The sequence below is a fragment of the Pecten maximus genome, chromosome 4, assembly GCF_902652985.1.
Source record: "Pecten maximus chromosome 4, xPecMax1.1, whole genome shotgun sequence".
NCBI lineage: Eukaryota > Metazoa > Mollusca > Bivalvia > Pectinida > Pectinidae > Pecten > Pecten maximus.
Window position 1 is genome coordinate 50,722,865 of NC_047018.1, and position 144,179 is coordinate 50,867,043.

The 144,179-nt window shown below is 35.7% G+C and overlaps 5 protein-coding genes and 1 long non-coding RNA gene across 7 annotated transcripts; 5 read left to right on the plus strand and 1 right to left on the minus strand.

The window, feature by feature from the left end:
• Nucleotides 1-5,371: 5,371 nt before the first annotated feature.
• On the minus strand, nucleotides 5,372-12,844 carry LOC117326621 (multiple epidermal growth factor-like domains protein 10). The gene is made up of 10 exons (XM_033883381.1): nucleotides 12,817-12,844; nucleotides 12,348-12,482; nucleotides 11,602-11,736; nucleotides 10,899-11,033; nucleotides 9,655-9,789; nucleotides 8,015-8,110; nucleotides 7,738-7,839; nucleotides 7,070-7,166; nucleotides 6,673-6,713; nucleotides 5,372-5,766 (listed from the first exon to the last, which is right to left on the minus strand). The coding sequence occupies exons 1-10, from the start codon at nucleotides 12,842-12,844 to the stop codon at nucleotides 5,681-5,683; spliced, it is 990 nt and encodes a 329-aa protein (XP_033739272.1). The 3' UTR covers nucleotides 5,372-5,680.
• Nucleotides 12,845-23,573: 10,729 nt separating this feature from the next.
• On the plus strand, nucleotides 23,574-48,278 carry LOC117326622 (multiple epidermal growth factor-like domains protein 6). Its single transcript, XM_033883382.1, has 10 exons — nucleotides 23,574-23,652; nucleotides 33,589-33,834; nucleotides 34,671-34,769; nucleotides 38,180-38,275; nucleotides 38,736-38,831; nucleotides 39,575-39,670; nucleotides 46,848-46,943; nucleotides 47,126-47,239; nucleotides 47,799-47,825; nucleotides 48,164-48,278. The coding sequence occupies exons 1-10, from the start codon at nucleotides 23,574-23,576 to the stop codon at nucleotides 48,256-48,258; spliced, it is 1,044 nt and encodes a 347-aa protein (XP_033739273.1). The 3' UTR covers nucleotides 48,259-48,278.
• On the plus strand, nucleotides 41,345-42,814 carry LOC117326373. The gene is made up of 3 exons (XR_004532477.1): nucleotides 41,345-41,800; nucleotides 42,187-42,282; nucleotides 42,799-42,814. It is a non-coding gene; the product is annotated as an uncharacterized LOC117326373 (long non-coding RNA).
• A 12,849-nt stretch (nucleotides 48,279-61,127) lies between the features above and the next one.
• On the plus strand, nucleotides 61,128-69,459 carry LOC117326366. Of its 2 annotated transcripts, XM_033883088.1 has the most exons (7): nucleotides 61,128-61,229; nucleotides 62,376-62,582; nucleotides 65,491-65,736; nucleotides 66,582-66,680; nucleotides 67,379-67,474; nucleotides 68,479-68,574; nucleotides 68,994-69,444. In XM_033883088.1, the coding sequence occupies exons 1-7, from the start codon at nucleotides 61,151-61,153 to the stop codon at nucleotides 69,152-69,154; spliced, it is 984 nt and encodes a 327-aa protein (XP_033738979.1). In that variant the 5' UTR covers nucleotides 61,128-61,150; the 3' UTR covers nucleotides 69,155-69,444. The 2 variants fall into 2 exon arrangements, with proteins under 2 accessions (XP_033738979.1, XP_033738980.1); XM_033883089.1 differs by lacking the exon at nucleotides 67,379-67,474 and having other exon boundaries at nucleotides 68,994-69,459.
• A 2,297-nt stretch (nucleotides 69,460-71,756) lies between these two features.
• LOC117326362 (receptor-type tyrosine-protein phosphatase kappa-like) lies at nucleotides 71,757-88,764 on the plus strand. The gene is made up of 22 exons (XM_033883075.1): nucleotides 71,757-71,853; nucleotides 73,571-73,666; nucleotides 75,541-75,630; nucleotides 75,790-75,919; nucleotides 76,419-76,539; nucleotides 76,868-77,019; nucleotides 77,664-77,851; nucleotides 78,498-78,585; nucleotides 79,295-79,371; nucleotides 79,820-79,856; nucleotides 80,175-80,272; nucleotides 80,628-80,756; nucleotides 80,865-81,010; nucleotides 81,266-81,401; nucleotides 82,510-82,656; nucleotides 83,143-83,242; nucleotides 83,728-83,801; nucleotides 84,326-84,451; nucleotides 84,967-85,083; nucleotides 85,370-85,527; nucleotides 85,658-85,793; nucleotides 86,172-88,764. Exons 5-22 carry the CDS (start codon nucleotides 76,430-76,432, stop codon nucleotides 86,238-86,240), a joined length of 2,088 nt encoding a protein of 695 aa, XP_033738966.1. The 5' UTR covers nucleotides 71,757-71,853; nucleotides 73,571-73,666; nucleotides 75,541-75,630; nucleotides 75,790-75,919; nucleotides 76,419-76,429; the 3' UTR covers nucleotides 86,241-88,764.
• A 4,036-nt stretch (nucleotides 88,765-92,800) lies between these two features.
• LOC117326623 (scavenger receptor class F member 1-like) lies at nucleotides 92,801-123,542 on the plus strand. Its single transcript, XM_033883383.1, has 14 exons — nucleotides 92,801-92,879; nucleotides 104,783-105,028; nucleotides 107,201-107,299; nucleotides 107,972-108,067; nucleotides 108,457-108,552; nucleotides 110,229-110,327; nucleotides 111,113-111,208; nucleotides 112,207-112,302; nucleotides 113,325-113,417; nucleotides 114,805-114,900; nucleotides 115,874-115,935; nucleotides 122,646-122,720; nucleotides 122,849-122,948; nucleotides 123,532-123,542. The coding sequence occupies exons 1-14, from the start codon at nucleotides 92,801-92,803 to the stop codon at nucleotides 123,540-123,542; spliced, it is 1,344 nt and encodes a 447-aa protein (XP_033739274.1).
• Nucleotides 123,543-144,179: the final 20,637 nt, after the last annotated feature.

The window sequence follows — 144,179 nt, forward strand, 5'->3', positions numbered from 1 at the left end:
TTGACCCCTTTTGGCCCAGCCCCTCAGCCTCCAGGGGGCCGGCCCCATCATTTGTACAATTTTGAATCCTTAACCCAAGGGAATGCTACCAGTCACATATTAAAGATATCCATTGCTTAGTTTCAGAGAAAAAATTGTTTATATCAATTCTGCCAAAATAACCCCCTTTGGCCCCGCCTCTTAGGTCCCCTGGGGTCAGCCCTGTCATTTGTACAATTTTGAATCCCTACCCTAGGGGGTTGCTACCAGGCAAACATGAGTGATATCCATTGCTTAGTTTCAGAGAAGTCATTAATATCAATATAGCTATATTGACCCATTTTTGCCTCGCCTCTCAGGCCCCTAGGGGGTCAGCACCACCCTTTGTACAATTTTGAATCCCCACCCCATATTGATTGCTTCCAGGCAAATAGGAGCAATATCCTTTGCTCGGTTTCAGAGAAGAAGTCGTTTATATCAATACAGCCAAATTGACCCCTTCTGGCCCCGCCCCTCAGGCCCCTGGGGGGTCAGCCCTGTCATTTGTACAATTTTGAATCCCTACTCTAGGGGGTTGCTACCAGGCAAATATGAGTGATATCCATTGCTTAGTTTCAGAGAAGAAGTTGTTTATATCAACTTAGCCGAATTGACCCCTTTTGGTCCCGCCCCAAAGCCCCCAGGGAGGTAGACCCCACCATTTGTACAATTTTGAATCCCTACCCCAAAGGGATTCTCACAGTCAAAATTGAGCAATATATATTGCTTAGTTTCAGATGAGAAGTTGTTCATATCAATTTAGCCAAATTGACCCCTCTTGGCCCAGCCCCTCAGGCCCCCTGGGGGTCAGCCACACCATTTGTACAATTTTGAGTCCCGACCCCATAGTGTTGCTACCAGGCAAATATGAGCAATATCCTTTGCTCGGTTTCAGAGAAGAAGTTGTTTATATCAATATAGCCCAATTGACCACATTTGGCCCCGCCCTTCCGGCCCCTGGGGGTCAGCCCAATCATTTGTACAATTTTGAATCCCCACCCCAAAGTGATGCCAGCAGGCAAACATGAGTGATATCCCATGCTCGGTTCCAGAGAAGAAGTCGTTAATATCAATATAGCTATATTGACCCATTTTTGCCCCGCCCCTCAGGCCCCTAGGGGGTCAGCACCACCATTTGTACAATTTTGAATCCCCACCCCATAGTGATGCTTCCACACAAATAGGTGCAATATCCTTTGCTCGGTTTCAGAGAAGAAGTCGTTTATATCAATATAGCCAAATTGACCACTTTTGGCCCCGCCCCTCAGGCCCCTGGGGGGTCAGCCCCATCATTTGTACAATTTTGAGTCCCCCACCCATAGGGATGCTTCTGACCAAATTTGGTCAAGTTCTAATCAGTGGTTATGAAGAAGAAGTCAATTGTTGACGGACGGACGGACGACGGACGACAGACGACGGACGACGGACGCCACGGTATGGCATAAGCTCACCTTGGTCCTTCGGACCAGGTGAGCTAAAAATAGGTATTGCTCTTAAAGTAATGACTTGTTTTGGCACGATCTACGACTATTCGTACAATTCGGTGCCTGACCAGAGTATTTAGCCGACATCAATCATCGACATTCAGAACTTGATATCTGTCTGAAAACTATCACTCGTAAGGTATATTCATTCTTTAATAGTAATAGTTTGTAAATGTGTACGACATATATTGTTTTCGTAATTTTCGACCGGGTTGATTTGACGTAAAGTTGCGCAATATGTTTTTTTTTTACGTAAGCTACGAACGTTCGCAAGTTACGAAGTTTTGTTAAACGCTTAGAATTTGGTAAATCTGACTTACGCAACAGTTACGAAAATTCTTGAGTTACGAAGTTTTGGTAGACAGAACTCATGTCTATAATTTGCGAAGGAGTTTATTATGCTTATCTTACTTAATGTTTTGTTGTTATTTTTCTTATATTGTTTTTTATGCTGAAGTCCGAAAAAGACCATTTTCCGTTAGGATCAATAAATATATCCGATACTGATCCTTTGATGCAGAGGGATGTTAACCTTATTGAGTATAGAATATATATGTATTTATTGAAAGCTTATGTAAAACAGATGTCGCCTGTTGCTTTCATATAAACTACTATTTACAATTTTGATTATATCAAATGGAACCAACTATAGCTTTATTTATTTCAAAAGGTAAAAGAGTGTATGCTCTGTATGTAATAACTCTGTTAGTTATGCAAATAATTATGTCGGAGAGTTTATGACCTGTATGCATTATATGACGAATGCTATCCAAAAATAACACAGAAAAAAAGGTTTTAAGTATTATAATAGAATTTTATTTCATTGTATTGCCTGGTTCATCTACAAAAACCAAATTGAATCATAAAGCAGACTCGGGCTATAATAATCGTCACCGGTTATAAACATATGTGTGGAAATCGGTTATAAACATATGCGCTGAAATTTAGATGAATAAACATTATTACAGCAAATCATGATATTCGTATGTACAAAGATTGGTCGATATAGAGTTTTCACCTTTGTATAACTTAATTTATAATATAAAATAGTATATCTATAGGTCGAGTTCCATTTCAGAGATATATTAGTTATTGTTTCGGTATTGCATTGGTTCCAGTATCGGTAGTTTCTGACAAAAATGTTCATTATCTACCTTTCCTTTAGACTTCCTGACATGTGTGCTTGATTCAGACTTGATATTCTGACACCCATAAAAACGTTCATAGTACAATGTAATGTATACTCCAGAGAGACCAGTAATCGAATACGGATATAGAATTATATAATGGTATATATATATAAATATAGAGTTTTTAACTATCCCATCAATTCGACATAGCAATGTGTCGGTACAATGCCAATATATATACATGCATAGGTAAAGTAAGGTTTTATTAAAACATTAAAGCATTATACGTTAACACAAATTTAATGTGATACAATCAATGTAGTTTCTACAGCTATTTAAGCATATATATGCAGTTAGGCTATATATTGATGTAAATAACAAAGGTTTCTTGGCTAAAATGTTTCTGTAGAGACTGAAATTATCGGATACTTCAAACTGTAGAAGTCGTGTTATATCATGTTTGATGTTGTGTTGTCAGTCACGTGTATCAGGCATGATATCCGATATCATCCTGAACTTGAAAATCTCTTTACCTAAGTTTGAAGATCCTGTTTTCTGCTGGTATGTGTGTGGTGAAAACACTTTGCAAAGGACAGGTCATGTACGAGCTGTACCAATAATCTTTGCATCAAATAAATAAGCGATAATCTATGCATATATTTATATAGTTTTATCAAATAAAATGACACATTTTTAGTATGTTGTTGTATTGTTATTTTACTTAGAATAAATAGCGCGAGACAAGGTAAATAAACACATGTTTCCTTGAGTTAACAATTTTTTGTTATGTTTATTCAACAAGGAAAGTCATGATGTTATTTAGTAATCAAGTTTAAAAAGTGTACTTCATTATACTAAATTAAAATGTTCTAATTACCTAAACCAGTTCAACAAAATTTCAGATACGGACATATGTATACAAATTAAGAAAAAAAAGTGTGTTTAGACAATGTCAATACGAAAGGTGCAACACGCTGACACGGCGTTATCGATGGAAGAAAACATGATGTGGTTTAAATTTGAAACCCCTTCCAGAGGTCTGGAAGGTGGAAGAATATATATTTTGACTCGCGTCTTTACCAGGTATATTTACGGTTACTTATACACGTAAGTATTGATTTAAAGGGGAAATAGTATCAAAATCCATCTTCTTGGGGAGTTGCCTACATTTCGTCTTGAATTTTCATGAGGAAAGGGAAACAATTTTGTTCAAATGGTAGGTATTATCACATGTTGATTGAATAAAGCAAATCCTTTAATATCTTATTAAATATGGATTAAGATATTTTATTTAACTAATATGTTTCATCTTTGAATGAAGGAGAGTCCATTTGGAATACCAGTGGAGGGTGTAGGAGCAAGGGACAATGGTAACAAAAAAACATTCCGATGCCTTTTCCCTTGCCTATCAAATACAGTTTCATAATATTTGGTATGCAGCATCTTGCGACGACATTAATGGATATTCAATAACTTCAAAGTCGAAACCGCGCAAGAGGAGGAGGGATGGGCTCATTGGAAGAGATGAAAAGACATTTTAATGATTTTCAACCGAATTTGCTTTAAATCATCTTTGGAAACAAGGAAACTAAATGCTAAAGGAAAATATCGACTGTTATACATTGTAATAAGTGCCTGATCCCAACATAGGAAAATATGCCTAGTTGATATTGTAAATGAGACTGTCTGAAATCTTGGTGGGCGATGTAGGGCCTGTATTTTTTTTGTTTTACAGGGATTCCAGATAAAATTGCTTGATGATTGCATACTATCACTTTATGCATTCAATAGAGAAGTTTTAATGTTTTCAAAATATCTGAATTCACCATATTATGTCATTTCTACCTAAAATTTTTAGTGAACAGTGAAAAAAACCTTAAACATATTATAAAAAAAATGTTTTTTTATCTTAAAAAGGGTACTTTCTGGGAAGCTGAGCTAAACAACCCGTCAGATAAAGTTTCAAAGCATCGTTAAATTCTAGAATCATTTAACAATAAAATCTGCATGTTGTTCCAGCCGTGGTGATACTAGTTCAAAACTGTCGGATTATTCTGAAAACATGTTTTCCACCTAAATGTACATTATTTCATGAAAGGCACAAGTTTATGGGTTAAGCAATACTTTAGTTACTGTATAGGCCTTAAGCATATGAGTAGATCTAACATAGTTATCTACAAATGCACTTTAATATACGAAATTCGACATAAATGCATTTCTATATACTGATGGATATATCAAGTTGTTTGTTCTTGTTAATGTCCTATCACTGCCCTGCAGGTAGGGCGTAAGAATTGTACCTGCTGCCCCCATTGCATGATCGTAAGAGGCGACTAAATTTGGGATCTTATTTTTTCTCTTCTTTCTTAACAACTTTTTTCTTCCTAATGTCTCCCTTGACAATGCCTCACTTTTGGCCTTTAGTTGAGCGTTCGCCCCTGTGAGGAAGGCTTTGGGTTCTGTCCCCTAGCCGAGACATACCAGAGTCTTTAAAATGGTAGTTGCTACTCCTGCTTAGCGCTCAGCATATTTGGAGTGGGACGACTGGTTCGCCCGTTGTCAGTATAATGTGACCGGGTCGGGTGTGCTGCTGGGTGTCTTCGGCAGTATGCTTCAGTGAGGTAGCACTATAAATCGGCAAAAGTTCCGGCCTATCACAAGGAGACTTAACACGAACATACCGCAGCCTCCCAAAACACACATACGCACTCACCACACGCATACATGTCGCACGCACGGGAGGCCGTCCTTAAATGACCTTGGCTGTTAATAGGACGTTAAAAAAAATAAACCAAACCAATGTCCTATCAACAGTAATGGTCCAGTTAGGATGTGTCGCGCAGTCTTGAGATGTGATGGATGCTCGTGTTCACGACACTGCAGTGATGTTTTCAATTATCAAGGACTTTGATGCTAATTTAAATGTGATCACTGCTGGAGATTGAGGAAATGATTTAAGTTCCACCATGTATACCTTTTTTCAAATGGAATTGTAAAGATTGTATTTTTCTGTTATTACCAACTGAGTAGCTGACACTGGCTTGTGTTTTAGGTAACCACCATTTCATAGACGTTGGGAGTTTCCTCTGGACGAGGGGTAATAGATGTATAACCGGTGTCTGGGACGGATTGTTCTGAAAACCAAACAATGGTTGGAAGAAATATTGAATGTACAAATGGATATTAAACATTCAGCCACACATATCAAACTTTTACCGAATGAAAAGCCATGTTACAACTTTTTTTATAACAATGGCTTATTATTATACCCTCCGCTACTCCTCATTGGACACAATCTATAGAGACAATATCTAAATTTTGACCAATTCGAAGCCTCAACTGCTTTCCAAACAAACGGTTCTTGAACACCAGATGTCTTGAATAATGGGTTAAGTTTAAATGAAATCTATCTTAGGACTGACGACCTATTATCCAGTAGGCAGAACTAAAACTTATGCATAGTGTCTTGGTTACCTTGGAAACAATACTTAAAAGAACGAAAACAAAGCAACAACATCTATACTCGATCTCTAACATTCCTGCGAACATTTATTGAAATTAATTCAACATGTTTGGAGGAGAAACCCAGACAATATATGTCTTTATCTTGGTGTTCCTTGTGTAAGCATTGTAACCAAATGACATATTTCCTATTGGAAAATATGCAATCCTCAAAAACCTTATATACCAATTTTGTAGACGAAAAAGATTTTGCTTTGAGGAGCAGTCCGCACAAGATATGTCTCTCTTTGTAGCATCACTAACTCCGGTATAAGTTAATGAAACCTAATGGGTTTCAGGGAGATACAAGAAAAGTCTTGTTTGAACTAATGCGAGGATTATGCGGTATAACCCTTTAACAGTTTATATCATAACATGTCTTTCATATGATCAATTTAAGTCAGTAGTTCATGGTATGTTAAACGATTCGACTAAGCGGGTACTAAATACAAATATCGAAAACAGAGAAATAAGCAACCAGTTGCTTGATATTTGTCCTCGTGCTTCGTAAATACCTATTATCACTTTTCCCTTCTCACCTGTTTCCTTATCTGACGACTTCTTTCTGTTTGGTCTTCTTCTACAAATAGAAAGAATATCTATGTATAAAGTGTTTTGACCCATGAACAGCCATAAGCAAAACCGCCGTTTGATGTAAAGCGTTTCCCATCTATACTGCTTTAAATTGTACCTATCTTTTATTATTGGTAAGCTTGTGTATCATAAATACTTATCAAGTTAGCAAAATATTCAATATTGTATGTTTCGAGATAACGGTTATTTTGTTTTTACGCCAATAAGGTTTCACTCATTATAGCGTACTGAATATCAAAATTACTTGCTATTTAAAAATGCATAACGATATGTTTCTGTTATATATTTTCTATTTCCCATACAAGGACAATGTTACTGCCGTAAACTTAACCAAACACTTACCGCCGAAAGCATATTACTACTGCTAAGGCGATCAGTGCAGCTAAAAGAAGCCCACAAACAGCAGACAGGGCAGCTATTATAGTCAGGTTAGAATCGCCTGTAATACAAACCATTTTAAAGAGGTTATTGCATTCAAATAACAACAAGACATATGATGTGTACAAAGGTTTCCTAAAACAAGTTGTATATTTAGTTCCACGATGTTCTGTTTTGATATAGCGAGATATCGATAATGGTTGATAGCATGCTAGTTTGACTAGTGAAACATGTGACAACTGGATTGGTAAGCTTTTTACCATAGTGGATATTTTCATTGCAGTTAACACGTACATGTTATGGAAAAACCATAGAAATATCTAATATTATAAAATAGCCAAATTACACAGTTTTGAAAGCGTTAAAATATACAATCGAAAAATATACAAATATTTTCAATAAATATGTATGATTATAATCGCTTTTGAGAAGAAAAAAAAAAGGGGGGGGGGGGGGGGGGGGAATACCCGCGGGGTATTAATGTTTGCTTTATACAAAGTTGTCTTTTTCATACATACTTGCTTGTCATGTACAGATTCTTATTTAATTGCCCAACTTTTGTTACATATAATGCTAAACGCATGATCATATTGGATAAAATATTCACGATGGACATCTACTCATGTACCCACCAGTGGTTAAACATTGTCCATCGTCCTTACTACAGATGTTGTCCGTACACGTGTCCGGACAATCAGCTCCACACACCACCCCGTACTTTCCAGGATAGCACTCTATATAGAAAAATAGCACTATTAATAAATCCTGTTAAATGTCAAACGCTGTAGGTCTGGTATGTAATACAGTGCCAGATATATCGTTAGTAGTTTGATAGAGAACATGTATGCATGTCATTCGGTGAATACTTGAATTCTGATTTCATTATTCGAGTGTTATATTGCCGTTTACCCAAGCAGTGGCCAGTTTCGTGATGACACACGAAGTCTTTACACGTCACAGGACAAGCCAAGGAACATGTTTCACCAAAACTCCCAGTACCACAACCTAAAAGTAAAGAAACATTAAGATAAAAGGGCTTTAGTTTTGTTTGTTTGTTTGTTTGTTTGTTTGTTTTCGTTTGGTTGTTTGCGATAAATAAGGCACTGGTTAAACATAAAAGAAATGGCTTGTTAACTACGAGCTAAAACTAAAATAACTTGGCAAAGTCGATATTACTTATTCTAGTGAGCCGAGCCCTGTGGAAAATTCATACAAAAAAGGAACATATAGGTATATAAACCGCCCTCCAGAGGCGCCCTCCAGAGGTCGCTATCAATCATTCGAAAAGTTAACGGTTGAAAAAGCATTACCGAGAATGGAATATTTTCTTGAGTTATATTTCAACATCTAGCACTATATCGACAGCCCTTCCGTGCATTAAAGACGTACTCCAATGCAACCAAAACACATTGAGTTTCGAAATACGAACGGAAAGAACGTATTCAATCGCTGATCTTTTGTGATAGAATGGTATATTCTTACTATTTCATTATCGTTAGAAGTATAGTATCATCATAACATATAAAATATAAAATATTACCATTACATGTATCTTTCCAATTCGTTAACATTTCAACAAAGCATGCCACATGCCTAATACCATGGTTCAAAAATCGTTTTGAAGATACCAAATATCAAAACTGAAGCCTTTGTAGAACACAAAATTTAATTGTTTTTACCTAAAATATGACTATTGAACTTCACCTCTGTCGAATTCCGATAGTTGATCTTTGACTCAATTCAAAGTACTCAAAAGCATTTAATCGCAGTAAGCTGCTAACCAATTATCGTAGTTATGGGCCTGTTACTAAGCGTGGAGAAGTCAGCCGAAGATTTTAACTTATTTGACCGATGTAACCTCCCTTTAAATCTACACCAGTCTTGTGAACATTCTATTCCTATATTCCAATAATCATGTTTCTATACATCTCAGAATCTCCTATTTTGTTTTTTTTCCAAATTTGCTCCCCTACCGAGATCTTATGCTGATCCTAAACAAGAAAATGTTGACTAGGAGAAAAATCCAGTGTAAGATTGAAAAGAGATCAAAAGATTTATTCATGATACAAAGCCATTGGAGTTTTTGGGATTTAGGAAAGAATGGCTATGAGTTAATTAATTCTGGTTGCTTGGTTTTCTTCGAAGAAATCAAAATTTCACCAAATTCAAAAGAACATCTGGAAAATCTGGTATGGTACAAGTATATAAAAAATGGAAAATTCTCACAAATATTTGACATATTTAGCATAATATTCGCTTTCAAAACGGCGGTCAGTGCAATCGGAAAATGGCGTAGACATAATAGAGTCAACAATTTCATCAGATTGAAATAGATCATATTTTTTTCTTTGAATTTCTTAGCCTTCAATCTTACCTGACATTTCATTAAGCTATATTCTCTTTAATTTTACTCACGTTCACTACAATCATCCCCTCCCCAGCCTGTTACTCACGTTCTCTACACGTATCCAATACACGTATCCTCTGTACAGTGGGATATTGGATTGGTGTTCAATAGGTATAATACAGCCCTCCAGTCTGATACTTACTTTCGCTACACGTATTTCCTCTCCATCCGGGCAGACATCCTGATGACGAGCAGTTTCCTGTCACATGACTACATCCAGCGTCTTTGCAATGACATTGTTTCGAACAATTAACTCCAAAATATCCTGGTTGGCATTCTTATGAAACAAATGCATTACATATATTAAACACTCAACTCGTCACAAAAATGGATTAAACGACACGTGCGGTAAAAAGCGAAACAGAAGCATGCTGCAGCAACGCAAATGTTTGAATACCTCTTCTTGTCTTGAAATTAAAACAATAAGGGAATACTAGGTTTGGTATGATATAATTAATGTTTATTTATTAACACAATGAACTGCTGACTGAATTACATCACCAGATCAAACTGTCATCAGCTTATCAAGTTTACGTCCGACTTTTTAAGATGCCATGATGTAAACAAACCACCTATTGCGTATGGCTCTCTGGCAGCACCCTTAACTCCACTTACACGAAGCATTATATACTATACACGTTATATATCAACACTGGTCACCCCGCTGTACATCTGTTAAAACATTGATGATAAGTTTTGATGTTAATAAATTTCTACTTCATGTTTGTATGAAACAAAAAGCGAACTACGTTCATTCAGTCAGTTTTCAGTTCAGCTTTCTATTCATATCAGTATGATATCCATGGCAAAGGTTATACAAGACAAGAGTCCAAATTGTTTACATACATAGAATACAGAATGTCCCCTTGGAAGAAATGTCAGAGTAATCTCATTAAAGATTAGTCGTGTTTTTTTCACATGCGCTCTCTTCGCCCCTGAGATATGTCATGGCAAAATAAAAAAAATCCTACAAAGTAATTTAATTAATAGTAAACAATCATAGCCATTACATTGTTCGATTGTCGCTTAAGTGGGACAGTTCACCTGAGGAAGAGTGTAGAGTGATCTTTGGTTTTCATAAAAAAAATGACCATACGTTGCTTAAGAAACGACAACTCATCGCGTTGTATAATATGCGTTTCCTGAACCTAGCAGGAAGAACGTTTTTGTTTAGAATATCGAGGATGGCACGTTAAATGAATACGCTTAATGAAGTTACTAAGATCTATTAAGGAATCTGGTAAGTGTTTGTCATCGCCATTCCCCTCTGTGATATTTTTCTTGGATGTCTATGGTAATACGCCCAGAAGTGTTTATTATTGGCTGCGCCTGTCAGATATCCAATATCGATAATACAAGTAATTCGTCTAAGTAATGTGTACTTACGTGTTGAGCATGAGGTCCCCATCCACCCAGTCTGACATCCGGGTACTGTACATGTCCCATCAATATGATTACAGCCATGCGTTCTACATCTACACTGTGAGGCACAATTGTTTCCAAAATACGGAACAGCGCATTCTAGAAAAAAATAGATATATTTTGCGCTATAATTTGTTCATTTTGTAAATATCAAATTACAATTTTCTTCAATAATAGATTAATTGATACCTATAGCAATATCAGCATTTGCGTTTGAATAGTTTAATCCGCCTGTATCAATTATCGTATCTATCATATCATCGCTTTATGTATACATCCGCACGTTGTGGCTATGCTCCATTGATGCGAAAAATAACGGTTCAATCAGTTTGATAAATTTCTGACTTGACGGCGAGCTTTAATAAAATATATAAAATAAACACGAATGCTCTGTTAAAATCTAAGACCTAACTGTTAAAAAATCATTTATAATGTTAAATACAACACGGGTGAATTTAAAGATATTTTAGTGACAGATCTCACCTAACTACCGATGTTAAATTAGAGTTCAGTATCAAATTGTCCTGGTAGACTAGTTTGCTAATCCTATTACGTAACATAAATAAAATCTTTTAATTAAACTAGTAATCTTATTTAATATTTGTAAATTATTACTGAACGTTAGCCACGTATTGAGCATCATTCAGAATCCTAGATCGTTACTTACCCTGGCTGCAACTTGCACCAGAGAAACCAGCCTGACAGCCTGGTATGAGACAGACCCCGTTCTGCCTGTTACACCCCGGCGTCTTACAATGACATCGTTGTAGACAGTTCTCTCCAAATGTAACTTGTGAACAAGCTTAAACAGAATATAGCCAAAATAAACTGCTGCACAAGCAAAAATCATGATAATTTCATATTTCCACACGTGAACAATTGTTCAAGTATGCAACTGTTGAAATGGAACATGCTTATATAAAAATGACGGTTAAAGCTCAAAACATGTGTTAAGGTATTTACATTCCGATGCACAAACTCAAAAAGAGGTTAAATTTTTATAAGTGTGAATGCTAGATAATGTCAAATAGATATTCTTTAAGCAAATCGTCTAAAACTGACATTAAAAGACCACTAAATATGGGATGTTATCTTTTCCTTCTCTATAAACAACTTTTTTAAATCCAAATGTCTTCATTGACACCAAACAAAAGAAGTTGCTTAACCTGCTTAATGCTCTTCTGGTTATCTTCGGCGAAGTGCTTCATGAAACAATCGCACTATAAAATCAACAATAAAACTAGAACAGAACCAACACTCTCCATTACCGGGTCATTCTTATAATGAATAGTAACTCTCAAATCACAGTTTTTACGTTCTCTTATAATTATACATCTGTAGGTCAACTCGATTAAAGTGAATCGAGAACGGTATCGCAATGTTAACACAAACGTGTAACCTAATGCTACTTACGCTGGTCACAAAATGTTGATCCACTCCAGCCGGCGTGACAATATGGCGAATCACACACTCCGTTGTCAGGATCACAGCCGTGTTTACAGTTACAATGGTTTTCACACTGATCTCCATACTTATTTGAAAAGCAGCCTGCCGAATACAATGTTGACACTATACGTTCATCAGTTTTATAAAATCAACACGAAAAGTTATTCCTATTTATATCAAGCTATATCAATTTTTGTATTTGAATAGCTTTGTTTACCTTTATCAATTATTGTATCTAGCATATATCATCTAAAAATTACCCATGCGCCCCTTTTGAATATAAGAGGTGTTCTTGAAGCATCGAAGAGAAATATTTTTAAAGTTTTTTTGTCGTACGGTACGGGTGACTTAAAAGATGTGACAACATTTTTAAAAATTTCAACGGAAACGTTATTTTAGATACGGAGGGTTATAACCAAGTTTAATTATAAATTACCATATACATCCACTTCGCACACGTCCATATACGCTTTGCCAGACGTCCGTGTGATGTATATCATCAATGTTTTACCAGTTATGTTACAAGAAGTGATGTTTTGAGTGATATTTGGATGGCCCACATCAGCATCCTCATAACATTTGATACCAGACGGTATATCTGTTCTATTTGATATCCAAAATTGGTATCCGTTAGCACGATCTGAAATTAAAATGAAAATACAATTTGTATCATTGGATGACAGGTACTTAACCAATTTTGGAGTAACCACCGTGGGTGGGTATTGGCATGTCTAGATGTAAATACACTGCCAAATATGGTTAGAACAGTTGGCATATTGTTGTCCAAAAGTGATTAGAACAATTATATACGGCAATAATCATAGAAATACAGATATTTCATGAAATGAACGGTTACTTTGGAATGCATGATAGGAAGTTTAGTTATACATATGCTATCATAAGCTTCCTGTTACTTACTGATCAAGCATTGGTCCAGTGACTAACAATAACTACTTACGGTAATGAAATCACATTAACTGTTGAGGATGAATTAAACATTTTCGCTGTAAATCATAACGTGAAGCTGGTAAATATGGTTTTGTGTTGTTTAGAAATATAGGCATGCGTTATAATGCACGAGGAAAATTATTTAAACTTAATTTTGAATTCAGAAACAAAAGTATAGTAAAAAATCTTTTTAAAGAGAGCAATTTTTTTTAATACGACCTGCAAAATGGGGTTGTTTTATCTGCTCAGGTCAAGGACAGCGACCTGCATAACTACAAAAGTGCTACTTACCAAATATCTGAGTTAAAGAAGCGGAACATTTAAATTGTAATTTTGGATGATTTTGACTTTTGAAGGGGGAAAGATATCTAAAAGTGCCATATCTGCATAATGTTTTAAGTTGACCTTGAAATATTGCAAATACCATCATAAGAACATTATCTAGTCGTACAAATTAACCGTTTTAAATTATTTTGATTATTTACATTCTTTGATCATTTGACCTATTTGATTTTACATGAAGGACAGGATCACCAGAAAATCAAGAAGCCAATTATGCAAGATATGAATGTTGCAAATATCAGGTCTAATGTTTATAAAGGAGCAGAACCATTTCGGGTGCAATTTTTGCGGGGAAAAACAATTGAAAGTGGTATATCTCTTTTAAATTAAAAAAATTCCGTCTTCTTGTAACTTTCTCTTTAATTTAAATTTTTCAAAAATTAATCGATTTTAGATTCATGTTACCTACTTTTTACCCCATAATGCGGTCTTGACCTTAACTCATTTTCTGATAACAGGTGATAGGGATTTGTTTGTTGGTTTTTGTTTAACGTCCTATGAACAGCCAGGGTCATTTAAGGACATGCCAGGTTTTGGAGGTGGAGGAAAGTCGGAGTACCCGGAGAAAAACCACCGGCCTACAGTCAGTACCTGGCAACTGCCCCACGTAGGTTTCGAACTCGCAACCCAGAGGTGGAGGACTAGTGATAAAGTGTCAGGACACCTTAGCCACTCGGCCACCGCGGCCCCAGGTGATAGGGAAGTATTACCCTCGACCATGAGTTACATGAAGCCCTAGGTGTGCATGGAAACGAAGGAAAAGTCGTCCGAAACATTTTTCCTTTTTGATTTGTGACCTCGACCCTTTTGGTTACGATCACCAAGATATTAGAGTAATGATCCGCTCAAAGTTCTCTACCATGTGCTAAAATATGAACGTTTAATGAATGTGTAAACGAGGTATAGATACTGCATATTACAGACCCGTGCTCGTTCGCAGTTCCGTCTTAAATCAATCTAATAAAAATGTAGATAGTCATTCTCAATAAGTTACATGAACATCTAACAACATCCCATAAGGGGTCACGTTCTGATGAACTTTTGGATTAGCCAATCAATGACTACTTCCAGAATGTTGGAAGTGAATTTTATATGTCCGACTTAGCATAACTAGAGTGCATAGCTTGCATAATCTGTCAATTTGTTTCAAGTCATCTCGTACCACATTGAATATAGCTATAACGAAATGGTTTGCACCAGATGCATGCTGTGACGAAATGGTTTGCTTCGATGACATCGACAAATTGGCAATTCGCCCCGAAAGTGAAATACACACATCTCAAAGGTCATCAGAACGTGACCCCTTATGGAATGTTGTTAGATGTTTATGTAACGTAGTTAGTATGACCTTCTAGAGTTTAATTAGATTGGTAATTATATTATCACTTAAAACTGATTCAAAAGTGCTGTCCGCTTAGTCGTGTATACGGAAAAGATGTTACACGAAGTTTTCGAGACGGTAAGCAACCATTCGGACAATTTAGAGGTGAAACTCGCCAGTTTATCTCCCGTCGATAGAGACAAAACAAATCAATAGTAATAATAATAATGAAAAAATGCGAAAACAATAGAGATTTCTAATATGTTCCCATAGTTTCTGCACAAGATATGTTTATATCATAAGCCTGGAGGGGATGAATATGAGAAAGGGATATCAGTTAGTATAAATGTAAAATAGCCTACATCATCTCAAATAATAAAGCGACCTGTGAAATTAAAAAAATCGATTTTGACTTTGCTGCAATTATTATTAAGATTTTTTTTTTAATCAGACATTTTCAAATAAACAATTTTACACCTGAGCACCATGTACTGTACAATGATCATTAAAATTTGCCATTACCCAATATATATGATACTGAAGTTAAAATGCGTAAATTCTAAATTTAAATCATAACAAAATAAAAAGGCATATACAGGGTACTTCGAATGCATCTTCAGCTATCATTAAGGTAAACCTTTGCATTTTACAGGAAATATAAATGCAATTAAATCTGAATAAATTTTAAATTTCAAGTATAACAAAATAAGATATAATAATTTGAGTAAATGTCTCTTTTCATGAAGTTATAACGGACTCTATGTATAGAACAATCGGAAGTGAAAAGTTTATTGGGTGTACAGAAGGACAACTCACCAGGACTTATAAATTCAATATCTATTCTCTGTATTCTTGCCAAAGCAGTAAACGTCCCTTTCCAATATACGGGGTTGTCAGGATAGGAGCCCATGCATATGCCCCAAGCAGAAGGACCGTAGTTCCCGTCTGTGGTCCCAGATAATGGGTAATTTGGATTTGTCCGAGTGCTACTCAAAGACAACTGATCCTTCAGGTTTACTACAGTGTATGTATATAAAAAAATATGACGTCTATGACTGACAACAAATAAACATTTACAACATTAATAAACATGATGGAACATGTAACTCAATATAAAATAACCCAGATTCAGTACTATTAATTGATGTATAACTTGGATTTGTATGTCCTTTTAATATTTTAACATTTGTTTTAGCTTATATTGAGATTTCATCTCTTGATTACCACACTATTGGTTCCTAGACGAGTCCTATTAGTACGATACAACTGTTTTGTATTCATTGTCCGTCATCGACTTTATCAATAACGGATAATTCCTTGCAGATAAATTGAATGTACTACTTTGTAGTTTGTATTCACCGTCCGTCATTTCCTTTATCATTAGCAAATAATCCCTCGAAAATAAATTGTCATTTTGTATTTTCCCAAGTCTTAATCTATATAACGGAATCGGACTACGAGTCTTCCTAAATCATTATTCCTCGCACATAGATGAAGAAATAGATGTTTATGATGATGATATATCACTTTACTAGTACATGTTGTTAGGAAAATAACTCAAAATAAAACTTTCCAGAATTAAAAAAAAACCTAATTCAGAAACACGTTATAATGTTTACATGTATCTATATACACAAGTTGGTAGATTTGGTATGATAACTGACACGTCGGGATGGGCCTTGAAATGTCCGCTCCAGAACTAATTGAGTGTTACATTTGATATCGAGCTTTAAATATATCAAACCTGTGAATCAAAAATCGTCTTTTCTACTTTACTATAGTTTATATAGAAAAATCACAATTTTGACTGTGATACGTTGGATTTCTATCGGAATTCATTCTAACTTGGTTAACATTATCAGCATGGGATGACAGCTCGATGGTTTGCACATGTTGGCCGTGACTTACCCCCTGGGCTGATTTGTAGGGCCAAAAAGGGTCAATTTAATTTTAACTTAAGTACTTCAAAACTCAGGTGACCGTTAAGGCCCATGAGTCTCTTGTTTTATTATATATTCTTATAGTTAGTAGTTACGTGATTTATACTTACACTCGTGGCTATGGCATATGACATTTATTAAAATCCTGTAATTTGATATGAAACTCGCCTGAACGGGAATGGTATATTAAATTATTGAACTCGTTTAATAAATTCCATATGGCATTGCCACTCATGTAAGATTATCTATCTGTTTATTATGTCTGATATAGTTGACTGTGTAATTTAATTTGGATCTTTTAACACGTACAGTTATATAGGTATGTTCTAACAAGTTATCCTTCTTCAAAAACATTGAGTCCATGTATACATGTATATTATACTATGCCTTAAAGATATCATTTCCGATATACATGTAAAGCAAACAATACAATTGTTTACTACCTTATAAGTATTCACGGAGTGTAAAGATCAATATTTGTTATGTATATAAAAATATCAATAGTGCTGTTGATAGTGATTAAGGTACGTCTACCGCACTATATTAAAATAAGAAATCGTGTTAAAGTTCCACGAATTTAACCCTTAACCAGGTATACAAACGGAATCCTTTGAAATATATATCATGTGTGAAACATTGACCAGTCTGATTATTTCAAATAAATATAGTAAAACATGTTAACATACCGCTCATCTGTATCCCTGGCAACTCGCTCAACCAAATTATCACTAACACAGTAAACACCGATCCTGCACGCCTGGCCATTTCTGTCGATTGAAGATATCAGGGGTGTAGTTGTTGGTCACATCGTAGTATACCTGTCAGTGATTTTGTGTAAGACCAGGAAGTTGGACGTAAGCGTGGTGGTTATTCTTTTATTTTTAAATCAAGATACAAGTCAAAACATTTAAAATTCTTTCATAACTATTCAACCGTACAGGTAAATGTCTTCCCACGCATTGTCCAGTGTAATATGCAATCTTGATCTTGTGTATGTATATACTTGTTCATTCCATTGTGTTAAGCAAAGATAATATCATTGACGGACTTGCGTGACTGTTATGTTAAAGACATAAAGTACAGGGTAATGTCACAACTCGAACGGATCGCTATATTAATACACTACTGGCTTTACATGTCAATATTGTCACATAAATGTATTGTCTTGCATTTGTAGGCGAGACGGACCATTAAGAATAAATAAGCGATTTGTTTCATATGTCATTATGATCATTAAAATGCAGAAGTTTTTACAAATACTGGTTGTCGGAGATAATGTCATTCGAACGTCTTATGCCATAGTTTATTTATATCTAGTTTATTGAGATGAGAATAAGGTATGGAAACCGGGCTATAGCTATGTAGTATACTGGTGTGTTGTTAATACTGCACTTAACAAGCCTAACAAGAAGTAATCGGCCCGGCTATATGCTGTCCTACTGGCGGAATCCATAACTACGGGTTGGACCTTCCGCTGTAATAAATCATGACATGCCTGATTTTTGTGAAAAATACCGTAACACAAATTATCTGTACTTTTATTAGTCAATCATCCGTCCCTTTATTCCTTAATTTATTTGTTCGGTTCATAAGTTGTTCAATGTTACCGTTAATATGCAAGCATTCATAAGACGTAATAAGCGTTATTCAAGCGCTTTGAAACAGTCACATTGTTTGAAACCAATGGTATTGTCCTATGTTATGATTAATTCGTCCAAAGGGTATATATAAGGCGGAGGAGCCAGACATCAGTGCACATATGAGACACCGGACGGTGAGGGACCACCTAGCCACACCCAAGGGTCGTCGAGGGAGCAGTCCGGTCATGCGGACGTACCGGATGGACAAGCCTAACGTGAGGGGGATATAGCACCAAAGGCACTCGACTACCTCCACCTCACGTCCACTGAACACAAAAAATTGTCATGAAAAAAAAGTAAAACCTGTAACACCAAGCCAGCAAAGATCAAATCCGGGCGATCGTGGTGATAAGTTAAGGCAGCACTAGAGGTGTTAATCAATACTAAAGCTAATTGTTTATCAATGTATCTACTACTACTAATGCATGTAGTAATGGAAGATAAAACACTAGGATTATTCTGATTAAAAATGTGTTTTATAAATATCTTTTATCTTATGTGACCACTTTAAAACTATACAGGGAAACTCCTTTTTACATGACATAGGCCTGTTGTTAGTGAAAATATGAAGACGGCATTGTGGGGGAATAATGTGCAGAAGAAACACTAGTTTCTTACAATTTAAGATTTTATGATAAATGATATAACTGTTTTCATAAATGATTATTTCCGTTCGCTTATATAAAACTAGAAGCCAACAATGGTCTTGAGTATTCGCATTTTTATTTCTACCTGTGAGAATGTACCTGTTAGAACAGCAGAATACAGTTGCGCAAGGTCAGTACTTTCCTTTGCATGCGATCTTGGTTATGATGACAGACCTCACTTTCTGTAATACATTGGATTTATGTTGGCAGCAATGAATTTCCTATAGACAATGCAAAGAATAAGATACCGATTAATAGTTGTCGTATCAATTCCTTATACTGAAGACAATATTTAGATTAAGTTAAAAAAAAGCCTGGGACAAGGCAAGGCGCCAACCTGATATCAACACGTCTCCATTTCGTGGCAGTTCCCGGAAGTATATACAGGATATTAGAAAGTCTGTTCTGCAAATTAGAAATGGTGTAACTTCAAAAATAATGAAAGCATTGGTATGAATATTTTTGTTTTAAAAACCTCAGGCACCACCTTTGTTTCTGATTAATTGTTTTATTATTTTAGGCATTAGGTGAATTACGGCAAACTTGTTCCTGATTCATATCCATCCACACAAATCTTAAACATAATCGTAGTTTGTCCATTGACACTAAACATTTAGACCTCTGTTTTCAATTAGATTTAAATCAGGAGTATTGCCAGGCTACTCCAGTTTGGCAATTTATTTATATATCATCCTATACACTATATATATTTACCCACCTCTGTGCTCCGAAGCGGATTGGCGCAGCCATTTTTTTTTTTTTTCGCAAAGCAAATATGACATCAGCAAAGTTAATAGGTACGACTCCCTGAAATTGATCATCAACAGTTTTCCCTGAAGGTAAAACATGGAGTTCAGTAAATCCGCTCACTCCCATAGCCCCCTATATCCTTTCCTGCTTGACTCGACGTTAGTTTCGGGTACGTCATTTAACTAGGATGCCTACACAATGGCATCTTGTCGATTCGGACTATGAAACAAATGTTTAGTAGATTCATTTTGGAGATGCAATTCCCACAGTCTTTCTTCTGTTGAATATTTGTTATCTCTAACAAACCTCATACTTTTCCGGTGCCCTCTTGCAGGTAAGACGTAAGAATTATACCTGTTGCCCCGTTACATGATCGTAAGAGGCGACTAAAATTGAGATCATACCTTTTCTCTTCTTTCTTAACGACGTTCTATTTCCTTATTTCTCCCTTGACAATGCCTCACTTTTGGCCTTTGGCTGAGCGTTCGTCCCTGTGTGGAAGGTTTTGGGTTTGTCCCCTGGCCGAGACATAACAAAGTCTTTAAAAATGGTAGTTGCTACTCCTGCTTAGCGCTCTGAATTTTAGGAGTGGAACGACTGGTTTGCCCGTTGTTAGTATAAAGTGACCGGGTGGGGTGTCCTGCAGGGTGTCTTCTGAAGGTAGCACACTAAATCGGTAAAAGTCCCGGACTATCACAAGGAGATTTAACATGAACAAACAGTAGCCTTCAAAAAGCACACATACGCACTCACCACACAAAGACAGTCGCACGCCCGGGAGGCCGTCCTTAAAAACCTTATCTGTTGATAGAACTTTTAATAACAACAATAAACGAAACCAAACAAAACTAGTCAGGTGCTGATTTTTTTGGCAATATGGGACACAGCATCGCTGTTTTTTCACACGGCTCATATACATGATTGTAGTTTTACACTGCAACATGACTCGCGTCAGTTCCACACGTCTTCACGTCATTGAACAGTTTCTTGTCAATTTCTCTCGTTTGAATTTCTTTTAAACTATCTCCCGTTTTACCCTAACTTTCACTTTTTCAGGACGTCCACCCGGGGACCAGTTTTTAGTCCGATATTGTTCTTCCTCATCTTCCTCTACTTCCATACCCATCTTCCTCCACTTCCATACCCATCTTCCTCCACTTCCATACCCATTTTTCAATTTTTGGTAGACAGTTAGCCACATATTTAACATTATATTCGGAGTCTAACAAAACCATGGTCTGTGCTCTCTCCTGCTCTGGAGAAAGACCATCTAAGGGCGAACCTTTCGACATGATCGCTGAAATTTTGATACAATCCTCTTCTACTTTACACGTCTCCAAAGGAACCGAAGAGAGCCATCCTCAAGGGAGGTGGTATTGTATAAATGATGCACAATACTAATTAAATGTGACTAGTATTTGTAGGCAACTATTGACTTCACTCCCGAATTATATACAAATTCACTCGCGGGACGGACTTAAACACTTTTAATATCCCAGCAATTTGGCTGTATCCCTTCGAGTGATGTAAATACGACATAAGCCTTGGTCCTCTATGGCTCAGAGTAAACTAAAATATAGCTTGTAATTAAGAGTTCAATCAAACTATCAGTTTCATTATTGAAAATTTATTCAAAGGCACTTAATGGTTAAGTTCTATTATTGCTTTGGCAAACTTCTCTTCTCTATTTTAACGCGTGCATTTTGTAAAGGTATGTGTGTGTAATCTCAATTTGCTATTAAACCTGGGTTTTTTAGTGCAGACGAAAAAGTCCATATAGCTAACATAATCTAAAATCTGTTATTTTCAGGGAAACGCTAACTACCAACGTATCAAATCAGCGTACATACAATCTCACTTAGATCTTACAATCTAATGGCTAATAATTACGTGTGTTTAAAGGTTGATTTTAATTACAATTAAGTATGGTGGAAATACATAGGACTTGGTGATGAGAATAATTTACAAAGAAAAGTTAAAGAACCAATTCTGTCTTTATAATTACTGTTTCATTAAATTGACTGGTTATCAGATTAAGCTGTTTCCGGAAAGTCGATTAATTGAATGCAACCTGTCGCTATCCAATACCTAACCTATGGTTATATATATGTATTTAATAAATACGATTTCTATAGGTTGTTTTATATTTGACTTCATGACGTGTTCAATGTGACTGAACTTTCGTTCAAGAGATATTATTCGAAAACATTTCATGCACTTCAGAAAAACTGACAATATGAAAGTATATTTATTTTCATTATCTAATGTATTTGATTTTCCTTAACTTTACTCATAACTAATGCACCGCCAAAATGAATAATGCACGGTCACGTGCGAACTATTGAAAACCGCGTGCCATTTCGGAAATTAGTCATTCCCTTTCAAGCATACAAGTCAGTCAGATGTAATGATATATATGTATAATAATTTAATAATATAACAATTGTATAGATAAAATCCATTGTAAAAGCAATCCGTATCCATCCATATACTTCAGAATTCTCGAGAACTGAATGGCATCCATTAGCATGATGCATAAATTTAACTAACACAATATCTAAAATGAGGTGTCGGCGTACGACTCGATGTTCGGAAGAAAACATCTTATGACTTTTTCTGTTAAATTGTTTTACCGGCCAGATTGACTGTAAATACCTAATGTCATGATCGCGACAGCTGCCAGGGAGTTGAGGTATACATTTTGTATACCGTTATCAACAAACAAACACCGCATTTAATATTTGTGGCACTATTTCAGTATTCATGCAATTAGCATTTTTCCCAGAACGTATCTGCAAAAATAGATTTGAAAGGTTTTAAAACAGTTCATTCCCCCCGTTACAACCAACATCGATTCATCTTGATAGAATGTGTTTTAAAACAATAACATGTTTCAATTACCATAGGTCAATTTGGATTGATATGCGAATAACTACAGGATGACGTTGCAACATGGAGATGTCTGGTGATGATTCTTTTATGCTTCAAAACATTCCAAGAATTGGTTTTCTCAATTTCTCTATGCATTGTTTTCTTTTTCATCCCGTACGTATATGAAATGATATGTCTGATAACCGTACACAGTATTCAAGATCAAATATGTATATATAGTCTTGTGTTCAAATACTTTGAATGATATATAACCCAATTGATTAAAAAAAGTCCTTACATCAAATGATGAAGTAACGGTAGAGTGTCACTAGGTCTATCAAACTGTAGCACCAGCTACTTGAAATATGTATGCAAAAACACAAGATACTCACTAATATCCTTATTGCATTTCATTTAATAACGAATCAATAGGTTGAGCAACTAGGACGTAGTTTATTTTTCTAATCCAACCAGATTCTTACTGCACTGTAACTGTAATTAAATCCTATGCACATTTAATCAAATACTTACGTATATAACATTGATCAAAGCGTGTGATATAATAGAAAGTATCGGAAGGTTTAAAAAGCTGTTTGAATGAAACCAATGTCAAGGAACCCGTATGTGTATTTATATTACTCCTTATTCAAACACGCGTTTATGTGTGGAAACCGGAACCTTAAACAGTGTACATTGCTCTCTCTTGTTAATGTGGAGTCGCCATTAAACTCAGAATGGCGACGAGAAAGATTTTGGTTGGAAAGTACGTGGTTCTGATCCTGTTCTTTATTTTGGATACAATCAGATCTGAAAGTAAGTACTTAATATAGGATCTGAAACTAGGACATGATGACCCACATACTGGTAGCTTATACCACTAAATGTTTGCTAGATTTTGTTACTTCCTGATAGGAGGTGTCGGGAACGAGTGTCTCAGTATGGTAATAATTTGTTTCGAAATATTTTGTTAAGAGATCAGTTTCATGATCACATGTTAATTAATTATTAATTATTCATTTATATGACAATGAACTTATGCATTTATTTAATCATCTTGGGTGACATTTACCCAGTCAAAAACACGAGAACATATTTACTCGGCGGAAATTTCGAGTGGTGGCCTGTAAAATGTAGTAGAAAAATAAATATAGGGGTTTTAGTCATAATCAGACGTTGTTCATTGGTTTTACCATTGGAACATATTTTCGATTGTTTTTTTGTTTTTGTTTTTGTTTTGTCATAATTATCTCAATAACTAGGGCACACTGGGACAAATGTAAGGTTTCCCCTAATGTATTATAGATAACAGTGGTCGACCATATCTACACACGTAATGGATTAAAATGCAACAAACTTTGATTTTCATACTGTCGGCCATTTTCGATTCATGAATTTCCCAAACTTTAAGACATGTGATTTCCGACCGAGTAACGATCATTCGTGAATCGTTATGCCAGACTGTTCATTTCAAATAGATATAGTAAACTATATAAAGATTCAGCTCATCTGAATCCATCGCAACTCGTTCAATCAACACAGGCCCTGTACACCTGACCATTTCTTTTTCGATTTAAGATATAATTGGCGTAGTTGGAAGTCTCATCATAGTATAACTGTCAATGGCTTTTTGTGTGAGACCAGGAAGTTAGACATACCCCTGGTTATTTAATTTACAATGTACTCCATTGTAAAGAAACAGATAAAACCAATTAAAATCCTTTATAACTATTCAATCGTCGGGTAAATACCGTTGGATGCATTTTTAAGTGTTATATGTAATCTCCATCGTGTGTATGTATTTATTTTCATTGTGTTTAACGAAACTAATACCGTTGGCTGTCTCCAGATCTTGCGTGATTGTAAAGACATACATCTGTATGTTATTGTCCATTAAAAACAACAGTAATATGAACGACTGGTAATACAATACAACGTATTGGCAGTATGCTTCACTGAGGTAACACTATTTATCGGTATAAGTTCCGGCCAAGGAGACATGACACAAACATACCACGGCCTCCAAAAACACACACACGCACTCATCACACCCATGCATATCACACGCACGGGAGGCCGTCATTAAATGACCTTACCTGTTGATAGGACGTTAAACAAAACTGCACTACGGCTTGTAAATGTTAAGGTCAAAATAACGTAGTTTTCATGTATTTGTAGATCTGTAAATTTAAGAATAAACAAGATACATATTTGACCCCAAAAATCATGAAAGTAGGTTTGTGTCATTAATTTGAACCAAATAGTTCGTCTTTGATACCAGGACAACCAGAACATGCTATTCGGCAATACATTATGACCCTATGCCTCCATTATTGAATCAATCGCCACAAGGTTATGTGAGGATTTAAAAATTTGACCCATGACCTTTAAAATATGTTTTGGCCATTAGTAGTACATATTCAAAGTCTTAAACATCAATAGAATTGTCTAATTCAATTTTTATAGCATATGTAATTCAAATTGTCAAAACCAAATATTATGTTTCACTGATGTACTGCGTACATTGCTGTTTACGTCCGAAATAAAAATCGTGCATTTACTTGTGCTTGAACATAAATATAAACATATCAAGTAAAAAACAAATCACAAATATATGTAGTAATACGTTTGTTAACACTTTTCACTTATCAAGGTAATACAGGTCTCTACTGTGTAATCTAAACACACACAGCGACCGTATTTCCCTGAAAGCGAACTTGTACTTAATTACGTTACGAGTTGACCCACGGGCAATGCAATGCACCGGGACATTATATTTGCAGGTTTTAAATTATAAAATTATAAATAGTTATAAAACCATGTTTTGTGCTTGTGTGGACGATCTAAGCAGGAAATACACAGGAAATTACGATACGTAAGAATGTTTGCATTGAAGATTTAACTAAAGGTTAATTATTCCTCGCATCTAACCATATTCTCATGTATCTCAAACTAATGATATAGAAATATGGTCAAATGTATCGTTGTCTGCTGAAAACGGGTTTAAAAACTTTAAGTTAATATATTAAGACAACATTATCAAACTCAGATCATTAGGGCAAAACATTCTTTCAAATATGGTGAAAATGATGTTGAGAAAAGAACAGATACATAGTGAAAAACATCCTTTTTTCTGCCCCATCGGATGCCAAGTTTAACTTTAAACCATTGGTTTCCAACCCTAGTGATGTCCCTGGTGATTATCTTTATCGTATCATCAATCTATTTAAGCAGAAAATCGATAATACGGGACGGAAACTGATTGGGCAGCCAATACTCCTAGGTCACACATAAGTGAATAAATCACCAACGAATAATTGCTACTGAAAATCACTAGTTAATTTGGTGGTAAATTGAAGAATAAGATCGAAAAACAATTATCAAATTGTAATCCTGGATAGGGGGGAAAGACTTACACTCAAGTTGATGTTGTGATACTGACAAGGTAAAGAAATATAGTATAGCAAGGTACATAAGTGTATATAACAACAGTGTTTTTTTTAGCTCACCTGGCCCGAAGGGCCAGTGAGCTTATGGCATGGCGCAGCGTCCGTCGTCCGTCCGTCGTCCGTCCGTCAACTTTTCCTTTAAATCGCTACTAGTTCTAAACTACTCAGTGGAGTTTGACCAAATTTGGTCTGAAGCATCCTTGGGTGAAGGGGAACCAATTTTGTATAAACGGTGGGTCTGGCCCTCCAGGGGCCTTAGGGGCGGGGCCCAATAGGGGAAATATAGCAAATTCTTTAAAATCCTTCTTCTTCTGTAGAAATGAAGGGATTTGATTCATATGTGGTCTGAAGCATCCTTGGGTGAAGGGGAACCAATTTTGTATAAACGGTGGGTCTGGCCCTCCAGGGGCCTTAGGGGCGGGGCCCAATAGGGAAATATAGCAAATTCTTTAAAATCCTTCTTCTTCTGTAGAAATGAAGGGATTTGATTCATATTTGATCTGAAGCATCCTTGGGTGAAGGGGAACCAATTTTGTATAAACGGTGGGTCTGGCCCTCCAGGGGCCTTAGGGGCGGGGCCCAATAGGGGAAATATAGCAAATTCTTTAAAATCCTTCTTCTTCTGTAGAAATGAAGGGATTTGATTCATATTTGGTCTGAAGCATCCTTGGGTGAAGGAGAACCAATTTTGTATAAACGGTGGGTCTGGCCCTCCAGGGGCCTTAGGGGCGGGGCCCAATAGGGAAATATAGCAAATTCTTTAAAATCCTTCTTCTGTAGAAATGAAGGGATTTGATTCATATTTGGTCTGAAGCATCCTTGGGTGAAGGGGAACCAATTTTGTATAAACGGTGGGTCTGGCCCTCCAGGGGCCTTAGGGGCGGGGCCCAATAGGGAAATATAGCAAATTCTTTAAAATCCTTCTTCTTCTGTAGAAATGAAGGGATTTGATTCATATTTGGTCTGAAGCATCCTTGGGTGAAGGGGAACCAATTTTGTATAAATGGTGGGTCTGGCCCCCCAGGGGCTTGGGGGTGGGGCCCAATAGGGGAATATAGCATATTCTTTAAAATCCTTCTTCTTCTGCAGGAATAAAGGGATTTGATCCATGTTTGGTCTGAAGCATCCTTGGGTGAAGGGGAACCAATTTTGTATAAACGGTGGGTCTGGCCTCCCAGGGGCCTGAGGGGCGGGGCCCAATAGGGGAAATATAGCAAATTCTTTGAAATCCTTCTTCTTCTGTAGGAATGAAGGGATTTGATCCTTATTTGGTCTGAAACATCCTTGGGTGAAGGGGAACCAATTTTGTATAAACGGTGGGTCTGGCCCCCCAGGGGCCTTAGGGGCGGGGCCCGATAGGGGAAATATAAAAAAATTCTTTAAAATCCTTCTTCTTCTGTAGAAATGAAGGGATTTGATTCATATTTGGTTTGAAGCATCCTTGGGTGAAGGGGAACCAATTTTGTATAAACGGTGGGTCTGGCCTCCCAGGGGCCTGAGGGGCGGGGCCCAATAGGGGAAATATAGCAAATTCTTTGAAATCCTTCTTCTTCTGTAGAAATGAAGGGATTTGATCCATATTTGGTCTGAAACATCCTTGGGTGAAGGAGAACCAATTTTGTATAAACGGTGGGTCTGGCCCTCCAGGGGCCTTAGGGGCGGGGCCCGATAGGGAAATATAGAAAATTCTTTAAAATCCTCTTCTTCTGTAGAAATGAAGGGATTTGATTCATATTTGGTTGAAGCATCCTTGGGTGAAGGGGAACCAATTTTGTATAAACGGTGGGTCTGGCCCTCCCAGGGGCCTTAGGGGCGGGGCCCAATAGGGGAAATATAGCAAATTCTTTGAAATCCTTCTTCTTCTGTAGGAATAAAAGGATTTGATCCTATTTGGTCTGAAACATCCTTGGGTGAAGGGGAACCAATTTTGTATAAACGGTGGGTCTGGCCCCCCAGGGGCATGGGGGGTGGGGCCCAATAGGGGAATATAGCATATTCTTTAAAATCCTTCTTCTTCTGCAGGAATAAAGGGATTTGATCCATGTTTGGTCTGAAGCATCCTTGGGTGAAGGGGAACCAATTTTGTATAAACGGTGGGTCGGCCTCCCAGGGGCCTTAGGGGTGGGGCCCAATAGAGGAAATATAGCAAATTCTTTGAAATCCTTCTTCTTCCGTAGGAATCAAGGGATTTGATCCATATTTGGTCTGAAACATCCTTGGGTGAAGGGAAACCAATTTTGTATAAACGGTTGGTCTGGCCCCAAGGGGCCTTAAGTGTGGGGCCCAATAGGGGAAATAGGGTTAATCCTTTAAATCGCTACTAGTCATAAAGTTATGAATGAATTAGAACCAAATTTGGTCAGGAACATCCTCGGGAGAAGGGGAACAGAGTTTGTATAAATTTTTACTCTGAACCCCCAGGGGCCTGAGGGGCGGGGCCAAATAGAGGAAATAGGGTTAATCATTTAAATCGCTACTAGTCATAAAGTTATGGATGAATTTGAACCAAATTTGGTCAGGAACAAGTTTGTATAAATTTTTACTCTGAACCCCAAGGGGCCTGAGGGGCGGGGCCAAATAGGGGAAATAGAGATTAAGTCTTTAAATCGCTACAAGTCATAAAGTTATGAATGAATTAGAACCATATTTGGTCAGGAACATCCTTGGGAGGAGGGGAACAGATCTAGAGTTTGTATAAATTTTACTCTGAACACCCAGGGGCCTGAGGGGCGGAGTCTAAGAGGCCCAAGGGTCTTTCCCCACCCTAAGGGACTTAGTTTCTTCACAATTAGGTTGTAAAAGTAATCCATAGGGTCTTTCAGTCCCTTAGAGAGTATGTGTATGAACAAATTGAACATGAACATTATTTTGACATTTGGTCAAATCCAACAAGGTGAGCGATACAGGCCCCATGGGCCTCTTGTTTACAAATCTAGAGATAATCGAATATGAACTGCTTTATCTAATAACCCAAAGGCCCTCGATGTGACAACACTCGATATATAGTAAGTTTCTGACCCCCTATCAAATCATAGAGGATTTCTAAGATTTAAAAGTTGCGGAACATTTTCAATTCTAGAGGGCTGTTTCATTAAAAGTCTTTACTTAAGCTGATATTTGATTTCTTGCAGGTAACGTCGCCGTAAATAAAACAACAGAACAAAGTAGTGACCAAGGGAGCCCTGAATATATATCTAGTAAAGTTGTGGATAACTGTTTGAAAACAAACTTAGTGGATATTTGCTGTACACATACGCAACATGGTCATAAAACGGTATGGTGGCGTGTTGATCTGGGAGAGTTGATGACCATTACTAGAATTAAAATTTACTACAGAGGTGAGTACAGTGCTTCAACTAAAGTATTCAGTTTAAAATCCCAATTACACTGATGTGAACAAGCTTCATTACCACAGAAGTACAATTAAAAAGTGGTAATGCTTAATTTGTATGTTATAGACATATGATGATATTTGTACTTTAACATTTAGAAAAGAACCTTATCCGTAATTACAAATCGCGAAATAAATCCACTCTCCATACAACAATTCAATGCTGAAGATAGTAAATATCTCTTAAACTTGTGATATCATTTATGTGTCGCATTGAAAAGGTGACATGTAGGCATTACTATGTCGGCGTCGTCGGTGTCGGCGGCGGCGTCGTCCGCACAATATTTTCCGACCAAAAACTTGAGTTCCCTTTGGCCAATCAAACTCAAATTTCATACAGCACTACCTTACCAAAAGTGCTTGCTTGGGATTGCTTTTCAGGTTCAAAGGTCAGGGTCACTGTTAGTATTAATATAACTTTTTTTTTATATTTTTTTTTTATTTTTAAAGACATTTTTAATACATAAATACATAAACATCACACACACAAACACATCAATTCCAATAGGTATGGTTTGCTATCATCATAATCATAATATCATCTTCACCGTCATAACCTATATTTTTCATCAACATAATCTCATCATCCTACTTAGACATTAAAATCATCATCAAAATAATAAGCATAATCATTATTTCATCATCATATTAATCATTATACTAATCATCATCATCATAAACATGATAATCATCCTCATCATCATTGTCATCTTCATCATAATCTCATCATCATCATACTCATACTAATCAACATACTCATCACCATTATCATCATCATAAACATCATAATCACCCCCCCCCCCCCCCCCCCCCCCCCCCCCCCCCCCCCCCCCCTGCAGGTAGGGCGTACGAATTGTACCTGCTGCCCCTATTGCATGATCGTAAGAGGCGACTTAAACTTAGGATCTTATCTTTTCTCTTCTTTCCTAGCAACTTTCTTCTTCCTAATGTCTCCCTTGACAATGCCTCACTTTTGGCCTTTAGTTGAGCGTTCGCCCCTGTGAGGAAGGCTTTGGGTTCTGTCCCCTGGCCGAGACATACCAGAGTCTTTCAAAATGGTAGTTGCTACTCCTGCTTAGCGCTCAGCATACTTGGAGTGGGATCGGCAAAAGTTCCGGCCTATCACAAGGAGACTTAACACGAACATACCGCAGCATCCCAAAACACACATACGCACTCGCCACACGCATGCATGTCGCACGCACGGGAGGCCGTCCTTAAATGACCTTAGCTGTTAATAGGACGTTAAACAAAATAAACCAAACCAAGCTCTAAAACTCACAGAAAATATCAGTTTACTTATCCTTCAGAGCTCTATTAAAATTGCAAATGTTGTACAGATTTCAAATATATATACTTTATTAGAGGTTATATGTAAGGTTTACTGGCAATGTTTACATATCTAAAACATGTGCCATATTTTTCAGAATTTGGCATTTTTACTGTACACTGCTACCTTACCAAAAGTGCTTGCTTATTATTGCTTTTCAAATTCAAAGGTCAAAGGTGTTTGATGCTATAAATAGACAAGGTTTGCTTGCAATAACATGAGATCCCTTGGGCCAATCAAACTCAAACTTGATGCATTGCTTTCTTTTAGGAAGTGCTTGCTTGGGATTGCTTTAAGTTTCGATGTTCAAAGGTCAAGGTCCCTGTTATTATTAATAGAGACTTGGTTTCCATTTGAATACTCGAGTTCCCTTTGACTAATTAAAATCAACCTTTGTATAGTACTTCCTTATCAAAAGTGTTTGCACGGGATTGCTTTTCAGGTTCGAAAGTCACGGTCACTGTAAATAAACAGAAAATATGTCCAGGTCCCTTTGGTCAATCAACCTAAAACTTCATATAGTGCATTCTGCTTTCTGTATCTAACAGTTTATTGTACGGTGAAATAGAATGTATATATAACGGATTGTATCTAATTTTGAATGCTCATATGCCCACAGTTGGCAACAAACATTTCCTATGGTTAGTGCGTTAGCGCTTAGGATATGTTCGTTGCCAACTGCTGGCATACTACCGTATACGCAGTCAAAATGAGGTACAATTCATCTATTTACATTGAACAAATCGTTTAAATAGAGTCTGAAGAAAATAAAATGCAGGGTGTGTTGCGACGTTTTAACATCGGCAGCCGTTGTTTGTAAGATAATACAGTTCCAGTGAAGACACCAGTATTGTTAACCAAATTAAAAGAAAAGTCTCAGCATTTTTGTTTAATACCTTTTACGTTTTCAGTAAATTGATCTTTTCACAATCCACAATTTCCGTCTCAGATTAATTATGGTTGTCATGCACAGCGAGCATTGACACAGATTTAGTAGGGACGTGGTCTAATGTTCTCTAGGAACTGTACACTTCAGCCATTTGGTGTTAGCTTAGCTCGTGAAGAAGTTAAATATGCACCCATTTCCGCAATATTCAGTTTAGTTTTTGACAAAATACTCACTTGACATCAGCTTTTCGTGAAGAGATAATCGGGTAACAGGAGAAAACGCTCAAATTCAAAACGGCGCCGAATAGTTGACCTTCTTGTAACGTCACAAATAGCCGACGTTATAAGTATGAATTTCGCGCTAATTAATCCGCTGAGCCTATTTTCATTGTGTATACGCTAATTTATTCCAGAGTTTACTAAGTTGAAGAAGGAAAAGATGTAAATATAACAGTGTATTGTATGGTGAATGGAGTATATCTAATAGTGTATTGTGTGGTGAAGTAAATATATTTAACAATGTATTGTATGGTAACGTATATAGCCTTGTATTATATGGTGAAGTGGAATACATCTAATAGTGTATTGTATGGTGAAGTAGAATGTATCTAACAGTGTATTGTATGGTGATGTAGAATGTACCTAACAGTGTGTTGTATGGCAAAGTAGAAAGTGTCTTGACATTTATAATGTTCGTAAAATAGAATACTTTTATATCTAAACGTATTTCCAATGTACAATGTATCTAACAGAGATAACAACAAGCACATACAAGGCTTCACATAGCAAAATCAAAATTAAGTAAAATGTATAAACAAAACAAAAGGAAACAATAAAAGTAACGTCGTCTGCTACGTCAACAAAGCTGTACGGAATTTTGAAACTTCAAGACGTTCAGAATTGGGTTGATACGTACAAAAAAATAGTAAAAGACCATAATGGAGATTTGGATCTCGTTTACGTGATCCTTCCTTCCGTGGCGGGTTAAAGATGTTGCATCTGTCGACGAAAAGGCGAACACCCCACATGTTCTAAATACATGCACAAACACTCAGTACCCACGGCAAATCTGAACGATTCACACATTATCGGAGCAACGCTTACCTTGGAATTTTCCATTTCGAATGGGTCCTTATAACGCATTCGAGAATGTTGACAAGTTCAAGGCAACGACAGTGACTTCTCCTTCCAAATCAACATCTGAAAATACTAAATAACATAAATTTCCGCGGTTTCTGACCGCGTCAAACATCGGATTTCAATCACGCGTTTATTTCTTTCTGGATATGTTGATTTATGATGCCAGTCATCTTTTTATGGCAAATATATATTTCTGTCGATATTTACAGGAGTTTAATCTTATTATAAATGTACAAGAAAACTTGAATTGAAAAGTCAACCAAAAGAATGGGGAGCGAAAGTTGATCAGATCGATGAGCATTCCTGAGGGGTTAGCTGACAGTAAAAAAGGGCATAGTTTTCATTTCATAACTTTAAATGTAGCCGGATTGATGGAATCCTTTTATATCGACAATGACGGAAATATCGGATAAACCCTTGGAGACAGTTGACAAATGTAAACCTAACATCGGTATCAAACTCTTTAGATTTACTGAATGTTGATATCTTAATATTTTTACCAAATCTATTTTTGCAAATTTAGTTGTTCATTTGCTGATAATCTTTCTTTGCAGATGGTTATCAGCACAGATTTGCAGGATATCAGCTTTATGTATCAAATACCACCAACTCGCCAACAGACGGTGTCCTCTGTTTTGAGGACAACAGTAGCACTAACAGTTCAGTACAGTTGGTGGTGACACACCAGTGCCCGTATGTAGGTCAATATGTAACCGTGTACAACTATAGAAGCAGCACAAAAAGATACAACTGGTATAGTGATGAAGCTCTTCTGGAGTTATGTGAGGTACAGGTGTTTGGTGAGTACGATACTGTTAGATATCGACATGAGTAGACATTTTGGAAGAAGACCCTTCACATTTTTATTTTGTTGATATTGTCAAAATAAAACTCACAAATATTTGTTCAGTATAGAGGCTTTTTAAAGCGGGGGTTTTATTTCGCTATAGTCGCGTTTCTACTAAAATCGACGAATTCTAAACACCAGAGATATATATTTAAAGCACAACCACGCTACATATTTGTAAGGCACTTGTTAATCGAATGAGAAATAAAAAGTGGAATGCGAAATGTATTCCGAAAATGGGATAAATATTATCCTTGCTAAGAGTTGCCCTGTTTGGCTTTTGGCGATAAGGGAGGGATGACATGTCCACCCGCTCATGTTACATGGCGTATATAAGTATTATAAAGGTAAGGAAATATAGCAAAGGATGTATTACGTTTATGAATCCATTGCCAATAACATGTGAAATGGCACCTTAACTAACAACAATTCAATAAGTTAAGTTGCCAAAACATCCTCTTGCATTATCGGAAAGTACCAAAGGATTCAAATATAACTTTTCGTTTATTTTTTTCTTCTTTGTTCGCGGTAAATGTTTAGGAAGTACTTCCGTTTATTTGTAAAATGTCCAACTTGTTATGGAAGTAAAATATGTACATTGTAAATAAGACGTTGAATATTGATGTAGGACTCAATAATACTTTAATTCATTGTTGTTTTTGTGTAATTTTGAAGACTGTCAGGGTATTGGAGATGATGATAGCTTATTCGAAAATCATCTGGTTCGAAAATGAAATAAACTCGCTTATTAAAGTAAGTACTAACAATCTTTGTTTCATTTTCTGACAGGATGTCAAGTAGGGAGATACGGTGACGGACACTGTAACAATCAGTGTCCAGGGACCTGTTATGGTGGTAACTGTAACTCCACAACAGCTGCCTGTTTCTGTAAGTTAACATTATTAATGCACATATACAAAATTAAAAAGTTCTTTTTTTTCAGATTATCCAATGCATTCAAAACTGTTAAGATACACCAATATCATCGTTCTGTTCCCCCCAAAAAATGTAGGAGAGGTTACGGAGGCATCTTATATATCAGATCATAATAACATTTGCCATTTTCTTTTCTTTTTTGTACAGTATCTATAGTTTATCGTTTGATTATGTTTTATCTCTGACAAAAATAGTGTAGTCGAAACGATTTCAAAATATTTTTGTAATTCCGGAAATCAGCGAGGTCAAATACGAATTGACCTTTTCCTAACTCCGTATAAATTATTTCATCAGTAACAAACCAAGATACCATGAAATCAATCACTACAATTATATGATCTATAGACGAAATCAAGATACAAAATTTTATTAGCAAACTAAAGATAATTATCTGGTCCACTCTCAGAGATACCACGTGTTTTGTGAGTAAGAGGTAGCTTAAGCTTAGGTACCATCAGGCACCTAAATATAATTTCACGTTTTCAAAATGCCCTCACTTCATGTTGAATAATGAGATATTACTGTGTTTTCATTTAAATAATACTCTGTATTTCTTTTTCAATCTAGATTATTGCATGTCTGCAAAGACACAGAATCAATTGTTCGAGATTACAAATTCCGATATATTCTTATTGTGATATTAATCACGCTTAAATCTTGTACAGTAGCGTCTGTCACATCAACTAACGCCTTACAGCTGTGGGCTATATATTTCAAACAGAACTTCAATTTCTTTCAGATTGTTTCACAGGAAAATATGGCGATTACTGCACCTCGGATTGTCCTACCAATTGTAAAGACAATGCTTGTACGAAGGACATTGGCATTTGTTTTGTTATGTGTCAGATATTCATTTCAGAGTAACAATTCTTTAAGAATTGTATAATCGCTATCAATATTTAAAAGTATACAATCTGCTAAAATCTGGAACCTTTGGATACAAGTCGAGAACTAGATACATACTGTACTAGAGAGTTGGAAAGGAGCATCACTGCGTAAGGTGTTGTCGTTATTGAATGTAAATGTTTTACTTGTTGATAATAAACATGAAATTTGAGAAAACAATGACAATATGAATCAAAGTTACACATGTGATCATGTATTGAGGCCTTGCTTTATATTCGATGTTAAATCAGTAAACTTACAAGTCACATTCGGATAAAAAGTAAGGCAAATTGTGACCATGACAAAAAATGACGAAGTGAATGACTTCTTGAGAACATGTTCAAGTAGAACAGCAAAAATAATTGATGTCTATATCGACGGTACTGGCAGATTTTGGAATATTTTAGGGAGCATCTCCCATCTTTACCCAGCTTAACTAAAAACCAGAATCCAGCCCTCCCTTCCCGCTCCCAAACCCTAACTCAGCCCCGGGTCTTTAAGGGAACAACCAACCAATTGAAAAAATATATTTTTGAAACAGCCCCTGTGTATAGAACGTTGAGCCAAGGATAAAATGTCTGGCAGTCACTGATTGGCCAGTATGTTCTGAAGTGAGAAAATAGATATGTAGCCTGATAGGTAACTATCAATAAGAAATGTTGATATAAATTCCGATTGGTTTTTTTCCCAAAAGTTTACGTAATAATAGTAAACAGGTAAACATTTAAGATTTTTGAGAATTTTTACTGCGAAATTCACCTATTTTCAAAATGGCTACCCTGGAGAAAATTTGAGCTGAAGGACCCAACTTTTTTTTTTGATTAGGTGTTATATCAGACCCTAAACTTTTGTTATAAACCATAATCGTCATATTCAATTCAAGAATTTGAATGAAATTATCCAAAACGTTAACACTAAAGTCTATGGGAAAACAATTAGTTGGTTGGTCTCTTAAATAAATGCGTTTATCCCTGCTTAGCGCTAAGCATATTAGGAGTGGCACCTCTGGTTCGCCCATTGTCAGTATAATGTGATCGGGCGGGGTGTCCTGTTTGATGTCTTTGGCTGTATGTTTCAGTGAGGTAGCACTATAAATCGGCAAAAGTTATTGCACGCATGGGAGGCCTTCCTAAAATTGACCTTAGCTGTTGATAGGACGTTAACAAATAAAACCAAACTGATCTGTTCATTTTAGGTACCCTTTTAATTGGATATATTGAAAGACGTTTAATATCCGCATAAAAAAATGATAACATTTTAATAATTTGTGTTCTTTTCTTGCTCGTATGCTGGAGTGCATTTTAGAACACGAAAATATTAGAAGTGGCCTCATGGCAAGTGATGGACAACCTTTACATGAAAGTATCGATTCATTTTTTTTCAGCCCGTAAGACAAGACATTATTGTCCAGATGTAAAGTTTGGTGTAATGTAAAAGTACGGTCAATATAACTCAAATTGATAGTTTTATGACGAGTAACAATGCTTTGGTAGCCCTTATTATATATTATTATACCTCAGACTTGTATCACAGCTTCTGATTAGTGAAAACCATGTCACGTGATTAAAAACATTCGTTATGTCACCCTCTCGTGAGCCCTCCAAAATCGTTATGTCACCCTCTCGTGAGCCCCAACTCGGAACTCTCTTCCGTAACGTCTTCAAAAGTAGTCGAATCAGAGAAGTTCCGAGTATTCTGCTTGACAACAACAATGGCTGCCGGCGGACGCTATCGTCTGCCAACAGAGGAGGAATTGGCGAAATTATTGCAAGAAAAGGATTCTAAAAACACCAAAAGGGTCATCAATGTGGCCGTGGATTCCTTTAGACATTTCCTATCTGCAACAGGTAGGCCTAGACCAAAGGATTGTGAAAACTTCGACGTCCATACATTGAAAGTTCAACTGGGAGAATTTTATGCCGGGTCCAGAAAGACGATGGGGTACCTCTTAAAAACTTTTCTTAAAAACTGTTGATAGTAATAAATAAACTTATTGATACCAAAATTAATTCACTTATGTTTTTTTCGGTATAATAAAACAATTACTGCCCTTGTTCCGAGTTGACATGAATATTTGCCCACCCTTGAGGTGTCATGTCACCCTCGGGCTACGCCATCGGGTGACATGACACCTCTCGGGTGGTCAAATATTCATGTCAACCCGGAACAAGGGCAATAATTGTATATTATGAACAAACGATTGTCAACATTTGCTATCAGATTGTGTTCCTCAGAGGTAGGGCATCAGATGTGAACATGCGTGTTCTTGAAATAGCTTGGGAATTATGTGTGGGGTAGTCAACGGATACTGTTATGGGTAAATACATTTAAAATGTAATATAATCCAGCCTCCCTCTCCGTACACATGTATTTAGAGCCTAATGCAGGTAAGGTCATGATTCGTGATGCCGAAGATGAAGTGATGAATTATATCGTTTAAAATAATCATTATTTTGTGAAGGTTCTTATGTTTTCAGATTGCATTCCCGGAAAGTACGGTAACACATGTGATCAGGACTGTCCTGCAAATTGTAGGGATATGTTGTGTGAAAAGTCCACGGGAAACTGTATTGGTGAGTTAAATCTACCTAATGTGTCGTTGATTTGGTGGTCAACAAGTGGGGCAGTGATTCTCTCTGATTTCCCACAGTAAATAATTGCTGTTTAAGATATGTGCACAGTTTTAACATAGACATAATTCTGTTTTTTTACCATTTCCATGTTTGTTTGTGTGACAGAACAAAGAGAATTAAGTTGAGGTTTGGGTAACGATATTTTGTATTTTCCGCATTTTCCCATGATACGGAGTGGTGACACTAAAATAGAAATATCTTTCTTAAATGCAAAAACAAATAGAGTGTCAATTCAGGAGTTACCACCCAGCTAATTGAGAGTTCACTTTGAATATGATATGATGTGAACACTCATTTTTTCAAAGTGTTGGGTTTTTTAAATTTTCGTTTCACAGTTATCAATAAGGTAGCATCAATTTAACTTAGTCAAACATGTTATTCTATTTTATATATTTTTAAGATTGTGTTCCTCAGACGTACGGCATTCGATGTGAATATGACTGCTCTACAAGTTGTCAGGGCCAACTGTGTGAGAAAGTAAACGGGAACTGTTATGGTGAGTAATAGCTTCGAACTTGAAGTCATAATTTGGTAAAATTTAAATGTAGAATATTGCCAATAAATTCACGATTATAACCTTTAATCATACAAATAATAAAGAGCTTAACTCATCTTTCATCTATAATTCATGATGATAAAATAATACACATTTCACATATTAAGATCATATTCTTATATGATTTTATATTATTTGATAATATTATTTGATATTTCATCAACAATTTAGGTGACGGATTAGTATTGAGAGCCTTTGACAAAATAAATTTCCTTCAGCATCTGATTTAAGGGGGGATTTACTTCAACAAACACACTACTTATTTTTCAAACTTAGAAAAAGTACCGTCTGTTTGTTACTTTTGCATCTTAACATCTAAGTCAGGTCATATTACGAAGATAATAATCAAATACGAATGTACTATCATGGGAATGATGGAGCGATCAATAATATCCATTAAAATAATCATTTTGGGCGGGCTCTTTATTTTTTTCAGATTGCATTAAATACCGGTCATGGAGTATTTACCAGCTCACTGAATGTTAAGATTGTATAGTTCTACAATATGATATTGAAAACTGATTTTTGAAGTTTTGAAATATTTTTTGTTATTAGTTCTCTTTTGCATAATAAAAAAGGGGAATGATAGCGTTATACATATTTGTAATGACTATACATACGGTTATATCGATTTTAAGGTAGCATACATTTGACGAAGTAAATAAATGATATGTTTTTTTAAGATTGTGTTCCTCAGAAGTATGGCATTGGCTGTGAACAGTCTTGTTCTACGAATTGCCAGGGCCGACTGTGTGAGAAAGTCAACGGAAACTGCGATGGTTAGTAAAAGTTTCTGTGGTTAGTAAAAGCTTCTGACTTTCCAGCACATTTGGTAAAATTCAAATACAGAATGTATCCACGATTATGCAATCTTGCAAAGTCAACAGGCATTGAATGTATTGTAGTCGATACAAATTTCATATGTCGAGATAAATTATCAATATTACTTAATTGAAAAAAAAGATTTTATGTCATCTGACCCAAAAGTCAGGACGACCTATAGCAATCGTGCTTCGTCCGTCGTCGTCCGTCGTCGTCCATCATTATCCACGTGCGCTGACGTAGTGGCCGTTGACACTTTTTCTTTCAAAACCCTACTCATTAATCCCAAGTGGATTATAAGCAAATTTGGTTTGAAACATCATATGGGGAGGACAATCATATTTGGTGTAAATTAGGCTGGTCTGACCAATGGTGTCGGAGGGGCGGGGTCCCAAAAAAGGAACTTTGGTGAGTTTTTGCTAAAACTCCTAATCCTCCTTAACCCTTGTATGGATTGCAACCAAATTTGGCTTGAAACATCATTGGGGGAAGGTAGTCATATTTCAAATAAATGAAGCTGGTCTCTTTAACCCTTGGGTGGATTAAAACTAAATTTGGTGTAAACAACATTGTAGGAGGAGGTTACATTGTATAAAAATGAAACTGGTGTAGCCCCTGAAGGGCGGGGCCCCTAAAGGGGAACTTTGGTAAATCCTTGCTGTAAAAACCCTACTCCATCTTAACATTTGGGTGGAATAAAAACCAAATTTTGTGTGAAACATCATTGGGGGAGGGCATAATTATTTTTTTTATAAATGAAGCTTTGTCCGACAGCTATGACCGGAGAGGCAGGGCCCCAAAAGGGAAACTTGGTGAATGTTTGCTTTAAAATCCTACTCCTCATTCACCCTTGATTGGATTACAACCAAATGTGGTGTGAAACATCAATGGGGGAGGGCAATCATATGTCATATAAATGAGGGTAGTGTGACCAATAGGGCCCGATTGGCGGGGCCCTAAAAGGGGAACTTTGCTATGATTTTGCTTTAAAGCCTTACTCTTCCTAAACCATTTAGTGGATTACAACCAAATTTTGTATGCAACATCATTTGGGGATAGTAATCATAATTAATATAAATGGAGTGACCCCTGGCGACAAAGACGTGACGCCCCAGAAGCAGAAATTAGCTGAAAATTTGAGTTACACCTATTAATGCTTTAATGAATTACAACCAAATTTGGTTTAAAATATTATAAGGGACAGCAATCATAATTTATCTAAATAACCCTGGTCTGACCCTATCGGGCAAAATGGCGGGCCTCTTAAAGGAAAACCGAGGTTACCTATAGCTTTAACACACTGTTCCTCCTTAATTGATTGCAATGACATTTAGTGTGAAACATCATTGGGGAAGGTCAATTCAAACTTATATAAATGATATCTTGTAATTTAAAATATATACAAATATTTCTGATGATTTATTTTCCCTATTTTCGCCAATAAATTTTGATTTTATTTATCAATACTATTATATAGTGTTTGTATTGTTTTAACATTTGACAATTTATAAATATAGGGCTAGATAAAGATTCCACCTTGGTCTATATGGGACTTATTTTGTCCAATATAATGATCAGTTAACAATACCGCTGCTTATGTGTTGAGAATATTAGAAAAGGCGTACTTATGTTTTGATTACTTTATTGTCCGAGAAATCTTAAAATACTTTTCAGAAGATCGCGCTTTTATTCATCTTAAAGTTAAATTATATATATGTTGGTTACCTTCGAAAACGGTGAGACGTTTGATGATTATTTTATTTGTATCTCCAACAATTACACATTACCAATTTTTAAACACACTAAACATCATTAATTATCCATTATTCGTCGTCGTATTAAACCAATAATCGTTATTAAAATGATGATACTGTGACATTTGAATGATGACAAAACAATAATATTTGTTAAATTATCATTTGTTACGGAGGAATATTATATTTTACAGATTGTATTCCTGGAAAGCACGGTACTAACTGTGATCAGAACTGTCCTGCAAATTGTAAGGACATGATGTGTGATCGGGACACAGGATTGTGTAAAGGTGAGTTAGTGGTTACTGCTTTGAGGAACAATGTGATTGATTGGTAAGACTAATGCAAATCAATTATAGGCAGAAACTTTGGGTACGGTATCGCGGAATAACAATACAATATTTTATGTACTGATCAATACCTGAACAAATTCAGTTATAATCCCCTATCATTAAATGAAATATGAACGTTTTTGCATTGCAGAATATTTTGCTCTCTCTGATGAATTTCATTTTGTGCTCTTAATATATATTTTTTACGTTTAACATGGATAAAATGAATGACCAATGTTTATTTATCGATAAACATGTACGGCCAATAGACATTTGACTTTAACTAACGTGTCATATACAACAAGGAGTGTCTATAATATAGCGGTTCCCTTTTAAAAACAATACATCAGTAATCATGATTTTTATTTGATTTTCTATTTTTCATAGATTGTCTTCCACAGAAGTATGGCAACAGATGTGAACAGAATTGTCCTACGAGTTGCCTGGATAGTCTATGTGAGAAAGACAGTGGGAACTGTTATGGTGAGCAACAGCTTTATACTTTAAATTACACTATTTTTCCTCGGGTACTCCGGTTTCCTCCCACAGTAAAACGACCGCGCGCTTTTTTATCCAGGCTAACACGCGTGATTAATATAAGTCGATATAACTTGTTGAAACCATTACAGCTACTTATTTCACAGAAATTCAAAGACTTTTCAAACTACGTCTCATTGATCGTTACGAAATCGTTTATTGATTAAGAGACCGAATCCCTTTTCCGCCTGCAGCATTTGATGTCATATATTGAAAGTATGATTCAAATGGCTATTTTATGATATCAATGACAGTAAAAAATATTTTGACGTGAAATAGCAATATCATTCTAATGACATCTCCAACAAATGCACAATGGCACCAAGCACAAATGTTTTGTTTTTAAACCAATATGTATCGTATAATTATATTTGATATAATAATATTGAAATGTTAATGACGATATAACAATGGTGTCCATCAAAGGAATCATTTGTTATTGAGGGTCATTATATTTTACAGAATGCGTTGCTGGAAAGTACGGTAATAACTGTGATCAGAACTGTCCAGGAAAATGTAAGGACACCTGTGAACGGGACACTGGAGTATGTAATGGTAAGTTACTGGTCGATATTAATACTTCGCCCGAAGACCATCCAACGACTCACGCTATATATAATGTAATAAGGTCGATAAAGGAAACACGTGTTCAGGTCCGTGGTTGAGCAGACGAAACCACTACGGTACAGTAAAGGTAACGAAGTTTAACTTCTTGTTTAAAAAGATATGGCATATTTATCGCAATAACAAATAAAATACAAAATAAAACAGCAATACATACCTATTCAAGCCTCCACCATACGGTTGAGTCCCGCATCCTCCAGAAACACACATGTGCATGGCCGCGATCACGCCGAGCAATCGGAACACCTCGGATGTCATTGTGTGACAACACATCCCAGGAGTTCCGAGCGTACGCCGAGGTAGTGACTAATAATCTACCCATTTCCTTTCTTTACGGAAATAAATAAACCCGGATTATTATTGTTATCCATATAAATTTATATATATATTATTAATTTTATAAAAAAAAAAATGAAAATATCCATAAAACGATGTGAAAGAATGTATGAATGACGAGCGAAATATTGGAAAAAAATCATGAGAAAAAAATGAAAATATGCTGATTGTAAGGTACAGTATATAGATGACAAGTGAAAGATTGAAAAAACTAAGTAGAAAAATATGAATGAATGAGTGAAAGCTCTCCTGCGAGAGGACACCTTTTGTATTGTATATATTATGTGTAATATGAATAAAATGTGTTTTTATTAAAAAAAAAAAATGTATTGTATTATGATATTTGATATAATAATATTGAAATATTAATGACGATATACCGATGGTGTCCATTAAAGTAATCATTTGTTATTGAGGGTCATTATATTTTACAGAATGCGTTGCTGGGAAATACGGTATTAACTGTGATCAGAACTGTGCAGGAAAATGTAAGGACACTTGTGAACGGGACACTGGAATATGTAGAGGTAAGTTGATATTAACATTGTACCCCACGACAATCCAACGACCTTGACAAGAAAACTGAACTTAACAGTAGCTATAATTTTACGACGATTTTTAGCAATGTGTATGGCTGATATCCTAGTCTGATTTAGGAATACACTGTAGTTATTTTAGCGTATTGCTCGGTGAAAATTATCCCTCTTTCTGTACACAAATCTTTGAATGATCTCAATATTTTGTTCATTCATGAGATACAAATGACACATTACATGTAAATTGGGCGTTTGAATTGTATCTGCTATCCATATTGCATGATTGTAAGAGGGGTCTAAATCTTATCTCTGTTTTCCTTGACACAGCCTCACCATAGTTTTCGCCATCGTGATGAAGGCCTTGGTGTTTCTCCCCTGGCCGAGACATTCTATAATCTTTTAACAATGGTACTTGATATTCTTGCTTATCAAGCATTTTAAATAGAATAGAATATGTTTATAATTACTCATACGTATTTCATATGTAATATATCTAGCACTCATATTCAGTTTGATGATATATACTGAATATACACACAGAAGAGTTTTGACATTTGCAGTCATGCAAGGTAGACCCGATTTCAACATGTACATCGTATAACACTGATTGTATATGCCCCCTATTCGTTCTTTACGAAGGAAATGATGTAGTATAACTATGATCAATCTTAAGTAATGAGGACTGTATATTTACGTCTTGCTGTCAAGATATATATTACTGAAAGACAAATTACTGTCCGATAAACTGTCAAAATAAGTTGCGAGTCTCGACTAGGGAGTAGATATCCCTTGTTAGAACGTCATGTTGGATGTAGTTGTGACCTGTCGTAATCACTTTCTCCTTCCTTCCGACCATCAAGGTGAAATGAACATCAAATCACAGGAATGCTAAATATCTAAACTGATACATATTTTGCTATGTCATTATAAAATATATATATACGTATGTACGAAAATAAACCATTGACCAAAGTAAAAGTAGTGAAGCCAAAGACCTAGGTCAGTAGGTCCACAGGCCAATGACATACATCTATTCATGGAGGAATATGTGTTGACATTATGCAGCAAAATAGTTGAGAATTAATCAGCAAATCAACTCATGAAACATGGTTCAGTTTGTTTTGTTTAACGTCCTTTTAACAGCCATGGTCATTTAAGGACGTGCCAGGTTTTGGAGGTGGAGGAAAGCCGGAGTACCCGGAGAAAAACCACCGGCTAACGTTCAGAACCTGGCAACTGCCCCACGTAGGTTTCGAACTCGCAATCCAGAAGTGGAGGGCTAGTGTTAAAGTGTCTGGACACATTAACCACTCGGTCACCGCGGCTCCCACTCATGAAACGTCAAGGTCACAAAGTCAATGATCAATATCAATTGGTCCAAAGGTCTGCTTATCGAAGAACATTTTTTATGGGATTTCGAAACAAAATTGGTCGTAATTCAACAATAAGTAAACGGAGAGTTTTGTGCTGTTGATATCCCTTATGTCCAAAGACTTTGATAATGTCTCAATCATCGCAATAAACGAAATGAATATGGTGCCTACATAAGTGTTTTTCTCCCATATCTCGCCATGTTGGATAGAGTTTGCCCATGTAAGATAGCTATGTAAGATAAATCTATCTTACATAGCATTTCACGCGCGCGGAGTAATCTGCTATCAAGGGAGACAACTCTCACAACGTCGTCTGCTTGTGTTTACATCCGACAGTCCTTATCGTCGGTGTCGGTTTTGAAACGTTGGACTTAGATAAATCATATCAGCAGTAAATCAATAGGGCTACACGGTTAAACGATTAGATATTTCATCTGAGCGAACATATAACTCTGTTACTGTAAACTAGGCCTACAGGCCTGTTGTAACAGTTACAGTTACAGTACAGACTTGCCTACCCGACAGATTTGTCATTTGTCATCAAAAACATGTAAACACACACAATCACCTGGTAATGACAGGAAGTAAAATAAAAGCCATACATAAAAAAAATATAAAAAAGAAAATGTCAAACATCACAACCTATGAAATGGTTCCGTTTGCGTCAGCAGAGGGCCTGTAATTTGTTTACTCTACTGTACTGTCAGTAACTGTTAGGCCTACTCAGTAACCTGTGTATTGGAAGTTGGCTCTTAAATGAACGAACATTCGGTAAAAATGACACCCCTCGATGTTCATATAAAAATGTGTATTTTAATTGTAACTCAGAGTCTATATTTGTGTAGAGTAACCATGAAAACTAACTGTCATCCTAGCCTTTCAATATGATCATCGTTATCGACTGACCTACCTTCGTCATTCCATAAAGACAACCGGTTAAATACATATAATCCTATGTCACAGAAAAGATCGAATACTCGTATAGAGTCACTGTTCGCTGGTTCACACACGAAGTTGCCAGTGAATTTAAAACTACCAGCCACGAAACATCGCTGCGTCATGGCGATCGAGATCAACAACACTCTCAATATCCTTGAACTATGAATGGAATTCCAATGACAGTCGTGACGTCATGCAGTGACGTAGTATTTTATAAAAAAATTGACTTGACATTTAAAAGTACAGTGTGTTCTGTGAAATGATTAAATATTTCGAGGTGCAAATCAAATTATATGTAAAGTTGGAAAACTCATTTTAGCGTTGGCTTTCAGTATTGTTGATATAACTTCTTTTTCTCGGATGTTGACAATTTGATCACGGCCATGTAAAAGTCGGTCAAGTTACGGTAATTTTTATCGGCGAATTGTTCATTCGTTCATCACTTAACCACAAAATGAATGAAATTTGTGTGTAAACGAAGTTTGCCAAAATAGGGTGTGATCTTTCAGAGTATCACAAGTATTTTTAGTAAAAAAGTCAAATAAAGAAATTAAAAAATTGAAGAAAAAGGATGGCTGAGGGACACTTTCGCCACAAATTCGGTAATGATATGAGAGAAAAAGACTCTTTCATTATGTGTGTATGTAGGATAGGGATATTCCACCCTTATAATCTTTCATTATAAACTTTATTTCTTTTATAGGGTGTATAGCTGGATGGTATGATGTAACATGTTTACTTACTTGCCCAGTGACGTGCAAAGACTTTTTGTGTCATCCACAGACCGGACATTGCTTAGGTAAAGTGATACGGAATGCATCCATGTCTGTGCCATATAACACTTGTTTACCAATCAATTTGCAACTTACACCACATAAACCTTTTTTTTAGAAATTTATTTTCTGTACCTAACTGCTAGCACGATAACTATTACTCTATAATTGTGAAGTGTTTCATTTAACGGCAGTGCATTTTTTATAGATTGTTACCCAGGAAAGTACGGAGTGGTGTGTGGTGCTGATTGTCCGGACACATGTACGGACAACATCTGTAATAAGGACAATGGACACTGTCTATCCACTGGTCTAACCACTGGTGAGTATAATGTGTACAAATCAAATAAGAATCTCAACATGCCGATAAAAGAGTATACAATTTCAATATTATTACTCAAATACCATGATAAGAGTACAGTGCTTAACATCTAAAAATTGACAGCGAATTACATGCAGACATTTCGCATAATTGATTGTAGAATTTAAATTAACAGCTTTTGCATTACATGTCATATATTTGCCTATATATTTTGAAGAAAAATGCAATTTGTAGACCTGTTTTCCCCCAAAAGTATGTCATATCTGTAATCATAATTATAAAGAGTGAAAATGTGAGTACCTGTTTGATTACCACAAATTCCGTACATATATAAATGGTCATATAAGATTTTAACGGGGTGAAAAATACCGAAATTTTGGAGATATTGATATTTTCTTATTTATTTAGCATTTTGGTATGTTTTGATTGTTTCTACATTACCTGTACATAACACTCGGGCTTGTTTAAAAATAAATAATTATCTCAGGCTTGCTAATAAACAAATCGACTATAAGAAGAACCGTATTTTGACACCGCTTCGTTTGTTTTTGTTTTCCAGAATCACCTAACACAAACGAGTCCTCAGGTAAACAGCGAGTGTACGGTTGATTTTAAAGGCAAATGATTAATGTGTTTACTAAGTCAACCAAACCTGTAATCAACCCTGAACGATATTATCAAATCAGGACCACCTGACACCAAATATGCAAACCTCCAATACTTCCAAAATGCACTATTATAAAATGTGTTAATTTACAACAAAGGGAACTGCAACGTTGGCATTTTAGTTAGATTGACTGAGCACCGACGTACTGTATTGTATATCATATGTACTAAAGAGCTGTAAATCTCAAAGTAAATAAATGAATAGGAATAAAGATTATTACTATGCGATAACCGAATAGGAATTTTATTCTATTACAGTCGAATCTTATCTAATAGCCGTCTTGGCTGTTGTTTGTGGGCTGTTTTTAGCTGCATTGGGCGCCATAGCAGTGTTGGTATTCTTTCTTCGGTAAGTATTCAAATTTCTTTGACAGCCTAAACGATGTCACATTAAAGAATATAGTTCAACACCAGTATATGTTGTCACATCAATATACATTGAAAACACCAAGTGTTATTCCATACACTGCATGACGTTGTTTCTAAATGTAATAATGATAATCAAATAGTCCTCGTAAATTAAACCACACATATGTATAAATATTGATATAAGATATCATGAGTATGTACTGTAATCGGGAATCAAGTTGGGCCCATCGTTAGAGATTTGGCCTAAAATAACTCTGGCTGTTCATATTGCAATCAAACCTAATAACCATCAAACCTTTCTATTTATAGAAAAAGACAAAACAGAAAGAACACGTCAGATAAGTATACAGGTGAGAAGATAGGAAAGGAAATATATTGAAACAAACATATATGAAACACAACAGCAAACACCATGTAGCTGGTTATGAGTGTCTGTTATTTATTTCGAAGCTGTACAATGTTTATTTTGATATATGTACTGTGGTACACGTATACAAGCAGAATCGTTTGAGAAATATACTACAATGCTTGACATGTTTCGTTAGTAACCATTCGGTAACGTTCAACGTAATTACACATTTTTTCGTTTATTCGTCTCGATTGGGTAGTAGTCTCATATTTGTGACCTCTTGTTTATTCTGATACATGTTTGCCTTACAGAACAATCCGTACCGGACACTGGATATACGTCTATTTCCCGTCGTCAAGAAGACACTTCCCAAGTCTATGAAATGGTGGTCACCTAATACGCAAGACAAGTTGAACAAACTATAAAAGATCGTTGATTCGGACAGCTGTGTGCCCTTAATAAAACACGAAAGGAAATAATATTGCTACAAATGCATTTCAAAAAGGTAAATTCATGGACATCCAGAAAAGAAGGTGTTTACACTTTCAGCATACGAGTATTTGTATTATATATATAAACGTATTTCTAAAGTGGTGATCCAAGTGAATGTCGAGTTTAATTTTGGTATGCTCGTATGTGTGTATATATGTATATAAAAGAGTGTAGTGTTCTTTCATATAGTGTGAGTGATGTTGTGGTAAACATTTAATCTAACAAATGTCTGGATAAAGATAATATGTTTGCTGGGGGAGCATCTTCAGATATTTCTGATTTTGTAGAACACGAGTTTGGTCACGGAAAAGTCAAATCTTTCCTCCCCTCCCCCTTTCGTGAATTATGTATTATATAATCATAATCACAATGAACTTTATATTTGTATGTATCTCCATATATCTACTTATAAACTTCTATATTTTATTTATAACCTATTATAAATGTCTAACTAGTACTTAAATGTGTTACATTTTAATTCGTTGTTGGCTCTTCTAGAACTAAGTCTCAATAGGTATTGAAAGACGTTTTCATCGTGTATCTTGCTAAGGTTCCATAGGTTTAAAATCTTTACGATTTTAATGTATCAATGTAGAAAACATATGATTGATAAAGCTGATTTTCTATTTTGTTACTATGGTTTCATTACATGTATATGCATTTCATGTTGTTTTTGGTTGTTTCATAAGACATATCTTGATTGTGTTGATATGGGTACCGTTAACAATGCTTCGTAACTGTCAAATTTCGGAAAATATTTATGTAAATTTCACGCAAAACGTAAGAAGTTAGTAAGTTCGTATCACAAAGGTATTCGTAACTGTTTTCGTTTCATACGCCAAATCATGCGTGCTTCCGGTAAAATATGCCGCTCTCCAAGTTGACAATAATAAAAAATGATACTATTTGGGTGAAAAGTGTCCAGCGATCATATATCTGTGTCCCGTGCACAGATAATGAACTTCATTCAGCTCTACAAAAACAACCGTGTTACTGAAAAAGGTCAAACTTTCTGTAAATGATTCCTATTTGATGATGTTCTTGAGGCGTAAAACAAACTATTATTCCATGACAATGAAATTTTATCCAGCATCACTTTTCGACATTTAAAACTTGAATTCTGTCTCACAACAATCACCCGTACAGAAGTAATATATTCAAAATAGTAATAGTTTGTGGTTGAGTACGACGTCATTTTCTGTTCAGTAGTACTTGCTTGTGTTTTATTTATATTGTTTTCGTAATTCATGACAGGGTGGATTTGGCGTTAGGTTACGATAGCTTTCTGTTTACGTAAGTTACGAGCGTTCTCAAATCACGAAGTTATGTAGAACGCTTAAAATCGATAATCTAGCTTTGTGAAACGGTAACCATGTTTATAATTTGTATAAATAAGTGTTTTATGTTTGTCTAAATTAATGTTTCGTTGGCATTTTTCTAGTTTATTGCTGATGCTGAAATCCCAAAAATATATATATTTCCCGTTATAATCAATCAGATCTCCGACACTCTGATTTTGAAACTGATCCTTTGATGAAGATGGATGATTACATTGTTCCCAGTGGGCACACAACGTCTGGAGAACGTTGCAGTTACGTCAGGATGCAACGTTGCATTTAGGTTGTAGTAATGTTGCAAATGAAAGTTTGGGAAACGTTTTCATACAACGTTCCCACAACGTTACTGAGTTACGATGTGGCAACGTTTTATTTACGTTGTATAGACGTTGTCACAACGTCGTATTATTTTAATTTCTACTATTGTTACCTATTATGTACAACAAAAACTCTAAGTTTTTTTAAACAGTATTTTAATGTCTTTATTTCCATGTATCCATGTGCTTGCACTCCTCCCATCACTCATAGCTCTGATGTCTCCAATTACCTCGGTGCATCCAGTTATCACCATTTAATCTGTAAATAGAAAAACAATCAAAACAATTATCATTGATATACCGTAAACTTTTCGGCAATATATCATAACGTGCTCGATTAACAAATATGCGTGAAACTAAACTTATGCCCGGTGATACCAAAAACGTACATCCGTTGTACGTACGTTAGTGAAGATAAATCATAACATGCCCGCGATCTGTTTGTAAATAAACACAAGTCAAAATCAAACGCAGTGTAATAAACAAAATACGAATCATATAGAACTTACCTTGAATTACTGATCTGTATTCGGGAAGAAAGTTGATTCCATATGTTATTTTGAAAGCAAATACATAATCCAGTATAGCAAGTCAACAGTCCGATTGAAATGTGTGTGTGTACGGCCCACGTGTGTTTGCAGAACAAAGAACCGGAAGTTAAAATTACCGCGGAAATATCAATACTCATTTTTCTTCTCTCTATCTATTTCTTTTCCAGAAAAAAAATTGCAACGGTTTCAACCCAAACATGATATTTTCATGCAGTTAAAACTGAAATTAAAGTCGTTTAAAAAAAATCTTTTTGAAATGAATGTGAATGTTTGTATTGCTCCCTGGCGGATATATATTGCAACATAAAGGGAGGTAACACCGATTTGTTATCGTAACCTTGTAAATTCGTTTGATCACATTTATTTGTATAAAAGGAGGTCTTACAGCAAAATTGGATCAGGAAAGGATCAATGATCGATATTATATCATTAGGGCACATTATAGGCGAAGTAGGTTGCTTTTAAACTAATCTAAACATATTCATTATTGACAAATAAAATTTTGAGCAAATTAGATAATTAAATTTATCTTTATCATGAAATTTGATGTTTTCGTTCGGTATGTCTTTGGCATTTGTGTAAACTTGCAACCCGTTTAAAATTAACAACAAATACACAAAGTTTGCATTAAAACCTTGTTACAACGTTGTTACAACGTCAAAAGCTAACGTTGCACTAACGTTTGACATAAAACGTTCTCACAACGTTGTAGGAAAGTCCCGGACGTTGTGACCTGAATATGACGTTTTCCGGACGTTCTCCGAACGTTTTGTGTCCACTGGGTTGAGGACAGAATATATTTGTATGTATTTAAAGCGTATGTAGCGGGCGTTTATTTGGTTTAATAAGAACTCCAATTTAAATATATGATTGTTTCAAAGAGAAACGACTCTAGCTATAATTATTTCCAACTAAAATGGTTAAGGCTTTGTATGCAACAACTTAACTCTAGATTATCATGCAAGATAGTGTAGGCTCTTTATGAAATAACTGAACTCAAATCATGCTCATAATCAGGTAAGTGAGTGTATGACCCGAATATGCTATAATGCCACACTAAGAAATTGGTTTAGAAAACGGAAACGTATATTCACGAACGATGTCCAAAAATAGCACAGAAAGAATGGTCTTAAGTACTATAATAAAAGTTATTTCATATCCAGTCCTGGCTTATCTACAAATCTACGTCGGTAGAGCACCTGTATATATGTTCAGTAAGGCTTTTCACAAATTAAAACATGAAACGATAATCAACATTATTTTTTTTTAAATACGCATGTTTTATGTGGTACAAAAACAATCAGAAATTGATACTGTAGGTCAAGGTCGTGTCGTATCAGTCACGATGATGTGTTATCAGCCAAATGTATCGGGTATATATGATATCCCATATGCTAAAATCCCGAATTCGAAGTGATACTTGAAAACTTAGTTACCCAGCTTGTAAATTATGTTTCCACGGCTTTGTGTGTGATGAAAACACATAACATAAGACAGGTCTGGTACAAGTTGTAATATTAATCCTGTGTATGCTGAACAACTTGGTATTTTGCAATATATGGTGACCAAAGAAAACTACGATAAAATAGATAAAAACATAATGTATATTATTGAAACTGTATAAAACATATTGTATATTATTGTAGCTGTATAAAACATAATGCATATTATTGTAGCTGTATAAAACATAATGTATATTATTGTAGCTGTATAAAACATAATGTATATTATTGTAGCTGTATGAAATAAAATGTTTATCATCTGCGTTGTACTTTTTGTTTTAATTTGCTTTTTACTTACACAGCGCGAGATATCAAGGTAAATATATACATGCTACCGTGAATCTGTAATTCAACCAGGAAATCTCAACAATTGCGTGTAAGTTGGATATTTTATTTTATTGCATTTTTGCCAGTTAAATATAGAAAATCAAACTAATAAAACATATTTTCACCGCAGCGATGAGCAGTGAAAAACATAAGATTTTGCAGTGAGAGGATAAGATTTTGATTTCTGACCAATCAGAGCGAACTCATCTCATTAAAACTTGCCGATTTTTCCAATCGAAGCGAAGATAGATCAAACTGGTTATTCTGCTGTATTTCTTAAATATTCAGACTAGTTTTTGACAAAATACTAACTTGACGTTAGCTATCTATGCACAGATTCTCCGCTAACATCAGAAAACTCTAAAATTGCGTTGATAAGTCCTTTCAAAATGGCGACGTCAAGTTGATGTGGAGTAACGTCACATGGAGATGACGTCATGACTTCCCGCACTTTTGGACACTTTTCATTTTTCGATGTTTTTAATTTTGTTTTCAAAATGCAATAAAAAGAAAATAAATGGGATTTTATGTTTCTCTCTTCTCTCGTATGACAGAATAATTCGATATTTATAATTTCGTGAAATGTATGTTATATTAAATGAGAAACAATTCAATATCTTCTATATACTGCATACAGTTTTCTACTCAAACAAGCACATTAGAGAGAGAGAGAGAGAGAGAGAGAGAGAGAGAGAGAGGAGAGGAGAGGAGGAGGAGAGGAGAGAGAGAGAGAGAGAGAGAGAGAGAGTCAAAGCTCTTATTAGATTTTTACCAAATTCGGTCAGAAACATCCATTGCAGAAGGGGATAGGATTTTGCATAAATGGTGACTCTGACCCCCAAGGGGCCAAATGGGCGGGGCCCAATTGGGGAAATAGAGGTAATTCCTTTAAATCGCTACTAGTCATAAAGTAATAAATGGATTGGAACCCAATTTGGTCAGAAACATCCTTGGGGGAAGGGAAACAGATTTTGCATAAATGGTGACTGACCCCCAAGGGGCCAAATGGGCGGGGCCCTGTAGGGGAAATAGAGGTAATTCCTTTAAATCGCTACTAGTCATAAAGTAATAAATGGATTGGAACCCAATTTGGTCAGAAACATCCTTGGGGGAAGGGAAACAGATTTTGCATAAATGGTGACTGACCCCCGAGGGGCCAAATGGGCGGGGCCCAGTAGGGGGAAAAGAGATATTTCTTTAAATCGCTACTAGTCATAAAGTAATAAATGGATTGGAACCCAATTTGGTCAGAAACATCCTTGGGGGAAGGAAAACAGATTTTGCATAAATGGTGACTGACCCCCGAGGGGCCAAATGGGCGGGGCCCAGTAGAGGAAATAGAGGTAATTCCTTTAAATCGCTACTAGTCATAAAGTAATAAATGGATTGGAACCCAATTTGGTCAGAAACATCCTTGGGGGAAGGGAAACAGATTTTGCATAAATGGTGACTGACCCCCGAGGGGCCAAATGGGCGGGGCCCAGTAGGGGAAAAAGAGATATTTCTTTAAATCGCTGGTGTCTGAGGAGAAGCTAAGCAGGCATCACAAGAAATAGGTACAAACAGGAATATATAAAATTAATTGATAAGTCTCAGGAACGTAATTGATAACCCCTGTTGCAAAATCAGTCAGTAAAGCGAGGACAAGAAGTGACACGCAAGTCAAAGTCATATATGTTTGTGGTGTTAATGATATGTTAACAGTCATAAGGAAGCGAATACAAAGTTTGTTTTAACGTATTAATAGTCTGTTGTTATACAATTTCCATAATATTTGCCTTCTATTTCAGATACGTACCCACCAGGCAAAGCTCTTCGCTGTATGGAACAGCTACACCAAAGGAGAGATGTCCAGCTACACCCTCCTCAAACGGTGTGCCATATTGTCACAGTGATTGTACCATATAAAGCGTGTAACCTGGTGATTTCACACCACTATATGACTATGCCGTATGACTTATTGCAATGGGTTCTCCTCTATTTTGGATTGTAAGTTATCATGTATCTGTAATGCTATTTTTAATGATACTGATGTACTGCATAATGTATTGTGTGATGTTTGTAATATTACATTTCTTAATTATTTATTAATTATTATAAAATATGTCTATGATTATGTAGTATGAGGTGTGCAAAGTGGTGTATTAAATCACTGTCCATATGTGTGTCACTATGTAAGGATGTGATAGTTAGCGTGAATGCATTATTTTTCGTTTCTTTCAATGTTATTTGTGAAGTATATTTCTTTACTTTTCATATTTGGAGGAAATAAAGAAAGAAAGAATTATTTACTTATATGTATGTTGTTATGATATTGTTATATGTGAATAAAATTAATGATGAAACTGAATCTTTATGAATTTGTTGTTGATTGATGCATTGTATTCCAATGCAGAAACTTTGGACAACAGTGAATTAGAAAATGGCAGATAAAGTATCTGTATCGTGTACATTATATTCGGTCATTTTATATTTTAATTTGATTAGATTTTCACTATTGATCAAAATACATGTGATATCAACGCATAGTCACCTAATCATGCCGATACTGAATGCTTTAGACATTACTGTAATCTGCCATTTTGTGATTGGTTAATGTTCATATACTGAAGTTAGAGTTGTCTCTGGATATATATGCAGCGTATTGAACGTCTGAAACGAGTCTCTTGATTCGGTGGAGCGGAAAACCAATATATAACTATATTTGTTTTTTATCAAAAAGATGTCAATTTTATTTGAATTATTTTTACTTTTAGGTACAACTCCGCCAACGTTGGGTACGAGTTCGCCAATTTTGGGTACGAGTTGGAAAGCGTACAAGTTAGCCATAATTCCTGAATACAACTACATAACTAAGATCTACACTATTGACTACAGGAATTCTGAATACAGCTATCTAAATATCTACACTATTGACAACAGGAATTCTGAATACAACAACCTAACTATCTACACTATCGACAACAGGAATTCTGAATACAACTACCTATCTACACTATTGACAACAGGAATTCTGAATATAACTACCTATCTACACTATTGACAACAGGAATTCTGAATACAACTACCTATCTTCACTATTGACAACAGGAATTCTGAATACAACTACCTTACGATCTACACTTTTGACAACAGGAATTCTGAATACAACTACCTAACTATCTACACTATTGACAACAGGAATTCTGAATACAACTACCTAACTAAGATCTACATTATTGACAACAGGGATTCTTAATACAACTACCAAACTATCTACACTATTGACAACAGGAATACTGAATACAACTACCTAAATATCTACACTATTGACAACAGGTATTCTGAATACAACTACCTAATTATCTACACTATTGACAACAGGAATACTGAAGACAACTACCTAACTATCTACACTATTAACAACAGGAATTCTGAATACAGCTACCTAACTATCTACACTATTGACAACAGGAATTCTGAATACAACTACAAAACTAAGTTCTACACTTAAGAATAATTATTCTTTGTTAGTATTAAGCTAAGTCTGATCCCTTTAATTAAATCTTGATACTCATATAACAAAATAGCTTCATATAACTGCAGTACTTCTAGTACTTTGATTTCACATGGATGCACGGTGAAGAATTACCTCCCTTCCTCTTCATGTAAAAATGAAATATTTAAGACAAATCTCTTTGTCTTTGTTCGTGTATGCTGACCACACTGTTCTTTTCTTGGAGTCAGCTTCCGTTCTACAGAAGTTGTTAGACTCTTTGAAATTATCAGGGCTAACTGTTTGGCCAGGACAGATCGAGTCGGTTAACTTGAAAAGAGAGGTACTTAACCGATCTGTCATGTTTGTTAATTAGATTCGTGTCTTTCTGCAGATGTCCAAGTTAGCAATATGTCACTTTACAGGTGTCGAATGTATCAAATGGGCCTACGTCGGGTAGATACCACCGATCTGACCTGTGTATAACATGTACAGTAGCGCTTTCGTAAACGCGGTAAATCATATAAGAGACACACGTGAGAAAGAATTATTTAACGAAGATCTTCGGGGTTGTTAATTTCTTGAAAACACATCAATAGTACATAATATTATCTATATACAAATTTTAAATATATTTGAATCCCCTAATGATTTTAGCATTACCTAGTAATAGATACCAATACGAACTGTTATTTATAATTAATTGTTAATGTCATATCAATCTAATTACAATCTAGATGGTCATTATCGTTAGTTCATGTAACGTAGTGATAATGACCATCTAGATTTTAATTAGATTGATGTCATATAGGTATGAATTATTGAATCTTAAATTTGATAAAATATACCCAAAACATAATCTGAATAATCTAAATAAACCAAAAATTATGTAATCATCGAAACCAAACGATTGCGATTTGTAACAATAGCTAAAATATTGAATCTTAAGTTCTGGTTTATGCTGGAGCTAGAATATTTGATGATATAAAGTATGTTGATAAAGTTGACAAATTGATCAGACAATGAATCAGAATGTGATTGTACATGTAGATATCTGTAGATTGGTCAGCTCGAGTAATTGACATAGATTTGAGTGTAACATTGGTGTGAAGTAATGTTCAATGATAAATGTTTTGTATATCATATACTGGTACATATAATTAAATATGCGTTGAGTATCTGGAATCTTTCCATTTGTATGTTAGTGAACTGTGGTAAGTAATTAAACCGGTCATCACCAGTAGTCGTTTTTATGTTTAGTTTTGGAAAAACAAATACAAAGAAATTGAATAACACGTGTTTGACATTTTTCTGAGACCAACCGATGCCTTACACAATAAATAACTACATAAATCGTAAATTTGATCATGATTATGTATTTATAACAATAGCTTGCGTCACACTCATTATGAGGTTGATATTACATACCGAAATTACAAAAAACAAAAAAACAAAACAAAAAAAAACAAATAAAAAAAAACAAACGTTGTTCATTTACGAGACTTCTTGGTCAGAACCCTAAAACACGATGACTGAGTGGTTAAGGAGTCCCGACACTGTATTACTTGCCCTCCACCTCTGGGTCGCGAGTTCGAAACCCACGTTGGGCAGTTTTCTGGTCCTGACCATAGGCCGGTGTTTTTTCTCCGAAAACTCTTGCTTTCCTCCATTTTCAAAAACCTTCCATGACCCCGGCAGCTGTTGATAGGAAGTTAAACAAAATAAACCAAACTCTCAAACACTGAAAGAGAGACTATATACGATGAGGTTTAAAGTAGGCGATCAGGATCCACTTAAATAACACAGAGATACTAGCCGGTGACGTCACTTCATGTGATGTAAACACGCCACCTAGCGGCCATCACCTGACTGACAAGATTGACAATAGCCAATGAAAATCACAGGTAACAAGTGAAACAGCTATCGCGTGTACGAGATTTAATCAGATCTTTATTACTGTTGCCATTATCTCATGGGGTGTTCAGTTTCCCGCAGTTTAAAGCGACTCAGTCTGTAGATTCGATACCAATTAAAGAATAATTTCTTCTTATAATTAATGGAATTGGTTTAAGAAATATCATTTTACGAATTTATATCATAAACATATTTGATACATATACGTTTACGAATTATAAAACACTGTTCACCTCAGCCAATGTTTCTAAAGGATGTTTCACGGACAAGTCCGACTCGGGTTATGTGGATGTGAAAGACAAGTCCGTGCACAGCGTTATCGAATTAGGATGTCATTATTTCGCAACTGATTCGAGATTTACAGCGGATAGTCGCAGACACTTTAGATATATCAATCAAAAATACAAGCGACTATTTTACACGTATGTTTCCTTAAGGTAAAAATTTCATTGTACATAAAACATGCATCGTTATCATAAGAGTAATATGAAATCATCTCATGCAGAACAGACACTTTCTGGAATTCTCCGTCCTAGCAAATGTGTATTCAAATCCGCCTTCTTAAAAAAAAATAAAAAAAGTAGAATAAATCAATAAATAAATAAAAAGTTTAAGTGAGAAACAAGTGTATAAAAGTGCTGATGAATGTGAATTTTCATAGTGTTTATCCTCGATGAAAACATTAACATAACCGGTATTTCAATACGCATTGGCATGTCGCCATACTTATCTTTATTATTATTAATGTTTCTCTGGTAACACTTTTTAATTTTAATGTGAACCATGTTTTTCATTTTGAACGTATAATGTAGATTGCCTACCAGTATCTGTGTAGCTTAACACAAATACAGCTCTATATCATACACAATGTTATCGCCGGAAGTAAACGTAATGATATTTCTCGCTTTCCTTATCATCAGGATCAAATAAATATGTTGTATTCATACAATTAATAGATGAAATATATACCCTGGTTATCATACCAAAAATGCAAAACAATAATTAATATTAATCAATCGTGTTAGCCCGGCTGGAAGTGCGAGTGTGTAACCTGACCACCCAAGTACTTGTACGTTACCAGTGTACCAGCCGACCACCCGTGTGTGTTGCTATCGTGCCACTTGACCAAACATTTTCAGTTTTTAAATAATAAAGCCAAATAAACAGTCGTCATTAGTTGAAATTCGGAGTCTGCAATGGACTAAAATCTCAAGTCCCTTAAATTTGTCAATATATCTCCACCCATTTCGTCATTGACTCAAATTTAACTACTTCATAAACTATGCGTCAAGACGACATAGCGACATGGTCTTCAATAGACAACATAACGACATGATCAGAAATAGACGTCACAAAGACATGTTTATCAATAGACGCAACAAAGAAATGGTCATAAGTAGACGTCACAAAGGCATGGTCATAAATAGTCGACATGAAGACATGTTAATAAATTAACGACACGAAGACATGGTCATGAATAGACGTCACAAAGACACGGTCATCAATAGACGTCACAAAGGCACGGTCATCAATAGACGACACAAAGACATGGTCATCAATAGACGACACAAAGACACGGTCATCAATAGACGACACAAAGACACGGTCATCAATAGACGTCACAAAGACACGGTCATCAATAGACGACACAAAGACACGGTCATCAATAGACGACACAAAGACATGGTCATCAATAGACGACACAAAGACACTTTCTCTCTTAAATTATGTAAATATGCCATCTTGCAAAATGCATGTTGTTAAATTTTCTATGGAATGATCTTATAAGTTTGATAATTTGTGCTCAATTTCCCTTATATATTCAAAGATACAAATATAATTTCTTTAATGTGTTAATTTACCCATCTTGCCTGCAGAGAAATTGAAAATGTTTGCGTTCAGAGGTACACTCTATACGGAAAGTACTCTATCCCCTGGTATGTAGAATGTTTCGATATGTCGAACAACTGACTGCTGACCATACATGCTTTCCAGAAATAATTATAAATGACGAACAATCGGTCCCTGTGTCACATACTCAATGCGGTAAAAGTGACGAAAAATAAAACAGATTCAGTCGCTAAAATGACAACAAGTATGAATATGCGAGTTCAATTGCCTCGGGCAAGACATTTTACCCTGATTGCACTGGATGGCATGCGACGGGCTCCCGTGTGTTGTTCTGTCAAGAAGTCACCAGTTAGCACAACAAGACCCTACTCAAATTCACCTTGACTGTTCATGAAAATGCTTTTCAGTAAAACAGAATATTATACTGTATATGTTGATCATCGTTAGATTTATGCACTCCTGATACAGCCAGCACTTCGTCAGACGAGAATACTAATTACATAAGTTTTCATGTGGATCGACATATTGTAGGCGCGTAAAGCCAGTACACATGCATTTAATATTTAACAGAGCGTTGTACACGGAACAGCGTGGTAAAAGGTTTACATAGCTAATGAGTTGAAGGCAGTGTCCCGGAACCTTTATGTGATTTTGTTTGTAAAATACACTTTGTGCAAACTCTTATTGAAAATGAAATACATGAATCTTAAATAATATACATTTAACTTCCTTGTTGATGTGGAGTCGTCATTAAACTGAGAATGGCGACGAGAAAGATTATTGTACGAAGACATTTGATCCTGATCTTGTTCTACATAGTTACTACTGTCAGATCTGAAAGTAAGTATTTTATATGCAAATTGAAACTAGTAAATACATAATAATGTACATGTAGATAGATAATACTAATATATGTGAAGTAGGTTATATAACTTCCTGATTGAAGAGGTCAGTAATGAGTGTTTCAGTATGTTGATGTTTTGTTGCGTAATAACCAACATTAATCACTTCCACGATTGCCAGTTCATTCATCACGTAGCTATTTAAACAATAATGACTGTTTTGGAATTTTGTTTGTATTGTTTTAGGCAAAATTAGTCTGTAGATCTCTCGATTTTTTTTTTTTTTTTTGAATTTTTTGTTATATTTTGATGTTGGTGATACTGTAGGAAGGGAATTTTTACATGATATTCTGGAACTCTTCACATGCTCCTTTCAATAATAACCATCATTCATGAAAAAATTTTTTTTGTGAAATACCACTATTGAAATATCGGTATAGCAGCAATATATTTGGTACTTGTCAATGTTTATATCGATTTGCGATTTTAGCTGTCGTACTATGAATCAAAATGATTCGTTGCATGTATATAGATGCATACTTGTATCATTTTCATATATGAACATGAATGTTCTCCAATGTATTTGTGAAGGTGTTCTATTTTAAGATTCCATGTTTTAACTTTACATGGTAGAACTATCTAACAATATTGTTTTGCATTTTATATGATATGTTAAGTTAACTAAAAATGAAAACTTAATTTTACAAAAATTGCAAAACAAGCAACTTAAATTAATCCCGCTTGTTGGCCCGGATGGAAACCGGAGTACCCGGGGAAACCCACTTGTTCGGGCAGATGACCCCATATTTTTTCACGTCCGGTCGGTGTTTCGAACCCAGGCCACCTAGGTGAAAGGCAAGTCTGTTAATACTGTGCCACCCGAACATCCATTACTGATGCGGCAAGTAATATACACCAACCCATGTGCATTCAGTTACCAAAACAGTCGTATATCGCCAATGTAATAAGGAGAGGACTTAAAGAGGAAATAAACATATGGAATAAAATTATCATATCGGAATTTCAGTTAAGGCGAGATTGATTATCATATATTTAAGGCAGGGAAAGTTAAAACGACTAGATATGTCAAAACCATCGTTAATTTCAATTCGTAACGTGTCAACTAATGCTTTATATATTACAGGTAACGTCGCCGTAAATAAAACAACAGAACAAAGTAGTGACCAGGGGAACGTTAAGTATGCAGCCAGTCATGTTGTGGATGACTGTTTAAGTACAGATTTAAGCAATGGTTGTTGCACACACACGGAAAGGGGTCACACAACGGCCTGGTGGCGTGTTGATCTGGGAGAGTTGATGACCATCATTAGGATCAAAATATACTACAGAGGTAAGTGTAGTGTATATACCAAAAATGTTTTGATCTTCGAATTAAGTTACTTCGATTAGATAAGCATCATTATTAAACTCATTTAAACAAAACATGATTCTATAAAGGTAACTTTATAAAAATGCTTTATTAGTATCACGAAGACATACCATAACGTTTGTTTTTCGAGAAATCTTCGTTCTCTATATAATCAGTGGCTTTAATAGCGAAACCGTCAATGTAACTCATTTCGATAATATGAGGCGGAAATATGGACACAAGTTATAAATTTGAGACCCTTAAAATTACCAGTAGAATGGACCAGGTGTTCCGGGACAGTAAGCTTCTTCTGCTTCATCGACGACACATCAAGGCTTATCACATATATATATATATTTAATACGTGTGGCTTCATATAGCACAGGACACAGAATATTTCCAATTTATATTATAATTCAAAACATAATAAACCTGCACTTCTCGACATATTGTGCTTTTAATAACTCCATCAATAGTCGAAATATGGCAGAAATCACGATAATGAAAACTCGGATATTTAAACATGTGCTAGAAGCTCTCAAGAGGTAAACCATTAACGATTGGGAAATCGAAATCACCCCACAATGTCATACAGCATAGTTGTTAGATGTCCTTGCCTGCTATGTTGTTTACTATATGATAAACAAAGATCGGTTAAGGAGCTGATGTTGTAGAGTATGTTGTGTTTTATTATATATAACACATTGAAAGTATCAATAAAAGAAACTGAAACGTATTTATTTTGAAGTAGAATTATCGAAGGGCGTATTTTATGGTGCTGTATCTAGCATTGGATTTGGAGTACTTTTTTGTTTTCGGAATTTGTTTCATTTTGACTTTTTCATACTTGCTGAAAATATTTTCAAGCAGGCAACATGAGAAGTTGACCATGATGCCCATATTATCTTTAATCTTATACACGTTTGTGCAAACTCTTCCGGAACGGCGTTACTTTTATTGGAGCTTTCTACCTACATTGAAAATAATTTGAAACTTCGAGTATATAATGTTTGCTTCTGGAAAACAAAAATATGGTTTCATTTAAGAGCCGAGCAAAAGAAATAAGGTATGAAATACTTATTACAACTGCCACACGAGGAATTAACTCTGAAATGCGTTTTGATTGGTTGACATGGTGACCTCTGACCGGGACTATATTTTCACCACGTGATTCAATACAGTTTGATTGACTACCACTTGAAGGGCGCCTAACGATGTCTTGGACATGATAATGCATAAGAAATAGTTCGCAGTTGCGTTTTTTTTATTCGTAAAAAGATATATAGATTTTTATCAATTTATTGCTTTGAAAGAATAAACCTACTTATATTTTTGCTGGGATTTGAAACCATTTGTTATATTTTCATACATTTGCGAATTTGTCAGTTTTCCATGTTAATAAGCGGCATTTCAAATTTGGTCATACCCTTACACCACACCTGATATTGTGAAAAGAAGAAAAGTTGACAAAAACAGGTCACTTCATTCTCAAACATATCGTTTTTATTGTGGTAGAAACAGGTTACACAAACTCGCGGTTGTTGTATTTGGTATTTTTTTCACTCTCGTTAGTTATTTTTCAAAAGTTGCAAAAAACACCCGTAATTTTGTAACTTTAAAAAAAAAAAAAGAACTAACGAGAGTAAAATAAATACTGCATAAAACAACTACTCATTGTGTAACCTCTATCTAATCAGCTGAGAAATAGAAGCTGGGATGTGAAACATATTCCAATAATGGATAAATATATCACTGACTTGTTCAGTAACGTAACTTTTAAATCTTAAATAGTCCACGTTCTACATAACCACTGTCATACAGTTTTTAAATTATCTAAGTCCCCAAGTAATATTCAAAATATGATTAATGGTAAGCTATATGTATAGGATAGATGAATTGTACGTCCTAGACCGTGTCGTGATGTGTCGATGACTTTCCCTACATTACTTCAGAAGTATAAATTTTGTATATTATATTTCTTTCCCCTTGTTCTAACCTCCTGGTTGTATGTTTTCTCACAATAACAATAACTCTTGCATAACCTGTACGTTTTCCTTCAAAACTCTTAAGTGTAAGTAGGGAACACCGACTCTCACACGTTGAATACCGTTTAAGATTCCAATTTTTTCAATTGATAGTCAGGACGTCAACCCACTTTACGTTAGATTCTAACTCAAGGCCTCTGAAGTAAACGCAACAGACTTTTTATCATACCTACTTTTATAGTAAGCAGGTTTGATTTAATAAAATTGACATGACATTTTAAAGACATATTCTACGACAAATATTTTCTCAAAATGTTTAAAAAGACATTTAGCAATCAAGAAAGTAGAATTTTAAGCAACAGTTTGTCAGAAGACAATCCGATTAGTCCATAATGCAGAACATGGAAGATCAAAATGTCACAGGAACAGCAATTTTAACAAAATACAGATAATGATCTGGAGTGAACGAATATGACTTGAATTTAATCGGTTTATTGTCATCTAAAACCGTTTTCGCTATTTTGGCTAATATCCACGCACTTTATTACTAGTTGACATAATTTCGTGATGAATTCCTTTATAACTTAATTTCTATTTCTCATACCAAGCATCTCTCAATGACCTCGGCACTGTAAGGGAACCAGTAACAATTTCCTATCAAAACGGATAATCAGCAGAGAATTGTCGATAGGAGCGTAATACATCGATTATCGAATATTATCAAATTTCTTTCTGTGAAGCTATTTTAATTTCTATTAGTAAACCCAAAAAACTTCAATAAAATTAAACCCAATTAACTTGTAAGGTTGGGTTTGATATCCTTCGACATTTTCATTGACATTTATCCTCATCCGTACCTATTAAAGTGAATATCTATCTGCTGATTTTTGTTGTTTTCTTTCAAGATAATTTTCAGCACAGATTGGCAGGATATCAGCTTTATGTATCCAATACCACCAACACACCAACAGACGGTGACCTGTGTTTTGTGGACACTAGTAGTACTAAAAACGCTGTACAGCTGGTGGTGACACACCAGTGCCCGTATGTAGGTCGGTATGTGACCGTGTACAACTATAGAAACAACCCAAAACCATACAGCTGGTACAGTGATTGGGCTATTCTGGAGTTGTGTGAGGTACAGGTGTTTGGTGAGTATGATTCTATTTATTAGTTGCTGAAATAAATGACTTGGTGACATGATGCTATGTAAATGCTTACCTTTCCCTTCATTTAATTGTTCTAAAATAAAACATTTTCCTCGTCCAAATCTGCTTTACATACACAGAAGGAACATGCATGAAACTGTCAAAGGTTTCGGGAAAATATAATTCTGTTTTCAGATAATATTGTTACGTATATATATATCTGATTGTACAATTACTTAAACATATTGAAATGTCATTTGGACTGATTCTGTAATGTTTTATACCCCTGTAAGAGAGAATGGGCAAAACAGTAGTAGGTTTACCTGCTATAATATATTTAGGTTTTAATGAATAAATGTGAAATTGTGTTAGACTTTCACTTTAATCAATATTTATCAGTATGATACAATGACAGAACCATTCTTCGCTGAAAAATTACAATACTTACTTATTAATTTAGATAATCTAATCAATGATTCCATAAAACAATGTAGCGCTAAGAGGCCATCAAATTTACTCTTGCATGACCTGAGAGGCTTCTATAATTCCAAATCATCTAACAGGTCATATGTGCGTCCACTTGTGTTTTCCTCCAAAATACGTGAATTTCCATTGATTATTTAACAACAAAGTCATTATTGTTTTCAAAATATAGTTGTTCCTTAACTGTACCTGATTAAAGATGTTATATAATGAGGCAGGATTACATTATACTACGTTTCTTATAGAAAAAAGTTTATCGGGATATTGTAGATTATGCTTAATTCGAAAATAATCCGATGGGGGAAAGGACATTAATTTGCGTGTCAATATATGTACTAACATACTTTCATTTGTCTTTCCAACAGGATGTCCGACAGGGAGATACGGTGACGGAAACTGTCAGAAACTCTGTCCAGTCGACTGTTATGGTGGTAACTGTAACTCCAAAACAGGTGCCTGTTTCTGTAAGTACCATTATATATACACATAAACAATATTAAAAGGAAAATATAGATACATTGTATAGTCATTGCGCTGCTGGGTGTCTTCGGCAGTATGGTTTAGTGAGGTAGCACTATAAATCAGCAAAGGTTCCGGCCTATCACAAGGAGACTTAACACGAACATACCGCAGCCTCCTTATCACAAGGAGACAAAACACGAACATACCGCAGCCTCCCAAAACACACATATGCACTCGCCACACGCATGCATGTCGCACGCACGGGAGGCTGTCCTTAAATGACCTTAGCTGTTAATAGGACGTTAAACAAAATAAACCAAACCAAACCAAAATAGTCATTGAGCAATACACAGAAAATGATGGGTTATATTGGATTACTTTGATTTCCGTCTTCATTTGAAATAAGTAACCATCAAGGATATAAACGATCTTCGAACACGCCCCATTTCATGTCACAGATATATTTTATTTGATCATGAATAAATGGAAAATTGATGTTGTAATTTAATAAAATTTTTCACAGCTTGCATTTTTATTTTAATGCATGACTGGATACTTACGATTATAGTATTTTTATATATGCCTAGACATAAAATCAATCGGTCAAGTTTTGAAATCCTATCGTGCCAAGAAATAATTCCTGTGCAGCAACCCACATCTTAAAATGGTAAAATGTATTTTAAATTTTCGTTCCTTTCAGATTGCTTTGCAGGAAAATTTGGCATCTACTGTAATTCGGATTGTCCTGCGAATTGTAAAGACAGTCTTTGTACGAAGGACGCTGGCACCTGTTTAGGTACAAGTCAGTTAAACATTACGCATGCGTGTCGATCTCTTACTTTTTAGCTCACTTGCCCGAAGGGCGTCAACTTTTTCATTTAAACAACTTCTTAACAATCAAAATGCCCAGGGTCTTGATAATAGGTCTGTAGCATGCTTGAGTAAAGGGCTACCAAGTTTGTTCAAATAAATGACATTGAACTTCTTTCAAGGTCACTGGGCCTAAATCCTTAAACAATGATTTTGCGATAGCCAAGAGTCACCGAGACCTGATATTAGGCCAATAGGCTGGAATGAAAGACTGGAAGCTTTATTGGCGACATGAATAAACACCTGATATTTGAATAAAGTGGTAATCAGCATAGTATCTGTAGAAATGACCTAAATCAACTTCAAAGTTGCTGTAGAGCCAGATGAGCGATACAGGCCCATTTGGTCTCTTGTTAAATTAACATTAGAACATACAAAAATGTACCGTTATGTCTATGAACATACCACTTACCAATTTCATCACCAAATACATGTACCATACCAATTTTTTTCCATGAACCTGTTGATCGTGGATCAGTCTACAATGCCTAACGCTGTAGTCTCTATTGCTATACTACTGATAATCTCGTAATATATGCAGCAAAGTTAATTTCTTTATATGTTTCAGTTACCTGCGTATCTGATCTGACTGTTATGATAAACGGGTTAATTAGAACACGGGATGGTTACGAGTCAGTCTGCAGGGTACGGATTCATGGAATGTGATCGGTGAAAAGTTTACAAATGTGATTTTTCAGCCAATCAGTTATTCAAACATTGAATGGACATGTTTGTATACATTAGAAGAAGATATAATAAGGGACGGATCCTATCTCTGTTTCTACTAAATGATTGGAAATATAAATTAACTACAGTCCATTATGTATGTATTTAATACTTATTTTTAGGGCGTTGGTAAGACTACGCCCACTCCTCGGCCAATAACATATATTATATATTACTAATCATTACTCCTTCTTCTATTATCAGATTGCGTTCCTCAGACGTACGGCGTTCAATGTGAATATGCTTGTTCTACGAATTGCCTGAATAGTCTATGTGAGAAAGTCAACGGTTACTGTTACGGTCAGTAACAGCTATTTATGATGTCTTTTTGCAATCGAGACAGTATTCAAAAGGTTAAGAATGTCATTAAGACGTATATCCGAGGTTCAATTTTAATAGCAATAATACTCTCATGGTAGTAGTGAAAGATCTAAAAAGATACATGCAATGATTTCATCTTCAAAACAATACTATTAGTATTGCAATCAATATGTGTTTAGCAGGAAACTCAAAAGGCGTCTAAATAACCATTAGTTATAGGGGACATTGGGTGTAGAAAATACACAGGGCACGTATAGATGAGTCACAGTTTATAATCTACGTCATGAATTGTCATATCTTCACATTTTTATTTAAATTATTTAGCTTGCTGTGCTAGTAAACAGTGAAATAATATCCGTTAAATTAATAATAATTTCGCAGTGCTCTTTTGTTTTCAGAATGCATTGCTGGACAATACGGATTCACATGTGATCAGAACTGTCATGTAAATTGTAAAGATATTTTGTGTGAAAGGTCTACGGGAAACTGTATAGGTAAGCAATATCTTTCCACCTTAATTTGGTGGTCAACAAGTGGCGCAGTGATTCTCTCGTTTTGACTGGTTGACTATTTCATGCGTAAAGAGCGGTTATTTCAAATAACCGCTAGAGAGCCAGAGCTGAGGACTATATCGGCAGACGTTTCTTTGAGTGTAACACAATCAGAAGCCTTGGCTAGCGAAGATGCTACATTGTGTGCGATCCATCTCATATATCCTATCATTGATCACCATCTAAGGCACATATAGTCACCAAATACACTTACATATACAAGAACGTTGCATAACTGCTACACATATCACCGCTCATTTCACAATAATATTGATTGCAGTTATTAATATAATTTTTAAAATCGATACCCGGTAAAAAGATTATGCCGACCCATTTTACCATTTCAGAACTTTTCTGTGTTGTTGAATACCTCAACACAACAGTAACTAGTGAAAGTGATAGCAAATTTCATGAAAAAAGTGTACTTCGGGCTCGATGATTTCCGTTTCTCTTAAAAATTCATTCATTCTAAACGTTGTTTACTTTTATTAGTTTTCATTATGCAATATCCGAATACAAACGAGTACTTCAGGACACGACATAAAACTTTTGCTGGTGCAGACGCAACGTGCAGACTGTTAATAATGTAATGTCATCAGAAAGATGAAGTTGCAACAATATGCATCACTGTATACTTTACATCAAAATAAATATTAATGAGCCACAGAACAGATTGCAGCATTAACTCCCAGGCATTACATAATGCTATCTAATTTAATCTTTAAATAATAAATTAACTATTAATAGTTATTTTCGTTTTCTGTTGAAACATTTAATTACCTTGGACATCAATTCACATGGAAGAGCAACACACAGTCCGTATACTATATTTCATAAATATATCATTAAAATCTTGATGTTGTGCATAGAAGTATACAATGAATTACGAACGAGATACTGGAGTTTGTTGAAGTAAGTTATGTAGCTGAGTTTGTTGAAGTAAGTTATCGCTACATACATGAAAGTGGAAATAGAGGACCTCTACATACAGTTTAATTGGTTATTGAATTCCTCAGACGCAACGCGTCCAATGTAAATATGCTTGTCCTGCTAATTACCTGAATAGTTTATGTGAGAAAATCAACGGTTTCTGTGACTTTCAGCAACATCTATTTTTAAGATACAATATTTCACTCTTAAATCGAGATGGTATTTTAAAGATTAAGAATTTCATCAAGACGTATATCCAATGGTCAATTTTAACAGTAATACTACTTTCATGGTAATAATAAAAAATCTAAATAAAACAATAAAATACACTGCATTATCAGTTAGAAGCTGTTAGTTACATTTCAGTGTATCACATACATATTCATGCCTCATACCACAATTATACTACCGCGTTGTTGTACACGAATGTAGTATTTCTGGAAATATCAGGACTGTTACTTAATATATTTCTAGTTAAGCTGTTGCAGGTATGAGCATAATATTAATGTGGGTTCATAATACAATATTAGCTTGTCTTTACACAATTTCCATGCTTGTTTGTGAGATTTGACACAAGGAGTTATAATGCAATGTAGTGATATTTTGTAATTTTCCTGATTCTCGCATAATACATTAGGTTGGTGTGATGACACTTCAATATAAATATCTTTCTTAAATGGCCATTCCTTCGTTCGAACACCAGATGTGTGTTGTACATTAATTTATAAGATTTATGAATAAAAGTAACTTACACTCCTATTTATGATTAATTGTGATAGAATAAATATCATATTTGTACAGAAAAACCGCAAAATTCTGCCGCTCTGCATCCGACCTAGAATGCTCAGCCATGCCTCCTACGCTTCATTTAGATATCACGTGATACCATCAGTTCGCATAAAGTCACACTAGTTCGGTAACAACCACACCATTTCGGTAAAAATCGCATGTCATAGCGTAGCGAGTGATGTAGGTGTATCGTTTGTGTTGTGGTTATAAACCCCAAACTATTAAATTATTCCGCAGAACATTCCAGAGGCAATGCAAGTTCCTCGTTCGACTCGGCTGACAAGGCCTGCTTCGCTCTCTTACATCTTTAAAACTAGTCGCCGATATATATACGATTTTTATGGCGTTCACTATCTGGTCGTGTCCTCATTTTCTCGCCGATTGATTAGCTAATCACTGTTCACTGTCGTTTACGGTGATTAATTTTTGGACTTCGGGTCGATGTCACATTTTCAAAAACTTCCATTTTTAATAACTTTGGTTTGTGTATTGCTGTATTTGGTAAAATTGTTGTATTTTAATATGTAAGAAAAAATCAAGATTCCCGTATACGTTTGTCAGTATAGCATAAACTCGTTTCAACGACGGAATGTCCCCTTTCCAGCTCCCTTAATTTAAGCTTGAATAGTTCTACAATATGATATGAAAACCTGTTTCGAAATATTTTTGTTTTTGTTTCTCTTTTGTAGAATAAAGAGAAACTTAAGTCTGGTCTGAGGCCACATGAGTCGTTAATAGAAGCCGAATTCATTGATGATATGTGTGTAATGGAATATGATTAAAATTGATAGCATAATACATACAATTTGAATTTATATATACAGGATAATACCGATAATAGGATTACACACTTTTGACGAAGTAACTAAATGCTATTTTATAAACTTTCCAGATTGTGTTCCTCAGCAGTACGGCGTTAGATGTGAACAGGACTGCTCCACGAAATGTCAAGACCGACTGTGTGAGAAAGTCAACGGGAACTGTTATAGTGAGTAAGCTTTCCAACATATTCGTGAATCCATAAGTTGGTGAAATTGAAATATAGAATGTCACCAATGAATTCACGATTATAGTCATTAATCTTGCAGTCAACAGCATGGGTTGAAAAAAACCTAATATTACTAAATTAGATTTAATTTCGGTGTTTTGATACAAGAGTAATGTTGTTTTTTTTTTTTTTTATTAATTTCTCATTTTATTTTCTTGTCCTTTTCCCTGAATATTAATAAAAGTTCTGTATTGTCTGTATTGTTTGTATTGTTTTAACATTTACAAACCAATAAATAAAAGTCCTTACGAACCTATCAAGTTGTCGAGTCGAGTATTCCGCAGAAATCTCCAGAAGGCATGCTAATTCCTTATTCAACTCGACCGACGCAGCCTCTTTTGCTCTCGTCCATCTTTCCATCTAGTTGCCGATATTAATACGACATACACTATCTTTTTCAAGTTTGCACCAATACAGTGCAACTGTTATGACATTATTGATAGATATATAGTGTGTATTGTATTAACAATGATTGATGAAGAATCCTCTTTGATCTCAATTAGATATATTTAGTCCTTACAAAGATCTGTCGAAATTTGGCCTTTTCCACTATCGCAGTTTACGTGATGAGAATATTACATTGAATGGTAAGAATAATATGTAAGTCCATGACGATTATTAGTACAGTGTAAGACTGGCATCGCGGTTTATTTTTTAAACGGCCTTTTTTTTTCGTATTAATGATGATCGAAAATGTGCCTGCCTGTGTCAATATTTTTTTTTCAATATTTCGGGAGCATGCCACTTTTTCATTGCATTGAGTAATTAAGTAATATTGGATACTGTGATTTGTTTGTTTGTTTGTTTATGTTTTACGGCCCATCGACAACTAGGGTCATTTAGGGCCAAACAATATACTAACATGTTTTATTTTGTAAGTTAAAATCAGATAAAATTTGTCATTTTTAAAAGCATCCGTATTGTATATTTAGATCATTATGATAAAAAAAGTTGGTTAAAAATGGTAAAATATGTATATGTACGAATAGATTATGTGAACTTTGTTATATAAATAGAACGTGAAAGACAGTAACGTAAAAGACATCAAAGTCTATAAAATAGATCGATTTCTTTCAAGTAGCTAAATATTGTTTTCGAATCCACGGAACTGAAAAGGGTTTTCATATCCGGGACTCGAAAGTATTTATCACGAATGTGCTTGAAATCGGAACATTCTATTAAAAAATGTTCCACTGTGAATTGAGCATCACATGCATAACACACCGGTGGATCCTCTCGTTTCAAAAGGAACGAATGAGTAGGATATGTGTGCCCGGTACGGAGGCGAGAGAGGACGATTTCCTCTCTACGATCCTTCCGACTTGGTTTTGAATACTGTGATAATTTCGTGTAGATTATATAATAATCACTTAAGTATCATCATGTTCTCAGAATGCGTTACTGGAAAGTACGGCAATGCATGTGATAAGGACTGTCCTAGAAATTGTAATGAGACGTTGTGTAAGAGAGACTCTTGAAACTGTGTTGTTGGATAACAATTTATTATGTTATATAGTGTTACATAAAAAAATATCAAATATTGCTCGTAAGACAGTGAGTGAACATCAAATTCTTAGTTATCAAAATACGACGACAAAATAGTCCATGATTAAATGCAATACATCAATAATTATTTTCTTTGTTTTTCCTTCTTTAGATTGTGTTCCTCAGAAGTACGGCATTAATTGTGACCTTAATTGCTCAACAAATTGCCTGAATATTCAATGTGAGAAGGACAATGGGGAATGTTATGGTGAGCAGCAATTCTATATTTTAAATGAAAAATATTGTTTATCTCAACATAATGAAACTAATTCAGGTCTCGCAGTCATCACAGCAAGGGCTATTAACCAAAAATTATCTACACTATCGGGAAGTCTGAGACGTGTATACATTAAAAGTACTAATTTTGCGACTGTGAACCTTATCTGTCGTCGTATTAAACCAATTAGGGCAATTAAGATTTTCATTATTACTGTGACATTAAAATGACAACAAAACGATAATACACAATACAGCGTATCAAACAATCACAGAAATCTCGGGGCAATCTCATGGTTTCTATGGATGCGATAATCCAATCTTAGACGGGATAAGGAGAGAAAACGAGCACACCCTTTGTATCTCTTCACAATAGGATACCGTAATCATTTTATGTAGCAAAATAATGTCGCAAATTGACAACGCTATAAATATCGACGTATATTTCATTTGACATTAAGGATGGCGCGATGAATAAGTTTCACATTAACGTATAATTTGTAGCCGAAAAAAAACAAAAAACCATCCGTTCCATTAACAACCATCGTTGAAGAGTAAACCTCCTGCCGACCAACCAATCTCTTACACTGACGTTGAAATACCGCTGTACACGGTGCAAACAAATGTTAGATTAGAAATTAATACACGTTTTATTTCAGAGAAATAGAAAAAGTTTTTTCTTACCTCCTCACATTCATCGTTATTAAATCGATTACTTATGAAGACGCCAAGTCTTATTTTTACAAAAACATCTGATACCATGTATTAACAGCATTATATCAAATGTTCATCTTAACATGGCAAAAAAAACCCGTTTATGCTAAATGCGAAAGTAGAATATCTGGGAGGTAAACACTTTAAAGAATTACTTTCTGATCAGCACTATTTACTTTGAAATATTCCTTTGGAATATGATAACAACATAAATATGCTAAATAAAGCAACGATGTTTGATTGGATAAATGCTGTAGAATATGTACTAGAAAATTACAGCAACACTAACGATTAGAAAAGTGCTGGAAATTGTAAAGACATGTTATATTAATTCCACATGTCGCACACTATTTACCCTATACAAGGGCTGATTGGTAAGTTATGATCCTCGTACTTTTTAAGTCCTACTATTTTCTGACTATATCGGACCATGTATCCAAGGACTGGTCTCATTTGGTTAGTTAATATTGACAAGATAGCACTCTTAAGTAGACAAGACAACCGGCTTTTGCAAAATAGACAAAATCGGCTAGGGTTAATGTGAAAGAGTCTGTCATTACCATGGCTGCCATTAACGATTGTGACTTTAAATTTATTGAGCATCCGCTTTATTCACCTGCTCTCGCTTCGTCATCTGCATTGTATTACTAAAACTGAAAAAAGCTATTTCAGGCACCCAAGCCCAACACTAACATGCAGTGGATGACTTTCTGAACAGCCAAGAAAAGGAGTTCTATAAAAGTGGAATTGATACCCTTAAACGCCGCTAGGATATGAGGCTCACAACTTAACAATCAGCCCTCGTACAATAATATTATTTCAACTTAAGACCACAGAAATCGTTAAATAGTCTCGATATGGATTCATAACTTAATTCATATATTTATTTATATCTTATCATAAATAGTAAACGGTGATAATGTATGTGATGTATATATTTAGTACTGCATATGATTAATTTAGTATTTGTTTCGTCGATACTTTTAGAGTTTGGCATCCCAAACGTTTGAGAAACAAACAATTGTTATTAGGAAGTACGGATTTATGTTTCTGATAATGCTGTCATATTTTCACGTAATGTGTATAAAACATATCTATTTATCTGTATCATTCTGTTGCATTATTAAATTAAGTCACAAATTCAATTTCTAGGTTGTACTAGAGGATTTTACGGTACAAACTGTTCTATGACGTGCAATACCAGTTGTGCTAAGTGTGATCAGCTGAGCGGGGAATGCACCGGTAAGTTTATTTATTGCAGCGTGGAAAATTATATATTTAAAAAAAATACGTGATTTTTTAAAACTATAATGAGGATGGTGTTGTTGTTGCATTTGCATATTTTTTATAATGAAGACCATGCTAACTGCGTGCTTTGATATTTTCTTTGGCTATCAACAGAATGTAAGGCGGGTTTATACGGAACGAAATGCAACATTGACATGTGGACATTGCAGCATTTGTACAAAGGAATCCGGTATATGTGTGACCGAATGTGATCCTGGTTACCAAGGGGATTTCTGTAATACAAGTATTTATTATTTTATATCTGTTAATTAACGTGTTGAACTCAAGAATCGCAGCAAAATTGAATATTAGTTACAAGATATTTAAACAAGAGCACACCTCGTCAAAGACGATGCTATGGGGCAGACGGATTTTTTTCTTGGAGCAATTCCGTATTATTTTTTTGAGAAAAGATAATTCTATCATAAACAGGATAGGGGAAGAAAACGAATACTCACTTTGCCGCTATTCACAATAGGATAGCGTTATCTATGTAGCAAAATTATGTCGCTTAATGCATATTTCATTGGACATTGATGATGGAACGATGAATAGGTTTCACATCAACGTTCATTTTGTTACCGTTTAAGAAAAATAATTAAACACTGTGCTGAATAAGCTAAATATGCAGGTAGATGAACAAGTTTTAGGTTGAATAAATAAGTTTATTTAACAATAATTATCTCAGAAGTTCTTTCTGTTAGAAATCTCTCAAAAGTCTTTTATGTTTTGCTCTGTAACAGGACAAGCCCAAATGTCTGGAAGTCCACCACCAACAGTTGACGCGGGGCCAATAGTAGGAGGTATTGTAGGGGTGATTGTTGTCGCTGTCATCGCTATTGTTGTTGTCATCCTTATCAGAAGGTGATGTATTACAGTTTTTTATTGAGAGATTACACATTTACATCAAGGATTTACACATTATTCATAATATACAATATAAATACTCTATATAACGGTTCTTCTTTTCCGTAAAGCAGAAACTGTCACCCTCGTGTGTGTAATTCCAACCATCCAATGACCCCCCCCCCCCCCCCTTTTTTTTTAGATCAAGTTCACTGTTTTGTTGTGTAATGTTATTAACACGCTTTCACATCTCGCACGTGTGCCAAAGCTTGCTATCTTATTTAAGATAAAATATACATAAGATTTACATTTGTGATATTTGATGTATTCGTGCCATTTTCCACAGAGGTCGCTTGAGTGCCGGTAAACAGGATTCCTTTACTGATATCGGTCGTTCCAATGTACACAAGAAGAACGTATACAGCGAACCATCAGGAACAGAACACCTGTCTGTCAAATCTGAGACGGCAGCGAAAAACATCTACAGTAATACATCAGGTGATGCTTGTTTCATCTATATTTATACATTACACAGAAACAATAAAAATAATGGGATAAATCTGATGTCCGAGCCTCGAATCTACTGTATGCTTAACCTCACCAATTATCTGACCAGAAATATCCGAGGCTAATACAAATGCGCAAGTCAATGTGCAAAATCGACATCACTAAAAAGAAATATTTTGATATTGCAGTGATTGACAGCGCGATATAACAGTGATACTTTAGGTTAAATACATTTTTCTGTCGAATTATGTTTAAGATGCTTCATCGCCGTTTAGGTACTGTTTGTCCTTAAAATGCATAAAATTAAACCTATATTATACAGATATATTTAATTAACGCAAGCAAATAATGAACTGATAACAGGGTCCTAAAATAATCATATTATAATAATCAAAGTAACAAATATGAAGGCGGAGTAAAATTGAATTTGAATTCAGGTTAAACATAAAAGATAAAAGGAAAAGCCCAAACGTTTGCAGAATTGTAATAGTGTAAAGTATATAACCTATGACATTACACAAATTGTACAACATTCTGTCATTGGTTTTAATCGATTATTATTACTCTTGGTGATATGCTTAATATAATACCTGTATAAATTTACGAGACATATATATATATGGTGTACATTACAGATCCAGACGGACAACCCGAGAACTCCGCCAATGTGTATGTAAACACTGAGCAGGTTGCCAGACAATCCGGAGCTGGTGATAGCGTCTACTATAATTCCGGTCCTGTTGGATTTCCTGTCTCCAGCCTCAAATCTCTCGTTCAAACAAAAATGAAAAACAAGGCGAAGGCTTTCGAGAACGAATACAAGGTATGAATTGTGTCATCTTAAAGAAAGAAAACAGGGAAAAAACGAAAACAATACAAAAATAGACAGTCAACACAATCATATTCTAATCGAAACACACTGATATGTATTCTGTATTCAAACGACGAGACAATGGAGTCAGAAATAGAAAAGAGAACTATAGATATGTTACAAAAAATGATTGACTTAATCACTGAGAAAGCTAAATTCAAATGAGATATGATATAGAGTACATTGCAGACTGTATGATACTAATTGTCCTTAAAATGCATAAAATTAAACCTATGTTATACAAATATATTCAATTAACACCAGCACATAATATAATAATATTATAATAATTCTGGAAAGACATCACTGGATAGATGGTGCCACGAAAGCCACAAAAAATATGATTTTCTGAATTTACTGAAGTTGATTTGATAAGCTTTATAAACATCGCCACTTTTTTTTTTTTTTTTGTTTACACAACACGATGCTTTGTAGCATTCTTATAAAGGCGACATATATATTTATATCCATAATTGAAGAAGAAGAAAGTCAATTTTAACACGTTAAGGTTATACGTTATTATCTTTTTGTATTTTGAATGACGTTATCTTTCTTCAAAAAAATAGTTTGCACATGTACTTTTCTTTTTCTGTTACAGTCTATACCGTCTGGAGATTTACACGACCATAAAGTTGGAATGTTACAACAAAACAAGGCAAAGAACAGATTTAAAACCACGTTTCCCTGTAAGTATATCTGTATTTAATTATTTACCAGAAAAAAATCATTACAAGTCTTATATCAAATGTCACTTTCTTCCCAAACAATTTGTTAAATGTTGAACCTACGTGCTCTGTCGATTGAGGAACTTTCCATGGTCGAATGATATGAAAATAAACATCACTGGATAGATTTAAATAGTTCACACTGTCATGGCTTGAAAAAAGTCAGTCGGTCTTGAAACGTTGCGACACGTCTACCAAGTACATTGTTTGTGTAAAAAGTAACACATCGATATAAAATATTTACCAACTTTTCAATATTGTCAATATATCAGTAGTCTCTTTCTGTCGAGATTTTAAGGAAGAATTATAACTTAATTGTTACATATATCACGTTTTATTGTTTATATGGGTAAAAAAATGCATATTGACTGATAGGTGCAATATAATATCAAAATAGTAAGATGTACCAATCCCTTGTAATGAGTCATCAGTGGTCAACGTTGAAAATCAAATGTCACACTTGGTTTCCTGGACTTTTTATAAAGTATCCGGGGTATTGGTTTGATATGGATAACGATTGCTTCATAATTTGTGTTGATATTAGCGTCAATAACATCTAAGATTACTATATTTTATTTCAACGTCACCATCTTTTCTACATTTCTTTCTAAGCAATGTTATTGTATATTGTATATCTGTCATACAATGGCACCATGTTCTATTTTTACAGACGACCATTCCCGTGTGATTCTTGATAAAGTTGGAAAAGACCCACACTCCGATTACATCAATGCCAACTACATCGATGTTAGTATAGTTTAGGAAAAATTAAAGAATCACAACTCGATACCCAATATTTACTTAACTTTGCTTGTCTGTTACTTGTTTCTGTTTCCATCTGGGAACGACGAAAAGGAAGTTTGCACTTTAGCAAATTGATTAAACTAGATACCAAAACCGGAGGGGGAACACTGCCCTACCAGCCTTCTACTTAAGGAGTTTGTCCATTGAAAAATCGGTTAATTCTAAAACAATCGTTTATTGAAAAGGTTTAAAAAATTCATTTCATTGGCGTTCGTACAGATAATTTCCTTATCTTAACAAAATGTTAAAATGTCAAAACTATACACATCATAGATAATCTGTCAAACTACGATAGTTTTCAAACGTTTTAAATGATAAAAATATAATATGCTGTAATTATATGTGATTATAAGGCTATATAATATTACAATATATTTATCATTTTTTACAGAGTGTTACAAAAACTGCGGAATACATAGCAACCCAAGGTAAAAATGCCATTCATGAAATATAGGGTATACTTAATTATCTATTATAGCAAAACAAGTTAATGTAATATTGTATTAGTCTTTAAAAATCTAATGTAAGTTTATATACCAATATAATCGCTGTTAATTAAATGTTTCCTTTCGAAAAAAATACGTGAATTGTCTTCCTATTTCACGGTTCACACGATCGCAGGCGATTTCTCTTATACATCCACCATTTTAAAATGAAAATGTGTAAACTAACACACTGGAGAAACACGAAAAACATACACTTAACCCATATGCAAACATCTGTTAACATTTCGATTCAATTTTTAGGACCGAGGCCTGGCACTGTGAATGATTTCTGGCGGATGATATGGCAGCTGCAGACCGGCCAAATTGTCATGTTGACAAATCTCATAGAAAGCGGAAGGGTATGGACATTTTGTAACACTTTCAAACATGATTTGATGTATAACGATTAAATTCAAATATAGGTCACCGATAATCATCTTCTTTTCTTCAACGACAGCAAACTACTAATGGTTGTATAATGAGAAATCATTTTCATTTTCATTCGTTTAGTGGCATCCTCACTTCATTAGTTTACATAGCAAAATGTCACGTGATCAGTTTGATATAATCAGCTTTCAATAATTAAAGCTGATTTTGGGTAGGAATTAAACTCGAAACAAAATTATACAGCAAGTCGTTTTTTTCTGAAATTGAAGGAATTTTCATAAAATTTCCTCAAAACATGTTGATCGGATTATTCTTTACAAATTTTAGCCGAAGTGCGACAAGTATTGGCCAGAGGAGGGAGAACCATTGACCACTACTAATTTCAACATTATCCTGGACAGGGAAAGATCATATGCCTTCTACGTCATCCGTGATCTTACAGTCACTGAAAAGAAGGTATAAAGAATACTGAAATATCAAAAATAAGAAAAGCTAAACCACATCTATTCATACATATATGACTACAAATGATATCAATAATTTTGATTCAATTTACTCGTTCAGACGAGGTCAGTACGTCAGATACATCAGTTCCACTACACCACGTGGCCCGACCACGGGACTCCAGACCCAAACGAACTCGTTGTCTTCCACCGCCGTGTGATGAACTACGGTACTGTCTTGAAAGGGAAAATGGTTGTTCATTGCAGGTATGAAGAAAGGACGTTTACTAATTATATCGGTCCGTCCTTCTCAAGGCTTCAGTATATTTCATCATGTTTGTCGTTTTGAAGGGGATGGAGTCGTTTTCCTGATTTTTGCATTGATCAAATCTTTTCATTTTTTCATTCATTTTGCTATTTTATTGTTATTGCGTTATTGAGTTTTGACGATATCGCATCATCTGTTTTATGTGCGTTCTGACGTTGTTCAGTTAATTAATTAATGTCTGAACCCTTTGGCAGTGCTGGCATAGGCAGAACAGGAACATTCATTGCCCTAGACGCTCTTTTGGAATACGGGAAGGAGTGTGGTAGAATTGACGTAATGCAATACATAAAAACCATGCGGAAGGATAGGATCAATATGGTTCAAACTGCTGTAAGTTTCACAATAATATTTTTTCCAGCTTTGATACTTAACAGATTTTATGCAAGTGTCTTATTTCACAATGCGTTCTTATATATTCCTAGCCATTCAAATTTCTATGTAATAATAGTGATAAACTCTATTGTGTACATAAAAAATGATAACATTTTAAAAACAGAAATCGTGCATTTTAAGCAAATGTCTCATTTCACAATGTCTGCTTTCATATTTCTAGCCATTCGTATTTTTATGAAGAGTTAATCTTTTTGCTCAGGAGGTATCAACTGGACATAAAATAATCTTTAATCGAAATAAGTATGTTGACTACATCATGAGATTATGTCTCTCGAAATCTTGTGTATTTGGTTTACTCAGCAATCGACATTGGTCACGAAAATCGTGATAATGACAACTAGACCATGAATAAGAAATAGAAGAACCAGAAGAATGTTACTGTCTAGATATTAAAACGTCATAGAGTTTTTTTTTTAATTAGTTCCCGGTGTCATTTTTTAAGAAAAGATCGAGGTAAATAGTTGCTTTTGAAGAGTTTAAAAACCTTAATCACATGTATTTGGATTACATACGAATTGGCATGGTCAAACAACTGTTTTTTGATTAAAAGGTTGCCAATATATATATATATAGATAAAATCAAAACACATTGCAAGGTCTTTCGTGCCTGTTATAGGACGTTCGTATATATGATCAGCCTTACACAGAAACTTTCATCTGTTGGAATATTGTGTTATGAAAATAAACAAAAATGTTGTTAATAAAAGTTTAGTTACTCTCACGTTTTCATCCTAGATGTAATTCATCCAAGCTGTACGTTTAAAAAATGCACTCCAGTATTCATGTTGATTCTGATGAACACCCAATGCATAATCACAAATAAAGATTCTAAGAAAATTAAGTTACTTAAACATTTATTATTTCATGTACATGTAACAAGCATGTGACCATAAAAACTGATAAAGAAATATGTTATGCAATTTCAACATACACTCGATAAATCTGGCTCTAAGATTATCTTTTTATAAAACCTATAACATTGAAGTTCGTGTAGAAATTATAAATACATTAAATGCCAGTAATACTGATTCATTTATCTATCCAGGAACAATACATAGCTATACACCAGCTCCTTATAGAAGCCTTTGAAATGCCAGACACACTGATTCCGAGAATGAAGTATCATGCAGCACTTACTTCTGGCTCCAATGGCGGCCCAACGAACCAAACAAAGCTCAGGAAGGAATACCAGGTAATATCACATCTTTTCCCTTTTTATATAGATTATTCCGGTTTGATACCAAAAATTTACTACTACTATAGGTTATATCTTATGCAATTTTAGATTATGTCTGTTGTTGAGGAGCCGCGGTGGCCGAGTGGTTAAGGTGTTCCGACACTTTATCACTAGCCCTCCACCTCTGGGTTGCGGGTTCGAAACCTACATCCTGGTTTCCTGGTACTAAAGGTCGGTGTTTTTTCTCCGGTATACTCCGGCTTTCCTCCATTTCCAAAACCTGGAACGTCCTTAATTGACCCAGGCTGTTAATAGGACGTTAAACAAAATAAACCAAACGAAGGTGTTGAAAAAGAGACCTTTAGGAAGTAAAATGACGTTATTCTTCTACATCATTACAAACAGGTAACTTTATCAATACGTTCATTTTACTTGGAGTTTACATGAAAGGATGTTTATCAACTCATCACTATATTATTTTGCAACACACGTTCTATTTAGCTGATACAAAATATGAAACCAGCTTACGATGAGACAAGCTACAGAACCGCCCTACTGCCATCTAACACGATGAAGAACAAGACCTTATCTGTCGTTGCAGGTAAAAAAATACCTCTTTCCAAGCAAAATCTATTAACATGAAGCAATAAACCTGGTCTAGTCTTGCCTATTCGTTTGGCAAACGTATTCCAACTCACCAAGTTCTCCCGTCAAATGACACCTGACACCTTCCTTGTATAATCATCAATGAAATTACAGTATTTGACGGTAGTTCATTTTTTCGTGTTTTTCGTTAAATCTGAAGCAAATTTGAACGAGTTTTGTGAAACAGAGTATACTTTTTCTGATAATTTCAATGGAAATGGACAATAATTTATCTTTGCAATTGTATCGAACATTAAACGATTGTAGTGATGAATTGCATTTTGTTTAAAAACAAAAAACAAAAAACTCTACATTACACAACCTGTCATAGACTATCATGCATAATTATAATTCGACTACCTAACTGTATATGAATTATCAGAAAAATTGTTAATGGAAGGGAAATATTGCAATTGATGTTTTTCTTCTGGTTCTGTTCAGTTGACACGTTCAGGGCGTACCTTCGATCATATGCTGACTGTAGAACGGACTACATTAATGCCGTGTCAGTGCCAGTAAGTAATATGCGTATTGTGTGACATTTGTTTACCTCGTTGAAATGGATTAATTATTATGTGTGTGTTATGTATGTCTGTAAGTTAATCAGAATGGCAAAGAACTTGCTCGTTCAAAAAATATTTTATAGGTGAGCAGTTCAACGGATAACGGGTGATATTTTAGATCATATATTGTACTTGGTCTTCTTTCCCCACTATTCAATCATATAACGGACGATATGCATTACGTAACTATAAGCGAATTAGTGGTACATTTCCACGCTGATACAAAGGAAAAAAAGTGTGCTTTGAGATTATGTAGAGATGTTGTGAAAGAATCAATCTTAACGTTAACATCCTTCATACTGAAGTCCTGAAGGATTTTATGCTGGGTCTACTTCTATGATTACTTCATTTAATGTCTGACAGTATTACCACATGAAACCAGTACACATACCTAGTAATCACTCCTACATTGCTTTCCACATGTAATCAACCTTTCATTTAAATGATAGCAATTATTCCGTTTTCTTTTGACCTAGTCCTATACATCCAAAACTGGGTACATCGTCACACAGACTCCTCTTGAGGATACCGTGGTGGATCTGTTGACGATGATAATGGACCACAGCTGTCAAACAATTGTCATCATTGAGCCGGACGACATTGTAAGTGTATTTCCATACAATTGTAACGCAACGAAGAAGCTCGAGGTGCAGTTTATTTGAAAAACTGTAATTGCATCTGTTCATATTGGTATCATAAAATCATTTCAAACAGCAGGCTAGTGGTATTGGTTTATCATTAACATTACGTAATTGCATATTGACTTAACAACCATTTCATTTGAAACGTTTCAAAATTACAACTGGAAACGTCTAAAATCTTACAAAGTACCTATGAAATATAAAATTGATATGGGGTTAATTCATTATACTGACATAGACTTAAGATTCTATTTGTCACATGAATGCATAGACCTGTTCATGACGTCCCAGTGGTGCAACGCATAGTTTTTGCTATACTCCAAACCATTTTCGTTGTGATGAAACAAGAAAACAATTATTGTCTGGCATCTGTTTAAGGAAATGAACTCTGTAAAATAGTTATTAAGAAGTCTTGTATTGACTGAAACATATTGATATATGACCATTCAGAATATATTGCATTTTACCTATCTTAGGACTGGCTTCCAGGGGCAGGTGAATATAAATTCATCGGGAATTTTACGTTGGAACACAAAGGAAAGTTTTCAACAATAGCAAATGTCGTATTGCTAGAAATCGCAATAGAAAACGCGGTAAGATGGATGTTTTGTAGTGTCTGAAGTTTTGATGTGTCTTCTTGAATCCTGATTTTAAAAATTCTGGCTTCACATATGCTGCCTTGAATATTGATAAATGAACATGTTTATTTCTCCGATATGAAGGAGTCTGAAAAGGGAAAGCCCGCGGAAAAGAGTTTTGCTTTTTGATTACATTTAATGTCTCACCCCCTTTCCCCAAGTGGAAAATTCCTATCCATCATACATATAATCGTAGTCTGCAAATAAGATATCTTTCCTAAATGGAATTGACTCATTTCAGGAAAAGAGCTTCAATGCCACTGTTAAAGTGTTTCATATGACTGGATGGGGTAGAGAATCATCAGTCCCAAAGGATTCGTCAATGTTGCTTCACCTGCTGGAACTTATTGACAGCAGACGCAAATCCGACGATACCAAGACAACAATAGTCATGTGTCGGTATGTAGTTTACCTTCATATTTATCTATAATATACTTTTGTTGAACGTTATTACATATTTCTTGATATTGATGGTTGAGCTTTCTGTGCTTATTATGCTCATATCATTCATGATCTTTTGATGTTTCAGTGATGGCTATTCCCAGAGTGGGCTGTTCTGTTGTATCAGTAATGCCCGAGACCAAATGAAGAGTGACGAAGAAGTAGATATCTTTCAGATTTCACGTCAGCTGCTTGTGCGACGTCCAGCATTTGTGATTAATTTTGTACGTATATTGACATTTCAACTACTCTTATTATTATTGTAATTTCAGTGGATAATATCGATAATTTCACGGCGGTCCTGATTGCATTTGGAATTGGCTTTCTGTTTAATATTTCTATTAAACTGAGTATAAGAGTCTTATCTTACCGGGAGACTCCATCCTTCCCTCTGCTTTCTTGGTGGTTTTTCTCAATTGAGGCATATAAACCACTTTTTTCTTGACTGAATTAGTTTTTCTTATTTTATAAGTTCAAGCCTTAGCGTATCTGGTCTGGAAGAGTAATTTCCCTTTCCCATCATTTTGTTATGAAATTATAATGATCGTAATGTGTTTATCCTATGCATTTTCGATTAAAATATGAAATTATTTCAAATTCAGGACCAGTACCAATACTGCTACAACATAATAAAAGACTATCTTGATACCACCGACGTATACATGAACTGATTAATGAGTACCTGGATACCACTGACGTGTACGTGAACTGATTAATGAGTACCTGGATACCACCGACGTGTACATGAACTGATTAATGAATACCTGGATACCACCGACGTATACATGAACTGTTTAATGAGTACCTGTATACCACCGACGTATACATGAACTTATTAATGAGTACCTGGATACAACCGACGTGTACATGGAATGATTAATAAGTACCTAGATATTACCGACGTGTACATGAACTGATTAATGAGTACCACCTGGATACCACCGACATGTACATGAACTAATTAATGAGTACCTGGATACCGCCGACATGTACATGAACTAATCAATAAGTACCTGGATACCACCGACGTACACATGAACTGATTAGTAAGTACCAGGATTTTTACCGACGTACACATGAACTGATCAATGAATCCCCTAATACCATTGACGTGTACATGAACTGATTAATGAATCCCCTGATACCATTGACGTGTACATGAACTGATTAATGCGTACCTGGATACCATGGACATGTACTTATACAGATTAATAAGTACCTGGATACCACGAACGTGTACATGAACTGATTAATGAGTACCTGGAAACCACTAACGTGTACATCAACTGATTAATCATTACCTGGATACCACTGACATGTACATCAACTGATCAATGAGTACCTGGATACCATCGCCGTGTACTTGAAAACATGTATTTTAAACCGAGTATAAGTTCTTAAATGTACCGCTTTCGCTTTAATAGTTTACCGAAGACTCATACTCTAGAATTGTTTCCGTAGTAAACAGTGATATGTTACAGCTATACTAAGTTTTAACAATGAAGTGAAAATGCTGAATCATCCAAGGAAACTATTTTTATATACTTTAGCTTACTTTGGCGACTGTTACACTTTATCCTGTAAATATCTAAATCCTTCTATTTGTTAACATTTTTGTCAAGGACGCGACGACAACCAATCTAAGTTCACATATACATTGTTTTAGCCATTAATTAGCATGCATCTTCACTCCTAACGTTAGGAAGTAATTGTGCTGTTAGTTATACAGAGGAACATTTAACTCAGTCATGTTTTCAATCAGATGACAAAATATTGCTCATAAAACCTTAAGCCAATAACATTTTTATAGAATTATTAACACAACTGATGTTTGACATATCACTTTTTGTCAGTGTCTGTAATTTGCTGCTCTCAGTTCGACGTTTCTATTACTATATTTTAATAGATATTTAATCTTAAGCACATTTATTTTATTTTACGTTTCATAATTTTTTTGTGTGAATTTGAAGCATATTTTACAATTTTACATTGCTTTAAATAGAATGAAGGGTTATTGCAGCATACTTGTACATTTTTATCAGAATTAAATGAAAGGTGCTGACCGGTTTTTCATCAAGTTTACCCTGAGCGATACTGCATTTCAGGTTTTAAGCCAAGTAGAATGGCCTCATATCTTATTATACAAATATAAACGGTGACCCTTTTTATAAGGTAAATCACTACGAATAATCATGTTCTACTTTCGCTAAATATACGTTTTATATCACTACTCTCACTGGAGTAAGAACTACGTTTTTCCGATACTTTTATATTTCCATGTCGATAACCCTGCTTTTACTTGCTACATCGATTTACAATGCATATACATCCATTTTCTTTATTGTAAATTGCTGAATATCATATTTGATTTTTTAATTTTTCTTTTCTTTTTATTTCCAACCATACGTATACGTCAAAACAGTGTTATAAGAATGTATTTGTTAATTCACATAAGTGTTAGACCAAGGAAAAAAATCATGTTGTCATATTAAAAAAAACCTGAACATCAATTACTTCTAATTGTTATAACGGTGTGTTCAACACTCAAATGATTTCTTTCATTCTCCAACATCAAGTTTAATTTTCAGAACTATAGGATCAATTACTTCTAATTGTTATAACGGTTTGTTCAACATTCAAATGATTTTTTTCATTCTCCAACATCAAGTTTAATTTTCAGAACTACATGATCTGTAGCCCTCAGAATGTGCGTGGCAACTCGCCAGTAAATGTGCATCAATGGTATGAACATCAATGATGTAATGAATTTCTTTTATATGTTTTAATAAATTGGAGTATCCCCTCTTACTTGTAATACTGGATACCATTGCATACATGTCAATGCTAATTTTGTTGTAATAATTTGGAAGGATTTACATAGGCTTTGTCTGATGTCAACCATTTGATGTATTGAAAAACAATAGAAGATTGTTAAAATTAAACTGATGCTAACACGATAACTGACAAGCATTTGATCAATTAATATTCTACACAAAGACCAACAGGAAATTGCACTGATTATTCACCTCAAAAACCGATTGGCTTATTAGAATATTGATATTTGTTATTGAAGAAGTCTCAAGTGCCCAATTTGAATAGCATTTTGTCCGTTGTCAAGTGTCGTGCGTCATCAGTTCGTAAACAAGTTACCTCTTCTACCTCTCTAAGAAACAATGAAACGATTTCTCAACGAAATTTTGAGTAACTGTTAATGACCAGAGACCAGCCAATAATAGGAAACTTATGGCCCCCAACCTCTAGGGTCCTAAGTGGACAAAAGTGACGTTTTCTACTGGGATTGGACGAAAATATACTTTAGTGTACAGCGCATCATTTGTTAAAATTCCATCGCAAATATTTCAAACTTGTTTGAAATGATCAGAATTGGATAACAATTTGATGGTACCGTTCTTTGGAATAACTTAGATGTGATTATATTTTGGTTTATTTGGCGCCTGGGGTAAATGAGCCAAACTTAAACACACCAAAATCTCACGAAAACGATCGTCGGAACAATATCCCGCGTCTCGATCAATCGATTAACTTGTTCACAAAGCGAAGACTGTTTTCCTGTGCAACCAGGTGAGACGAAATACAAGACTTTCGTAGCATAATGAACAAACATATCAATTACATAACTACAGGTAAGTGCCAAAATTTAACACACATGATGGTAAACGCCAAAATCTGATGCACCAATATTGAACCACTCTATTTTGATCTAAACACGCAAAATTTTGACAAAATGACCCTGATTGATCCCTCCACCTGATGGTTAGAGCTAACTGAAATATGTAGGTAACTGTTCATGCCATGGACCTCTTGTTAACTTGTAAATTACAATTAATAAAATATATATTTCTTAATGTTTTTATTGTCTGTTCCTTTATTCAAGTTTCTTATGTACATTTCCTTTAATAAGAATATCAGCAGCTCTTCCTCTCTGCACTTTCACTGTTTATTGAAAACATTGTAACATCTATTAATATCTGTTGCTTGTCATTCGCTGTATATATTGGATTGAAAGTAAAAGTTGATGGACGACGCACGCGAGATGATATCCAAAAACAGCAGATAATATGAACTGAATAGTCAACTTGAAAAAACCCCAGCAAATACACGTTATCTTATATTTGAGTTCTGTATCTAGTGACACTGACACTTTTATATCATAATGAGAAAATATTAATAGTACCGGGTATAGCTTCTATGTAACGATGTTATGTAATAGTAACTTTTAATAAATAATTACTTCAGACAAAACTACTTCAAAATCGAAATGTGTAGTTAATCAGGATTAACCCATACAATTCATAACACTCCATTAAATCTTTATACTCCCCAAAATTATAACTTGCTTCAAGATATGTCGGTTGCTGGGTTTTGAAGAAGTCATCTTGTACGATTTTGTGTTGGTTTTGTTTTTGTTTGTCGATAACTGTTTAGATTCCTGTCATTCATCCTGTCCAGGTTTGCAGACCTGTTGTAATAGGAAATGTCTGTTAACTTAGCGTACTAATACCCCTTAGAAAACACGGAATTGGCTGTTCGAATATCAATAAACTTATCTACAATATTTCCTCACAAAACTCCGTTTTATTTGATACACAAATACTTTGTACATTAATAATAAAATGTGGAAAATGCTCCTTTAAAATGAATATCATGCGAGAAATGTGATTTTGTTTGAAAGTTGAAATTAAATAGGTTGGTATTATACGATAAACGAAAAAAACAGTAAAATCATTTAAATGGCAGACAATTGTCGTCAATAGGATCATGACAATAAAAATAAAACACTAAATTACCTGAATTTGGTTAAATAATGCCATATAGGCAAACATAGAAAGTTCTTATTAAAATAATTCTTTCTCTTTTAGATATACCAGGCTACTATATAAGGAGCTGGCTCCCTTTATTATCAGAAATTGTCAAAATATGCATGTGGGGAAAACGTTAAAGTACTGTAACATACGTGATATATCTCACTATGATCTCCGACAGTGATATGTTAGCTATTATAATGGTAGAAATCTAAACGCTAGTTAATAACACTATATACAGTTAGATGTTACATAGCACAATGTTACAATCTGAACGCACATTTATATCAGCGTATATAGTTAGATAATATATATTATAATGATACAATATTCGTTTTGTAATTTGGCACGTTTCATAATTACAGTTGCCTTTTGAAATTAAAAGCAGGGATATTCAATTATTGTCAAATCGCTAGACTTAAAAAGCAAGGTAAATACCAAGTAATGATATTGAATATCTAAGGTGCAAACTAAACATTTGCTTATGCCTACTGGAAACAGACATGTACCTGCTGTGAGATTGTATTACGTTCACATACATGTAGGTTGAACTCGCTGTTTCAGACGTGTTTGTATAGTCATAACAAAATACAAACCTGTATTTGATCTAACTCCTTTAGCGATTTCCGTGTAACTTCCTTGTTGAAGGGGAGTCGCCATTAAGCTCAGAAATGGCGACGAGGAATATATTGTTAAGAAAAGGTGTGATCATGGTCCTGTTCTTCAAATTTAATACAGCTTCATCTGAAAGTCAGTACTTACGAGTAATATACAAACTGAAATTAGGAGAAGGCTTCCTACATTATGTAAATGTAGATAATTATAAATTTCCTGACTAGAGAAATAAGAAAATATAAACAAATATTCATACATAAAAAAAATATGAAATAGGTTATATAAAAACATACAGAATAATAACATTTTACTCATTCGACTCTATAACACATTAAACAAAATGAGTTTATATATCCTACTTAATTAATGAATTATCGTTTTTCTTTTTAACTCAAAGTCTATTTATCCTGCGTAACCGTGTTATGCCTTAGTCTCTCCCTCAAGTCGCACGACACTTTTGTTTTTAGTTCCAGTCCGTTTCAATGGTTTTCATATGTAAAGCACTGTACAGGTAGTGGATTGTTTAGGTTATTTTGCCACCTAAAGTGTCATCACTGTTACATAGGGCAAACGACTTCCAGACTCAGCATGTTAATCAAGGTTCAGGTGACGGAGTTGACTGGATATGACTATATATTTATTATACCTAAAACTCCATAAACGTAAGTTTTGAAGATACCTCTAACGATTTAACATTCTGATAAAATACACAATGACATATATCATTAGCACTTTACATGTTTTCTGAGCACACATCTCTCCAAGCACACAACTTCTCACCACACAGCTCTTGAACACAAAGCTTCTAAGAACACGGTCCTTAAGCACAACTTCCAAGCACAAAACTTCTGAAAACAACTTCCTAGACCACAGCACACAGATTATGTCTATACTGCATTTATTTGTATTCGGCCTCCCACGTGCGTGGTACACTAGACTGTCCTTCAATGGTGGCTACTTTAAGGTATACAGCCCTGCTAAGCTATTACAGCACCTACCTCTCTCTGCATTTCAGGGGCTTTATGCCTCTTGACAGTAGATGGTTAAGTCTGGTTGCTGTCTCCTGTTGAAATGGCCGCACATACAGATGAACGTACATGAGAAACATGCTTTAAGCTACAGTGGTATTACTTTGGTTTTGTGTAAACTTACCTGTCGAAATCAAACCCTTTGATACAATTTAATCATTGTATTCGATTGACTACACATATCATTATATACAGAGGTATGAGGACTTTAAGACAATCACCGTTTACAGTTAGATATTATATAAGATACTGGTACAACCAAATGCACATCAAACATATCTAAACAAAGATCATATAACATAATGTCATAGATAGACAGGCCTGAACAATTAGGGCAATGTGATACAACTTCATAATTAAAGATATAATATGGTTGTTTATTTTAGAATCGTTTTTTATCATGGCAAGAACACTGGATTTTTAAAGTCAAAGCAGAAATAAAAAACATCATTGTCAAATCGACAGCCTACAACAAGGAATCATTACCAGCTAGATTGCAATCTAAACATTTAAACCTTGTTGTTTTAATATCGGCAGTTTTTTTACGTCTAATGTTAACAGAACTCTGTGTTTATATATTGTATGGTTGTATTGCAATAAGATACACCATTTTAATAGCTATTGGCTCATTTTTTTAAAACAAATATGTGTTGTCATTAAAAAATACACCTCGTCCAAAACAGTCATTTGATATTGGAAACACGAACTTTAAACAATGTACATTTCACTTCCTTGTTGATGTGGAGAGTCGCCATTAAACTCAGAATGGCGAAAGGAAAGATATCGTTAAGAAGAGATGTGGTTCTGGTCCTGTTCGTCATATTTTATGCTGTTAGATCTGAAAGTAAGTACTTTATATGCAAACTTAAACTAGTGAAAACTAAATAACGTACATATTTATAGTTAAAACTACTAAATGTGAGGTAGGTAATTTCACTTCCTGATTGAATGGGTCAGTAATGGGTATTTGAGTATGTTATTCCGTAATAGCCGCCATCAATCACTTCCAGAATCGCCATGTCATCATGTATATATGGTTATACAGTAATGACTGTTTCAATAATAAATTGTTATTGTTTTTTAGTAAAGTTTCGAAATGTGGTAGATTTATCATGTAATACATTTAAAAACAAATATATTACATTTATTTACTTTTCATAAATAATACCTTGAACCTATTCACAGGTGCCTTTCAAGATACAACAAACGAAAATATGTAATAACATTTATATATCAATATGGATACATTTATATCGGTATAGCATTAATTATTGTCATCGGCCCAGCAGTAACAATAAGCTATATATGATTTCATGTATTAACAGGAAGTATATAGAAACTTTAATCTATGAAGAACAGAGATGCTTTTCACCTATTGTAATAATTCATGGATAGGAACAGTTCAGCTGCATAGTCCAAAATCTAGCTTTTGAGTGACGTGTCTGAGTACCGAAGTTAAGCAACGTCGAGCGTGGTCAGCTCTTGTATGGGTGACAGCTCCATTGTACCTCTGATCCGCGTTACACTATGAGAAACTTTCGTTTACTTTTTGAATAAAAAAAAGCAGCAAAAATCAAATAAAATAAACGATGATACAGCTAGTCCATGGTTTTCGTTAATGGCACTTTTAGCCCTCCTGGTATGAATCTGAATGAGTAGTTATATAAATACATACAATTTATATACACATATATCTTAACATGAATGTTTATCTCTCAAATGTATTTGTGAAGTTTTATTTTTATTTTTAGAATCACTTTCTAGCTTGTTTACACGCAAACCTTGTATTAGGTAAATGATATTAGTTTCTTCCATCATGTAACACAACACCACTCTTTTGTATTTTGTTGACAGTAACGTTCATTCATACCTCACGTTGTGTTGCATTAGGTGACAGCCTATCAGTACTTCATCTTTGAACATATCAGCTTTCCTTTCTCCCTTAACTATCCGTCTCTCTACCTATCATTCATGTTTTATACTCCAATGACGTTCTCATCTCCTCCTTTTTCCTTCATAAGGGGACGGGTTGACTTTTGACCGCTTACTGTTTTATTAACTTGTATTGAATCTATTTCAATTACTTTAACTAATTATCAACCCATTTTATTTCAACCATTGACTTCCATTTTGTCATATTTTAGTAAAAAGAATTTTCTGTCAATCCCCAGAATATAATAGATTGAACACATTTAATTTCGAACCTGAACAGGGGAAGATGATGAAATAGGAAATGGTACTGAAACTGGTACTAGTTAATAAATCATTTGAGACCTATATTATCTTGGGTAATGTTTTATATGCATTTTAAACGTGTCGCGAATTAATGTGACAGGTGATGTGCATACATCATCCCTGTCAATTCAGTTACCAAAAACAGTTGAATATCGCAGATGTAGTATGGAGGGAGCTTCATGAAATAGGCGGAAGAAAATATATCATATCTGAATTTTGGCTTTATATGTTACGCCACTGACAGACTATACACTACTTATAACAGAAAATGCATAACGTTGCACCCACGGTATAAAAATCATATAATCAAAATAATCGCAATAGTGTCATGATAGTGTTGGTTTTTAAGACCTGACGTTTTAATCCAATAGGGATAACTTTTTCTGTTGGCCGTAAATTGGCAGATGAAAATCAAAACGTAAGTATCATCGGTATTATAATAATTAATTGGCCGATTACTATCGTCAATACGATCTTGACAGTGAAAACAAAACACTGTAATTCATGAATACCGATCATCTAGCTTTACAGATGGGTCCCCGCGTTTTTATGCTCAATTTTTATTGCCGCGGATTATACAAGTATCTTTAATTTGGATTTAATATGTAACCAGATTTCATACGCGCCATGTCGAGAAAACAATATATTTGGAAATAAACAGACAATCAGAAATTAGAAATCCTCGTGACAAAATGATATCACATAAAGTATATTAGCCCGATCCAACCGATTGCTCAAATGAAATATAGACACGTGCACCATCACTCCTTAACTGTTGATTCATTCTCGATGACATTAATTTCTCTTTTAAAAGTACAAGACTACTATATTAGGATTTGCCTCCCTTTATTACAACATTTTATCAACATATGTATGTTAATAAAGCACTGTGATATACGAGCTATATCTCAATAATGACGACCGACAGTGTATATTTCGCAAACGTCAATCTTTGTGTATTTTCATATAGTCTCTACATAACATTAATATCACCATATAGTTATATTATATTGGTACACCTGCACGCACATATCTTCAGAGAAATAATGTAATAGCGTGTCATAAATATAAAAGACTGAACAGTTTGTGCCAACTAATTTACTTACAACTCAATGATGAAATGCGGTTGTTTATATTAGATTGGAATTACATTTCACAACATTCACTTTGTATTTTGGTATTTTTTTATAATAACAATCGACTTTTCAATTTATAGCGGCGATCAGCATTATTGTCAAATCGCTAGACTTTAGGTAACTATCAAAATGGAAACGATTATGACAAGCTAGATTGCAATATTAGCATAATTCGCCCGATATCTAAATATCGTCAGTTTTTAATTCTCGCCTAGATGAAACACAACTCGAAAAAGTGTAGATACTGAAGGCTTGCATTACTAGGAAGTAGAATGTTTGTATATGTGACCAGGGCCTAAGTACATTACCTATACGTGTATATGTGACCAGGGCCTAAGTACAATACCTGTACGTGTAAATGTGACCAGGCGTCTAAGTACAATACCTGTACGTGTATATGTGACCAGGGTCTTAGTACATTACCTGTACGTGTATATGTGACCAGGGCCTAAGTACAATACCTGTACGTGTATATGTGACCAGGGCCTTAGTACAATACATGTACGTGTATATGTGACCAGGGCTTAGTACAATACCTATACGTGTACATGTGACCAGGGCCTAAGTGCATTACCTGTACATGTACATGTGACCAGGGCCTAAGTACATTACCTGTACGTGTACATGTGACCGGGGCCTAAGTACAATACCTGTACGTGTATATGTGATCAGGGCCTAAGTACATTACCTGTATGAGTATATGTGACCAGGGCCTAAGTACAATACCTGTACGTGTACATGTGACCAGGGTCTAAGTACATTACCTGTACGTGTATATGTGATCAGGGCCTAAGTACAATACCTGTACGTGTATATGTGATCAGGGCCTTAGTACAATAACTGTGCGTGTATATGTGACCAGGGCCTTAGTACAATACCTGTGCGTGTATATGTGATCAGGGCCCTAGTACAATACCTGTACGTGTATATGTGATCAGGGCCTTAGTACAATACCTGTACGTGTATATGTGATCAGGGCCTAAGTACATTACCTGTATGAGTATATGTGACCAGGGCCTTAGTACAATACCTGTACGTGTATATGTGACCAGGGCCTTAGTACAATACCTGTAGGTGTATATGTGACCAGGGCCTAAGTACAATACCTGTACGTGTATATGAGACCAGGGCCTTAGTACAATACATATACGTGTATATGTGACCAGGGCCTTAGTACAATACATTTACGTGTATATGTGACCAGGGCCTAAGTACATTACCTATACGTGTATATGTGACTAGGGCCTAAGTACATTACCTATACGTGTATATGTGATCAGGGCCTTAGTACAATACCTGTACGTGTATATGTGATCAGGGCCTAAGTACATTACCTGTATGAGTATATGTGACCAGGGCCTTAGTACAATACCTGTACGTGTATATGTGACCAGGGCCTAAGTACAATACCTGTACGTGTATATGTGACCAGGGCCTAAGTACAATACCTGTACGTGTATATGTGACCAGGGCCTTAGTACAATACCTGTACGTGTATATGTGACCAGGGCCTTAGTACAATAACTGTACGTGTATATGTGACCAGGGCCACTCGTGTAAGTGTATATGTCAAGTACATGTTGTGTAATGTACTTGTCTTATTGTACTTGGGCTCTGGTCACATAAAATACTAAGCACATATACTTTACCCGTCTACATAATATACATGTGTACAACTATAAACATATATATCGTACACGAGTTACATATATATGTTGGAAAGGATTTTTAGAACCCGTATATGAAGTCATTGTAGAATATACCACGTCTAAAAACCAATATTATTTGGGCATTCCCGCTAACTTACATGAATATCTAACGACATCGCATACTGGGTCTCGGTCATAATGAATTTTTAGAATGCTGTACAGAAATGGTTAGCCTCAGATGCATCATGTGATGAATGGGTGAGATCGATGACATCGAAAACTTGACAATTCGCCCTGGGAGTGAAATATAGCTAAGGTCACCAGAACGTGACCCCTCATGCGATGTCGTTAGATGTTCATGTAACATAGTAAGAATGAGCATCTATATTTTAATTAGATTGTCTAAAAATCCATTTGAAATAGGAATATTTCGAATAGAAAACAAAGAAAATTTTAATTCCTTGTTGATTTGTAGTCGTAATAACACTCAGAACGGCGACAGAAAAGATTTTATAATGAAGGTTGTGATCCTGATATATTTTTAGCCCACCGTCATCAGATGGTGGGCTATTCAAATCGCCCTGCGTCCGTGGTCCGTCCGTCCGTAAACAATTTTTGTTATCGCTAATCCTCAGAAAATACTGAAGGGATCTTTCTCAAATTTCATATGTAGGTTTCCCTTGGTGTCTAGTTATGCATAATGCATTTTGAGACCAATCGGAAAACAACATGGCCGACAGGCAGCCATCTTGGATTTTGACAATTGAAGATTGTTATCGCTATTTCTCAGAAAGTACTGAAGGGACCTTTCTCAAATTTCATATGTAGGTTCCCCTTGGTGCCTAGTTATGTATATTGCATTTTGAGACCAATTGGAAAACAACATAATCAACAGGCAGCCATCTTGGATTTTGACAATTGAAGTTTCTTATCGCTATTTCTCAGAAAGTACTGAAGGGATCTTTCTTAAATTTCATATGTAGGCTCCCCTTGGTGCCTAGTTATTCATATTGCATTTTGAGACCAATCAGAAATCAACATGGCCGACAGGCAGCCATCTTTGATTTTGACAATTGAAGATCTTTATCGCTATTTCTCAGAAAGTACAGAAGGGATCTTTCTCAAATTTCATATATAGCTTCCCCTTGTTTGAAAAGTACTAGAGAGATGTTTCTCAATTGACACAGATTAGTAAAAGGAAGGGAAAAATAGAGAAAAGATCAATCTGACATGGAACCTATAAAGATCGTTCAATGGTGGGCGCCAAAATCCCTCTGGTTCATATCTAATATGGTCAGATCTTAAAGTAGGGACTTTTAATACAAACTGAAACTAGTAAATACAAAATAGCGTTCAAGTAAATAGCTGATATTATTGAATGTATGATAGATTAGATTCCTTCCTGACTGCAGATATCAATAATGATTGTCTCAGTATGTCGACGTTTTGTTTCGTAACAGCCAACAATGATCATTTCCAGGATCGGCAGTTCCTTCATCTTGTAATCATGTACAAAGTAATGGATGTTTCGATATTTTAGTTGTATTGCTTTGTAGTGAAAATGTTAGTTACTTTAGGCATGGTTGGTAGATCTGTCACGTAATACATTTAAAAGAAAATGTATCCCATTTGTTTGTATTTGTTTTGTCATCTATTTTTAATTAATATGTTGGAGCTACTACAGAAGGGAAATAAACTTTACGTGAGTAACATCCTGAAAATAGAATAGAGGAAACTCGCTGAGAATTTAAACATAATTAGGGACACATACCATTTCTCTTCTCACCCGATTATTTTTCTATACACCAATATGAAATGGTACTAAAACATCTAAATGAATGGTAAAAGATTTTTTTAGAATGTCTTGTATGCGTTTGAAATGTGACGTGAATTGATACAGGAGATTATATGCATATGCCATAATAGCATATGCATTAACTACCAAAATAGTCGGATATCGCAAATGAAATAAAGAGAGTAAAATTTGTAAAACACATAGAACGAAGAACAATTATCATATTAGAATTTCAGTTCAGTTAAGATCATTTATCACATCTTCAAGGCAAGGAAAAATACAGTCAAACCTGCTCTAACGGCCACCTTGAATAAGCGACCACCTCCGTTAAGCGGCCAGTCTGTGGTTTGCCCGATAGAATACACTATATAATGAACCTTGAATAAGCGGTCACCTGTATTACACTGCGATTTTGTCCGGAATGTTTTGTTTACGATAAACACCTAATCTGGATTCCGACGTGAAAACATGTGATGATCATACCGAACAAATTGACTGGGATCGTCCTTTAGCTAATGTTTTAGATGACCTCAAAACTGCTGAAAATGACCCTGATGATTAGGATAATTCTGTTGATGAGGAAGATGATGATACAACTTGTGAACTAACTTAACTTACAGTGATGTTAAACAAAAACTGACTGAAATTAAATCATTTTATTGCCAGAAAGGTCACACCGAAATGTTTACAGCTATTATGAAAGCTGATGCTGAACATGAAAAAACTATATGTGCAATGTACAAGCAAGCAAACTACAATTGGAGATTTCTTTAAGAAACAATAAATTCATCAAAACTTTGATCTTTGTTAGTTTTCATTTCAAAATACACTGTTCAAGGTATATTGTTATCAATATTAAAATACATGTATGAATAAGTGCATTATAATATGATAATACAATAAACTGTTGAAAAAAGAATTAGGCATCAGGTCGTTTCTGGCCAACTTGATTTAGGCAGCCACCTGTCTTAAGCAACTAATATATATCGGTCCTTTGTGTGGCCGCTTATTACAGGTTCGACTGTACTATGGTTAGATACGTTAAACTATAGTTAACTTCAAGTTATCAAATATCAACAAATACTTTGTTTATTGCAGGTAACATCGCCGTAAATAAAACAACAGAACAAAGTAGTGACCAGGGGAGCGGTAAATATTTTGCCAGTAGAGCTGTGGATGACTGTTTGAAAACAAAACTAGATGATCTTTGCTGTACACATACGAACGATCATCACGACACGGCCTGGTGGCGTGTTGATCTGGGAGGGTTGATGACAATAACTAGTATCACAATATACTACAGAGGTGAGTGAAATATTTCAACCAGAACTGTTTTGGTCCTAGGATGTAGTTATCTTTATTATATAAGCCTCATTCTAACACGATTCGCGTGTTTTGATTGGTTAATGGGCCGTGTTCTAATCTGCGATAAAACCATGATATATCGTGTTAAGCCACGCCCAGTTATAATCAAAACACTCCGCACCATTAACGATTGATGACCCATGAGATTGGAACCGAAAGTGAAGAAATCGAAAAGAATGAATTAACTGAATAAATCAAACAAAAATCGTTAATATCATTCTTACCGTCATTTATTGATTGAAACGTTCATTGTGTCCGTGTGTAGGCATCAAGCCAAGTAAAATCAGAAATGAAATGGAACAAGTGCACACAACTTTACATAACGGTTGAGCCTGTGGAAACACATTAACACTGACTTTGTCAAAGATCACATGTCGTTATGCATACTGCAGAGTAAATACAAATATGTCGTTTAATCTTCCGTAACAGGACTTTTACAACAATCCATATACACCGCTTTGTCAAGATACAGATCGAACTCTCGTCAGTATTGGCCTGTCAAATTGACCGACTTTGAAAGCTTCTTTCTGATTTCGTCACAGTATGACACGTCACTAGCGGAGTTCACAGAGTACTTAATAGCGTACTTGTAGAGATGTAAAACAATGTTTCTAAATACATTCGATAGTAAACGTGTTAGATCGGTCTCGAGTTCAAACCAAATTTCATGTTCTAATCGCCAGTATAGCCACTCAAAATAACGTACTATCCCCTAAGTATACCATTTAAACAATATAGTAACTTTATTAGGTTTGGTTGGTTTATTTTGTTTAACGTCGTATTAACAGCTAAGGTCATTTAAGGACGGCCTCCCGTGCCTGCGACATGCATGCGTGTGGTGAGTGCGGATGTTTGGGCTTTTTGTTGTTTTGTTTTTATGCTACGGTATGTTCGTGTTGAGTCTCCTTGTGATAGGCCTGAACTTTTGCCATTTTATAGTGCTACCTCACTGAAGCATACTACCGAAGACATCAGCAGGACCCGTCCGGTCACAATATACTGACAACGGGCGAACCAGTCGACTCACTCCAAATATGCTGAGCGCTAAGCAGGAGTAGCAACTTACCATTTTTTAAGACTCTGGTATGTCTCGGCCTGGGGACAGAACCCAAAGCCTTCCTCACAGCGGCGAACGCTCAACTAAAGGCCAAACGTGAGGCATTGTCAAGGGAGACATTAAGAAAAAGAAAGTTGTGCAGAGAAAAGATAAGATCCAAAATTTAGTCGCCTCCTACGATCTTGCAATGGGGGCAGCAGGTACAATTCTTACGCCCTACCTGCAGGGCAGAACTTTCTTAGGAAAGTACTGAATTGCTACCACTAAGACATAGATAACATTTGTATTGTGAAAATAGAAGAATGATAAATTATATTCCTATAAATTATTTATTGTGAAATAGAATGTGTCTAACGGTGTTTTGTATGGTAACTAGAATGTAAGCAGCAGTGTATTGTATAGTGCAGTATAATGCATCTAACAATGTATTGCGCCAGTGCGCTTTCCTTTATCGGATTTTCTGTTTGATTGTGACTTTTTCATACTTGTTTAGAATATTTGAAAGCAAGTGAAATGTGGAGTTGACCATGGTGCCCATATTTCCCTTTGTCCTGATACATTTTTATGTTAGTTCTTCCAGTATATTATTACATTCTTTATATACTGAACATAATTTGAAATTCAAAACACAATGTACAATATGTATTTCTCGAAAAAAATTTACATTCATGATTCACTGTTTAGAGCGGTTAAAGCGACCGTTTCATTTTCTTTAAACAATACAACACACTATTTCTTTCTGCGAAAGGGACGACTAACTAGACAGACGGACAGGCAACAGACAAAAAGAGAGACAGACGGACAAAAATACCTGCTCCTTACTGCTGTAAAGATTATAATATACTGATCTTATATCTAGTGATTTCATCCAATGTGGAATATATACGTAATTTTGATGAATATCGTTTGAACTTGATTATCAATTGACAATGTCTTTGGTCTGGCAGACGATCAAAGTTAACATTTTTTTCTATTTATTTTTTTTCTATTTTGAAATCATATTGTACAAAACTTATACATGCATAATCACTTAACACATATAGACAGTATTACAAATTAATGTCCATATTTTTACAATTGCACTCCCATTCACTGATAGAGTACATATTTATTCCTACATACACACACATATCCTCGCATACAACATTTTAAAACTTATTTATTGTATCAATATTCATATACATGTATGCATTTATTGTTTCATTTACACCCATGCATACATACTAGTATATCCACTCTCACGCTGAAACATAACATATTTAGTGGTGCGCCGTTATGACCATATCTATGTAGACACTATGTTAGGTAGTGATGCTTGAGACTGACTATGTTTACACAAAGGTAATTAAATACTATACGATCATATATTGACGTTGTCGATGTTATTGTGTAACAAGTGTTTGTTAACTGTCAGGAATTAGTTTTGGCTATTGAATAAAAAAAAAAACATTAAATCCATTTACACCAAGTATTCGTGAATTTTGCTTTGAAAAAATCGTTTCGACCGTTTGATATGAATTTCAGCGTATTGTAGTATTCTTTTATGTTGTTTGCCAATGCATTGACATTTAAGGATTTATTAAGACACCTCGTTTTGTAAATGCACTGTTTGATAATAAGAATTTATATATTATAAACTGTCGCTATATTGCAAGTGTTTGTGAGTCCAAAAAGAAAAGATTGTTTATTTATTTCAAAGGGAATATAGAGCGCATCTACAATTAATACAAAATTTTGTAATAAATTTTGCAATTCCTAGCATTCCCACATCAAGTGAATTATTATCTTTCAGTGTTACAGAATGTGCTCATAGGATTATATACTATACCATATAAAAAAATGATAATTTAAGAGTTAGTGGTGAGAATATAATGAGATATCCGATACTGAAGCCATTGAAGTTTAGTATTTTGTGTTACTTTATGTACTATGTAATAATCCATGCTCTTTTAGCAAATAAGAGCTGTTCATTCCATTTTTATTTGCCTGTAGCGACAGTGTCCGTTTTATTGAAAACATTATTAAATCACTAATACTTGAGAGAAAACACTGTATATTAGGAGGTAGCAAAGGGCGAATAACTGGTTGGATATTTTGGGGTAGAGGGTCTGGCAGACTTATCCGAACTGCAGATATTAATCCTTGGACCCGAAGAAAATTTGTATGTAATTGATATTTTTGTGAAAGTTCTTCAAATGGATAAAATGTAGAGTCCTCTGAACTCTTTACAAGGTCTGCAATGTATGTATTCCTGATTTATACCATGATGTGAAGAAAACAGGTTTACCAGCAACAGTTATGTCCTTATGATCCCAAATACACTTAGTCAAAAAAGAATTTTGTTGGAGTTCTTTAATTTCCTTAATCAATTTATACCAGGCATGAAAAACATCCTTCCAAAATTTATTTGTACATAATTTACTGCAGTAGGATATATATTCCTCAACAATATTTAATAGAAGATCAACATCAAAATTATCTTTTAAGATATATATCCATTTCACGTCAGTTTTGCAGTCTTCTGACCCGCCCCAATTTAAGAGAGTTTATAAAAGCATATCAATTTTAAAATCTTAAAACCTCCTTTACAATGGTCTTGAACAACAATGCTTCTTTTAACTTTGTCAGTGTTACTATCTTATAAAAAAAAAATAGAATAGTAATGAATTTATTTCTGTTATTACCTTTTCACTTGGGTTAGTAAGAGATATAAATAAGTGGTTAAATTGGGATATCATTAATGACTTGATAATGTGGATATTTTGTTTTTTCATGTTTTAATTAAACTTTAAAATTTTACTATTTTCTTATCAAAATTCATTTAAGGGATGTGTTCTTGGTTCGCATCAAAGTCAATACCAAGATCAAATTAAACATAATTTAAATATCGTTTGAAATTGAGTGTGAATTGACAATGTATTTCGTCTAAAAGACGATCAAATTTAACATAATCTGATACTTTAAAACCCTAAAATTGTATCTAAATGTGCTACATTTGAAAGTGATGGGCACCAGATAAGGAAATGTACATCAATATAGTCAGGATGTACAAATGTACTCTAAGAAATCAATTTTGTCTGCTCAATTTCTCTACCCTCGTCTGTCGTTATGTGGGTTCACACCTGACCACTCGCTCGTTTATCAAAGTTTCAATACGTTCCGGGTACCACATACGTATTCATTGTGACGTTGGGAAGCTTCCAACATAACTCTTTCACTGCCAGTCATTATTTGTACGAGAACCAGTAACAACTTTCTGTCATAACTGATAACCAGTAGAGAACGGCGTGATGGGAACGTGATGTATCGAATAATACCAATCACTCTACCGAAGGTTATCGTTGTGACGCTGAGAAAATTGCTATTGTTGAACCAACGATGACTTCCAAAAACAAAAACACAATTAAGATTAAGATTGGGATCAATCCTATTCAACTTAAACATTGACATCATCGTCAATACCTTTGAAAATGATTATATAACTGCTGATTTTTCATATTTTTTTTCCAGAAAATTCTCAGGACAGATTTGCAGGATACCAGATTTTCGTATCTAATACAGCCAACATGCCAAAAGACGGTGTCCTCTGTTACGAGGACACTAGTAGTACTAAAAGTGCGGTACAGCTGGTGATGACACACTTGTGCCCGTATGTAGGTCGGTATGTAACCGTTTACAACTATAGAAACAACCCAAAACGATACAGCTGGTATAGTAATGACGCTCTTCTGGAGTTGTGTGAGGTACAGGTGTTTGGTGAGTATGATTCTGTTTAACATTGTCTTAAATCAATGATCATGCGAGGTGGTGTATAACCACAATCCTTTCTTTATTTAAAAGGTATGTAATATGTTTTTTCTAGCCTGAATCTGCTGTACATACCCACGTAACAGAGTTAATTTACAATTGAATCTAAAGCATCCCCTCAGCCAGGAATAGAACCCAGGACAGCTAGCTTACTAATCTTATGCCCAACCGATCGAACTACAGAGAAGATCTCTATTCTAGTTCCGTTTTCACATAGTGTCGTTAGGTATACATCTGAGTGTATAATTAGAGCTATCAAAAATAAGTCGCTAACGTATACGCATGCGTAAATCAGGACATATATTTAAGGAACATTCATAAGTTTGAATATTTTTCACCGCTTTACGGGTTTCAAATGTTCAAAAGCAAATACTGATGAAACGTTGCTTTGGAAGGCTGATCCAGGTATCAACCTAGCTAAGCTTACAGGTGTTTATATACCTTGTTACAGCCTGTCTGGTAAAAACGTACTACCTTCTTATCGCCTCTAGCAACTCCATATACAGACCGGGGTTCTATAAAGTATACACATACTTATAAAGAAAAAAATAAATAAATTGGCACAGGGACCCGATGGTCCGCCCCTCTCGTTCTGATGATTGACATATACGCTCGAGTCTATAGTATAATGATAGCTAGTGACGTGCAGGGGATCCGTACTCAAGTTACTTTTTGGGATCCCCGATTTGTATTCTAAGTGGGTGCTCACAACTGCCGATACATACAAACATATATTCTGAGCATGCCTTGCTCAAAAAATGGTCTCAATAACCCTTTCTCTGCAGAACTAACTAAGAATGGTAACTTATATCAAATAAATGAAGAGCAAGGGGAAAAAGGAACATAACTCGTACAACACTGACCAGCACGCACACCAGCTAGAACACATTGCTTCTCACAGTTGCAGACAGACCAAGGTATCAGTATTCAGAACAGAGCACGCGTTACAGCGTCTGCTAACAACAGCAGGGTCCGATTTGTCTATACTACCGTTCAGCTACTACAATCTGCTACCTCACTTCAACTCATCGTTACACCTACCTATTGATCTTTGTTGTTGTGTTGCCTGTTCAATTGTTCAAAATCTGGTCTAACTAACAAGCTAGCAGAGGCTTTATATACCCTCTGAGAGCCGATGGCAGCGCCGTCTGTGTTCCCACCGGAATACCGTCTTTGTCTATATTATGTTTGAATAGCATGCGCGCTAATCACGCCATGCTACAAGCTTGTTTTCGATCGACACCGAGGTTGTTTCGAAAACGGAAGTAAATAGGTACTATAACGAATGAATTGAACTGTATTAGTTATGTACAAATAAAGAACTGGATAGGCTAAAACTTGTTTGTTCCACCACCATGGAATATTGAGTCTAGCCGAAAACACATATGCGTGGTTGTTACCTGTAAATGCCTTTCTAGTTTAAAATCATTAATGTTGATTTGCATGACTATGAAAACAATAATAATGAAACATGTCTCAGATTCATACATTAATGATTGTTCCCTAACATATACGTCCCGATATATGTAAGCGTATACGTAAGCAGCTTATTTTTGATAGCTCTAATACTTAAACATAACAAAATATGATATTAAATGAGTCAGCGATATAATCATAAATACCACTAAAATAGGGTAAAACAGCAGTAGGTGCACATAAAATAATCCAGTTGGGGTTTGTTGGATAGGTGTGAAAATATGTTGGAATTTCACTACATTTAATATTGATCAGAATGGTTAGAAGTCTTTTTAATGTTTGCCAAGCCAGGCTGTATATTTCCAACCGTTATTAAAACGTAAAGTAAAGTTGCCATAATTTTCCTCGTTCATTGCCGAGAAGGACCCTACAATTCAAATACAGCTACCCGGTCATCTGTGTTGTTGTTTACTTCAAAATTTATGAATAACAATGTCATAATTGGTTTGACAATATAAGTGTTCCTAGGTTGTACCTAATTAAAGATTTTAAATATTTGAGATGGGGTAGGATTATGCTATGTTTCTAATATAATACAGTTTATCGGGGTATTATAGATGATGATCAGATCAAAAACAATCTGGTTTGAAAATGAAATAAATTCACTTCTGAGTACTAACAATCTTTGATGTGTCTTTTCAACAGGATGTCAAGTAGGGAGATACGGTGACGGAGACTGTGACAATCAGTGTCCAGGGGAGTGTTATGGCGGTAACTGTAACTCCAAAACAGCTGCCTGTTTCTGTAAGTTACCATTATTTATCTACATATACAATAACAAAAAGAAAATACAAATATGTCCGTCACACCATAAGTTAAAAATATTTTTAATGCGCTACTAATGCTATGAACTTGCAACAAGAACGATTAATTGATGACTTGATTTATCGAAGGCACTTAGAATATGTAGATACATGTACAATCAGATTGATCTTTTTCTCGAAAATTTTGTCTCCTCTGAAATTAAGAATATTTCACGAAATGATCATTATGGTACTTGATATCTGATTACTTAATACTTTTTGTTTCTTGGTATATTTTTTGGCTTTTCGTTCATCTTTAAGTTAACAGATATATGGTACTTTTAACCGTTTTCAAATATGTATTTTACTTATTATCTCGTGCAATATATGATTCTGTTGATATCTGAATTTTTGCAGGCTCAAAAGTGACATTCACTGTAATTAACAGGCGAAACATATATAAAACATTTATTTCCGCTCCAATGCATGTGTGAATATAACAACCTTCATACCATTATAAATGCAGAAAAACTAAATCAATTATCCAAGTTTTGAAAGCCTGTTATATCCTTAATGTGACTTACAATCGTGTCATAGTGCAGAAACGTCTATCAGATAAATTATCTCACAATGGTGAAATTTATTTCAAATGGACTTTTTCTTCTTTTTTTAGATTGCTTCACCGGAAAATATGGCAACCACTGTAGCTTGAATTGTCCTACGAATTGTAAAGACAACGTTTGTTCGAAGGACACTGGCATTTGTTTTGGTATGTTTTCGTCTAATTCTGTTTTTCATGATATAACAATTCAACGATAAACGTAAAACACACTACTACAATGATGAATTAGAAATTCATCATGTGTCATAATAATTCTGTACAATTAATGTAAAAAAATTATCATGAATTTCATCTGCTACCATGCTATCATATACTGTTATATCGATCTCGTTGAATACAGTTTGAGAAAAAAACGCATCTATACCCATTTGTTTAGGAAAGTACAGTTGGTAGATTTTTTTTTAATTTTGGAATGATCTCGAAACGTCTCTTCAATCAAAAAGGGTCTATGTTTATGTGGTCGATATAACTTATTCTTATGTTTCTATATCATAGCTTATATAGAGAACAGATTATATATAAATATTTGCTGTCAGATTGTGTTCCTCAGAAGTGCGGCATCAGATGTGAACAGAATTGTTCTACGAATTGCCTGGATAGTCTATGTGAGAATGTGAACGGCTACTGTTACGGTGAGAAACAACTTCTACCTTTTTTCGATTTTGATATTGAATATTTGTGTATGAAATCAAAATGATATTAAGGAAGCATTACCATTTCCAACTTCGAACAGAAATAAGATTTAGGGTGCTTGTTACCATTTTTTGTTTAAATCAGCTAGCACAAACAAACAAATATACCTTCAAAGATAGTTCTATCAGGATGACAATCGGTATGTGTTAAAATGACAAAATAAAAAATCATTGGTTATGGTGGAATTTCCAAGTACAGTGATTCATGTGAATCGACCTGTCTTCAAAATTGTACAGGTGAGGAAAGGACACACGGCAGTGTATAGATGATTCACAGTTCATAACCACTGTCATTTATAGTTATAATTACAATGCTTTTCGATAAGACTGATGGCTGTTTCGTTGTAACCACCCCAAATCTCATTTAAATATTGTGAATAACCCTGGATTTAACTATGATTTGTATGGCGGGTACAGCTTATTAGTAATTTGTCCCTGCTGGTAACGTATGTAGATATAGAGATACAATGTATGTGGCTAATGTTGAAGAGTTTGTAGTGTCCTTGATTACAAGGTCAGCAGGGTATATCTTATCGTCATTGAAAATTATGTTATACAAAACACAATCATCGTCATCAGATCTATATTTGAGTTTAAGAACTTTGCAGGGTCTACGGTAGGTGTTATGATAAGCTCTTGAATATAATCCACCTCGTTTGAAACCAATATACACGAGTCGGCCATGAAAGTGGTACAGTTTGTTCCCCTGCGCATGCCAATAGTCTGTGGGAAGGTGTAATCACCAAACTCAGCACAGACATCGACGACCAGAAATTCATTCATTCTCACAATTCCATCAGTGGTGTATTATCGTATTTCATCTGGGCTCTATTTGTAGTTTTACAACATAAAATATAGCATATTTCACAAATAAGTAGTTATAAAGTCATGAGCCTTTCGTATGCCTTTCATAACCTACAAAGGACGGTGTAACTTCTGTCTGGAATGGAGATTGCTAGTGTAAATAGTGAGAAAATATAATGTTTTGACATAGACGTTTTTAAGGAGCAGACATTCAAAATTAATCAAAAGGAGTTCGCAACAAACACACATCCTACCAGGTTTACTTCTAGAGTAAATATTATATCAGAACGACAGCAACACTTAATAATAACGAATGGAACTGGCACTAAAACGTTCATATAAAACCTTATTCGAAGAACATCTCGAAGGAGAAACAAAACTTAGTTTGCAATTATTATCACGTAGTTTTGAAATAAAATTAGATTCAGATTTACCCCTGACTTCATAAAACTAGGCGCTCCTCATAAGTACGGTATTATCTGTGAACAAGACTTTGTAGACTGTACGTGGAAAATAATTCGAATGCAAAATCTCCATGATAGTTATAATTTCAATGTTTCTAAGATCAAAAGGCTGTTTTTATCCGTTATTTTTGTGTTTCGCAATTTGTCTATGAACGATTTACTATTCCTTTCACTTTGCAATGTTAACACTTTAAATTACTATTGTGTAAACGATAACGAATTGATTATGTCTGTGACATGTAAGATAAGTATACGTTATGGGGGAATCCACTCAATAAAACAATGTGTGTAAAGGACACAGGATACTGTTTAGGTAAGTTTCAGGTACAGGAATCCTATATTTTTCAGAATGTATTCCTGGGAAGTTCGGTAATACAAGGTGTGATCAGAACTGTCCAGAAAATTGCAATAAAACATTGTGTGAAAAGACCACAGGATACTGTTTAGGTGAGCTACAGAAAATAGTCTATGTGATTGTTGTAGACGAAAACAATCAACTACTGTGGCGGTATGATACACGTACAATGTAGTGTAACTTTGGTGTAACATCTTGCACATCATACCGATAAAGAAGAAATATTCAAATTCGTGGAAATTATGAGCACATGAATGCAATCATAGTCTTTCTAGTTTTGAATCGTTATATATCATTTATGTGCTTTTACAAAATGTACTTGTAGATTTCACATTTTTGTTTTCGGGGCTTTGACTTATCTGCATTTTCCTTTCGTGCATCTGGTTGACTATTACGTTTCAAAATGTAACTTTTCATATCGATAATCTATAATCTCTGATGAAAAAATAAAACACATTTCAATATTTCCAAACTAAGAAATATACCGTTTGGATGATTATTTCAAAACCTTAACAACTCAGTCAGGTCACTTTAGAATGATAATAATTAAATGCTGTGCTGTCGTTGAATAGATGCCGATGATTAAGCGATAAAAAAATATCCGTTAAAATAATCATCATTTTGGGATGATTCTATGTTTTCAAAATGTATTCCTGGAAAGTACGGAGACATATGTGATCAGAACTATCCTGCAAATTGTAAGGATATGATCTGTGAAAAGTCCACGGGAAACTGTATTGGTGAGTTATATATATTTACTGTGTCATAAATATGATGGTCAATGCAATACGTGGCGCAGTGATTTTCTCCTGTAACCCCAGATTAAAAGATACTATTAAAAATAATCATCATTTTCGAAGGATTCTTATGATTTCAGATTGCATTCCTGGAAAACATGGAAACACATGTGATCAGAACTGTCCTGGAAATTGTAAGGATATGTTGTGTGAAAAGTCCACGGGAAACTGTATTGGTGAGTGATATCTTAGTACATGTGTTATTGAAATGGTGGTCAAGAAGCGCAGTGCTTCTCTCCACTTATTCCACATTAATATTCCTTCAATCTTTTTGCGTATGAGATACGGACTTCTAGTTACTGCGTTTTATTGTTATTCATCCGTTGCAAGAATTCAATCATCGTTGTGTATAACAGCAATGCTTGTATGATGATCCTGCACAGTTAGTGAGATATGGCTTCAATCTTGGTGTAGGATTAGAAAAATTACCATATATATTTTTTCTTTTTTTTTGAACAGATTAACTTGAAATTTGGTTTTAAATTTGATCATTAATATCCAATACTGCATTTTTTTTCATTTTTTATTTTTCAATGTAACACACATATACAGGCCTCAGACCACACGTATACACCAGCGTCCTTGTACAGGCATGTTGTATAGCTGGCAATTCCAGTACTGTTATCAAATATTTGTCCTGACTAAGCTATTGCAGATATGCGCATACTTTTTATATATATTTTAAAAGTGAAATATTTGTTCTAGTGTTATAATTTCGTTTTAAATTCATTTCAATTTGTGAGTTTTTATGGCAGGACACGGTGAGTTGTAAGGCTGAAGTAGCGATATCTTGTAATTGTCCAGGTTTTCCCATAATGTAGTGGGGTGGTGACACGTCAATAGAAATAACTTTCTAAAATACTGGTCATGATGTTCTTTTCATTTCCTTTAGGTTTTGCTTGAATAGTTCTACAATATGAATATGTAAATCAGTTTTGAAATATTTCGATTTCTATTTCTCTTTGGTACAATACAGAGGAAAATTAAGTGCGATCTGAGACCACATGAGTCGGTAATGGCAGTCGATGTCACTGGTGATATGCGTTCAATAGAATAAGATTAAAATTGATAGCATTACACATAACAATTGGAATCTCTATATACAAGATAATGTTGATGATAAGTTCACACGCGTTTGACGAAGTAAATAAATGCTATGTTATAAACTTTCCAGATTGTGTTCCTCAGCGGTACGGCATTAAATGTGAACAGGAATGTTCTACAAATTGCCAGGACCGACTGTGTGAGAAAGTCAATGGGAGCTGTAATGGTGAGTAACCTTTCCAACATATTCGTGAATTCATTATTTGGAAAAATTTGAATTATAGAATGTAACCAATGCATTCGCGACTATAATCGTTAATCTTCCAAGTCAATATCATTTGTTGAAGTACTTAGTAGTATTTAATCCGGTGTTTAACATTAAAGTTGTAATGTACTCGTGTTTCTAATTAATTTCTTTTTTTTCTCTGTTCACCAATATCTTTCAACTGTTTTAACATATTAGTAATAGTTCTATTGTTTGTATTGTTTAACATTTTACAACCAATAAATACAAGGTAAGATCAATATTAAACCTTGTTTTATTGGACGTATTTAGTTCATTTTTCGTTGTTCACGTGCAAATACCTTCACGCTCTTATCTGTTTCATAAGTATTGATTTTGGGTAATCGGGTGCTCTAGGACGATTTATAGAGCAAGTGTTAATGTTCATGCTTCAATATTGGAACCCTTCAGTGTTTTAAGTATCGAAATTGGCATATAGAAACGAACAAACGTTGATAGACGAATGCAATAGATCGTTATTAATTCAATTAATTATTTACTGATGATTTCAAAAGACATAAAGTATAGTAAGAAGTTTTCAGTTGTACATTCAAGATTGTAGATTCTACACTGTGGTAAAACTATCGTCCACGCCGTTGCCATGACAGCCAAACCATGCCGCGAACACTGACGAAGTGAAAGTTGAAGTATTATGCGCAGCATGCTGTTTTTTGTAAAACCATATTCATACCTCATACTGATTGAGGTTGTTTTATCATATTTGTTCAATTAGAAAATAAGAAAGCTAACAAAAACATTAAAAAAGACAGAACGAAGCGTTCATATATGGCAGTGCATACAAAACGCGGGATCTGTGAACAACGTGACGTCATGGAAATGTTAAAGTTGCAACAATGTATATTTTACATGAATACACTAATGAGCAACAGAATGGGACGCAGCATTGACCCAAATGCGAAAAGGATAGCACATCATTTACTATGGAGGAACTTTATATTTTACAGACTGTATTCCTGGAAGGCACAGTACTAACTGTGATCAGAGCTGTTCAGAAAATTGTAAGGACACATGTGAACGGGACAATGGATCCTGTACAGGTGAGTTACTGTTTACTGCTCGGGTAACAAAGAAATATGATGGATTGAAAAGACTAATACAAAGCAGTTATAGTCAGTTTCTTACTTTACACTGACTTAGCTATTGCAGATATGCGCACAATTTTAATATATATTTATAGTGCAATATTTGTTCTAGTGATATAATTTTGTTTTAACATCATTTCTATATTTGTTTTTATGGCAGGACACGTCAATAGAAATAACTTTCCAAAATGCATGGCATGAGGTACTTTCCAGTTCCTTTAGGTTCATCTTGAAATATTCTACAACATGATATGAAAACGAGTTTTTAAAATGATTCATTTGTCTTTGGTAGAATATAGAGGAATATTAAGATGTCGAAGTCGCCGATGATATCCGTTCAATAGAATAAGATTAAAGATAGCACTATACATAAATTAGAATATCATTGTACAGGATAATATTGGTAATAAGATACCACACGTTTGCAATCTAATTAAAATCTAGTTGGTCATTCTCACTACGTTACATGAACATCTAACAACATCCCATAAGGGGTCACGTCAGGGTGACCTCTGATATGTGTGTATGTCACTTTCAGGGCGAATTGGCATTTTGTCGATGTCATCGAAGCAAAACATTTCGTCACAGCATGCATCTGAAGCAAACCATTTCGGCACAGTATATAGCTATATGCTTTATGAGACGAAATGACTTGAAACAAATTGAAAGATTATACAAGCTATGCACTCTAGTCATGCTAATTCGGACATATAAAATTCACTTCCAAGATTCTGGAAGTAGTCATTTGATTGGCTAATCCAAAAGGTCACCCTGACGTGACCCCTTATGGGATGTTGTTAGATGTTCATGTAACGTAGTGATAATGACCATCTAGATTTTAATTAGATTGCACACGTTTGACGAAGTAAATATTTCAAATACATTCCAGATTATGTTCCTCAGCAGTACTGCTTTTTTTACTACCGCAGTTTACGTGTTGAGAATATTACCTTGAATGATCTATTTCATTTTTTTGTTTGATGTTTTCATTGGATATAGTCATGTAGTAACTGTAACAATTATCTAGTATCTGAAACACTTCTAAATAAAACACCATGTTTTCTTGTATCCGAGTGAGAGTTTTGTTTAGATGGTTGTCCAGGAAATCATTAGGAAATGGTTCTTGTAAGATCAGGTGTGTATTAATCTGGATGTAAACTAATGAATGTTTGTTGTATACCTTCAATAACTTTGATTCCCTGAAAGAGAACTACTTTAGTAATTGAGTGGCTGTAAACCTTATTTGTCGTCGTAATAAACCAATTAGGTTAATTCAGATGAGAATAATATGATATCGAAAAGACGACAAAATGATACTATTGAGAGACATTTTATTTTACAGACTGTATTCCTGGAAAGCACGGCACTAACTGTGATCGGAACTGTCCAGGAAATTGTAAGGACATGCTGTGTGAACGGGACAATGGATCCTGTAAAGGTGAGTAACTGTTTACTGCTCAGTGGAACATAGAAATGTGATGGATTGGTAAGACTAACGCAAAGCAATTATAGTCAGTTTCTTACTTTACAGAGGTAAAAAGGCGGACATATAGGTAAGGTAATTACATTGAAAATAGAACATAATCTAGCATCGCTCTTCGTACAAGCCTACTGTGGGTAAGGTAACGATTCTGGAGACAACGGATTCAATGATTATAATCAATTGTTTAGCAACACAACAGTCAATGAACTATATCGTTTTTTTCGTGTGTTCTTACGATGATTATTGAAGCATTTGGAGCGCGTATAGCCAAGGAAATATTCCGTATTACTTCTATGTGTGACACCCGGAGCTGCACGCCACAATATCGAGTGATAATTAAGGTTACGGACCGAACCCCTGGTTGATCAAACTACTATTGTGTTAATTTTGAATCGAACTGTCCTGGGAACTGTAAATACATGTATGTAAAGTACACAGGACCACGTTTAGGTGAACAGTTTAAATTCGTTGTAATTGTTATACACGACAGCAATCCAACTAACTACTGTGGTGGTAGATTACATTAACCATGTATTGAGACATTGATGTAACATTTTATAAATAATACTGATGTAAAAACGACAGTCATGCTCGTGGAGTTTATGGATTTGTGACGTTTAGCATGTTTTCACTTGTCAAGTTCACATTTTGATTTCATGCCTTGACTCATCTACAACATTTCCCTTCCATCTATCTGTTTGACTTTTACATTTCCAAATTTAGCTTTACTCATCTTTCATCTATAATTTCTGATGATAAAATTGTGGCGGAATCGGTTTTTAATAAGTTATTAAATTAAGAATTTTACCCCTTTGTTTGGTCGTGTCATTGTATTAGCCATGTAAGGGAAATAGTTTGTTACCTTTTGGTTCCATTTTTGTTGTGCCGGGTGTTATTATGGCCATATAATCCTGGTATTTTGTTGCAGTGCGTTTGTCGCCTGTTTGTTATGCCTACTTCGCCGCCATGCTGGCGGAAGTGGTCTTATTTGTAAGGCCGTTTCTGATTGGTCATCTGGTTACCCGGGGACCAATCGTTTGACTTGTAGGATTTGTTTATGGTATCACTAGGTTAGAGACTATTCTCGTCAGTATATAAAGCTTTGTCGACCCGGGGTCAGTTCTCTCTATACTTCTAGACCGCTTCTGTAGTTATACAGGTGAGGACAGCCTCCCTAATTTACCGTCCCGTCAGCGGGATGTAGTTAAGTATTTAATAGTTAGCTATGTAGTAGGTTTAACGTTCCGTCAGCGGAATGTTGGGCTCTTTCTCTATTGGTTAGCTTACTTTCGGGCTGGGGGTGGTTTGTCATTATGCTCTCGTAGCTACCTTTCGTTCCGTCAGCGGAATGTGGTAGCGTCACTTGTAAAAACGTTGTAGTCTGTTGACAGTTTCAGTATGCTATAGTTTCATTTATATGTAGGGTTGTTGTTGTAGTTTGGGAGGTTGGGTGGTTTTTATACATACACGTCTGCCCTTGCTGAGACAATGCAAGGTAGACAACTTTATACATTTATATATATATTTTTTAGTAATGTTTATCCAGGGCACACCAGTTATTGCCATAAGATAGAATTATCATTCCTAAGTATAATGTAAACAGCAGTGTGTAGTTTTAGTTGTTTAAATTCTGTTGTTCATTTACTTTTGTATATATTTCTGGTGATAATGGGCACATGCCCTATTGGATATGGATTAGGCCCTACAGCTAGCTACTTCATTGTACATATTTCATATATCATCTTTATCTTAATAAACTTGTTAAATTTACTATACTCTTGTAGTCATCATTTCACGTCTATGCCATTGGCAAATTGAACCTGGGTGCGGTAGCGGCAGTACATGACTGGATGTCACCAGTTGAAACCATTTGACATTCCAATCAGAACACAACAAATAACATAATAAATTATATGTTGTTGCTGTGGCAAGGCATTTCGATTTACCTAGTCACAGTTGGAAGGATATGCAGGTGGTCGCCATTGATCACTGTCCTACCTGGAATGAAACGAAACGTCGTTCCAAAGAAAGATACTGGATTACCAATCTCCAAACCTGCTACCCTCGGGGTATGAACGAACGTTAAAGACGTCTTCTGGGTGTATTCTCCATGTGACCATTATAATATATATATATACAAGTTTCATGGTCCACACTGTTTTAGTTACTTCTTTGCCCCATATAATCATTACAAGTAATTCGTATCCTCCATACATTTATGTGAGGATCCAGTGTTATCTGGATTATACTGTTTATCCTGCAACTGCCACCGCATTGTCGGAATACACCCACCGTATATATTTTTGCTGTATACGGCAGTGACGGAAAACAGCTGTATTTTGGAATCTTAGGACGTGCGTCAATTCGACTGACCTACTTCAAAGTGAAACTACGTTTAAAAGGCGAACATATTTCTTTCATTTTTGACACTGTTTCACTTCAAAATGATTATTTTTGATGATGATTTTTATGTTGCAGGATAAATAGAATACATGGTCAGTGTCTTAAAATATAAGCTGTATTTTTGGCTCGGGTCAGAAAGACAAAAGTGGCTCGCCAAGGCTCGCCACTTTTGTCTTTCTTTACCCTCGCCAAAATACAGCTTACAGCTATTTTATTTATATTACTTCTTTGACCCATATATATATATATATAAACATAAATAACACAACAAGGCAGTTCCGGTTGACATATGATATGTTTGATATATTGATATGTTTACATATTAAAACGATACACAATGTCATCATCAAGTTGAACTATATATATATATATATGGGGCAAAGAAGTTATTCAAACAGTGTGAACAATGAGGCTTGTTAAATTTTCGAGGCAATCCGCCTCTTTATCAAAACACAAAAAATACAAATACAATCACATATTATATATAAGAAGTACTGGAAATACAATAAAATACAATAAGAATAATGTTTTAGTAACTGGAGAAACCACAATGAACCCTTCGGCAAACGTGGGCCGAAAGCGGATACTAGCGTGACTGTATCATGTTCAACACTAGAACACTATGCGATCAACGGCAGCGATATTTTGAATTCCCCCGCACGTGAAAATATATCGAAGAGTTCAAAGACGATTCGTCCCTAAATACAGCAAGTGGACGACATTGCATTGATATCAGATTTCAGAATAAAAATGTTGCATTATCGTCTCTACAGTGATAGATAAAATATCGTGTACAAAGTCTGAAAAACTATAAAAGATATGTTTCAGATCATTAGAATTATAGAGAGTGGTGTGAAAAAACTACTACGAATATTTATCAAGACTGGGAATATAAGAAATACGAATGCCGAAGTGTCCCTACAGGACGCTACGGGAAACGGACATGACATATATTATATATTATTAATCATTATTCCCTCTTTTGTTATCAGATTCTGCCCTGCCGGTAGGGCGTAAGAATTGTACCTGCTGCCCCCATTGCATGATCGTAAAAGGCGACTAAACTTGGGATCTTATCTTTTCTCTTCTTTCTTAACAACTTTCTTCTTCCTAATGTCTCCCTTGACAATGGCCTTTAGTTGAGCGTTCGCCCCTGTGAGGAAGGCTTTGGGTTCTTTCCCTGGCCGAGACATACCAGAGTCTTTAAAAATGGTAGTTGCTGCTCCTGCTTAGCGCTCAGCAAATTAGGAGTGGGACGACTGGTTCGCCCGTTGTCAGTATAATGTGACCGGGTGGGGTGTTGTGACGTTTACAAATGGGTTCGTCACTACCTTTAATAGATCCTGGTTAGTGACTAGTCTACAGATGCAAATATATACAAATATTACTACTATTTGGTAGCTTTTAACATTTAACGAGATCATACAACACATAAAATATAAGTTATATATACAGTGGTCTGTCTGACCGCTGACACCTAATCTTAATACTATATTAACACTGTTTGCTTACATCTAAAACTAGTACCCGACTATGACTCGGCTCGTACCACTCACAACGGCTAGTTACTTGTCGCCGGTCTGTGTGTGACCGCTGACTATACGGGGAGTCAGTGACTAGCAATATGTTTAATCGAACATGATATGACGCTCTGATTGTTCCTATTTATTATCATCGGCCACCTAACCCCTGGTGTTTGCTGCTGACCACCAACACTACTTATAGTATTGTCGCTGACATGCCCGCCGACTACCTTGTAGTCGCTGACTTGACCGTCGACTACCTGCTTGTAGTCGCCAACTACTCTGTAGTCGCTAACCTATCAGCCTCTGCCAAACACTCTGTGTTACAATGACTAGCTGATGGATCAAGGAGAAGACCGTGGTCACATCTATCTTTCCATATTTATCTACCTTTCTTAGGGTCTCTCCGCTTCTGTCTGCACAGTTTGGATGCCGAAATCAGAGTGTTGTGTTCTGTCAGAGCCGGCTTTTATACCCTCCGATATAGACCATCTGAGTCATTCAAGTGTTTTACATGTAAGGGTAGAATTACATTATCAAGCGTGCGGGAATATGCACGAGAATAGCTCATGACCCGGATGAACACATGTAAACAATACACAACGATGCCTGATCGGTATGTGTTATCTATTTTCATTACAGTGTGCTGCTGGGTGTCTTCGGCAGTATGTTTCAGTGAGGTAGCACTCTAAATCGGCAAAAGATCCGGCCTATCACAAGGAGACTTAACACAAACATACCGCAGACTCCCAAAACACACATACGCACTCATCACACGCATACATGTCGCACGCACGGGAGGCCGTCCTTAAATGACCTTAGCTGTTAATAGGACGTTAAACAAAATAAACCAAACCAAACCAAATTATCAGATTGCGTTCCTCAGACGTACGGCGTTCAATGTGAATATGCTTGTTCTACAAAGTGCCTGAATAGTCTATGTGAGAAAGTCAACGGTTACTGTTCCGGTCAGCAACAGCTATTTTTTATATGTCTTTTTGAAATCGAGACAGTATTTAAAATGTTAAGAATGTCATCAAGACCTTTATCCGAGGTTCAATTTTAATAGCAATAATACTCTCACGGTAGAAGTGACAGATCTAAAAAAAAAAGATACATGCAATGATCTCATCTTCGAAACAATACTCAAAACAAAACAAAAAATACACAGGGCACGTATAGATGAGTCACAGTTTATAATCTACGTCATGAATTGTCATATCTTCACATTTTTATTTAAATTATTTAGCTTGCTGTGCTAGTAAACAGTGGAATAATTTCCGTTAAAATAATAATAATTTCGCAGTGCTCTTTTGTGATCAGAACTGTCCTGCAAATTGTAAGGATATGTTGTGTGGAAAGTCCACGGGAAACTGTTTAGGTGAGTTAAATCTTATTACCAATGTCATTGTGTGGTGGTCAACAAGTGGAGCATTGCTTATCTCCACTTATTCTAGCTACTGTGTCACCACTTATTTTAAATACTGTGTCATCAATATGCTTTCAAGTTGTGCTGTGTTACTCCACGCAGTAAATAATATCCGTGAAACTAATCATCACTTTGGGAAGGTCCCTATGATTTCAGAATGCATTCCTGGAAAACACGGAAACACATGTGATCAGAACTGTCCTGCAAATTGTAAGAATATGTTGTGTGAAAAGTCCACAAGAAACTGTATTGGTGAGTTATATCTATTTACTGTGTCATTAATATGGTGTCAAATGGGTCTTTATTTGCTAATAGCACATTGTGTGACTACATGCTATTTTGACTGGCCGCAAAGCAAATGTTGCCTGTTTCGTCAAATTGTGTCAACAAGCCTCTTAAACTTTATATTTCCTGCTAAACACTCTAATCAAGAAAACATGCACGGTTGTTATACGTTGGACATAGTTGGGGGGGGGGGGGGGGGGGGGGGGGGGGGGGTACGATTTTTCCCAATTTGAAATAAATATTTGAATTTCGCTTTGTGCAACATTGTGCATATATAATATAAAAAGTACATTTTTTCCAACATTATTTTCTTGTGTTGATGAAAGTGAACAGTTTAAATGTGTTTGTTTGGTATTTTAAATACAGATCATTGGAAATATTATAAAAAGCAGATGATTTTGTCCTGTTCTTGGAAACATGATGTAGATTTAGAATACAATTTCACATCATGCGTGTTCAATTTTACTTAATTGTTAAAAAAATCATCTGACATAAATAAACTTTAAGTCTCTGCGAATTAAACACATTGTGTTTTCTATACAAATATTCTTATCTTCTTGGCATATTTACAGTTAATACAGTTAATGCATCACTAATTATCATTTAAGTAATATATTTAAAACAAAATTGATTGTAAATTTTAACCATTTAAATGGAATTTTTCATTAGAATTTGAAAATTCTTATTCTTTTTTTCAAAACATTTACTAAAAACGTGAAATGAAGCAAATAATCAGAATAGTGATCTTTGTGTAACTACCTAGAGATATTTTATATGCAATTTAGTAATCACATTGCTTGATGCCAGTAAATAGTTTGCTCCTTCTTTAACACATTAACATTGTTTTAAACTTTATCATTAATATCGAATATTGCATTATCAGTTAGAAGCTGTTAGTTACATTTCAGTGTTTCACATATATTCATGCCTCATACCAAAATTATACTACCGCAATGTTGTACACGAATGTAGTATTTCTGGAAATATCAGGACTGTTACTTAATATTTTTTCTATCTAAGATGTTGCAGGTATGTGCATAATTTTAATGTGGGTTCATAAAACAATGTTAGCTTGTCTCTACACAGTTTTCATGCTTGTTTGTGCGGTTGGACACAGGGAGTTATAATGCAATGTAGTGATATTTTGTAATTTTCCTGATTCTCCCATAATACATTAGGTTGGTGTGATGACACTTCAATATAAATATCTTTCTTAAAGGGGCATTCCTTCGTTCGAACGCCAGATGTGTGTTGTACATTAATTTATAAGATTTATGAATAAAAGTAACTTACACTCATATTTATGATTAATTGTGATCGAATAAATATCATATTTGTACAGAAAAACCGCAAAATTCTGCCGCTCTGCATCCGAACTAGAATGCTCAGCCATGCTCCCTACGCTTCATTTAGATATCACGTGAACCATCAGTTCGCATAAAGTCACACTAGTTCGGTGACAACCACACCATTTCGGTAAAAATCACATGTCATAACGTAGCGAGTGACGTAGGTGTATCGTTTTTGTTGTGATTATAAACCCCAATCTGTTAAATTATCCCGCAGAACATTCCAGAGGCAATGCAAGTTCCTCGTTCGACTCGGCTGACAAAGCCTGCTTCGCTCTCTTACATCTTTAAAACTAGTCGCCAATATTTATAAGATGTTTATGGCGTTCACTATCTGGTCGTGTCCTCATTTTCTCGCCGATTGATTAGCTAATCACTGTTCACTGTCCGTGAACTAGTCTGTGTATGCTCCTATTAATAGTCGTTTACGATGATTAATTTTTGCACTTCGAGTCGATGTCACATTTTCAAAAACTTCCATTTTAAATAACTTTGGTTTCGCAGGCTTTGAGTGTTGTATTTTGGTAAAATTTATATCTTTTACTATGTAAGCAAAAATCAAGATTCCCGTATACTTTTGTCATTATAGCATAAACTCGTTTCAACGACAGAATGCCCCCTTTTCAGCTCCCTTAATTTCAGCTTGAATAGTTCTACAATATGATATGAAAACCTGTTTTGAAATATTTTGTTTTTGTTTCTCTTTTGTAGAATAAAGAAAAACTTAAGTCTGGTCTGAGGCCACATGAGTCGTTAATAGAAGCCGAATTCATTGATGATATGTGTGTAATGGAATATGATTAAAATTGATAGCATAATACATACAAATTGAATTTATGTATACAGGATAATACCGATAATACGATTACACACGCTTGACGAAGTAACTAAATGCTATTTTATAAACTTTCCAGATTGTGTTCCTCAGCAGTACGGCACTAGATGTGAACAGGACTGCTCCACGAATTGTCAGGATCGACTTTGTAAGAAAATCAACCGGAACTGTTTTAGTGAGTAAGCTTTCCAACATATTCGTGAATACATAAGTTGGTGAAATTGAAATATAGAATGTCACCATTGAATTCACGATTATAGTCATTAATCTTGCAAAGTCAACAGCATGGGTTGAAAAAAAAACTAATATTACTTAATTCGATTTAATTTCGGTGTTTCGATACATTTCTCATTTTATTTTCTTGTCCTTTTTCCTGAATATTAATACAAGTTCTGTATTGTCTGTATTGTTTGTATTGTTTTAACATTTAACAACCAATAAATACAAGTCCTTACGAACCTATCAAGTTGTCGAGTCGAGTATTCCGCAGAAATCTCCAGAAGGCATGCTAATTCCTCATTCAACTCGACCGACGCAGCCTCTTTTGCTGTCGTCCATCTTTCCATCTAGTTGCTGATATTACTACGACATACACTATCTTTTTCAAGTTTGCACCAATACAGTGCAACTGTTATGACATATTATTGATAGATATATAGTGTGTATTGTATTAACAGTCTTAGCTTGCTATCTTATTTAAGATAAAATATACATAAGATTTACATTTGTGATATTTGATGTATTCGTGCCATTTTTCCACAGACCTCGCTTGAGTGCCGGTAAACAGGAATCCTTTACTGATATCGGTCGTTCCAATGTACACAAGAAGAACGTATGCAGCGAACCACCAGAGACAGAACACCTGTCTGTCAAATCTGAGGCGGCAGCGAAAAACATCTACAGTAATACACCAGGTGATGCTTGTTTCATCTAGATTTATACATTACACAGAAACAATAAAAATAATGGGAGAAATCTGATGTCCGAGCCTCGAATCTACTGTAAGCTTAACCTCACCAATTATCTGACCAGAAATATCCGCGGCTAATACAAATGCGCAAGTCAATGTGCAAAATCGACATCACTAAAAAGAAATATTTTGATATTGCAGTGATTAACAGCGCGATATAACAGTGATACTTTAGGTTAAATGCATTTTTCTGTCGAATTATGTTTAAGATGCTTCATCGCCATGTAGGTACTGTTTGTCCTTAAAATGCATAAAATTAAACCTATGTTATACAGATATATTTAATAAACACAAGCAAATAATCAACTGATAACAGAGTCCTAAAATAATCATAGTATAATAACTTAAGTAACAAATATGGGATGCAATTGAATTTGAATGCAGGTTAAACATAAAAGATGAAAGGAAAAACTCAAACATTTGCAGAATTGTAATAGTGTAAAGTATATAACCTATGATATTACACAAATTGTACAACATTCTGTAATGGTTTCAATCGATTATTATTACTCTTGGTGATATGCTTAATCTAATACCTGTATACATTACCGAGACTTATATATGTGTGGTGTACGTAACAGATCCAGACGGGCTACCCGCGAACTCCGCCAATGTATATGTAAACACTGAGCAGGTAGCCAGACAATCCGGAGCTGGTGATAGCGTCTACTATAATGCCGGTCCTGTTGGATTTCCTGTCTCCAGCCTCAAATCTCTCGTTCAAACAAAAATGAAAAACAAGGCGAAGGCTTTCGAGAACGACCACAAGGTATGAATTGTGTAATCTAAAAGAAAGAAAGCAGGGAAAAAAAGAAAACAATACAAAAATAGACAGTCAACACAATCATATTCTAATGTAAACACGCTGATATGTATTCTGTATTCAAACGACGAGACAATGGAGTCAGAAATAGAAAAGAGAACTATAGATATGTTACAAAAAATGATTGACTTAATCACTGAGAAAGCTCAAATGAGATATGGTATAGAGTACATTGCAGACTGTATGATACTATTTGTCAATAAAATGCAAAAATTTAAACCTATGGTATACAAATATCTTTGATTAACACCAGCAAATATTATAATATAACATAATAATTCTGGATAGACATCACTGGATAGATGGTGCCACGAAGGCCACAAAAATATGACTTTCTGAATTTACTAAAGTTGATTTGATAGCTTTATAAACATCGCCACATTTTTTACTTTTTTGTTTACACAACACGATGCTTTGTAGCATTCTTATAAAGGCGACATATATATTTATATCCATAATTGATCAATCTTAACAATCAAATAAACTCTTCAAGAAGCAAAAATTAGAGTGTTAGCATTTATTAGTAAAAATGTGATTTTTAGTGCACCTACGTTTGCTATTGCTTTATCATAATATGTCTTATTTGGTGCTTAGCACCGAGCCATTTCATCATTATTTATTTTCGATTATTTTCATGTCTATCCTGATTTTTTTTCTTTTCTTTTTTTTGTTTTGTTTTTTTTTTGTTTTTTGTTTTTTATTTTTTGTTTTTGTTATTGTTTTTGTCTTTACATCAATTTTCCACACTCGACGTTTATAATTCAGTCGTGCTCTTTCAAAAGTACATACACACACACACACATATATACATTAGGTATATATATATATATTTCGTAATTAAATTCTCTTTATCTCCCTCAATCTGAACATCTTCTTTCTTTCCCGTTTACTCTCACGTTGTTATAATGACCGTGGTGTTAAACAAATCATTATTATTGTTACTTATATAATCACACACATACATATATACTGTAACTTTATTATCTCTCTCTCAATTTGAATATCTTTCATTCTCTTTCACTCTCACTTTGTTATTATGGCCGTGATGTTAAACAAAATCATTAGTCGTGTTACTTTAATTAATTACGTATAGGTAAGGCTAGAGGTAGTCCGAGTGGTCGGGCCAATCCCTACCGACAAAACTTCCTCCAGCCATATCTATCACATAGTTATCAAATGTAAATGGTCCCTTAGATATACAACCATTTAGCAATAAATAATTCGTTAAACAAATTAATACCACAAAATGCCTGATTGTTTGGGTTTATCGCTTCGAACTTTTATCCGCCATAACCTTTAAAATATCCATTTTTTTCTTTCAAATAACGTTACAAGATAGAAAGTACATAATTATACATATGTAGGTATGGCTAGAGGTAGTCTCAGTGGCTGGGCCAATCCCTATCGACAAAAAACTTCCTCCGGCCATATCTATCAAATACTTGAAAGTAATTGTTCCCCCTTATTTGTATCATTATATATTGTGCTCCAAAACTTCAACGTGTTATTCTAAAGTGTTAACTGCGTTATGATATTTTGCGCAATCCCAATAGACAATGGTTTCTTTTTCTTCGAATTAATATAAAAGCGCATATTCTCTAATAAAGAAGAACGAAACTTGTTACACGTTTCTTCCATTGTATAATTACGGCTCTTGTATTTTACGTCATTTCTGCTCTTCCAGATTAGCCACTTTACAGTAATGATGATTGTATTAAATATAATCAAGTCCTTATTGTTTCCATGGAAACTAATCATCATTACTTCCTCGGATATCTGATTTCTGTAATCTGGAATAACACAAACCACTAAATCACAACAAACATTTATGATGTTTTTCACATGAGCACATCCATAGAATAGATGGTATATTTTTTTCTTCATACACTTTACAAAAATGACATTTCCCGTTTGATTCGCATAACTTACGTATTTTAGATTCTGTGTATAAAATGTTATGGATACATTTCCATTGAAATTCTTTTATTTTCTTGGATGTTATTGTCAACCTGATATTATCCCAGATCAGGTCCCATTGAAATTGTTTCTGAAATTCAAATTCCCATTCATCTTGACAATTCGGTTTGTTTACATTTAATTTCACCACCAAAGTTTTCAGTTTTATTTTCTCGAATGAAATTTTTCGAAATTTTTTGTCAATTCAATCACAGTTCACATCAATTCTAGGATATGTACACTGCACCGTTTGATTTTCATTTCTTCTTAATAGCTGTAAGATTTGTTTTGGGAACGCTTTTTTAATTCAAGAGAGTTCCGCTATACAGTTGCGCTTATCTATAAGCAAGTTATGTATACTTCTATCTTCTTTGAAATCGTTTCTTTTGCAGTCCCAAACGTCGTTAACAGTGCATATTCGCTTTTCGCAAACGAACAAAAAATGATATAAATGGTTGCCAAAAAGGAACTGTTCAAGAGTTTCATTCTTACATGTTGGTCGGTTTAATCTTTGAAGTTCAGACCATGCATCTGTGACGGATTAATAAAATTTTGAAATATATGACATATTTGTATTTCTTGTATCTGATAGTTTGCATAGAAAAAACGGGACTCTATATTATCGTCAAATGTGCGGAACCAATGTTTTCCTATTGCATTCCATATAGCATTTTCACTTTTCATTATTTTATAGACGAGTTTAATTTTTCTGCTTAGTACATAAGATTGAATATCTATGCTATCCATTCCTCCTTTACTTAAGTTCAATGACATAGACGCACGCTTGACCAGATCTTTATTATCATTCCATACAAATTTCCAAATCAATGAATCAATTTCTTTCATGTACTTTTCCGGGATGCCTCGAGTTTCTATTTCGTATCCTATAAGTGAAATTATCAAGGATTTTATTAATATCCGTTTACCATAAAACGTGAGATTTCTACTTTTCCAAACTTGAATACATAAGCATTTTTTTTTTATTTTACTTTTCCATATGGCGTCATCATCTACCATATACCCATGGTGGACTCCCAGAGTTTTCACACGAGTGCGGGACCAGTTGATAGTCCTAAAAATTGGTTCTTTATTTTTCCAACAACCCAAATATATACCAGTTGTTTTATTTAAATTATTTTTTGAACCCGAAGCCTTTTCATATAAATTAAGTATATCGAAGGAATTCACAATTGATTGCTCGTCTTTATTAAAAAGTTGCGTGTCGTCCGCAAACATGCTAATTTTTGCCTCGTTTTGATTTGGAAGTTGTATTCCTTTAATGTTTTCATTCTTTCTGATTTAACATGCTAATGGTTCAGCTTGAATAATGTACAAAATCGGTGCGATAGGGCACCCTTGCCTCGCAGACCGGTAAACAGAGAAAAAATCAGAAATATAGCCATTTGTTTTTATACAAGTTTTTGCGTCTTTCAGAAGCATGGATATCCAGCATCTAAATTTCGCGCCAAAATTGAAACATTCTAGACAACTGTCTAACCACCCCCATTCAACCCTATCAAACGCTTTCTGTTGATCCAAGAATATTACTGAACCTTCCATATTTTCTTTATCGGTAAATTCAAACATATCTTGGATAAGTCTGTTTGCTTCAGAAATATTACGCCCAGGAATGAACCCCTTTTGATCCGGATGAATGATATCCCCTAAATATGTTTTTATTCTATTTGCCAAAACTTTAGCTATGATTTTATAATCAACATTTAATAATGTTAACGGTCTCCAATTACGTATTTCTTCTCTTTCACCAGTTTTATAGAGTAATGTTAAAATACCCTTAGTTTGAGATTTTAATAAATCAACTGATTGGAAAATTTCTAATAACCATGTGTAGATGTGCATGCCACTATCTTTTCTTTAAAAATTATGGTTGCTATGGCAACTGGTCAGTATAAACAGATTTTTTCTGATAAGAACCATAACTCTAAGTTTGCCCGGACAACTCCTCCGAAACTTAATGGCCAATTTCAATGAAACTTCACACAAATATAGAGGACCATGTGTAGATGTGCATGCCACTTTCTTTTTTTTTTCAAAATTATGGTTGCTATGGCAACTGGTCACTATAAACAGGTTTTCTGATAAGAACCATAACTTTAAGTTTGTCCGGACAACTCCTAAACCGAAGGGCCGATTTCAATGAAACTTCACACAAATATAGAGGACCATGTGTAGATGTGCATGCCACTTTTTTCAAAATTATGGTTGCTATGGCAACTGGTCACTATATTACTGGGTTATCTTAGTTAGCCTCTAATTAACAGTTCCAATTCACCATTGACTCGTGCAGACTGGCGACAGTTCTAGTTTTCATTGGAAGTAAACGCAGTAGACGAACAAGGTTCTGTCCTTGATATCTTTCAATTTATACCTTGATTTGCAGATTTAAAGCCGAATTGTAATAATTTGGAAGGATTTACATAGGCTTTGTCTGAAGTCAACCATTTGATGTATTGAAAAGCAATAGAAGATTGTTGAAATTTAAATGATGCTAACACGATAACTGACAAGCATTTGATCAAAACAATGTTCTACACAACGACTAACAGGAAATTGCACTGATTATTCGCCTTAAGAACTGATTGGATTATTAGAATATTGATATATTTAATTGAAGAAGTCTCAAGTGACTAATTCTAATAGCATTTTGTCCGTTGTCATGTGTCGTGAATCGTCAGTTCGTAAACAATAATACCTCTTCCACCTCTATAAGAAACAATGAAACGATTTCTCAATGAATATATGAGAAACTTTTAATGACCAGAGACCAGCCAAATATAGGAAATTTATGGCCCCCACCCTCTAGGGTCCTAAGTGGACAAAAGTGACGTTTTCTACTGGGATTGGACTAAAATATACAGTAGTTTACAGCGCATCATCTGTCAAAACGCCATTGGAAATATTTCAAACTTGTTTGAAATGATCAGAATGGGATAACAGTTTGATGGTACCGTACTTTGAAATACCTTAGATGTGATTATATTTTGGTTTATTTGGCGCCTGGGGTGAATGAGCCAAACTTAAACACACCAAAATCTCCCGAAAACGATCGTCGGAACAATATCCCGCGTCTCGATCAATCGATTAACTTGTTCACAAAGCGAAGACTGTTTCCTGTGCAACCAGGTGAGACGAAATACAAGACTTTCGTGGCATAATGAACAAACATATCAATTACATAACTACTGGTACGTGTCAAAATTTAACACACATGATGATAAACGCCAAAATCTGATGCACAAATATTGAACCACCCTATTTTGATCTAAACACGCAAAATTTTGGCAACGCCAAATATCCCGCAGAATACACATTTTGACCCTGATTGACCCCACGACCTGATGGTTAGAGCTAACTGAAATATGTAGGTAACTATTCAGGCCATGGACCTCTTGTTAACTTGTAAATTACAATTAACAAAGTTTTTATTTCTTGATATTTTTATTGTCTGTTCCTTTATTCAAATTTCGATGTACATTTTCTGCAATAAGAATATCGGCAGCTCTTCCTCTCTGCACTTTCACTGTTTATTGAAAACATTGTAACATATATTAATATCTGTTGCTTGTCATTCGGTGTATATATCGGATTGAAAGTAAAAGTTGATGGACGACTCACGCGAGATGATATCCAAAAACAGCAGATAATAAGCTGAATAGCCAACATACAAAAGCAGCAAATACATGTTATTTTATATTTGAGTTATGTATCTAGTGACACTGACACTTGTATATCATATGAGACAATATTAATAGTACCGGGTATAGCTTCTATGTAATGATGTTATGCAATAGAAACTTTTGATAAATAATTACTTCAGACAAAACTACTTCAAAATCGAAGTGTGTTGTGTGTTAATCAGTATTAACCCATACAATTCATAACACCCCATTAAATCTTTATACTCCCAAAATTATAACTTTCTTCAAGATATGTCGGTTGCTAGGTTTGAAGATGTCAATTTGTACGATTTTGTGTTGTTTTTGTTTGCCGATAACTGTTTAGATTCCTGTCATTCATCCTGTACAGGTTTGCAGACCTGTTGTAATAGGAAATGTATGTTAACTTAGCGTACTAATACCCCTTTGAAAACACGGAATTGGCTGTTCGAATATCAATAAACGTATCTACAATATTTCCTCACAAAACTACGTTTTATTTGATACACAAATACTTTGTACATTAATAATAAAACGTGGAAAATGCTCCTTTAAAATGAATATTACGCGAGAAATGTGATTTTGTTTGAAAGTTGAAAATAAGTAGGCTGGTATTATACGATAAACGAAGAAAGCAGTAAAATCATTTAAATGGCAGACAATTGTCGTCAATACGATCATGACAATAAAAATAAAACACTTAAAAGGCAAACACAGAATATTAAAACATATATCTTTCTCTTTTAGATATATCAGACTACTTTATAAGGAGCTGCCTCACTTTATTATAAGAAATTGTCAAAATATGCATACGGGGAAAACATTAAAGTACTGTAACATACCTGGTACGTGATATATCTCAATTATGATCTCCGACAGTGATATGTTAGCTATTATAATGGTAGAAATCTAAAAGCTAATTAATATCACTACATAAAGTTAGATGTTATAAGTATAATGTTACAATCAGAACGCACATTAATATCAGCGTAAATAGTTAGATATTGTGGATTGTAATGTTAAAATAATATTCGTTTTGCAATTTGTTACGTTTCATAATAACAGTAACGTTTTAAACTTAAAGCAGGGATATCAATCATTATCAAATCGCCAGACATGAACAGCAAGGTAAATACCAAGTAATGGTATAGAATATCTAGAGTGCAAGCTAAACATTTTTTTAAAGCACGCCTACTGGAAACAGACGTGTACCCGCTGTAAAATGTATTACAGGGTATTATTAGGTCCACATACATGTAGGTGTTGTGTTAAATCGCTGTTTCAGACATGTTTGTATAGTCATAACAAAATACAACTTGTCCAAATCTTTATTTGATCTTAATCCTTTAACAAATTCCGTGTTACTTCCTTGTTGATGGGGAGTCGTCATTAAGCTCAGAAATAGCGACGAGGAATATATTGTTAAGAAAAGGTGTGATCATGGTCCTGTTCTTCATATTTAATACAGCTTCATCTGAAAGTAAGTATTTACGAGTAATATATAAACTTAAATTAGGAGAAGGCTGTCTATATTATGTACATGTAGATAGTTATAAACTTCGTGACTAGAGAAAGAAGAAAATATAAACAAAAATTGATGAATAAAAAAAAACAATAGGTGACATAAGAACATACATAATAATAAAACTTCTACTCATTCGACTCTATAAATTATTACACAAATGAGTTCATATTCTATTTAATTAATTATTTGTTTTTTCCTTAACTCAATATTTATTGATCCTGCGTAACCGTGTTATGACATAGTCTCTCCCTAAAGTCGCACGACGCTTTTGTTGTTAGTCCCAGTCAATTTCAATGGTTTTCATATGTACAACTCTGTATTAGCCTATTAGGTAGTGATTACTTACAGGTAACCTTGCCCCCTAAAGTCTCATCACTGTTACATAGGGCAAAAGACTTCCAGACTCATCAAGATAATCTATAAGGTTCAGGTGACGGAGTTCATATGTACTACAAAGCCTCCCTATATTCTCTTTGACAGTATATACGATAATTCACATATCATTTGACTGGATATGACCATATATTTATCATACCTAAAACTCCCTAAACATATTTGTTTGAAGATACCTCTAACGATTTAACATTCTGATAAAGTACACAATGACATAAAGCATTAGCACTTTACATGTTTCTGAGCACACAGCTCTCCAAGCATACAACTTCTGACCACACAGCTCTTGAGCACAAAGCTTCCAAGAACACAGTCCCTAAGAACAACTTCAAAGCGACCTCCTAGACCAAAGCACACAGATTATGTCTATACTGCATTTATTTGTATACAGCTCCCCACGAGTATCGCACACTAGACTGTCCTTCAAGGGACCAACCAACCAATTGTTTTTCCATATACTTTAGTTTTGGAGTATATCATTAAAATTCTTGAATCCAATATGGCAATTATGGTTTATAGGGTAGCCATTTTGAAAATAAGTGAATTGCGCAGTAACAATTCTCAAAAATCTAAAATGTTTACCTGTTAATTAATAGTACGTGAACTTTTGGGAAAAATTCAATCGGACTAACAAAATTTAAATCAACATTTCTTGTGGATAGTTACCTATCAGGCTACGTATTTATGTTCTTACTTCATAACATACTGGCCAATCAGTGGCTGCCAGACATTTTATCCCTGGCTCATGTTTTTATAAACAGGGGATGTTTGAAAAATCTATTGTTTCAATTGGTTGGTTGTTCCCTATATGGTGGCTACTCGAGGTATACAGCCCTGCTAAGCTATTGAAACACTCAGCTCTCTCTACATTTCAGGGGCGTTATGCCTCTTGACCGTAGAGTGTTTGGTTTGATTTGGATTTGTTTAACGTCCTATTAACAGCTGAGGTCATTTAAGTGCGTGCGAAATGCATGCTTGTGGTGAGTGCGTATGTGTGTTTTGAGAGGCTGCGATATGTTTGTGTTAAGTCTCCTTGTGGTAGGCCGAAATTTTTGCCGATTTATAGTGCTACCTCACTGAAGAATACCGCCGAAGACAGCAAGCAGCATACCCCACCCGGTCATTATACTGACAACGGGCGAACCAGTCGTCCCACTCCTAATATGATGAGCGCTAAGCAGTATCTACCATTTTTAAAAAATGTGGTATGTCTCGGCCAGGGGACAGAACCCACATAGGCGAACGCTCAACTAGAGGCCAAAAGTGAGGCATTGTCAAGAAAGACATTACTAAGAAGAAAGTTGTTAAGAAAGAAACGAAAAGATATGATCCCAAATTTTGTCGCCTCTTATGATCATACAATGGGGGCAGCTGGTACAATTCTTACGCCCTACATTCAGGGCAGGACCGTAGAGTGATAAGTCTGGTGACTGTCTCCTGTTGAAATGGCCGCACATAGAGGTTAACGTACATAAGAAACATGCTTTACGCTACAGTGACATTACTTTGGGTTTGCGATTAGACTCACAGGTAATATAGTGCAAACGAACCTGTCGAAATCAAACCCGTGTATACAATTTAATCATTGTATTTGATTGACTACACTTATCATTATATACAGAGGTATGAGGACTTTAAGAGAATCACAGTATACAGTTAGATGTTATATCAGATACTGGTACAATATGAATGCACATTAAACATATCTAAACAAGGATCAGATAACAGAATGTCATAGATAGACAGGCCTGATAATTAAAGATATAATGATTTTGTTTATGTTAGAGTCGTTCTTTATCATGGCAAGAACACTGAATTTTTAAAGTCACTGTAGAAATAAAAAATCATTGTCAAATCGACAGCCTACAAAAAGGAATTATTACCAGCTAGATTGCAATCTAAACATTTAAACGTCATTGTTTAAATATCGGCAGTTTTATTTATGCCAAATGTTAACAGAACTCTGTGTGTATATATTGTATGGTTGTATTGCAATGAAGTGCATCGTTTATGTAGCTATTGAACTCATTGTTTTGGAACAAGTAGGTGTTGTCAATATAAAATACACCTCGTCCCAACCAGTCATGTAGTATAGAAATCACGAACCTTAAACACTGTACATTTAACTTCCTTGTTGGTGTGGAGTCGCCATTAAAATCAGAATGGCGACAGGAAAGATATTGTTAGGAAGGGAGGTGATCCTGGTCCTGTTCGCCCTATTCTATACTGTAAGATCTGAACGTAAGTACTTAATATGCAATTTGAAACAAATAAAAACTAAATAACGTGCATGTTTATAGTTAATACTTCTTAATGCGAGGTAGGGTATTGTACTTCCTGATTGAAAAGGTCAGTAATGAGTGTTTCAGTATGTTGTTCCACAATAGCCGACATAAATCACTTCCAGGATCGCCATGTCTTTATCATGTAACTTTTCATACAGTTATGTCTGTTTCAATATTAAGGTGTTATTTTTTTTAGCAAATTTTCGAAATGTTAGTAGATTTATCATGTAATACATTTAAATACAAACATACTACATTTGTTTACTTAACATAAAACACATTGGACCTATTCACAAGTCCCTTTCAAGATACAACCAACGACAATGTGTAATGACAATTATATATATCACTATGGATACAAATGTACATGTATATCGGTATAGCATTAATCATTGTCATCGGCCCAACAGTAACAAAAAGTTATATACGAGTTCATGTATTAACAGGAAGTATATAGAAAGTTTAATCTATGAAGAACAGAGATGATTTTCACCTATTGTAATAATTCATGGATAGGAACAGTTCAGTAACAAAAAGTTATATACGATTTCATGTATTAACAGGAAGTATGTAGAAAGTTTAATCTATGAAGAACAGAGATGATTTTCACCTATTGTAATAATTCATGGATAGGAACAGTTCAGCTGCATAGTCCAAAATATAGCTTTTGAGTGACGTGTCTGAGTACCGAAGTTAAGAAACGTCGAGCGTGGTCAGCTCTTGTATGGGTGATAGCTCCATTGTACCTCTGATCCACGTTACACTATGAGAAACTTTCGTTTACTTTTTGAATAAAAAAAAAACAACAGCAACAAACAAATAAAATAAACGATGATACAGCTAGTCCATGGTTTTAGTTAATGGCACTGTTAGCCCTCCTGGTATGAATCTGAATGAGTAGTTATATAAATACATACAATTTATATACACATATATCTTAACATGAATGTTTATCTCTCAAATGTATTTGTGAAGTTTTATTTTTATTTTTAGAATCACTTTTTAGCTTGTTTACACGCAAATCTTGTATTAGGTAAATGATAGTAGTTTCTTCCACCATGTAACACAACACCACTCTTTTGTATTGTGTTGACAGTAACGTTCATTCATACCTCACGTTGTGTTGCATTAGGTGACAGCCTATCAGTACTTCATCTTTGTACATATCAGATTTCCTTTGTCCCTTAACTATCCGTCTCTCTACCTATCATTCATGTTTTATACTCCAATGACGTTCTCATCTCCTCCTTTTTCCTTCATAAGGGGACGGGTTGACTTTTGACCGCTTACTGTTTTATTAACCTGTATTGAATCTATTTCAATTACTTTAACTAATTATCAACCCATTTTATTTCAACCATTGACTGCCATTTTGTCATATTTTAGTAAAAATAATTTTCTGTCAATCCCCAGAATATAATAGATTGAACACATTTAATTTCGAACCTGAACAGGGGAAGATGATGAAATAGGAAATGGTACTGAAACTGGTACTAGTTAATAAATCATTTGAGACCTACATTATCTTGGGTAATGTTTTATATGCATTTTAAACGTGTCGCGAATTAATGTGACAGGTGATGTGCATACATCATCCCTGTCAATTCAGTTACCAAAAACAGTTGAATATCGCAGATGTAGTATGGAGAGAGCTTCATGAAATAGGCGGAAGAAAATATATCATATCTGAATTTTGGCTTTATATGTTACGCCACTGACAGACTATACACTACTTATAACAGAAAATACATAACGTTGCACCCACGGTATAAAAATCATATAATCAAAATAATCGCAATAGTGTCATGATAGTGTTGGTTTTTAAGACCTGACGTTTTAATCCAATCGGGATAACTTTTTCTGTTGGCCGTAAATTGGCAGATGAAAATCAAAACGTAAGTATCATCGGTATTATAATAATTAATTGACCGATTACTATCGTCAATACGATCTTGACAGTGAAAACAAAACACTGTAATTCATGAATACCGATCATCTATAGGCTTTACAGATGGGTCCCCGCGTTTTTATGCTCAATTTTTATTGCCGCGGATTATACAAGTATCTTTAATTTGGATTTAATATGTAACCAGATTTCATACGCGCCATGTCGAGAAAACAATATATTTGGAAATAAACAGACAATCAGAAATTAGAAATCCTTGTGACAAAATGATACCACATAAAGTATATTAGCCCGATCCAACCGATTGCTCAAATGAAATATAGACACGTGCACCATCACTCCGTAACTGTTGATTCATTCTCGATGACATTAATTTCTCTTTTAAAAGTACAAGACTACTATATTAGGATTTGCCTCCCTTTATTACAACATTTTATTAACATATGCATGTTAATAAAGCACTGTAACATACGAGCTATATCTCAATAATGACGACCGACAGTGTATATTTCGCAAACGTCAATCTTTGTGTATTTTCATATAGTCTCTACATAACATTAATATCACCATATAGTTATATTATATTGGTACACCTGCACGCACATATCTTCAGAGAAATAATGTAATAGCGTGTCATAAATATAAAAGACTGAACAGTTTGTGCCAACTAATTTACTTACAACTCAATGATAAAATGCGGTTGTTTATATTAGATTGGAATCACATTTCACAACATTCATTTTGTATTTTGGTATTTTTTTATAATAACAATCGACTTTTCAATTCATAGCGGCGATCAGCATTATTGTCAAATCGCTAGACTTTAGGTAACTATCAAAATGGAAACGATTATGACAAGCTAGATTGCAATATTAGCATAATTCGCCCGATATTTAAATATCGTCAGTTTTTAATTCTCGCCTAGATGAAACACAACTCGAAAAAGTGTAGATACTAAAGGCTTGCATTACTAGGAAGTAGAATGTTTGTATATGTGACCAGGGCCTAAGTACATTACCTATACGTGTATATGTGACCAGGGCCTAAGTACAATACCTGTACGTGTATATGTGACCAGGGCCTAAGTACATTACCTATACGTGTATATGTGACCAGGGCCTAAGTACATTACCTGTACGTGTTTATGTGACCAGGGCCTAAGTACAATACCTGTACGTGTACATGTGACCAGGGCCTAAGTACATTACCTGTACGTGTATATGTGACCAGGGCCTAAGTACATTACCTGTATGAGTATATGTGACCAGGGCCGAAGTACAATACCTGTACGTGTATATGTGACCAGGGCCTTAGTACAATACCTGTACGTGTTTATGTGACCAGGGCCTAAGTACAATACCTGTACGTGTACATGTGACCAGGGCCTAAGTACATTACCTGTACGTGTATATGTGACCAGGGCCTAAGTACATTACCTGTATGAGTATATGTGACCAGGGCCGAAGTACAATACCTGTACGTGTATATGTGACCAGGGCCTTAGTACAATACCTGTACGTGTACATGTGACCAGGGCCTAAGTACATTACCTGTACGTGTACATGTGACCAGGGCCTAAGTACATTACCTGTACGGGTACATGTGACCAGGGCCTAAGTACAATACCTGTACGTGTATATGTGATCAGGGCCTAAGTACATTACCTGTATGAGTATATGTGACCAGGGCCTTAGTACAATACCTGTACGTGTATATGTGACCAGGGCCTAAGTACAATACCTGTACGTGTATATGTGACCAGGGCCTAAGTACAATACCTGTACGTGTACATGTGACCAGGGCCTTAGTACAATACCTGTACGTGTATATGTGACCAGGGCCTAAGTACAATACCTGTACGTGTATATGTGACCAGGGCCTAAGTACAATACCTGTACATGTATATATGATCAGGGCCTTAGTACAATACCTGTACGTGTATATGTGATCAGGCGTCTAAGTACAATACCTGTACGTGTACATGTGACCAGGGCCTTAGTACAATACCTGTACGTGTACATGTGATCAGGGCCTAAGTACAATACCTGTACGTGTATATGTGACCAGGGCCTAACTATAATCCTGTACGTGTACATGTGACCAGGGCCTTAGTACAATACCTGTACGTGTACATGTGATCAGGGCCTAAGTACAATACCTGTACGTGTATATGTGATCAGGCGTCTAAGTACAATACCTGTACGTGTATATGTGACCAGGGCCTTAGTACAATACCTGTACGTGTATATGTGACCAGGGCCTTAGTACACTACCTATACGTGTATATGTGACCAGGCGTCTAAGTACAATACCTGTACGTGTATATGTGACCAGGGTCTTAGTACAATACCTGTACGTGTATATGTGACCAGGGCCTAAGTACAATACCTGTACGTGTACATGTGACCAGGGCCTTAGTACAATACCTGTACGTGTACATGTGATCAGGGCCTAAGTACAATACCTGTACGTGTATATGTGACCAGGGCCTAAGTACAATACATACACGTGTACATGTGACCAGGGCCTAAGTACAATAACTGTACGTGTATATGTGACCAGGGCCTAAGTACAATCTTGTAAGTGTATATGTGACCAGGGCCTAAGTACAATCTTGTAAGTGTATATGTCAAGTACATGTTGTGTAATGTACTTGTCCTATTGTACTTGGGCTCTGGTCACACGAAATACTAAGCACATATACTTTACCCGTCTACATAATATACATGTGTACAACTATAACATATATCGTACACGAGTTACATATATCAGCTGGAAAGGATTTTTAGAACCCGTATATGAAGTCATTGTAGAATATACCACGTCTAAAAACCAATATAATTTGGGCATTCCCGCTAACTTACATGAATATCTAACGACATCGCATACTGGGTCTCGGTCATAATGAGTTTTTAGAATGCTGTACAGAAATGGTTAGCCTCAGATGCATCATGTGATGAATGGGTGAGATCGATGACATCGAAAAATTGACAATTCGCCCTGGGAGTGAAATATAGCTAAGGTCACCAGAACATGACCCCTCATGCGATGTCGGTAGATATTCATGTAACATAGTAAGAATGAGCATCTATATTTTAATTAGATTGTCTAAAAATCCATTTGAAATAGGAATATTTCGAATAGAAAACAAAGAAAATTTTAATTCCTTGTTGATTTGTAGTCGTAATTACACTCAGAACGGCGACAGAAAAGATTTTATAATGAAGGTTGTGATCCTGATCTATTTTTAGCACACCGTCATTAGATGGTGGGCTATTCAAATCGCCCTGCGTCCGTGGTCCGTCCGTCCGTCCGTCCGTAAACAATTCTTGTTATCGCTAATCCTCAGAAAATACTGAAGGGATCTTTCTCAAATTTCATATGTAGGTTTCCCTTGGTGCCTAGTTATGCATAATGCATTTTGAGACCAACCGGAAAACAACATGGCCGACAGGCAGCCATCTTGGATTTTGACAATTGAAGATTGTTATCGCTTTTCATTTCAGTAATAATTACCATAACTTTAGTATGCATATTCATCACTTACACCCATCTTTGTATCCCCCAAAAAACAAGATTCAAAAATCCCGCCCTCCCTACCGTCAAGTGACCTGTATCTTAATGATTACGCAACAGAGTGATCTCCCATCCTCTTTCCTTTATGGCGCTTGCTGATAGCTGACGGCTCATAGTTTGTGGATATCCCGACATTGTTATTTAGCTGTTTGTTTTGACTATTTGGTCAAATTTTGGCAACGCTTGTTTGCTTTTTGCCCATCTCCCCTTTTGTGTTGAGTTACATACATTTTGTATATACATATTTTTGTTTTGTGCCGTTTTCGGCCGGTGTTTACATTCCACGTGTGCGGGCGGTGTACCACGTGGTCCGCCATTGTTTTGCAGTCGCTGTCGTTTGTAAATCGCCGGTCTTTGTTCGGCCGTTTGTAGCAGTTTTTCGTTGTTTTTTTTGACATCGTTCCTGTTTTACACTGCATGTAAAGTTCATTCTTGTTTACGTACGTTTTATGGTTTAGTTTGTTTTTTACGTGTTTGTTGTTTTTTGAATACAAACGTCGTGTGCTAGTAGGTAGTATGTCTCGTTCGGGACTACGACGGGGTTCGTCTCATGAGCGTTCCTATCTCTACGGAGAACGGGATTCTAATGAGATATGTTCCCTTGATCGTTCCGGTCATGAGGATTTGCCGTGCGTTACTACTCAGGACGAACCTCATGACGGGGTTTCTCTAGCACCTGGGCGACCCTCTTCTTCCCGTAGGAAGGATTCGTCTTTATCTTCCGGCAAGAGAGGGAAGCATGTTAAGAATGTTGCTCCCGGCTCTGAGTCGGTCAACTCTGTTGTTCCTATCTCGGGAGCTCCCGTGTCGTCGGGTTCTTCTCGTGACGGGAGGGTGGTCCTTCCCATTCAGGAACTCCCTGGAGTAGGGGAGGGACATCCCGACCCTGGTTTAACTCTGCCCAGGGTCGAATTGGCTGACAATTCCCGTAAGCTTTCGAGCTTGCCTTTGGGTAGGGAATTTCAGCCGCCGGTCACTGGTTTGGTCAGTGATCTCGGCAATCCAGGTGGTGTTGTCGATGGGGGCAGTTTTGATGCAGGGCCTGTTCCTCCGAGTTCAGGTCCAGGGGTTACGGATTTTCTTGCGGGATTGTCCACTTCCACTGGGGTAAGGGATGCGCAGCTGTCTTATTCCTGCATCAATTCTGGTCCGGCTTTTCATCCTGGCCAGTTACCCGGCCCTGGTCCTATTAGGTCCAGCCCGGAGTGTGCTGGTTCAGGTTTCCCAGGGGGTGTTCTCCCACGGGAATGTTTTGCTGGACAGGCGACTGGGTTCCAGGCGCCGTTTCCCTCTGGTTCAGGGTATAGGGTTGCCTGCGGGCAACCATCCTTGGGCCACCCAAACCAGCCTGCGGATGGTTTTGGGTATCGTCAGCATCCCGGCAGTTGCGGGCCTAGCCCGCACATGTCCGGGTTTCCACCTGGTGGGAGTGGTGGTCCACCCATGTCTTTCGGACTGGGTGGCCAGCCCCAGTCTCAGGCGGGTCAGTTTGACCAGTTCTGGGGTCACTCCCAACCCGCGGGAACTTTTCCATTTCCTCAGGGATATGGTTTTAACCCTATGGCTTTTCCTGCTTGGAACCCTTGGGGTTTGGTCTCCCCCTCACGGAGACGTTTTGGCAGTTCCGCTGACCCCCTCCAGCGCTCTGCTTCTTCGGGGGCCACTGTGGCCGGTCCTAAGAAGGTTTGCCGCACCTTTAGGACTTCTGCCTCGCGTGCGGACTCGTTTGTCTCCGGGTCCAAGGGCAGGGCTGTGACTTCTAAGTCTAAGCCTGCAGCCACGGTTGTTAGGCGATCTGCACCTAAACGCCGTTTTGTGGAGCCCCTTCAGGATTCTCCTGAATTGGTTCCTATGGCTGGCCCGTTCCATGCAGTCGAGACTTCATGTCCCGCTAGTGTGGAGGCTATGGACTGTGAGGACGCGGGTATGGCAGATGAGGAGGATGTCGTTCATCTCTCTCCTGGGTGCTCGGACATAGACGCTGGTCTGTCCGGGTCGTCTGATGACGATCCTCTAGGTGGGGATTCCCAGGATGAGGGTGACCCTGAGGCTGCTGAGGCTGAGGCCCAGCACGTCTTGTCCGGTATGCGGGCCCTTAGGGCCGACGTTTCCCGGATTCTCGGGGAGAAGGTTTGCCCACCTCCTTCTGCGTCATCTATCCCGGAGTCCACCACCCTTTTGGGTTCCTTGGTGGCTCCTAGAGCATCCGCCCAGTCGGACCGCTCTCTGCCAGAAGGCACTATTGTGTCTTCAGCTCTGGCCACTGCCCAGTCACGGGCTCTGGAGAAGAATTCGTCTTCAACCCGTACGCCTGGGTTTGCTGGGTTGCAGCTCAGTGTTGGTGACCTGTCTGAAGTTCATCCCTCTGACTATGCCACACATGACGGCCTGCTTGTTTCTCAACCAGCTAGACTGGAATCGAGAGAGCTGGCGGCTTGGCCCGGTAAGTCAGTGGATCAGGTGGTGTTTGGATCTAAAGAGCACCACAAGATGGAGAGACTGCTGCGTCTTTCCATCCAGATTCTGTCATATATAGACTTTCTGACAGTTTGTCTGTATAGGGTTTCCGATGTGCCTGAGGGTCGGATTTCCGAGACAGAACAGGCCGACATCCAGGACAGGATGACCTCTGCCCTGAACGGGGCATTGAGAGCTCTGGCAGCCTTGCAGGTGTCTTTGCTGGTCAATGTCTTGTTGGCTAGGCGTTTTTCAGTTTTGAAAAACCGCCCGGTCGATGAACCTTACCGCTCCCGGTTGTTGACTGCCCCCTTCTCTGGGTCCACTCTTTTTGGAGGGTCCCTTCCTTCTGTTCAGAAGGATTTGAAGGAGGACTCAGTCGCCTCAGCACTTTTGGTGAAGAGGATTCAGGCTGAGAAGGCCCGCACCTCGCAGGGGTCAGCGCCTCCTAAGAAGAAGGCAAAACCTTCGGCTACGCAAACTTTTGCTCAGCCAAAGGCGAAGCCTTCCTTCAAGGGCAACAAAGGGAAAGGTAAGAAAGGGAAGAACCCTCCTGGGGGTAAGAAGAAGAGTTCCTGACTCTCTTCTACCCTCCTTGGTCCTTTCAGACGAGGAGTTTGTACGGGAGGAGTGCAGTCCTCCCGTTTCAGATTCCGGTCCGTCTCTCGCAGGATTAGGATCAGGCTTGGCAGACGACTCTCTTGCTTGGCAAGGGCTCGATCTGCCACGGCCAGATCTTCCTGTGGGGGGACGTCTATCCGCCTTCCTCCCAGAGTGGAGGGAGATCACGGAGGACGCCTGGGCCTTGTCTGTGGTCAAGGAGGGGCTAGGCATTCCGCTTTTGCGGGATCCGCCGTTAGCGTCAAGGCCAATCTTTTTTCCTCCTCCCGGGGATCCAGGAAAGGCTTTGGCTCTCCAGGAGGAAGTAAGGACCATGCTTGTCAAGGGCGCGGTCGAGGAGGTACCTTTGGCGGAGTGCTCCCCCGGCTTCTATTCCAGAATGTTTCTGGTACGGAAAAAGTCCGGGGCGTGGCGCCCGATCATAGATCTAAGTGCCTTCAACAGGCACGTAGATTCTCCTCACTTCAAGATGGAGACTCCTCGGGGCATAATCGCCTCCGTGAGAGATGGAATGTGGGCCACTTCAATAGATTTGAAGGATGCCTACTTCCACATCCCCATCAAGAAGTCGGCACGGAAGTTCCTCCGGTTCACTTGCAACGGGAAGGTCTTTCAGTTCCGGGCCATGCCGTTCGGGCTCACGACTGCACCTTTGGTGTTTACCAAGCTGCTGCAGGTGGTCGTGGGATTCCTGCATTCTCGGGGAATAGATGTTCACATCTATTTCGACGATTCCCTCATGCTTCACCTAGTGAGAAGATCCTTGTTGCAGGACACCCGATTGGTCCTGAAACTCTTCCTAAAGGTCGGTTTCATTCCATCCAGGGAGAAGTCGGAGGTGACCCCATCTCAGGATTTCGTTTTCCTGGGAAACCGTTTCAACACGGTTCAGGGCATTGCCCTTCCACCAATGGAGAAGTTCGAGAAAGCCAGGGATCTCGCCCTGACTTTCATCGGCTGGTCTCGGGTCCAGGTGCGTTGGTTTCTCAGTTTCCTGGGATTTCTTAACTCCCTGGCAGATGTGGTCCCCTTGGGGAGACTTCACATCAGACCTCTCCAGATGTTCCTTCTTGGCAATTGGGTCCCTTCGTCAAGGGACTGGGAAGCTTGGATTCCTCTGGACCAGTCGGTCAAGGAGTTTGCCCGTTGGTGGACCCTTCAGGACAACGTTCTCCGTGGGGTTCCTTTGTCCAAGCCCGTTCCCACTATGACCCTGTTCAC

Excerpts from the sequence above, each read along its gene's own strand:
- LOC117326623 (XM_033883383.1), top strand. The coding sequence starts at position 92,801 with ATGGCGAAAGGAAAGATATCGTTAAGAAGAGATGTGGTTCTGGTCCTG. Across the intron at positions 105,029-107,200 it reads GTGTGAGGTACAGGTGTTTG|GATGTCAAGTAGGGAGATAC; the intron begins GTGAGTATGATT and ends TCTTTTCAACAG. Across the intron at positions 113,418-114,804 it reads GGACAATGGATCCTGTACAG|ACTGTATTCCTGGAAAGCAC; the intron begins GTGAGTTACTGT and ends TTTATTTTACAG.
- LOC117326621 (XM_033883381.1), bottom strand. The coding sequence starts at position 12,844 with ATGGACGTGTGCGAAGTGGATGTATATG. Across the intron at positions 11,034-11,601 it reads TGGTGCAAGTTGCAGCCAGG|AATGCGCTGTTCCGTATTTT; the intron begins GTAAGTAACGAT and ends ATTTTTTTCTAG. Across the intron at positions 7,840-8,014 it reads CGAAACTGGCCACTGCTTGG|AGTGCTATCCTGGAAAGTAC; the intron begins GTAAACGGCAAT and ends TTTTCTATATAG.
- LOC117326362 (XM_033883075.1), top strand. The coding sequence starts at position 76,430 with ATGTCTGGAAGTCCACCACCAACAGTTGACGCGGGGCCAATAGTAGGA. Across the intron at positions 80,757-80,864 it reads TTACAGTCACTGAAAAGAAG|ACGAGGTCAGTACGTCAGAT; the intron begins GTATAAAGAATA and ends TTACTCGTTCAG. Across the intron at positions 82,657-83,142 it reads AGCTCAGGAAGGAATACCAG|CTGATACAAAATATGAAACC; the intron begins GTAATATCACAT and ends CGTTCTATTTAG.
- LOC117326622 (XM_033883382.1), top strand. The coding sequence starts at position 23,574 with ATGGCGACGAGAAAGATTTTGGTTGGAAAGTACGTGGTTCTGATCCTG. Across the intron at positions 33,835-34,670 it reads ATGTGAGGTACAGGTGTTTG|GATGTCAAGTAGGGAGATAC; the intron begins GTGAGTACGATA and ends ATTTTCTGACAG. Across the intron at positions 39,671-46,847 it reads AGTCAACGGAAACTGCGATG|GGTGTATAGCTGGATGGTAT; the intron begins GTTAGTAAAAGT and ends TTTCTTTTATAG.
- LOC117326366 (XM_033883088.1), top strand. The coding sequence starts at position 61,151 with ATGGCGACGAGAAAGATTATTGTACGAAGACATTTGATCCTGATCTTG. Across the intron at positions 62,583-65,490 it reads GATCAAAATATACTACAGAG|ATAATTTTCAGCACAGATTG; the intron begins GTAAGTGTAGTG and ends TTTTCTTTCAAG. Across the intron at positions 65,737-66,581 it reads GTGTGAGGTACAGGTGTTTG|GATGTCCGACAGGGAGATAC; the intron begins GTGAGTATGATT and ends TCTTTCCAACAG.